We start from the raw sequence: 139,207 nt of genomic DNA, 5'->3' as shown, positions 1-139,207 counted from the left end.
GATGCCAGAGGCTGGGAGCATGCAGTGCTGACCTGCAGGGATGGGTAGGGCAGGTTGTGTGCTCTTCGTGACACATCCTGTTCACCACAGAGGTTTTTGCCCAACCCAACCTTCTCTTTAGCAGCTTTGATGGTGAGTATCATGAGTTCACATGCGTCAACAAAACTATTTACTTGTAGAAGAGGAAGATGTTTTGAGGAGAACACTTCGCTGCTTTCAGGGGGTTGGTTGCAGATCCTAGATGGGGAGTCAGCATGAATGTCCATGTTGCTACACTTCTAAAGGGTAAGAGACTTCCATGTTACCAATTCCTGTGCCTATGGGATATTTTCCCCAGGTGTTCTCCCAGCACAGGATTGAGCTCAGCAGTTTTCGCTGTCTGTGGGATACCCTTGTGATCCCCACCCTGCCTGCTGTCCTGGAAGAAACCTGAAATCTCTTCCAACACAAACTCTGACAGGTTGTGGTGTATGGAAGCAACACGAGATGAGACACCTGGCGGATGACTCAGAGCTTTTTTTCCCCGAGTTTGCTCTGTCCATTCCTATTCCATTCAATGTTTCCTTTTCTGCACGCAACAGTTCTTGACCTTAAGTTGTGAGCCTGTGAGTGTCTGTGGACTCTTTTGAAGGGGACTACAGAAATTGATTAGAGGAAGCAAGTTGTTGCTGGAAGGTCTAAATCCACAGAACTGTGCCTACGCCTCGAATGGAAAATGGTTAGATGCTTGTAAATATTAAAAAAAAAAATAGAAAATATAAAAATGCCACTGCTACAGTCCAAGGAGTCTTTAACAATACAGGTATGGAAAAAGAGTACTGACTTTTATTTCCTTAGCATTTTATACTGAAGCGTTTGTGTCTTCCCCCCCATTGCTGGGATTGTCATTGAAACCCTTTTAGCAACACGTTGAAGAGAGTGACCTTTTGTGTGTCCTAGCACAAAGGGATCCTAATTGAATGCAGCCAAGTAGCATCATTTAGAAAGGTCTTTTTTTTTTTAACAACAACAAAAAAAAGCATATTTACTCTGCAAATAAAAACAGCTATAAGTAAAAAGTTCATTTATTTTAAAAAGTGTAAATAAAATAAACCTAATTCCATACAGTTGCTTTGCATTGACTAATAAAAAGTTTCTGTTGATTTTTATACACTCCAAAGTCTGCTTCAGTTGTCTTTGCTATTTGCTAAAATATTTTTTACCAAGTGCCTTGACCTGAAAAGGAGAAGCCCTACAGGCTGGACGTACTGGTTGTTTCTGCTGCCACCAGTCCTGGTGAGGTGGTGTGAATGAGGCCAGGATGACTCAGTGGAGCCTGGTGCTTCGCAAATGAGAAAAAGCAGGCTGGACACAATTTGTCGATAGCTGTAGATGCAGAGATTGGAAAGAAAGAGGGCTAGGGAATTGAATGGGCTTAGATGCCAACAGCTCTTGGTCTCCAGTGTTTTTGTAGAGGTTATCATGCACCTCTGGACACTGAGGTTCTGGAAAGCCCTGCAAGAACTGAGGAGCTTAAGTAAAGGCTCTTCCAACCCTGAAAGTGGGTCATTGTTTGGTACCCCACATAAGTGCTTCTCTTACTCAGTGACCTCCTGCACATCCCCTTCCCTCTGTCAGGTCGAGGTCAGAGTAGAAATTATGTGGGAAAAACCTCTTGAGTTTCTGGAAGGCAAAGGAGCAGCCAGGGGCTAACCCAAGAGCTGCAAGCGGATGAAATATCTGTGCAGAGGGCAGGGAGAAGCAAGCAAAGGCCGTGGCTGGTGGCATGTTTGCACACACAAACCCCGTTTCAGTGCTGAGGGCCCTGAGCAGCAGTGTCATGGCTTTGGCTAGGGATGGGGACACCGTGTGTGGAGCAGCTCTACTGGGCATGCCGGACATTTGCATCTTGCCACGAGAGGTGGCTGCACAAATCTCGTGCGATGCCTAACATTGGAAGCCTGTGCTGTAACGCCACTATATCTCGCAGGCATTAGCAGCTAAAATCCATCAGAGCTCACCTCCAAATTGAGCTATCCCAACCAGGGGTGCCTCAGAGGCTGGACCACATCTGTGAACAACCATTAACGCGGATGAAGAATGGGTTGTGTGACACGATGCTTTGAGTTGAGGAAAGTTCATGGCATGAGCAACACGTTTCTTTTAACACTACTTATTTCTCCATTTTTTGTTAATAGGATTAATGGATGCATTTGCACGTGCATGAGGAAGATGTTCCTGGATGCAAAACCTGAACATCCAGGAGCGGCTGCCCCCATTTTCCCTTTGGTGCCTACACCTCGAGTCTCAATGACTTTCAGTAGGGTTTTACTGAAGTCAGGGGGACTGGTGTTTATGGGAAATGGAAGTTAGGTTTCCTTGGTTGTTTAATTCAGTTTTTAATTCAAGCAGTTCATGCTAGCTAGGTGGGTGTATTCGCTCCAGAGAATCATCATGAAGTAATTATGGTTGAAGCCAATGTGACACTAACACAGTCATGGAGCCTCCGTGCTTCTATTTCCATCGTGAGCTAGAGCTTTGCAGTTGAAGCTTTGTTTGCTTGTTCACTTGCCTGAGATCTGTTGTGTTTAGATCTACAGGCAGTATATAGTACCTCTGAGCATCGTCCATAGGGATACAAAGGAGAATTTAACAGTCTCATCTGGAATGGAAACTTCACCTTCTGACTCTGTCAGAACCATTTACGTATGTATAATATGTTGTAAGGAGACCTGAAGTTCTTCCTAACACAAAGCAAGGAGACCTTTACCCTGTATTGTATCTTGTTGTCAAACTTTGGCTTTAACTTCACTTGTATAAGGGAAGGGAACAAGATCCATTAAACATCCTGTGGCCCTCACCCCTCTGGACCAGGATGGGAGGAGAAGGGGACAGCCTAAACCCTGCGCGATGGCCAGAGAGCAGTCCAACAGCATCATTTCCTTAGAGCCTGCCCCTTCTGCTGCTGCCAAGTGGTGGAAGTAGCTCATGGTGTTCACTGCTGCATTGCCGCCCCTCTGCCATCCAACACTGCCATGAAAGTCATTCGAGTCTTGGGAGTCTGAATAAATGGGGAAATTCAGGGACGGTTAAACTCAGGGAGGCATACACTGATTTAAAAACAATTTTAAAAGGCTTCCTTGGGAGAGGGTAGTAGCCTGTGTTGGATTTTCCCTGCCTAGATGTTTGGAGATAAATGCAAAGTCTTGCAACTTCCAACTTTGCTAAAGTTTGTGATCTGGTGGGCTAGGCCTTAATGTTTGTATGCGTACTGCGCAAAACTGAAAGAGCTAGATGCCTGTCTCTGTAATTTAACATCCTCAAATAGCCTCAGCTCTCTCTTTCTTGTGTGTATTTTCCCACTAATATTTAGAATAATGTCCTTGAGTGTACATTACTCTTAAGTTCAGCGTATATTGAGCTAGTACTATCAGGATTTTCCAGAGGTGAATTATATGGGAAATGCATTGGAAGAGCTGAGCAGACTTAGCCATGAGTGATACAGTTGTTTCCTATGCCTGGGTGTAAGAAAGTCGCTGTTGCTATTAGTCCTTTCTGAAGTTGTTACCAGGGAAAGGCAGTTATGAAACAAAGTATTCAGTGTGAAAAATGCCAATTTAAACATCCATTTCGGTATTCCACCTGTGCAGATTTTTAGGAGCAGAGCCTGATTAACTATCTTTACAGCTGTGTTGCAGCCCACCAGGGATTTCTGCTTTTAAATAAAAACCATGTTACTATGTTTTTTCATCAGCATGTTGTCAATAGGGCAGCATCCTATGTAAAGTCAGGTTAGTTTTGTGCAATGCTGGGTGTCTTAGATTTCTCTGTTGACTTTTCCCGTTTATAATCACAGTATTTCACACTGGACTGCTTCCTTTGCTCTCTAATATTCCAAAGCACGAGAAAGGTAGGCTGAGACACACCACCTATTTAAATTAAAACAACTTAGGTCTGATTTTTCCTATTTCCCGGTCTGTCCAAGAATTTGTATAATTATCTATGTACCATTTGGAATTACCTGAAATAATAATTTATCATATCTAAGGCCAACAGTATTCAGCAAATAAAATGGCCTCTGGAAAATGAAGGCTTCTTATCTTCAAGGAAGTATTATTTGTGATAATTAATCAATGTCTTAAGACTTGCATATACTCTGTGGAATACTTTAACAGGAAATTCTGTTTTGTAAACAATGCAACACTTTTGTTTGTTTGTTTTTGTTTTTTGTTTGGGGCATCTTCTAGCAAGAACAGTAATAATAATAATAAAATCGACAGCAATTCTCAGTTTTCCCAAAATTTCTTAAGAGATTTTCTTTAGAGAAAAGATTCATTCCTAAATGCTTTTTTTTTTTTAAATACAAAGACATAGAAAATTTTGTCATTATGTCACAAGACCACATTCTCAGTCTTTTCCCACTCTTTCCACTACCTTCATTTAAAAATAGTGATGATAATAACAAAAAAAAACTCCAAAACCCAGAAATGACAAAAACCCACCACCCAAACCAGGGCAGAAGACCTCAGTGATCCCCTTCTTCTCGGTGTAAAGCCAGCTACCTAAGATTTCAAATTGATTGTCAAAAATAGTTTCATCAAATCAGGCTCTGTTCCTTCTCTACTGTCCATGGTACAGCCAGAAGGAAGTTTCAGCCATCTCTTTGTCTATTTTCGGTTTTATAAACCCAGCACAAGTAGGATCCACAGTAAAAAAGAAATAAAAAGAAAAAAAAAATCCTTCTGTTTCACCTTTGCAGCTGTAGAGGTGGTCCTCTGCATAAAAGGTTAATAGCTTCAAACTCAAAGCCCCTGTTTGAGGGGGAAAAGTCAGAGGTAGCTTGGGCAAACAGAAGGGTTTAGCAGCTCCTTTCAGGAGTGACAGGTACAAGTGTGGAAAAGCTGCTGCTGAATCTTTGTTTCCTGTTGATAAGCATTGTGTATATTCAGGAAGGCAATGGAAATGTGTTGAACAAATTGAAAAATAAATAAATAAAAGAGCCTTTTTCACCCTATCTGCTTTTTTTATGCTTTCTGGGAAGCCCAACACAGTGCCTCGTTATCTCGGTAGTGTGGGGGAAACCCGTTTACAAATTAAAAACAACTGTGATTCTTAGAAGGCTTCCTGTTCATTTATTGCCCCCTGGCCTTGTGTGGGGCTTTCCCAGCACCCCACAGGTGATGCCCTGTTTTGCTCCTTGCCCGTCCCGTGCCACCCTGTGCTGGAGCAGCGGGGACAAAGCTGGGGGACCCTGTCCTGCTACATCCTGCTCTGGGGCAGCAGCAGCTGCTTTTCCTTGCCTGCTGAGTCCCTGTGTGTGCCTGCTGGGGAGCGCAGGACCACATGGCTCACCAGAGCCCTGTCTCCAGCTTTCTTGATGTCTTCTCTGCTTGATTTCCCTTCATGCGCACCACCTGTGCTTTGGCATGGCACCCGGTGCTTCTGCTCCATCTGGGTTCTGGTGTCATGCTGACCAAATGACCAGAATCAGACTCTCCCCGCTGGTGTCACAGGCACAATGCATCTCTCTGTTAGTGCTCTGCAGGGGGTACTCTTTGCGTCCCTCATCCATCCTTCACCTGTTGGTGACAGATGGGACAGGAGAGATGCCACCTCTTTCAGCTGTGGGCGTAGCCAGGCCTGCATAGCGTGCGTGCACCTCAGCTCTTTCTGCAGTGTCACTGTGAGCCCAGTTGCTCTTACTTTCAGCACACCATCAGGGCCAGCTCTCTCTGCCTGCAGCCATCACGTCCCTCAGCAGAGCCTCGGCTCTGGCTGAGCGAGGTCCCTCAGGCCCTGACCTCCACCAGGGGCTCAAGGCCTAGCGAGCGCTGGCCCCTTGCCTTTAGCCGGGCCGGCTCCTCCAGGCGGGGACGCGGGGCGTGCTGTAAGGGAGGTGGTGAAATACACGAGCACAGCCCTGTGCTGACATTTCTGCCCTGCTCCCCAGGCCGGGACGTCATGGATTTGCAGCTCACAGGCCGGTGGTTGGAGCGGCACGTCCCCACTTACAGGAAGAGCCGTCCCAGGGAGGGGTGAAGGCGGGCTGCTTTTTGCCCTAGCGTGATTTGTCCCGTCCTACTCAAAGTTTAATGGGCTCGTTGCACTTATATGAGCAGAGCGCGGTGTTCCCAGCTTACAATAAATCTATGTAATTTAGGAGGAAAACATATCTAAATTATCCTTATTTAAAGTCAACAGATAAGCTGAACATGTAGGTTTAATGCGAGGCCTGGCAAGATCTAGGGGAGGGAGGGAAAGTCTCTGGATCCAAGTGTTCAGCCAAGCTCTGCAGAGAAGCAACCAGATCATCTCTGCACCAAGTTATCTAGCAGGCTTCTGTCCAGGTGAGAAGGAGCTGCACCAGCCACACAGCACATGCTGCCATGGCTTGGGTTCGTGCAGCCAGTACATCTTGCCTGAATCGCAGCAGAAGAAACATGCTATCAGCATCTCTGCCATAAGCCAAGCAAGAAACTTCAGCTGAAAGATGCAAATGGGTTTGCAGCGGTGACTTTATTTTGGAGAAGTGTAATTTAGTGGTTCATTGGTTGGGTTCTTCATCCCTGTGACTTCCTCTGCCTTTCTCTCTCAGAGTTTTTGGCGGCCAAAGGTGGCACCAGTACTGTGTGTGCAAGGGTTAATGAGCAGGACCTGAGCAATGAGAGCATTCAGCATCATCAGAGCACTGCCATCACCCACCCTGGGGTGTACATCACAAAACGCTTTGTTCCTTCCTCGTATCATTTGAAGTCACTTATGCTCCACTTCTGATTATGCTGTCATCTCCTTGAGGTATAAACCATGCTCCTCAGTGTTTGCAGGCTGCCCAGCAATTCAAGGCTACCACAGCATGAAGTCATCTTCCAGCAGAAAGTAATATGTGGTATTAGAATTGAAGAGAGGACTAACGACACCTACTTTAACTTCCCTTAGGCTGGGAGACGAGACAGCCATTTCTGTTTCATCCTTACAGACATTCCTTTCCTGGTGGAATGTGGTTGTCTCTAGAGAAGGCTGGATAAGTTTTAAACTGAGGGGCTTCCAAGTTAAATGTTCCTGTTTTAATGTATCCCTGTGCATTACCACTGTCCAAGTGTCCTTGCTGGAGCTAAACCGAAGAAGCGGTGCTTAGATGTGATAGGTATAGACCAGGAGTTGAGGTCAGGGTTGTAACTGAGCTGAACTCGTTGGAGACGACTTGCATCTAAGACCCTTGCTGTGATCAGTGATTACTGTGAAATGGCCAATGGGTTATGTCAACTTGATCTGGAGGAAAAAAATGTGGAGGAAGTATTCATAGTGGCCTCAGTCTCGAGAGGATAAGTGCTGACTCCATCTTTAGCTCTTGTGGCCATGTAGTTTACATGTCCTTCTGGAGAGCTGTGCCCAGGGACGCAGAGCTGGAGCCTACAGGTGGCTGATGCATGTTACTTACAGAAAAGTATTCCTGGCAGAAAGGTTTGATGTGTTCAAGGGCTTCTACAGGCATATGATAGTTACAAAAATTGTTTATTGCTAGCACCATCTCACCTGAGAATAGTGGCTATTATCCTATCCACACTGCCAATTCCTTAAGAATCAGAAAATGTAAAAATTTTGCCTAATTTTCTTCCATCACCCGCCCTCGTCAGTTCTTCAATGCAATAGTCGTGTGTTTGGGAGTGAGGGGACTGATTTGGGTGTTATCAGAGGGTTTTCAATGTATTTTGCAAAAGGGTAATGAAATGGTCTTCTTGGTGCAGAATGCTACCAAAGACAGAGAGTCCTTTCGGATTATTAGTCCCCTTCGCCTGTGAAAAGATGGACGTCACTGATATTCTTCTAGGACATTTTGAACAGTAAGTACCAGCATGAAAAGAAATGTCAGGCTCCTATATGCTTCCTTATTATTACGGTGCTTTTACATAGATGAGAATATATTTAGATGGGCTAAATAAAAAAGGGTTCTTAATGGAGTAGGTAGTAACATAATTCTGAAAAAAAGTGAGAAACGGGAGAAGATAAAAGGTCTCAGGTTTGGGCAATCTGGGAAATGGCTGGAGCTGATGCAAGCTAGTGAATCCTTATTTGGGCAGAAAAGGGTTTAATTGTGCCATCACATAGCATAAAATGGCCCACCTGTTAGGCTTGTGTATCTGCCAATCTTGCATGCACTGAATGCTTAATTGGAATTTTGTCTAACGAGGGCCGTATGCAAATATGTATGCAGATCTATCTGCTAAACCTTCTTTGTTAGATGCTGCGTTGTGACTTCAAAAACATGCTGAAAGCCTGAAGGCATTTAACTTCTGTATCCATGTGGTTTCATATTTTCTGGATTTCTTATTTGCTGGCTTGGTTACGTGGCAGCAGTGTCCCACACTTTGTTCCTTGATTAGGGCCAGCACAGTCCTCAGTTTTATTCCCCCAGACAGGGGGCAATGCCCCATCTCCCTCTGGCTCTGCAGTGCCAGCTCTCACCCCCACCACAGAGGGAGGTGCATGTTGGGGAGCCTCAGCATAGTTCCCCCTGCCCTGCCCAAGTCTGGTTTTCCCCCCAAGGGTCTCAGCAACACGTGCAGCCTCAAGGCTGGGGCCCCTTCCCCTCCAGGATGGCTGGGGGTGAAGCGGGGCCGCAAGGTTTGGGTTTTGGGGGTTCCAGTCTGGCTGCTGCCCCACATGTTGGCAGTGGCAGCAAGGTCACCTCCACGCTGTCCCAGGGGTTGGGAAGGTAGAGTAAGGGCAGCTTTGCACCGAGGCAGCTCACACATACCCAGGACTAACCCAGGGACTTTATCTGCCCTTGGTTATCATGCTTGTTTACAAAGAAGCTGGTTTTCAGGTGACTTGCTGGGGGCACCTGCACGCAGCCCTAGGAAGGCTGCACCACACAGGCCCGTATCTGTGCTGTCCTCTCATTCAGAGGGCGAATTCAGACACGGTGGCGAAACTTTCTGCTGAGCTCTAAACACAGCAGGGCTCAAAAAAAAAAAAAAATCAGGCAAAAGGGCTCTGATTTTGACCCTGGTGAATAGGGAGCAAGTCATCCCGTGCAGCGTGCACCCTCTTTCGAAAGAATGTTCCTGGGACTGTCACTCTCTTTTACAGCCTGCAAACACCATTCTTACTCTGCAAACTCTGAGTTCCTCCTGTAAGTCACGCCACCAAGTCCCTCTTTGTGTACAGTGTGTCTTTAAAGATGATTATTGTCTCCCTAGTTAAATTTTAACAGCTGGGATGAGAAAAGACCTTTGTCCTAGAGATAAATTCGGAGGTGTTATAAGATTATTACACTGGAAATAATAGATTTAATCTCAGTTTTGAAATAAGTGAGGCTCCTGAGTTGGCCTGCAGAGCTGATGTTTGAAAAAAAGAGCTCTGCCATACTGATTAGGCAACTTTTTATTAATCCGCTTATAAAGTTTTTGATTTAATTTTATGTATTCTCACACAAAAGACACATGATGAGTCTTGATGGTGTACAGCACCGAAGTGAAGCTGTGCCTATAGTTCAGCACAGTTCAAAACTGTGGGTGCCCCTACCCGAGCGTCCACAATTTCCCCTTTAGTCACAGTAGCTTAAGACATTAAATACATAATTAAAATCAGCCGTAGGCATAGGAATGCATTTTCCCTCCTCCTGAAACATACTCCAGCGGGTGAGGCTGGGTGCCGTGCCGCAGCCCCATCCCCAGCATGGGTGCTCGGCGTGGTGCAGGGCTGGGAAGTGGCAGCACAGTTTTGGGTGACCTTCCTGAAAATGGGTGGTGTGTCCTCTTCAAGCGAGGGAGCCAGGACAAGTCACTGCATCTGGAGATCTGCCCTTGGCAATGCACACAGTAGCCAGAATGACTGGGAGGATCAAAGTCTTGGGGGGAAAAAATAGCACAGCCTGGAAGAAATAAAATTGTCATTTATGACAGGCACATCGCCCCGGTGAACTTTCTGAGGTACACGGTGTTTTAGACTCACTCGTTAACCTGTAACCTTTCGGAGCAGATTCCTCCAGCTCTTCCCAGAGATACGTGGCTGCCTCCCTGCAGCTGAGAGCTTGCTGGTACCCAAATCCTGCCGGCCAGCCCTGCAGGCGCCACGTGGCCCGGGCATGGTGCTGGCGGGGTAATGGGGGAAAGGAGCACCGTGTCCTCCTGTCCATGCAGTTTGGGCTCGCCAGTGCCCAGCCCAGGGGCTTCTTGCCTTCTGGGCTCTCCCTTCCTCCCTGGGTTCTTGCCTTCTTGCTCCTCTGCTAGCATGGAAGGAGGTGGAGGAGGGACCCCGGTGGTGACCAGGAGCTGGGCTGGGGGTGGAATCAGGCAGGTTGTTTTAACACAGGGCAAGGAAACATCACAGAAAACATCTCCCCGCCACCATCCCGCACAGTGTTTTCTAGTAGGAACACGGTGGGTTTATGTACTTCAAGGGTGATTTTGCCTAAGGTTCATAACATTTTGGGGACAGGAAGATAACAGCTCAAGATTGAAGCAACACAAACACTGCTCTGCATATTAATTTCATTTAACTGTGGATTTATTAATTAAAAAAAAAAAAAGTACCACCAAGCTTTCAAACTAGTGCAGAATCTTAAGGGGGGAAAGAGGGAGCTTGCTCATCAGATGGGAAAATCTGTTATGCCTGTAACTCTTTTTTTCCCAAAGCTGTGAGGAGACCAGCAGAGGCTTCCTCCCAGCTCCCATCCTTCCCAAACACTGTAGGATGCCCCCAGGTGCACCATGTGCTGGGCTGTCTGAACTGCCCAGCAGGAGCCTGCCCAGCTACATTTGCAACCAAACCACAAGAGGTGATTTCAGCCTCCAGTGCCATTTTCCATGGCCCCAAATGTAAAGGTCTTGCAAAATGGCTTTGGTGTGGGGGGAAAGCCTGTCTGGCCCCCAGGCACTGGCCACGGCAGTGCACAAGTGCTGCCACTGCAATATGTCGATTTAGAAAGCAGACTGAGCGCTGCAGGGCCAGATGGAAAAGTGCTTGAAAAAAAAAAAAACAAAAAAAACCTAAAACCATCCAGCACAAACAAACGAAGCTCCCCTTCAAAATGCCACCGCCACCGCCCACCAGCCCCCAGAAAAGAGGCTGTAAGGAGCAAAAGGGCCCCAGAGCGAACGCCCTGTTGGCATTACCTTCACCTTGCCAGGTGTCTGCACCCGCATCACAGCCATCGCAGTGTCACCAGGGCGGTCATGGCTGGGCACAGGGGCAGAGCGGTCCCCATCACGATGCCTTCACCGTGCTCTTCTTCATGGGGACGCTGTGCCAGGAGCAGGCTGCAGGCACCCAGGCACAGAACTGAGATGAAAATGAAATGAGGCTGAAAAATTACAAGGGGATGCTATGCCCACATAATATCCTTCTGTTAACTGGAAATGCCAGAAGGCGTGGCTCGGGGACACAGGTTTGAGGAGGATTTATACATTTCTATGCCACTTTTCTTGTTGTGTTTTCCAGCCTGGAGCACATCCAGCTAGCCTGCGCCCGGGACACCACCGGGGCTGTTCTTCTGGAAAGAAACAGAGCTGTTCCAGGCTCCTGCCGCCTCCGAGCCTTCGGGGACGGGGCTCTGCCGGGCCCATCAGCCAGGCAGTAAGCGTGTTTCCACACAATTTGGAAAACAGAGATTTTTCCTCAGAGGCATCGTAGCCAGCCTTGGCTGCGAGCGGGCTAGTTTACGCTTTCCAAGGCCTCCTGGTTCTACGTTTGTCTTGCACCAGAGCCAAGAGCAGTGTTATAAAAATGTCTACAGACAGCAATCCTGTGCGTGTGCGTGTGCCTGAGCACACCTGTAATTCTTGACTACGTGCCAAAGAAGTCAGGAAGCTTTCTTTCGGTGTGTGTGAGATGGTGAGAAGTGTGACTTCTATCTAGCAAGGGTCCAGATCTACCACAGCCTGACGAAGAAGAGATGCTTGGCTTGTTGGTTACAGCTTCTTCAGTTATGAGAACATCTAGTACGCTTTTTGGCCAGAAGCTTCTCTGAAGTCATATTTTCTGAAAATAGTGACTCTGGGTTCTTGCTCTGAGGAGCATTTGGCAGCCAAGGTGCTGTACAGAGGCGGGTCTCCTATTGAATGGAGAGGGAAGCCCTGGCTTGGCGACTCACTCCAGGTGGTATTTGAAGCCAGTGGCAGAGCTAGGCTTGTTATTAAGACCACTGCTGATTTCTTGCACTATTGTAGGACTCACACATGGACCAGGAGTCTGATGACCAAGTTTTTCGCAGTACAAACTTCACCTCCACCTAAGCATCCCCATGGAGGGCTGAAAGAAAGAAGCAATCCCCTGCTGCATTACTGCATTGCCCAGAAAAGCAGCACCCAACCTATTTTAAAAACGCTATTTAGAAAGTCTTTGCTTCATGTTGTTGGCACTGAACAGCCTCGATAGCAAGGGGGCAGGGGGCTGTGTAAGCAGGGGCATGGCCCTGGAGGGCAGGATCTGCCTCGCAGAAGCCCTCACAGCAAACCAGAACAATAAGGATAGGAAAATAAGAAGTGTGCATGCTTTTAATGCCGCAAACCAAGCACAAAGGTAAGCCCTGCTCTATCTTTGGACGTTCCCAGGGTGAGGGAGCAAGCAGCTTGCAGTCAGAGCCCACTGTTGAAGCAGGAGAATTTAATACTGCCTGACAGTGCTTCCCCTGGTGGGCTCGCGCTCTGCACCAGCGCTCTGCTTCGCTCCTGCATGGAGCAGATGCCGTTGTTATTGGTGCTCAGAGGCAGCACCGAGACGTACAATTTCCATGTGCAGATATTCCTCTGGCGTTACATAACCCGTGTATTTAACACGCACTAAATTTTCACTGCAAATTGGCTGCCGTGGGGGCACTCAGGTTTTAAAAAAGCTGTTTCCTTCCCAAGACGTGTAGTTACACTACGGCCTTGGTTTGATCCGATTATGAAAGCCACACTCAAGAATGAAGTGTGCATGGGGCTGTGGGATCTCATCATTAAAAAAAAAAAAAAAAAAAAAAGAAGTGAAGTCCCAGGGCTCATCACTAGTTTTTCAAGCCGAACCGCGTGGAGTAGTTACGAACTGTTTCATGTTCAGCTTTCCCCACCTGTGTAGGAGCAGCAGTGTACAGCGGTATGCATCACTGTCATGATGCCGTAAAGACGCATGCAACAGACCACATAAGGTTCTTTGCAAGGCGCCTACCGTAAGGTAAAACAATAACAATGAGATAAAACATCCATTCTTAGTCATCGGATTAGGGAGAGAAAAGATTAAATCACACTTCAGACATCTGTCTGGCTGTCTCCGAAAACTTTGTTTTCGTGCTAAGTGTAGTTTTAAAATGTCACCCTGAAAACGTGTGACATTTTAATGGGCTGATTGCCAAGATCCTCAAATCTGTTCATTTACATATGAATCACAGCATCAAATGTTTTGGAAAAAAAGTGCAAGAAACTAGAATTATGAGAGAATGCCTTACCATCCCCTTGGTTAAGTGTATGTCGGGAGGATTGTCTCTTCAGAAATCTAATATTATGAAGGAAAATGAGATTAAAGAATGCCGTGGCACTCCCATATACACCAGTAGGTCATGATTACATGTGGTCTTTTTTATGACAGACTATAAATAGCAGCCTGGACATTCCCTGCTCTTTCAGTGAGCCACAGAGAGCATCGCAGCACCATGGCATGCATTAGTGCAGCCCCGAGTAGGGCTCTCCACGTGTCTGATGCAGCTCCGATAAGGTCAGCGGGATCGCACCAGCATCCTCTGGTCATCTCTGCTGTGCACGCTTTCCAGTTTGCTCTGAAAAAATGATGGAGCCAAAGCAGGCAGCAAGAACCATCCATTACAAAGCTCCCGTGCGCTTCAATTAGGGAGAGCTGAAGAGCCTGAACTCTGCAATTAGCTACTGTGCGCCAGGGTCCCTGATGAGGCGCGTGGGAGTTAAGCGCACACATAAATACTTGCTGGATCAGGGCTTATGGTTAGAGAAAGTTCTTCTGGCTGAAACAAAACTTCCTATCAGGATCTAACCCTTAAACAATTTTAGTGGGAGGAGGGTGCAGTCAAGTTCCTACAGCAGGTTTTCTCATCTAGTGTAACTAGCTCGATGCAGGACTTGGCATGTCCTAAGCAATTGTTTATAGCTCCTGCACAGCACATCTGCTTTGGGAGCTGATTTGTGACGGAAATCTGCTTGAATGGAGATGGTAAATTTGATTTATTAGTGAAAAAGAAGTGGAGAATTCCTCAGCAAAACAATCTGGGTCACAATGTACTTTGGATTATAAGATTTAGTGCGGAAGAAAAGGTCCAAATCACACAATTCAAATCCAGCTTTCAAGGACTGAAAGTGTTGAGGTTAATCAAAACTAGGGCTTAGTTCGTTTGTTCGTGAAGATGCCTGCAGAGCTGGGAGCTGACCCCACGCTTGGATCTTCCCATCTACCCTGGGGTCCCCCAAGACTGTGCAAATCCAGGGGCCAGACCCTTCTCCAGCTTGCAGCAGAAAGCCCCAAAGCATGCACACAGACAGACGCTTAAAGGAGCAGGCAGCCTGGGCAGGAAGGGGCACCAGCAGAGAGAGCAGGCTGTGCCTCTGTCATGGAGCTGGGGAAATGTGCAAGCCGGAGTCAGGTAGGGATGGCTGCATTGATATAATACTGCTCTCTGTGAGGCTCCCAGCCTTTGCAAGTCATTGCTGAAAGGGATGCGCCTTCCGTGCTGCTCTCATGGTATGGCTGTATCACCAAAACTGTTTCTGAAACCTCTCATCTTAAGGAGACCAGACCCTCCCCTCTCCCTTACAGCCCCTCACCTTGTATTCACTTGTGTTCACCCTGTGAACACATACACAAAAGAAAACAGGTACGACACCCATTTCTGTAGAAGAATATATTATTTAGCAGATCAGTTTAAAAGTAAAAAAAAAAATCTGTACATCTTTGAAGGTTCTTCTTGTTGGTGGTGTTGCTTTTTTCTTTCACGAGGATAAAAGTCTGCTTGCACAGTGGTGTCAGCGTGGTGCTCCCCGCCTTTGCTTGTGCTGAAGGACCCCCTGACGATAGCTGTACAGGGCCACAAAGCGAACCCGCAAACCCATGAAGGTTTTTTCTGACTTCTTCTAGTATAGAAAAACGAAATTGCTGGGCTTCTGAATGTACTGTGAACACTATAAAATTCAGAGAATAATACAGAGAAATGTGTCATTAGGGCCTACTTGGCAAACAAAAATATCTGCCAGGGCCCTGTCAGAATACAAGCATCTGTTAAGCTATGCTGTAATTAGCATACCGCTGTACACATGTATGTAGTATCTTGACTAAAACAACTTTTTCTTTTGTTTTTGGACGCCAGTGGATCATTTTTCCAGAAACGGCTCCTTACTCAGCTCCACTTTGCCCTTAAAGACAGTGGGCCTAATTCCCAGTGGTGGCCAAAAACGCAAACCCGCTGCAGACGGGAGCAGTGCTGCAACCTGCGCGGCGTCCGCAGGGGTGGCAGCGCCTGGGCGGGCGGGCAGGGCATCCATCCTGGCCACCTCTCCTCCTGAGTGGTCCCCGCTGGGTTTTGACGTAGCCGCCACGTCTGGTCGGCAAATACAGTATTTCTCGAAAAGAAAATAACCTTAGGGTTAAGTTTTGCTCAGAGTCCTTTTCTTCTCATTTCTCGGTACTGCCGGTGGTCAGGCTGTCGCTTTTCTTCTGCTGCAACTGCAAGGAAGAGCAAAGCAGCGTTAGCACCGTGGATTTGCACAGCTACTGTGAATCCAGCACTCATCTCCCCACAGCTTGCTATATCGCAGGCACCATTTCATCCAAACAGCTCTGGGGCTAGGCCTGGAGGAAACAGAACTCGGTGTTCCTATCATCTGCCCTGTTATGCTCTAGGACTATTTGCTAACCCCTCTTGTTTCAGGTTATTTCTGACTTCAGGCAGCTCGTATTTTCCTAAGACCTCTTGTGTCAACACACCATAATTAAAGCTCCATCGGTTTGTATGAACTTTCTGTTTTGACAGCTTCTGTAAAGCAGAAGTAAAATTTCAGCTCAGGTTGAAAAAAGAAGAGGTCTTGGAAAGTCTTGCACTCATCTCTGAGCTCTTCTTCCCTCCTTTGAGAAATGCTCCACTCTAAACTGAAGAGAGCTGAAGGCTTTCTTCTCATTTATAACTCAGTGCTCTCAAAATGTGTGGTCTTTGATTAACCAGCCTTAGTATTTGTGCTGCTCAGAGGCTTTTCCTCCAAACCATTTGGGAGGAAGTGGGAACTATAGCAGAAAGCCACCACCATCCTCCTGATCCAGCCTGGGACATCCATGTGAATGAACCTTCATTTTGCCCATACCAAAGCATATCAGCACAACTAGTGCTCCAGGGCACTTCCCAATTTATTTAATGACACAGTGACGGATAGTGTCCTGTCTACATGATAAATTTGTTCATGTCTGAGAAAACCCTGGAGTGTGATGCCATTCAGCCAGGTTTTGTTGTCTGTCTCAGCACAGAAAAGAAGTGCTGGAAGAGGCACATATGGAAGGTGTGCAAGGAAGGCCTCCTGGGGCAGGCTGGGGCAACCACTCCTGGGTTTTGGCCTCAGGCTCTGCCCTGCTGATGAAGTCCAGAGGCCACGCAGATGCGGCCAGAGGGAGTGAAGGCTGTTATATGTATATCCAATCTTCCCTAAACCTTACATGTCAAAACAAGAGGCGCTCTGTAAACAGAGGTCCCCGATCAGCCTGAGCCACGAAATGGCTTCATTTGCTTTGTGTTCAATCCCACTAGATGCTGTGTATCTGAGAGCAACCCCTCATAAAATTCAAGCCCGTCCCCCCTGTTGACAGGCTTGTGAGCAGAGGTTCCTTTCCAGAAAAGAAAACCGTGCCTCAGCGGTGCAGTCCCGTCAACTGCCCGAGCCCAGGGCAACTTGTTGCTACCCAGCCCAGGCCAGCTCCTTCCCAGGGGAAGGCAGCTCCCTCCTGGAAGAGGAGTTTGCTGTTGCTCTCCCCTCAGGCTGTTTTCCCTGGGCTTGTTCTCCAGGTGCCCCTCCTGCAGGCATCTCCATCCCCACAGCCGTGCTGGGGTGGGTGAAGGATGCTGGTGTGCACGCAGGCTGCTGGTGGCACGTGCCTGCCTCCAGCTCAGCGTGATTAATGTGTTTCTCATGATTATGACTATGCTATAAGCATTCCTACTGTTTTGGAATTAAAGGGCTATTAAATTACAGTGTTTCACTTATTAAATCACAATGTTTGCTTTATCAAAGAGATATTTATGGCTCACCTCTCTCATAGCATCATCTATCTGTTTTAATTCCTCATAGCGGTCCCTGGATTCCCAAAGGGGCTGGAGCATCACCTCCTCCACTTCTGGGAATAGCTGGATGAAAACAAGAGAGAAAGTCGACATCTCCTTTTGCATTCACTAACCTGTACATGTTAGAAGTGGACAAAAGGCAGGGTGTGGAGCGAACATCCTCATTTCCCTGGCTAACTCAACACCCATCAGAGCCCGTGATGAAGCTCTGCACGCTCCTGGTTCTGCCCCTGGCCTTGGCTGACCCACCTTTGTTACTGTCTCGAACATGGGGATGAGAACGAACTTCAGGAAGCCGATCTGCGCCGTTGGCTTGGTCACTTTATCGCGGTCCATGAAAGGTGCCACAGGAAGCCCCTCCGACTTTTCTCGGTCACTCTGGAACAAATCCAGGGTTAAGGGATGTTAATCTCAGCTGGAAGCCCATAGGGAGAGCAATGTACCAAGCAGACGACTAGCTAAAGGGCAGTGGCCTTCAGGTGCACGTCTCAGTGGTGTCTGAAGATAACAGGGAATAGCAATGTGCTTCCCTCAGGCCGACATATCCTGCCTTGTTGAGAGCAAGCCTCTGAACAAAGAGAACTACAGTTAGCTACATCTATGCAGCATGGGCATGGAAGCCTTCACCTGAAGACTTACAGGGCAACGAGGCCACCCGGTCCCTTTGCAATCCCATGGGAATAGTGGGGTATCATATTTCTGAGCATTCAGGAAGGTGTTAATGGCTCTCACCACTCCGAAAGAGGAGTAGGTCTTTGACTTCCTCATTCTCCAGAGAGTGACTCTTTTCCAGGTACTCCTTCAGAAATTACTTGTTCTTTTTTAATAATGTTTCAAACCAGTTCTGGCTAGCTAGATCAATGGAGAATACCTCCATTGACTGAAATGAGTTTCCCAAGCTACCTACCTGACCCTATAACTTACTGTTTCTATGCGGGTTCATGGGCAGGGGAGTCACAGACTGCACATCCAAAAAAGATATCCCACTGCAGACTTTCACCTACTGGCTCTGTGGGCACAGTGATTTTGTTGGGTGGCCAAAACAATAAGGCACAGAGAAATTGTAATTTTGAGGAAAAAGCTGCAGATGCAGTGAGCTAGAAGAGTGTTGTCTTTTCTCTATGAATTACAGTCAATTGCATTCATTTGCTTTCTGAACAGCTTGTCTTGCTGACCTGCTTCTTCGGCTTTCCATAAAAGAAGCCTTTCTGTCTCAGAGCTAGCCCAGGCTGTCAGGCAGCCGAGCACCCAGAGCTGAGGTGGGATCTGGCCACAGCAGCCCATTGTGCGACTGCGTCGCTCCCTCATTCTTACCTGCATAAAATATTCCTCTAGCAAGCAATCTACCCAGGGCTCTGCAACTTCCATCGGGCGGACCTCATTGGAGATATCGCAGCATTTTATCAGTATCATCTTCAGCTGAAAGAGGATAATCCTTTAATACTCCAGTCTTCACGTCAGCCCTTTTTCCCCTAGCAAGAACCCGTGTCCTTACAATGCAGTGGGAGGGAATGTTCTCAGACAAAAAGGACAGCTTTAGAATTAAATCAGGGGTCTCGAATGGATTCTATTCCACTCTCCCATTTACCCTGTGTAACCCACTTATCCGCTCTCTGCCTTGTTTGCCCTGCCTGCAACACTGGGATGAGATCCAGCAGGATGTGTGCTTCCCTGCTGTGTGAAGAGTTTCGGTCCCAAAAGACCATGAAACTCATTGTGAAGCAGGGCTTAGAGGCTGTGGGGAAAGGCTTCCCTGGATGTTAAAGACTCCAGGACTTTTAAAGCTGGAATAGTCTATTTTATAAAGAGTAATTCCAAATTTAAAATCATTTTGGTGGGGCAGGGGAATTCTTTTTTAACAGTGAATCTTGATTCTTGATTTTTAAATAAATGAACATTCATCTACAAGATTTCACACCATGCACAGAAAAATGATAATCCACAAAATCTCCTTACACAGGTCATGTGTTCTTCATTTGAGTAATCAAAATTTTCCATTTTTTCCTTGAAAGAGTCCAGTATTTCTGCATGTCTCGCCATGTCTGTAGCCAGAATCAACGTAATTATCCCCTAGCAAAGAAAACATGTTCATATTATCAACTTGACATTCTTTACAGTCTGTTATTACAGAGAAAAATAGGGTCTTTCACACAAGAAAAATCTCACGTGTATTACATTGTTAATACTGATCTGACTTGGAACCACCAAGCAAACTGGAAAAGGGTAATAGAAATCCATGGTATATGCAGATCTGGGTTGGCTAGATCTGTAACACTAGTGTGACATTCTGAAGGTGCTAAGGTTTTTCCTTTCTGATTGACTAAGTGTGGAAACACAAACTTTACAACTGGATGTGAAAAGCCACTCTCTATTTGCCAAGATCTACTTTTGGTCCCTTGCAAAGCAGTGCACACTTTGGTTCTGACTCTTAATGGAGTCAACAAGGACGAGAGAAAGGCCAATAGATGTGAATGTCCTCTGTGCTCATCCTCCTTGGATGAAGGGCTTTGAAATAACCAAGCACAACCAATGTGTTAGGAGCTCCATATCCTTGTGCTAGGCATGACTTATGATGGGAAAATATGTGGTTAATTTAAAGTTGTGGGTTCTTATGCACGTCAGTCCATTTTGGGCCCATGCCTGCTTCCCCTGCACTGGCAGAATCAGTGACTCCAAATGGACCAGCATGTGAGCCCTCACATTGGTCTGCAATTTCAGCTGGTGTGAAGGAAGCTGTAACGTAGAAACTAAAAAGAAATTTTTGTCCTTAGTGCTCTATTGGGAATTCTAGCATATTTTCATTTCTCAGGGATAACTGTGACAACTCTCAGTCCACCAGAGCCTCTTCAACAGTAAAAGTGCTCTGCTGTTGCAAATCTTTTCCCATTTTGAATCCCCGCTTTAAAATTAATGCAATGTTCTCTTAAAGCATAAACTTCTACCATGAGAGCATGATCCTTTCCCAGACAGAGCTAATCGGCTCCTTCAATAATATAAATAACTACACAAAAAATGTCATGGGCTTTAACAGTCAGGATGTGCTCATTATTTCTCAGCAAGACATTCCAGGAAGTGCTCCTGTGGACATTTTCCAAGAATCCCTCTTGGATCCTCCCAGTGCGAGGGGCTTTTTCAGTCTTACCTTCTGGGGAATGATTCACTTGCAGCATACAGCAGGGAGGATGTGCATGCTGCATCTGCGGGAACAGTCTGTATAGCACAGATGGGACCAGCATTCATACCTGTCTTATCTGCTTGAATTGGTCCTGGTCGACATTGGAGAAAATGTTATATTCTGGCTGGGAAATGATCTGGAAAGCCACAGCACAGTGATGGTTCTCCAATGGGGAGATGTCATTGTAGCGTACTGCCAGCTCCGTTCGTGCATTTATCTGATAGCTAATGTACAGAAAAAAACAATGAGAGCTCCTGCAGACTCACACTAGCTGCTCTAAATCATGCTGCTTCCTTTTATTTACATTCTTCTGAATACTTATTCAATTAGCTGCAGTTTGGTTTTTGATTGTTAATACTAAATCAGATTTTTAGAGAAGACAGATATGACTTCAACATCATCTCAGGCACTCTTCCTCCATGTTTTTATTTATCTATTTATTATTTCACCAAGTCTCTGTAGCTTAAAGTCACATAAAATAAACACAGAAGGAGCTGTCTGGGCTTCATCCAACCCCCACTGATGCTGACGGACAGATTCTCAAAGATCTCAGTCAAAACTGAGTTCTGCCCTTATTTAATGAGTGGCTACAAATAAATTAGATCATTTTCTTCTGTTTTTCACACATGCGTACATGCACACAAAAGTGACCATGTGTCAACAAATCTAATTTTCTGACATGGTATTAAATAGAAAAACATACATTTCATAATTTATAATTACGAAGTAATGTGCAAGTCAAATAACCCTTTGCATTTTAGTGCAATTATTCTATCTTGATTAATAGAGCTATACCCATTTACGCCCTCATTCTTTCAGCTGTGAAACGTTTACTTTGTTTTCTCAGGAGTGGGGGGACTAGCTGAGGCAGAGATCTGCAAAAGCCTTTCCCTTACAGAGCCAAGGCCAGCTGGCAGCCCCAATCCAGACCTGAGTTTTCTGCCTTAGCCCATGCATGAGTGAATGGCAGGGCCTTGGGGGAAGGTCATTGCCAGCTCAAGCTGTGAGAAGGAAAACCTGATCCACCAAAAATGCCAGCTGGCCTTGCCTTCCCAATAGGCTCTAAGGCAAGCACAAGGCAGACTTACGTATTGTTATAGCCCGGATGGTCCAAGTCGTGGCATACTGCGGCAGTCATGAGAATCAAGATGTCAATTTGGGAAAATTTCTCCTGCAAAATACAAAACATTAATGTAGTATTGCAATTTCTACTTCCCCTGTCCCCAACAACGAAAAGAAGTAAAAAACCACCTAGATTTGCATTTCGGAGAGCGGCAAATCTGAGCAAAATGAAGGATTTTTCTATACATCCATTTACTTCAGTCAAGAGAGAGAATTCTGCCTTCCCTTCCAGCAAAAATGACTCAGATTTGACTTTGTTGCATTAAATAGCAGCAGCTCAAAGGAGCCAATTTGCTTAAAACTTGCTATTACTTCAGAGATCATATAAAAGCACAGATACAGTAACACAGCCCCTTACAGGGCATTTGAGCATCCTGATTAGTTAAGGTAGGGCTGGAAGATAGCTGCAATTATATTCTGTATTAACTAAAGCCATGGAAAGAGTGGGAAAAAATAAAACTCAGTATCTCTACAGCTTCTGAACAGGATGAACTTCAACAAGTTCATTCAAACAAGTTTTTCTCCATACTCCTGACAAGAAATGCCAGGAACTGAGATACAGACACAGATACAGACACAGATTTCTAGGTTGGAAGAGACCTCAAGATCATCGAGTCCAACCTCCGACCTAACACTAAGTACTCCACTAAACCATATCGCTAAGCTCTACATCTAAACGTCTTTTAAAGACCTCCAGGGATGGCGACTCCACCACCTCCCTGGGCAGCCCGTTCCAATGCTTAATAACCCTTTCGGTAAAGAAGTACTTCCTAACATCCAACCTAAAACTCCCCTGTCGCAACTTTCGCCCATTCCCCCTCGTCCTGTCACCAGGCACGTGGGAGAACAGACCAACCCCCACCTCACTACAGCTTCCTTTAAGGTAACTGTAGAGAGCGATAAGGTCGCCCCTGAGCCTCCTCTTTTCCAGGCTGAACAAGCCCAGCTCCCTCAGCCGCTCCTCATAAGACTTGTTCTCCAGACCCCTCACCAGCTTGGTCGCCCTTCTCTGGACTCGCTCGAGCACGTCCATGTCCTTCCTGTAGCGAGGGGCCCAAAACTGAACACAGTACTCGAGGTGTGGCCTCACCAGAGCCGAGTACAGGGGGACAATCACCTCCCTAGACCTGCTGGCCACACTGCTTCTTATACAGGCCAGGATGCTGTTGGCCTTCTTGGCCACCTGAGCACACTGCTGGCTCATATTCAGCCGACTATCAACCAATACTCCCAGGTCCTTCTCGGCCAGGCAGCTTTCCAGCCACTCATCTCCCAGCCTGTAGCTCTGCTTGGGGTTGTTGCGCCCCAGGTGCAGGACCCGGCACTTGGCCTTGTTGAACTTCATACAGTTGACCTCAGCCCATCGCTCCAGCCTATCCAGATCCTCCTGCAGAGCCTTCCTGCCCTCGAGCAGATCAACACACGCACTTAGCTTGGTGTCATCTGCAAACTTACTGAGGGTGCACTGGACGCCCTCATCCAGATCATCGATAAAGATATTAAAGAGGACCGGCCCCAGTACCGAGCCCTGGGGGACACCACTTGTGACCAGCCTCCAACCAGATTTGACTCCATTCACCACAACTCTCTGGGCCCGGCTATCCAGCCAGTTTCTAACCCAGCGAAGCGTACGCCAGTCCAAGCCCCGAGCAGCCAGTTTCTTGAGGAGAATGTTGTGGGGAACGGTGTCAAAAGCCTTACTGAGGTCAAGGTAAACCACATCCACAGCCCTTCCCTCATCCACCAAGCGCGTCACTTTGTCATAGAAGGAGATCAGGTTCGTCAAGCAGGACCTGCCTTTCATAAACCCATGCTGACTGGGCCTGATCGCCTGCTCGCCCTGCAAGTGCCGCGTGATGACCCTCAAGATAATCTGCTCCATGAGCTTTCCTGGCACTGAGGTCAAACTGACAGGCCTATAGTTACCCGGGTCTGCCCTCCGGCCCTTCTTATAGATGGGCGTCACATTGGCTAGCCGCCAGTCAACTGGGACCTCCCCCGATAGCCAGGACTGCCGATAAATGATGGAAAGCGGCTCGGCCAGCTCCTCCGCCATATGTATAACTATGTATAACTATGTATATAGTTATAACTATAGTTATAACTATAGTTATAACTATAACTATGTATATGTATAACTATGGATAAAAAAAGGAGATTTCTGACTGGATCAAATCTGGTTTCTGCAGAAATACACATACCTGGAGACTGCAGAGCGAGATCATGCTGTACATCATCTGGGTCACGCAGAAGCAGTGCCGGAAATTGTGAAAGGGGTTGTTTCTGTAGTTGTCATGAATGCACAGCTGCAAAGAGAGGGAGTGGAGTCGTCAGAGATAGGAGAGCTCTTTCTTTATAAAAATGTGTGTATGTATGCTTCGTGCCATCCCTGGAGGCACTCTGTATCCCCACAGGAGTCCTGTGGAGGCCAGCATCATTCTCTGCTAGGACAGGGTGACAGCACAGGGACCTGACGCTGACTTTTGGGGAGAGGATGAGAGGTCACTGCCTTTCAAGAGTCTGCCAGCAGGTAAAGCCTGCATCAGCTTCTCCCACCGACCAGCTGGCCCTGGGCAAACATCCCAGCACAGCTGGAGGTGCATCTCAGGCTGGCGACAGGGCTCCGTGCTCTCATCCTGAACTGGTGGGTAAACGGCAGTGCTGGGGCGTGGAAAGAGCTCAAAGTACATTGCCAGTGCCCTCTCTTGCAATCTTCTAATCACCTTTATAAAGGGTGAATTTACTGCAAGAGTCCTCAAGCCCCACCAGGATCCAGCCCTTCAACCAGGGACCTGACTTCTAGGAAGCCACGAGACTTTGGATGAAGTCAAGAGAGCTGTGGGGTTTCAATGCTTATGAAATATTTGGGGGCTTCATTGCATTGCAAAGCTGTTCAGCTTTTTCTGCAGCAGGGCCTTCAGAAATGTCACATCATTTTACAACAAACAACTAATGCCCTGCTATAGCTGACAGCCGGGCTGGTGGGCGGCATCTCGCAGCCACTGCACCGACACCGCGGTCGTGCCCAGGCACCGTGCAGCACCGCGGGGCTGTAACGTATACATCCAGCAGCGGAGCCCCGAGCATCCCAGGGGAGTCCTGACTCAGAGCACTGGAGGGCTGGAGTGACTGGGCTGCATTAGTCATCCTTTCCTCCGCTTTCTGGAACGTTTCTGCGGCCAGTGGATGTGGGAGCAGGAAGGCAAGCGTGCGCGAGAGGCGGCTTTTCCTCACCCACTTCAGTTCAAACTGGTGCCCACGCTGTGCCTCGGGAGGTAGCACAGGTGGAAGCAAAGTCCTCCGGGATTTTTTTAAATCATCTTTCTGTGAAGCTGGTGTTTGAGAATGGAAAATACATAAAAAAAAAACCTCCCCTCATTGTTCTCAAATACTAGTGGTAACAAACTACGCGGAGATGCAAGCTAATGGGAAGCTGCCTGCCCTAGTGCTTGTGGGTGGCATGTTGGTGTGTGTTGATGTATCACCTTGTTGCCCATGTTTTCAGGCTGTGAGACAGGAGGAGGAAAGTTTCTGTTTCATCTGTTCTGTGCTAGCCTTGATTGTATTGGGTTTCATCCTACCCCTTCCGTTCAGCTGCTTTCCCAGGTCAGTAGCACCAAGCTTTTCATCTGCCTTCTTCAGGGAGAGATTTCCCAGTTCTTGATCCTTTTTTCTCTCCCCTTTAATATAGACATATTATTTTTCTAAAATCGCTTAACCAGTCCTACACATAAACTCCAGCTAAGTTTTATGCCCTATCTAGGGACATAGTAACTTCGGTCCACTTTGTCCCTTCTTCCAGTCTCTAATAACCCTAAAGCCTCCAGCCTGCAGCAGCACCCCAAGCAGTGACAATCTCTGCCCTGTGCGTGCTGGTGCCCAGGTGCTTCTGCTCTTGTTGAAATGATGCTTTGTGTTTTCTAGCCACCTTCTGAAAGTGTGGAATTTGTTCAGTCCTTCCTGGGGGTCTACATCAAGCATGTAAAACAGTCAAACTGTCCCCTCTATTCTGTGCATAGTCTTCAGGAGAAGACTGGCAAGACATAATTCTTCTCTACAGAAATTGTACAAGACATACGCATACTGAACATGACGTTTTTAATTCTCGTTTTGATCAATTTTCCAGGTGGATGAGCAAGTTCAACTAACTGTAATTCTTCAGAGTATCCCTAAATCCTTCTTAAACTATCAGCAGAACATTTACCATTCCACGTCCTCTAGGAATATGATAGGTTTTTCTGAGAAAGCCAATGCTTTTTTTTTTTTTCTCTGAGAAAGTCAATGCTTCAACTTTTTGGCAAATTTTGTCTTGCAGTCTTACTTGGACCTGACAACACTGATTTTGTAATGCTCCAGCATCTCTTCTATAGACATCTTAGTTTTGGTATGATCTTGTCTTTCATGATTTGCATCTCTGCCAAATTCTCAACATTAAAGACCAAGGCAAACAAAGGTTATTTAACTTCTCAGAATTTCCTTTTCCATCCTGCCTTGCTCTTTTACTCCCTGTGGTTAAACACACTGAATGATTATTGCAGAGTGTTTTTTTTTTTTTTTGACCATATCTGAAGCCACTCATCTTGTCTCCACTTACATTTGTTACCAAGAGCGTTCACTGGAAATGAACTGCTCTCAGTATTAGAAAGCTCAGCAAACAAATGCAAGGCAGTTAAAAAATTGTCATTAAGAATTGTCATCTGTGACCACAAGAATGCAAACATCTGCTGAAGGACTTAGACTTTAAGAATTTGTATAGATTGCCTGATTTCAATGGTATTACTTGTGTAAGCCAAACTAATTCCTTGTGTGTTTCACTTATTGATTTTAAATTTGAAAAATGGCAAATATCAGTGATTTGAAATACTTACCAACCACCTCTTTAACGTGATAGGATTGATGTTGAAGTCTTTCACCAGCCCAAGATCATGGTACATATGTTCCAAACAACTCAGCATCTGTAGCCAGGAAAAGACAGGTTATTGGCTTGGTAAATATCAGCTGAGTTTACAATATGTTGCAAAGTGAATTTCCTCCTTGCAAGCATTGAATAATTGCAGGGCCCTCTTGCTAAGATGAAAGAAAGATGTTCAAAGATTTCTTGATTAAAGACAGTGCAAGAGGGGAGGCAGAGAGGTTCTGAGAGCTTTCTGAAGTAGGCAGATTGCTGTGGACTTCATAGGTTTTGTGCTGGGCTTTGAATCACACCACCTCTCTTTAGTAATTGTGATTTGTACATATCACAGCAATTTCTTCTCGTGAAAAAGTATAGCCATTTTTCTAATTCAGGTGGGATGTGGGCTTGTTCTAGTTCTCAATGAAATCAGGGATGGAAACAGCTGAGGTCCTAGCTGTTCAGAAAATGACAGCAGAAAGTTATCCCTCAAGAAATGTGTGTTCTGGTTCTAACTCTACAACACTGCAGCAGGTTTGGGAACATCCATCCACTCCCTTGAACTCTAGCTGTGACTCCCAGCAGCTGAAAGGCGAGGGCAGACTGCTCCTCTGAGGCAGCATCTGCTCTGCGGCAGGAAGGGGATGCAGGCAGTTCAGCCCTGCCGCTCCCCGTTCGTCTTCTGGGTTTGAAAACATTGCAGACGAAAGGTATCGATAATCGGATGTGTCTGGGCACATAACAGCTGCCACCCGCCAGACATGAACAGATTTCCGGGAGTTCAGGAGCCTGCGTATCTGCATTCCCGTTTCTGAGGGCAAAATCTGCAGGGGGTAAAGTGCAGCCATGATATGAGCCGCTGCAGTCCTCGCTGTAGACCGATCCAGGAGTTTTAATACGATGAGTGCAATGTCACAAATGTGGCCTTGGAGATATTTTTAGTTAGTTAGGTTTCTGTTATTTAGGCTCTTACAAACGCTCCCGAAAAATGACTTCATCTGACGAATTTTTATGTGTATCCAGGGAATATACATCGTTCATGCAGTAACAAGGGGGCTGATTTTGAGTCATTCAAACAGGAACAAAAAGTCTTTCCTACAGGACTTGAAGGACAATGCCACAAGCTGATCAGTGCTTACACCACATGGCCAGCGTTTTGCTGTAGACCACCATGTCCTGTTCCTAGCTCATCCAAAGCAGAGAAACTAAGGTTTATAATCTGCCTGCTCCACGTGGGGCATGCAGACAAATGCTCATTGCTAAACAAGCACTGACAGAATCGAAATATTCTCTGTAAACATAAGCCAGGGCTGAAAGGGTGAGACAAACCCATATGGTGCTCTGCTCACCAGAGCTTGCACAGTATCTTATTGCTGAGCAGCACGCCTCCTTGCAGGGCATGCCTAATCTCCACGCCCTCTTGTTAGCCTCCTTCACGCCACCATATAGTGTTTCCTAGCACTCTGAACGAGTTACTGTGCTAAAACACTACGCCTCAGCACACAAGAATCCGTGGATAATGGTTTTTGTTTCTGTTTTGTCCCTATTCTTTCTTAACAGTCAGAGCAACGAGCCAGCAGTGTTGTGGTCCACCTGGCAGGTCGTAATTCTCTCGTGTGTTAGACCTGACAAGTGCTGAAAAGTTGTGGGCGAGCCATTTCGCCTGAGCAGTCGTATGGCTGTGATACAGGGAAAAAGGGCTGGGGAGGGAGCTGTAACTGCTGAGCACCAGCCCCAGCTTGGCACGGACCACGGGATGTGCTGCCAGCCTCTGCCAGTGGGAGACCGACCCAAAGCCACCGGAGAGTCCTTCTGTTCTTCTACCAGCCAGATGCAATATCCGACAGGAAACATGCTGTTCCTGTGGGAGGGTGTGGGGTATTTTTCCATGTCATGTTGCTCTAGAGGTGCTGAGCCAGAATGACTCTTGTACTCGTCTTATTGAGACAGTAATTAAGGTAATTGCTGCTGGAGGTGCTGCTAGAACATCCCACTCCTTCCCTTGAGAAAAGCCCAGCATTAAACCCCTGGTTTAGTCCTGCTCTCCCTTACATTTTTCCTAGGTGACATTTGCTCTTATTTACTGAACCTTGTTTTAGATTGTATTATAAGCTGACCATTATGGAGGCATCCTTCTCCTTCATATTTCTACAGAGGTTTACATATGGGCTTTCTAGGAGCTTCTGCAATACAGGCAACAAACAAAGAATAACACTAATAGCAATAAAAAATTGCAACAGCAATAGGAAAAAAGAAAAAGAAAAAACAATAAGAAAATACTGATAGGTCATGCATGCAGGTTTGCAACCTCTTCACAATGCACTGCAGAAAAACCCTTTCCTAAAAGTGTGTGAATCAACGCATGCACCTCTGCCTGCCTTCATACAGCAGCACTCAGCTTCATTGATTATTGCTGATGCCCTTAAGCATGTGCTTTGCTAGGGATTGATTTTTTTTCAGATGAAATGGCACAGGAGAACTCCTGTGGCAGCAATGATAGTGCACTGGTCGTTGTGGGACATTAGGAAAAGATTAAAGGGGAAAAAAAAGAGGAGTCAGAATATCATAATCAGCATTATCTCTCTGGCATCTGGTAGGGAAAAGTACTGTGATATGAAGATGAGAAAAATACATCGGGTAAGGTGCAGAGAAGGGGAAAAAATGCTCTGGACTATCTGAAAAGGCTCTTCTGGCCTTTGTGGCTCTCAGAAAAAGTGAAAACCCAGCTAGAATGACATCGGTACCTCGTTGGGCTCCCACAGCCAGACGTCAAATGTCGGTTTCCGAAGTGCTTCGATGGTCTCCTGGGACAGCATGTACTGCAGGTAAAAAAGCAGCCAGCATTAGCAAGGGTCCCCTGCCACCAGTTACCATCCACATGGGGTTTAGCTGGATTTCCCAAGGAAAAAGCAACACATCTCTCCCTCTGCTTGCCTAGCAGTGGGCTGCTGAAAGGCAGAGGTCCTTGCAGACTAGGGAGGAAGAGGTTTGGGAGGAGACGGAGGAGGATGGAGGTGTTATGAGTGGGCTTGCAGGTAAATCCAGCAAGGGGATGTAAAGGGCATGGGTGTGGATCTGTCCCTGGCTGCACCAACTCCTCTGCCGGCTGAGCATCACGACACGTGGTGCAGCCAGTCCTGGCGGGATGCTGTGGAGCGTCTGTGCTTGTAGCACTAAATTAGCTGCCGGGTGTGATGTATCATCTTTCGGGTGATTTATGCTCCCACTTTGTGTATTTTTTCAAGAACGCCTACATTTTCAAAGTGGTTGTCAGCCTGCACGATTTGAGTGATTTTTTTATTGTTATGCTCAGAGGCGCAAAACAGAATTGAGCTCATCGGCCAGTTACAATTTGTTTACAAAATGAAAAAAAAGGAGCGCGGAGGGTTAAAAAAACAGGCAAGATCTGCACTCTCCTGAATCACATTTTCGAGACTCTGTTGATCAGAGTCATTCTGGGACACAAAAGCCTTGTAGCTTTAATTGGCACATTTACTATGGCTGTCTCTAATTAGTTTGGGCTTACTGTGCTGAGCAGGTGAATGAAATTACCCGAGTCTCAAATTGTTGATACTCAAGGAAGGATAACACTGAAGACAAATTTTTCTTCTTGAGAAGGGAATGATGCTTTTGAATGTATAATGTATATTTAATAATGATGTTCTGCAAGAAGTCTGTGAATTGCCAGTGCTGGTTTGTTATTTGTTAACCTCTTCATTCTGTGGATTCATCACTTCCTAGCCTCTCTTAACATTGGACAAATCCAGCACCTGACAACTGATAACAAATTTTACAAATCTATCAAACAGAAGGCAAACTTCTGAAACCAAAACGCCTATGATCTTTGGTCTCTTGGCAATACAGACTAGTGGTTCACCCCGTAGTCACTCAGTACAACTCTGGTTGTTAATTCAGGGTTGTAATATCATAGCGGTAGATCTAAGGTTGATTTGACTTTAAATCTACTTTATTATCAAAGGAAGTTATCAAGGGGAAAAAAAATCAATTTTAGAACTGATGTTTTACGGAAATGTGTGTTAATGTCAGGAACACAGGCCTGTTGAGCAAAAGTTAATGAAAAGAAATGTAAGGCATCTTCAGAGACCTAGATGTCGCTTTTGCTAGGCAGAATAGAATAAACAGCTTCCTTCTACTAACACGGTAGGACTTACAGTTTGCTGCTCTCTAAAGCTCTGAAGACAAATTTGCAAGGATGCACGTCCACATCATACACCTGCATCGCGGGTGACCACGTGCACTCGAAAGTGACCGAGCCAGCTTTGATGTGTGCAAGCAAATGCCTGCTGTTAAAGTGTGATTTGCATGCATGCGAGCTGGTGTTTTGTGAAGGCCTGGGCTGGGCATGGGGCAGAGCACACCTGGTAGCTTTGAAAAACTGTGGCCAGTGCAAAGAGCAAAGATCCAGTGTGCTTCATGGTCGCAGCCCCATTTATCACTGCGGGTTTCTACTTGTACGTACCCAGTAGACATTTCTCTTCAAGCATTACTGTTTTTTTTTTTTTTTTTTTTTTTTTTTTTTTTTTGTCTAGCAAATACACTGACTTCTTTTCTCAGGGACAATGAATCATCCTGGAGAGAATCCAATGTCGCATTTTCTCTCTGTTTCCCTAGGTGAAGCATCCCCATAAATTACTTTTTAAATTAAAAAATAATCCATTAGGAGAAACCAGGCAGCAGAACTATTTTCAATTACAGTAGAGCTTTATAGGCCTTTTTGGTTGTTTACTACGAGCATGCAGAATAAACAAATATAACTAGACAAAAGAGCGTTAAATGTTGACAAATGCAAAATGTTCATTAACATTTCAAACGCTAATGAGCTTTCAAGTATTAAAGACTACTGAGGAACCAACTTTAAGCTCACCGCAGGCAATGCCATTATGGAAGCTTTTCCATTAGCTTCCAGGGATTTTGGATCAGGCCTTGGGTTTAGAAGAGCCAGGAGGTAGGCAGCGAAGAGGCAGGCTTTGTAAGCCAGCACTTGTCAGGGCAGCAAGCACGCGGCAGGACTCTGGTAAGACCAAGCATTGCACTGTACCTTTGGGTAGGATGGTACATCCCGCCGGGGAGTCAGCCTCTTGTTTTCATCCAAAAAGCTGTACTTGCAGGGACAGGTAGTCCTGAAATTAAATATTCAGGGAATGAAAAACCATGGTGCCTTGAGAAGTGCCAGAAGTGCTCTGGTCTCTTGGTAGGCATCACTTGGAGAACCATGCAGCTTCCCAACCTCTTTCTAACGTGGTGCTGCTCAGAAGCTTTAAAAGTGTGATCTTCTTTAGGATTTTCTCCCCTTGTGCAACATTCCCCTGACCCTTCTCTGTGTATTTGAATTCAACCTAGGAGCATCTTTCTTCAGACAGGTATCCATAGATATCTATCCATAGATACTTAAACCAAGTAACTTTTCTTTCAGCGAGCATCTTGTGTCTGCACATGCCATGCGGGAGACATTTGCAGACTCCAAGGCTGCATCAGGGCGGGTGAGCATCTGTTCTGAGGCATGACCATCTCGCCTGCTGTCCTTCAGCTGGGACAACAGCACGGAGGCACCAAGGCTTAGCGGATACAGTCTGCTTGGCTCCCCAGTCCTGGAGGATGGGAGCCACCGCCAGCAATTACAAGTAATTAACACTCTCCTGGTTACTAACACCAGCTGCCAGCTATCTACTCTTCCTCTGAGTGCAGAAGAGCCAAGCTGATGCTGTCCCATCTGAGCAGAGGGCTGTGATGCTGGGAGATGCTCCGGCCTTTGCAGGACATCTACGTTTCTGTGCTACAGCGTGAGGGCAAGAAACTCGTAGCTGCCCGCAGAAGTGTCCCCACAGCCACAGGGGCACAATAAAACCGATCGCTCCATGGTGTCACCCCCAGCAATCAGATAATGCTTCAGCTCAGCACGTGGTTCCCTGGTGGCTGATCACATGGGCTTTGATAACTGTCCTGCGATGATGACCTTGCATTTTGCATTTATCCCTGCAGTCCTAACATTTGGATCATCCCTTCTCATTTTTCAACCCCCCTGCCAAGTGAAGCGAACCAAAGTAGTCCATTAACATGTTTTGTCACTTTTTTCAGGATTCACAGATTTGATATCACTTCTCTTCTCTCTCCTCTCTTCTTTCTTCTCTATTGGGAATTGGCCCCGGCCTCTTGACTTTTTCCTCTCAATGTTGACCTCTGCTATCATTTCTCATGGTTTTGTCTGAATCCTCTGCAAAGTTATGTCATCTTTTAGCTCACAGTGCTCAGCCGGCTTCAGCCAGCTGCCTCCCCCTGCCCTGCACAAGGGGATTCTCAGCTGGTGAAAAGCTGTCTCCATCACCTCTAAATCCTCTTCCTCAAAACTTCACTGTGAGGGGTGTTAGTGGGATAAAAATAGTGAGATTGGGGCATTCCTTGCCCTAACTGGAGCTGACTGCCAGGGTTAGCTGGGGGCCAGCCGACTGCCCCTATTTCCCAGTGGCGGTAAAACTTTGAAGCCTTCCTCCTGCCAAGCTGGGGAACACACCAGAGCTGGGATGCATCAGACCTTTACAAATGTGAAACTGTATCTGCAAATGATCATGTTTTTAAATGGCACTATAATGTTATTAGCATCTGCTAGTGTGAGCACAGAAAGCAGACTGGCAAAAAAAAGAAAAAAAAGCAATTTGAGTGGGCGCAAGTGGAGTTGCTTTGCTCTTCTGCAGGGTAGAGATGCACATTTCAGATGTGTGATGACTCTTACAGACCTAGCTGTTCCTCCTTACTCTGCTGTTAGGTCACAGCAAGCGTAAGGATAGGTAGCCATGCACGAGTATAGCTATGTGTGTTGTGATATCACTGAAGGGATACATGCACTCACACATCTTTGTGTATATTAACATACACCACAGGGTCACCAGGGAGTAGGGACGTGGCCCGTGTGCAGCCGTGGCCACCTGGGAAGGGGGAGTCAGGGCTTGTCCTCAGCAGATCCCAGTGGGGACCTCCTGGTGGCCAGGCCACCGAGAGCCCTCTTGGCCACCACGGAGGGATGAGCAACACCAGGGACAGCCAGCCTGGCCCGGGGCCAACTGCACGGGGCCGACACAGCACTCCCTGCTCCCTCTGCTCTGTTAGCAGATTGCTGTTTGTGCTACAGAATGCAGATTGTAAAAGGACAGCCCGTGACGGGGAAGAGTCACGGCTGCTGCTGGGGCAGCCTGGTACTTCCTGAAGCACCTGGCAGCCACCCTGCGAAAGGGAGCCTGCAACAGCTGCTTTTTTTGGCTTTAGCCATCTGCCCGCGCATCGCTGCACTCCTAAATGCAGCTCTCCCAGCTCCCCACAGCAGCAGAGGAAAAAAAAAACCATGTATGTTACATGAAGTAACCTGCAGTCTCTCATACTGGTGTGAATCTGGAGCAGGTCTCCCGAGGTTAATAACATTACTCTGCGTTTATGCCAGTACGACAGGTGAAATTGGCCTTAGACTGAACAGGACTGCATTAATACCCCGCCTCCTGGAATATCTGGATAGTAAAATCTATAAAGGCAAGCGATTATAAAGCCTAATTCTTCTAGCAAATCCCCCATTGCCCTCAATAGGAAATAGTTTTGATTAAAGGTCACCGAGCTTGACCCCAAATGAAGAAGAAGCGTGTGGCTGTCAGCACAGCACAGTTACACTTGCTGAGAAACCCCCTCACCCCCACTCAGAGCAAGGTGCCTCCCGCTCAGTAAACTTCCCCATCGATCATCCTGCAATGATGATGTGCTTGTCCTGACGGGACACTTCAGTGACACAGGGGCAGGCTCACCAGCTGAGACCGCATACCCTACAGAATGCATTTTTTTCCTGGTGTTGTTTTAATTACTGCAAAACCAAGCTCGACAATTGCGGCGAGCCCTCGAATTATGAAGTAAATTCCCAAATTCTTGTCAAAATTGGAATGGATGCTTTATAAATAACATGAGATCGTAATTAGAAGAGCAGTTACAAATACATTTGCTGTTTTCCAGAACATGGTTTGAATCTTACTGGAGGTAATTGGAGCTCTAGCCAGATCCCAGGCAAGCACTACATTTAGCAAAAGGTCTTTTCCCATTCCTTCTCTCCCCGTACATCTGGACGAAGCATCGCCATTCAGCACGGTGAAGCACAGGAAAAATCACCCTCTGTAGCAAGACCTGCTTCTCTATTCATGTGGCCCCAGTTACTTTAACTGATGAATGGCACCGGATCCTCAAATGTTAAATTAATTTGTTGTTTCTTTCCTTGCTCCATTGCTTTTAAACCCAGTGGACAACTCGATCCTGCAGAAATGTTGCAGGAGGGTTTGAAAGCAGCCGCTTATTTCTCTGGCTAGGTCTGGCGCAGAACTTACCTGCTGCTTCTCGCTGCCATTTCCTCCCTCATCTTTTTAATGTCGCTCTTGCATTTCTCAATCTCCACCACTTTCAGGCCTTCCACTGTCAACAAAGGAAAACACCAGGGGTGTTACCATGGCGAAACCCAAAGGCTCTGGTTTCACAATTGTGCAAAATTTCAAAGGGCTTTAAGAGGGGGGGCTGTCCAGAGAGCGAGTGAGCCCCTACAGCCCGCCCCGGCTCTCACACACGCAGGTGCTGCCAAAGCGATAAGTCTTGAAAACCCATAGGCATCCTTGGCTGCCAATTTCAGATAATAGCTCGAGTATTTTAATTCACAGACCGGCTACAATGTCTCGGCTTTTCCACGATTGCTAGCAGCAGCCGGCTTGTTCTGATGCCTTGACTTCTCTGCCATACAGCACGAATCAAAGGAAATCCTGAGCAAAAAAAAAACCCTCCAGCGATGGGGTGATAAGCGCAGCTAGACAAACATGTCCCAGAAGGATCCGAATTCCCATTAAGACAAAAGGTTTTAATTTGAAAGTTCACACGGAGCACTGAGAGGCATCGCTGGGTACAGAGAAGCCAAAGCGAGACTGCAGGAGCAAGAGAGGAACATTGAAAAATTTTGACTGCAACCATTGATTTCATCTTTATAGGTATTGAAGATCTGCCACATGTTTTTGCCAATCAATTGTGCAATCAAAGGTTATTTCTGCATGTGGCACAGAAAATCCTATATCCCCCCTCTCTGTGTAATTAGGAGAGCCACGAGGCAGAAAGTTTGATTGCCTGTTCGTGCTGCAATGCATTTCGGTCCACACAGCTGGGACACCCCTGCGCAGGGCAAGTGCAGGGATATTCTCCCTTCCCCTCTTGTGAACTACCAGCATGCTCAAGGACGTAACGTGGCACCGTTTATTAGGAACATGTCATTCACATGTAGTCATTTCACAGCTCATTTGTGTGCTGAACTCATCGCTTGCATGGCCAAGCTGTGGTTCAAGGAGCTCGAGGGAAGGTGCAATGGGCCGATCAGCATTCAGTCGCTTTCTTAGAAGATAAGCATCGAAATCATACTGACCTGGAGGGGAACATGAACGTGATGAAAAACTGTCTTGGAAGGGCACAGCTCTGCAGTTAAGCAGAGACCTCATTTCTTTATGCTGGTAACAACAAAAATTGCTTTTGGATGAAGAACCAGGAAAGGGGAAAAAAAACAGATGATTTTGAACCAAGCCAAAAATGTCATCTACCAGGAGACAGAAGGAAAAGGAGTTTGATTTATGCTTGATCACAGGGATACCCTCCACTAAAAAACCCCATTTCCAGATGAACGTATATTTTTGTCTAGCACCGTTGAAAGCAATTTCTTTGAGTGATCACAAAGTGACAATAGAAGCAAGACGCTGTCCTGCTTAGTCAATATCTGCATTCTGGGGATCACATTGTGCTTTTTTGGATACCCAGTTCCTGCACTGCTATATATTCAAGGGTATCCACCTGGGGGAAGCTTGGGGGCTGCCGAAGTGGTGGCTGGTGCCTGTGCAAAGCAGCGGGAGCAGAGCAGGGTTACCAGACCCAGAGGGTGGTAGGGCAGGCAACCGCGGAGGGGAGAGGAGATACGGTGCAAAACGGCAGCCCTGAGCGTTTTTTCCTGCTGCGTCTCTTCAGCTTGCTTCCAAATCCTCTCCAGGGGAGCAGGGAATTAACATAATTATTTTCTTAAGGTAGATGTGAGACGCTTACAAATTGTAAAGGGTTTTGCCAGCTCCCTCATCCATGTGTGGGCTGCTGCACAAAGCATTCCCAGCGCCTTCCCTGCATGGAGGCCTTGTCCAAGGAAGTCACGAGCTTTAGACTGGATCTAAAAAATCACTTTTTTTAAAAAAAAAATAATAAAAAAAAAATCACTGGATCTAAAAAATCACAAAGTTTTGGCTCCTTGAAACACATCTCTGCGATGCAGTCTCTGGACAGCAACAGGAAGGAAGCTGCAAACGTGCCATGTGAGGTGCAGATGTTGTGCTGTCGTGGGCACTTATCCCTGCACACACGACCCTGCCGGGGAAGAAGTCCTGGAGATCACACGTGAGAGTGGTGGGAAAGGGATCTCCGAAGGAGGCGGGAGAGAAGGCAAAACAAAAGCACAATTCTTTTCCCGTTCTGCCTGCAAATGATAAATGGCCTTGTCATGTGCACTGATGAAGGGCCCATTATATTATTCTGCAGCAAGAAATACCTCCTGAAAAGACCCTGTGCTGTCTAAAGAAATCCTTGGGCTGCATCCAGCCCTGGAACAGGGCTCTTCGAGCAACCTCTGGGATCCCTGCTTGAGAGAGAAGGCTGGGCTCTCCCTCCCCCTCCGCTTTGCTTTGCAAACGTGCAAGCCTGGGAGCTGCAGATGTGGCTCCCTGGCGAATTTGGGAGGTCCCACCTTGAGCAGCTGGGTGCCCTCGCAGAGAGGCAACCCAGGGAGCTCCTTCCCCCAGGCGGGGGCTGCCAGAGGTGCCATGGGGAGCAGCATTTAGCAGAACAGCAGCAGGTCGCCACGTCTTGCATTTGCCTTGGCCAGCCCGTGGCTGGCCGGGCTCCTCGCAAGGGGGGGCCCTGGGAGGGCTCCCCTGCAGCTGCTCCTTGAAAGAGACTGCTTTTTTTTTTCCCTTTCCTGCTGACAAAAGCATCACTTTTGCTGAGCAGCTGCAGGGTCAAGGTAGCTTCTGGCTGAGGGAAATTTCAGGAAAACAACTTTTTCCATGAACCAGAAACTTTGGTGCGTTTTTTTTTTCTTTCTTTCTTTCTTTCTCTTTCTCTCTTTCTCTCTTTCTCTTTCTTTCTTTTCTTTTTCTTTCTTTTTCTTTCTCTTTCTCTTTCTTTCTTTCTTTCCTTCTTTCCTTCCTTCCTTCCTTCTTTCTTTCTTTCTCTCTCTTTTTCTCTCTTTCTTTATCTTTTTCTCTCTTTCTTTTTCTTTCTTTCTCTTTCTTTTTTCTTTCTTTCTCTCTTTCTTTTTCTTTCTTTCTCTTTCTTTTTTCTTTCTTTCTCTCTTTCTTTTTCTTTCTTTCTCTTTCTTTTTTCTTTCTTTCTCTTTCATTTTCTTTCTTTCTCTTTCTTTCTTTCTTTCCTCCCTTTTTTCTTTCCTTCTTCTTTCTTTCTTTCTTTCTTTTTTTCTCTCTCTCTTTCTCTTTCGCTCTTTCTTTCTTTCTTTTCTTTCTTTCTTTCTTTTCTTTCTTTCTTTTATTTATTTTTTTTCCCAGCCAGCCCCAGTGAGAAAGGGCTTTTTGCAGCTGTAGTGTCAGGGAAGTTTAAATGCTGCATATCAATGACGATGTGGCCTTCGGTGTCGAAACTGCGTCGTGTGACGGCACCTTATTCATCCCCCTACCCTGCCTTTCCCGGGTCTGCACTATGCACAATATACTGAAAAACGACAAGTTGGATGCTGCCTGGAAAAAAAAAATAATCAGAGAAGTAGCTCTTTGACCAGATGAACTTGACTTTGTCGTTGCACAGTAACTAAAACCAACCGTGTCACCATCAACATACTAAACAAGCAAGGCAAGCTTGAAATGATGCTGCTGCTGCCTTGCACGTGCCAGGGGATGGCCAGGGCCGAGGAGGTGCAGACCCCTGTGCTCATGGCTCAGAAATCACAGGACAACGAGAAGTACCCCCCAGGTGGGTTTTAGAGTATGCTACATTATGCATTCATCGATACTTCTGAGGTCACACTTTATTTGTGCCTCACGCGTTGTGTGCAGGCATGCTGATGTGATCGTGCTGCAGGGAAAAGCCTAACCCCATTTCAGGCCCGTTCCCAGTAGGAAAAAAGCAGAAGGAGGTGTGCGACATTCAATTACCAGAAATGTATTCAGGTCTTAGCGCCAACGCCGGCTTTTTGTCGTCAGCAAGAACAAGCCTGACGACAGCCTGATTAATAGGCAGTGCTTCCCAAAGGAGAAAAGCTCACCGAAAGACAAAATGTATGACCCGTGCGAATACCCAGTGCGCTGACCCAAAGCAGAAGGCAGCTGCGTTACCTTCCTGCAGTTAGCTAAGGAGGTAGCAGGGAGGGCTCGGGCTGCAGGTGTGTTAGCAGAGCGATGCTGTGGGGGAGCCCCCGCAGAGGGGTGGGGGGCTGCTGGGTGCAGGAGGGTGATGTGGGGCCGGGGCTGGGGAGGGCAGGGGATGCGGGAGGGGAAGGGGTGCTCCGGGGTGGGAGAGCAAGGGTTTCTGCGACGCGAGCACAGGGACACTCACATTCAACCTTTTTCTCCAGCATTGCCAAGTGATTAGCTACTTCCGTTTTCAGTTCATTGATTTTAAAAACCCTGGAAAGAAAACCCTCATGTATTAATGTCATACAGTTAGCGCCGTGTCGACCCTAGTTACAGACCGCCAGAAACTTTTCAGAGGATCGATCAGGGCCACTTGTGGCTGCCGTAAGGAAAAGAAGATTTTCCATGGCAATGTCAAACTTTGGGGCAGAAAATCCACGTTTCATCTTCAGAAAACAAAATAATTAAAACCAAAGGATTTTGTTGTGGCTCTGTGAATCTGCTGTGGCTCTGCAACACTCCAGCACACCCCTCTCCACAGTGACTTGCTGCTTGCTGTAACCCCCCTCGGGAAGCGATGTGAAACTGATAATGCTCTGCCCAAAAGCAGCACCTCGGTGCTGGCACGCGCTGAAGCTCTCCTCTGAATTAACCTGGTGATTTGCTGAGCCGTGGTGGAGTTGATCTGTCCTGCCAAAACTAGCTGGGATGAAATTAGCAGCCCTACTGATGCTCAGGAATCCTCATTGAGGAGAGACGTATGCATGTGATAAAGGGAAAAAATGGAACGAATCAGTTGGGTTTTGTGTTCTACAAAGGAGCATTTCATTTGCTTCCTAAGAGGGCAGAAGCACAGTAAGAACATTTAATTTTAGATCAAAACTAAGCTAGAATTGCTCGTGGTTTAAGCTACCGCATTGCTCTCGGCAGGAGGTACGTGTGTACCTGGCCTAAATTCGGCAGGAAGAGAGGGATTTGAAAGAGATTTTAAATGCCTCTCTACCTCCTGTGAAAATTTCACTTCTGGCTGATAAAAGAAACAAAACTTTAAATAAATAATGATGTTCGGCATCCTACCTTGAGAACTGCTCAGCAATCTGTCCCAATAAATTCTGGAACAATTCTTCTTTATCTAAAACAACAGAGGGGAGACAAAAGACAAAATGAAAAGAGAGGAGACACACTCAGCATCCCTGCAAGGAGGGCTTTGACGATGAGGCATTCAGCCAAAAGTCATTCTTGGTCCCCTGAACGGTGTCAGCATTTGGGCACGCAGCTGAGTCCACCTTTCACCTGCCATCCTCTGCGTGGCAGAGCACAGGCAAGCTCTCCCAGAAGTTTTCTGGGGGTGCTGGACCTCTGAGAGGCATCTTGTTTGAAGGAGACCCCTTTGGCATCTCCTGGGTGGGACGTGTGGGTCCACCAGCTCCCGAGGACTCCCTTGGCTACCTGCACACTCCAGGTGGCCGCAGGATGCCGGTGCGCCCGTGCAGGGTGAGTTGCGCCTGTCCTGGACTGTGGGGTGCCTTTGTATGGCACCAGCTCACAGCCCCACTTCCCCGCAGAGCCGTGGGGCAGTGCCCAGGGGAAGGGGCTGTGTTGGGCACCCCACGGCTGCCGGGGCGGCTGAGCAGGGCCATGGGGCCAGGAGAGCCAGCGTGGGGAAGCCCCACGGATGTAACCCACAGCATGCTGCAGCCGCGCTGCCTGCGGTGTGCACATCCCTCCGGTCTCTCGTGCTCCAGGAGCGGAAATGTTTGCATGCTTTTCCTACACAGATCACCGAGCGCCCACTTATCCCCTGCACAGAAGCACCCCGGTGGCATTTCGGGAGCTCCTTCTTGTGCTTTTCACAGCGCCCCTCATGAGCGCAATCACCTGCACGCAGTGCATCAGAAAGAAATGCAGCCCAGCACTCACAACGTTCTCCTAAATAACAGCTCTTGTACCTGTTGAAAGGATTTGCAGTCACTCAGACATCGGAGACGCCAGAAATACTTGTCGAGAGCGTTCAGCTTTCGGCACAAAGCAGTTTGGCTGTTACCCCCGGGTCTCCAAACCGGAGCAAGCGCTCTGCACACGGGAGGGCTCCCATCTAACCCCCTCGCTTCTGCTGCGACCCGACTCCCAGCGGAGCGGCTGGCAGTGCAAAGGAGATCAGTTCTTATCTCACAGACCCATTTTCCAGTTTCCTCACTCTCACTCACACACAAAAACAAGCCTGCCACTGAAAACCCAACCGAGCAAGCACCGCGTCCTAGTTAAGATGGGAGGAAAGCTTACCGTAGGCAGCACCTGGGACGACAGGCGAGTCCGGCGGCGGGGATTATCAGAGCCACCCGTGCCCTCTCCCTGCACTGCTTCTCAGCGCTGACAGCGGCTGGAGCATGCGGGAAGCTGACAAGTCCCCTATAAACACTGGCCCGGTAAAAAAACAACCAATCTTACTTTCACTCCCTCCCCCTGTCAAAACTCACTTGGAGTACTAGGACATTCTCATCCCAGGAACAGTCAGCTGCAATCTGATGTTTATGGATGTAATAAAAGACTTTCAAAACGAAGATGTATGTTTTTATAACCCTAGGGTGCAGTACAGATATATGACTAAGAGTGGCAGCTCGTCTCATCTTAAAGGGACAACGAGCCTTTTCTTTGCCCTGCTCCTTTCAGGGGGGTAGCTCCCGATTGTGAAGAAAATGAACAAGCTCACCGATGTCACTTAGTCTTGCTCATCCCCTCCTCTGCAAACAGGAAAGCCAGGTGTCCTTTTACTCTCTTTACTACTGTCTGACTGCTTTTTCCCACACTTCCAGGCAGGGCTGACACCCCAGGTCTGCCCAGCTCCCTTTCTCCTCAGCTGCTTTATTTTTTCACTGCGATTTCCCCCATGTCTTTTTTGGTTCCCCCGTCTTTTCTGCCACAGCCAAGAGATGCTGTGAGGTCGTAGGCGTCTGCCCTTCTTCTTCCACACTGTCTTGTTCTCACGTGTGCCTGTGCCTTTGGCTCAGGCACCTGCCTGTGTTTCCCCTTCTGTGGTTTGTTTGGATCTGGGCAGTCAGTGGAATTTAGCAAACAAACAGGCAGGTGGACACGCGCCTCAGGAAGGCGCGTGTTGAAAGCCCACGTCCATGAGTCGCATCACACCGAGTGCCAAATTCGCTTGGCAGCTCAGGTTAATTTGGGCTGCCGCGTGCAAGCCCTCGCTAGGTGAGTAATCCCAACGCAGCTGCCCTGCTCCCCACGCAAGCGTCCGGGCTACGCGGCAGGCAGCGATGGGGGCAGCAGGGGGGACTTCTGCCTCTGCCTCTTCTCTCTTGCCTGAGCCGTGGGTGTGAACGTGCCCCCGAAAGGAAAAGAGATCCCAGAATATGAAGATTTAGACACAATGATGAGCTTCTGTGGCTTTACCAGCAACAAATAGGTACCCGCACAAGAGCCTGTGCATTGAATCGTCCAGGAAACCCAAGTGCTTCCCTGCTGAAGCTGCCCAAATGGCTGGTGGGCTGGCCTTGCCCCAGGCATGGGTCTTGTAGCAGACACCTGCACCTGTCAAGAAAGCTCTCCCAGGTCAAGCAATATCCCTGGGGACAAAAGGTGGGTTTCCTTCCCTGCATTGTGGCTTCCACCCCCATCAGGGCAGCAGCAAGGGTGCTGCTCTCTCTGGATCTTCTCACCTGCTTTCCAGGGGCTGCGCACGTTGGAGGCCCCATCAGGAGGAGCCGTAGATGGTGGTACGGGGAGAGTGATGACCAAGCTCAGCACATCTCATGCACTTTTGGGTTATGTCCCTCATGAGGGCTTTACAGACTCACTCAACCTTGTAGCGCTAGGAAAGCCTCAGCCCATGCTTCCCCCCAGGTAGGACCACTGTGGGTCAGGCCCACTGAGCACCACAGTAACTCCTTCCTCCATGCTCTCAGAAGGAAAATAAACTTCAGTTGTATTTCTCAAGAGCGTGCTGCCATCAGGATTTGTTCCCTTAATTGGCATTTTCAGCAATTTTGCAGAGTGCCTGAACTCCAAGTACAGCTACAGCGCAGCCATCAGTTTGTGAGCTTTGAGCCTGTTCCAACTTGAGGACGCAGACCAGAGCCTCCCTGGTGTCAGGAGGGACAAGATGCCATCTCAGAGCGGTTTTGCAGGCCAGGTGAACATGGTGTCTACCTGGGAGTTTAACCACTCCGAAGAAGGTGACAAGCAGAAGACAGCAGGCAATGCAACGGCCCCGCAGGCTTGGCCCTGCAGACATCTGGCCCCACAGTGATGCAGTGACCACCACTGCCTCCAACAGCCACTGAGTAATAACCTCTGTAATCCCTACCCTCTCCCCTGGCTACAGCCAGGAAATGAAGAACAGTTTCTTAGCAGGACTCTGGTGGATATCTCCTCCGCTGGATGAAAGCCACTGCTTGTATTTTCCTCCCGAAGGATTGTATTTTCCAGTCCCACCTTTTACAGCCTTTGTTCTGCTGAAGCATGCACCACACTCTTCCAGCTGCTTGGGAGACTGCTGGAAAGAGGTGCATCAGCTCCCAGCACTGTGGAAATCAGGGTGACCCTCTTTTGGCACGCTTTTGAAGAAGTTGCTTTGGGAGGCAGAATCACACAGCAGAGTTGTTTCAGAAGTGACGGCTAGAACAGAGCTTTTCTATATTTTTTTTCTTCTAATGAAGAAGAACAATTTCCCACTCTGCTCATTCTTCCTACTCTCAGCAAAATGTCAGGAATGCTTAAGATTAATGACAACCCATGTGAAAGAGAAACAGACATCAAGGAACACTCATTCCATCACATACAGTTCAACTTTCTGTCTCTTTCCACAGCAGATTCTGTCTTATGCTTTGGCAACTTACCACCAGAATTTTTCTTGCCCTTTTCAGCTCAGATCTTTGGAAATCTTTGTTTTATAAAATGCAGGGAGGGAGCAGAGACCTTGCTGACACAGTGAGCTTCATTCAGCACAAAGCAGAGCCATGTGCTGTCAGCCGGGCTGAAAAATGAGGGCCCTGGGAAAGTGTGAGAAGTCATATATGGTCTTATAAAAATATACCGCTAGCTTCATGTGGAGAAAAAAAAAAAAGGCATTTTTTTTCAGTAAGCTCTTCGACCGGCTTCTCTGCTGGTATACCATGGTGGCATTCCCGGGCACAGCCCCACCAGCATTCACCTTTCTCTATCTCAGGGTATGTGGATATTGGTTACACACACAGGGTGGTATATGCAGATATCGGCACTCCAGTCGAGACCCCACCTTGTCTGACCTGATAATGCATGCATGTACTCCTGGACTAGCAGCGTGATGCTGCCCCTGCTGAGTTTGTTACAATAAGGAAATAGTTTAACAAACAGTTTCCTTCCCCTTAGTGGTCACGTGTGTCCCCTGGCTTTGGCTGGTGACACAGGACCAGTTTATGGCTTGCAACAAACTTCTCTGTGATAAAGTTCTTCCCTGTTTTCTGTCTGCTCTCTGCTCTCTTTTGCTCTCTGCCTGCAGAAGGGCCCGGCTGTTGCCTCTCCGTGTCAACCCGGCCATCCTCCTTCATTGCCTAGCTGTGCCCTTTCCTATGGGCATCTCTGCTGTGGGGAACATGGGCACCTCAGAGAGTGGCTTCAGTTCCCTGCACCTTCCCATCTATAAAAGACAGCACTGTGAGACACTGTGTTTTCTCGCACAACACAGGGACCTAAGCAAGAAAAAGCAACTAGCAGGAAAACAGCCAAACTGCCTTGCCCCTGTCCCAGGAGTCTCAACCATCTCTGTAAACCATTTTTGTTCAGACACAGACTTCCTGGCTTCCTCCTGTTCTTCCCACGTGCTCTCCATTCCCCAAATGATCTTAACCTCTTGCCCCGTCTCTCCTATCTCCCCATTTTACTCCTCCAGACTGTGTCCCCAGTGATGTTCCCTTCCCTCCCAAGGGCAGCTCCACAAGATACAGCCCAGGGTCCTGCTCAGGCTGCCTGGGAGCAAGTGGCAGGAGATACTGCAGTTGCACGGATGAGGGCTGCTGTGAGTCAGACAATCTGCAGGAATTGCCCCAAGCAAATGCTCTGCTCCAGTGCCCAAGAGCTGCTGGCCTGAGCCCAACACCAGCACGCAAAGAAAAACAGTAAAAATGCCACTTCAGTCCTGCCTGTGGAGGACAACACCGCTGTGCGCTGGGGAACGTATTCCAGATGTCGTCTTTCATCCAGGCCTCCTTTAATCTTGTCAGGTGTATTTAAATATTTATTACACTCCGAGCTACTATGCCCACAACAGAAATTATGCTCCCTCCTCAGCCATTTGGAAATAACACAGGGTTCAAACGCAGTGTGTGGCTTTCAGCAGAGGTTTGCTGAGGGATGAACAAAGTACTGCGGGATGGGCTTTCAAACGTGGTGGGCAATGCTTTTGCAGAACCGCTGCTCTGTGCTGAGTCAGGCCCAGGCTGAGCACTTCGGAAGTCCCCTGGACCCCAGCCATTTCACCTCATCTTCAAAGACTTTGAAATTTGGGGACAACTTTTTTTTTTTTTTTTAAACTTTCCTCCAGAATACTTTTCATTCTGCCATAGCTTCAACCACAACAGAATCATCTTTCTTCCTTGCATCTCAGCCACATAATTTCTGAATGGAAATGACTGCAACCTCAGTTTTAGCAAATTCAGTTCGAAAGGGTTGTTTTACCTGAGAGCTGCCCAGTGGCAACAGGTATCACTTTGTAGGGAGACCTGGAAGAGTTGGAGAGGGTTGATGTTAGCAGTGCTGAGAAAGCAGCTTGTATTTCACATCTGCATTCCCTGAGGAGGAAAAGTATCACAGAATCACAGAATATCCCAAGTTGGAAGGGACCCACAAGGATCATCAGGTCCAACTACTGGATCCACACAGGACCACCCAAAAATCAGGCCTTATGACTGAGAGCATTGTCCAAACACTTCTTGAACTCCAGGCTTGGAGCCAAGACCACTTGGAGTAGGCTTGGGGCTATGACCACTGCCCCGGGGAGCCTGTCCCAGTGCCCGACCACCCTCTGGGTGCAGAACCTTTCCCTAACACCCAGCCTGACCCTCCCCTGTCCCAGCCCCACACCGTTCCCTCGGGTCCTGTCGCTGTCCCCAGAGAGCAGAGCTCAGCGCCTGCCCCTCCGCTCCCCTCGTGAGGGAGCTGCAGGCCGCCATGAGGCCTCCCCTCAGCCTGCTCTGCTCGGGGCTGCACAAACCAAGGGACCTCAGCCGCTCCTCATACAGCATGCCCTCCAGACCCTTCACAATCTTTGTAGCCCTCCTTTGGACACTCTCTAATAGTTGTGTCCTTTTAGTGTGGTGCCCAAAACTGCACACAATACTCAAGGTGAGGTCACACCAGTGCAGGGCAGAGCAGGACAATCACTTGTGACAATCACAGAATATCTGAACATATTCTAAGCCCGCTCAAAATCTGTCATTTTAAATACGGAGGGGGCACTTTTTATGTACTATTAACCCTCAGTTTACTGCTGAACTAGATACAAGGAGATCTTTCTTGTGAAACAAACATGGTAAAAATGCCTCCTCTTTGGCAAGTCTCAAGAGCTTGCAGACTGAGATGGTGAGGAGCTCTGCTAGGCTGGAAGGAAGCTCCTGTGGTGGGGACCATGCTCATGGCACCCAGAGCAAGAGGTTGTAGCATTGTAGCATCATGTCTGCTGGGGCTCTGACACGTGGCACCAGTGTAGGTAACACCAGTGACAAGTCATGATGAAATTTGCAATGGAATAAGTAACAGCAGAAGTAGTAACTGTGAGCAGTCACAGTAAAAATAAAAGTGCAAGGCTGAACAAGCAACAGGGAGCCAAGCAGAAAAAGAAAAAGGGATGTGGAGACAGGAAGGGCCAACGCCAGCGTGGAAGAGGCTTAACCTCATCAAAGACTTTGACTTTGCTTGCAGCTGATGTCACGGTTTGGTCCTAACAGAGCAGTAAAGGAGCCAGGGAACAAAGGAGCTGGGAGCCTTGACAGCAAACAGAGTGGGATGGGAACAGCTGTTCTACATTAAATACTTAAAAGCAGTATTTTTTCCTCAGACAATCACTCCTACTTTAATAACAAGCAAAAAATCTTCAAAACCAGCCGGCATCAGTATTATAAGCCAGCAGGCAGTTTGTGCTGTCACCTCCCTGCCCCTGGCAAGCTGCTCACCTCGTGTTGCCTACAAGAGGCATTGCAGCCCAACACCCCCTCTCCCTCGGGCACGACTCCCCTCTTGAGGAGCATGTTGCAGCAAGGCTTACCTCTCTGAGTTTGCCGGCATCGTCGGGTCAATGGATACCATACAATTGTCTGCTGTCAAGAGGGAGATGGTTGTGTTTCTGAAAAGTATGTTCCAGAGAGGTTTATTTGAGCGAGAAATACTGGCTGAGATCCTGTGCTGCCGTGCGCGGCGCATGGCCATTTTCCCTCGTGCAGCACTCCTGGCGTGGCTGATGCTGCCCCGGACCCATTTTAACTTGGTGCAGAAAGGGTCAAAGCACAGGGCAGGGTAGGCTTGGTGTTTTGCCCATTTCAGTTACCAGAGATGTTACCGGCAAAACGTTAAGCGTGATCATCTTTGATCTCAGAGCGAACTTTGCTCCTTGGTAACTCTTGTGTACTGTTGACTCATCAACTAATAATTTCTGTTGAAAAGCTATGTTTTGTGATACATTGATTAGGCGGCTATATATTGACTCACAATATACAAATCACTACCAGTCTTTAAATCATCTGCTAACTCCCTTACCAAAACAAACAAAACAAATGTCTTGCTGAATATGGAGCCTTCATTTTCATCCTGTGCTAGGTGTGATATCATAGGTTCAAACGTAGGCCTTGAAGGTCTGTGCAGGCTCCAGGAGCCTGATTAGAGTGAATAGAACTGCAGAAGTCCTTTGCTGAAAATAAAAGGACAAATATGCTGTGAACGCCCTACTCATGAATGACTCTGACTCCTAAACCAAGTTTCCTGCTTGATGGGGTGGAAGTATTTGACATCACAGGCAAAGGAAAGTTACTAATGTCTTTAATGTCAAATGGGAGGAAACAGCAAGGATAAACAGCAAAGGCCATTAATTCTGTCCAGCAACCTATGCAAATTCTGAGTTAATATAGACCATTTTATCTTTCAGTCCCCAGATCTGGAGTCATATAACAAAACCATGATTAAAGGACTGACTTATTTTTTCCTGTGCCTTTTTTTTTTTTTTTTTGGTATCATAAACCTGTACAGACAGAGGTAAGCACCATGGCTTATTGCATACCTCTGGGCATCTGCCTGGTGCTGCTTGAGGCCCACCTGCAAGACAGCAGATGCCCTCTGGTAGGGGTGGGTTTGTGGCACGGCTGAGGGGTTGCCCTCCCTTTATTCTATAAAATGGTTCTCTTGGGTTACTCAATTTGACTATCCCATGCCTGGGATTAGCCTGTAGTGTATCTAAATATAAAGTTTAGCACCTAGTGGCAATGCTTGTCATTGGCCCCAAGTTTTTCTATTAAAATGCAGGTTTTAAAAATACTGTTGCATTTCACTCAATATGGGGAATAAAATGGTATACTTGTGAGGCATGCAGAGCCCATATGTACTCTGGGCAGGGATTCTGCACTTGGTGTTATTTTTGTAGAGTAGCTGTGTTCTGTTCAAGGCGGCTAAACACCTGCCAGGGCTTCGTGCACTTTTCCAGCTGGGGCTGTCTATGTTGCCCCAACTTCTTCTTCCAGAAGACTGGAATGAGAGAGAAGCCTGGAGAGCAGGTAACCAGATCATTTGGGGCCTGGCTTTAAAATGTCCCTAGAAGTAATGGAGCAAAAGTGAAATGAATGTCATAAATGAGAGGCCTACCTTGGTAACCCTGTTGCGATGCAGAAGAGGTCCATAATATCTCTGGAGTTGCAGTATTTACTGAAGATCACCTTCCAAACCAAACAGCAGCAGGGAGAAAATGAAGACAGAAGAGAGAAAGGACAGTTAGCTCCCAGTGGGAGATGAACTCTATTCAGGCTTGAACTGGGCCAATTTTAAGGCTCAGCCTACCATTCCAATTATCTGATTTGACTCATGAGCTGGGATATTATATGCTCCCGCTTTAATACATTTGCTATTTTATAATAAAAAAAGAAAGCTCCAGAGACCTAATTGCACTATTCAGAAGTAGAGCAGTAATGTATGAGAACTGACAGCAGAAGGTATCGCATAATGCAGAAGAGTTGCAGGATGGCAACAACCGCAAATATAATGAAGCAACAGCCTGGATTTAGGAAGAAAACAACCCAAATTTAGGGAGCTCCTTGGGTGGTATAAAAATGCACTGCTATTTGGATTACTCCAACTTAAACTCTCTGTAAGCAGAAGAGAGCATTTTTCTCCTCCAGTTGTGTCCAGTTCTGTGCAGTCTACCAGGCTGCTGGTTGTTCCTGCTGCTAGGTCAAGGCTTGGACCTTGAGGGGTCAGCAGCGGGGCTGGGAATGCAGCATTTGTTTTACCCCGTTGCCATACAGCCCTCAGTAACACAATCCCATATTCCTGGTAGCATGGGGCTGTTACGTGATGCCCAACCCAGACCTCTGCTGCCCATGCTGGCGAAGCTGTGGGATGCTCTGCCAGCAAGGAGGGACAGGCATCTGCTAATGCCTTGATACAATGCAAGCTCTTGGAGTTTTAGAGGCAGTGCCAAGCCCTGGGGAGGCTGTGCTACAGTGAACACTGCCTCTGACACTTCCCCCTGCCCATGCCCAACTCTACGCTGCTGTCCCAGTGTGGGCTTTTCTGGCTTCTTTTCTCATCCACCCCTCAATTCTCCTTACTCTCTTGCACCGGCATGGCCAGCCTGCCCTCAGGCTCCATCTCTGTGCCCACCTAGCCCTGCTGGGGTCTAGGCTGAGATTGTTATAAACATGATTTTTGGAGCTGGCGATTTAAGTAAACCTATCTCGCTGTCCTTCCTCCTGAAATATTGCAGAAATCAGGACAAAAACACAAGGTCTGGCCACCGTGACTCAGTCCTGTTGTGCATGCAAGATGATACACCAAAACCTGATGCTGGAGCAATGCTTCAGGTCTCACTTTACATGGGTGGTTAAAAGCACCCTTATTTTTCAGCTAAGCATCATTAGTTGAATGACATCCGTGTCCTCGAGAGACGCCTGTGACTGATACAGAAATATACACTCACCTTCCCTGTTTTCCAGCCCAGATGAACTTACACTAGGTAATATATTTACGTTACCAAAACTCAAGGCAATTAATTGCTGGGGTAGTTAATAAGTGTTACTGAGGAAATGGGTGGGACTAATGCCTGGGTGTGTTCTAAAAGGCTGTTTTGCTAACTTCCTCGGTGATTGACCCTTGTTTATTAAAATACAGTAGCAATCAAAGCAATAAAACATAGCTAATCAGGTTCAGATAGCACGGAAACCCTGCTCTGAGCAGAACGCAGCATCCTGTTGGAGTGATAGCTGCTAAAATTGGCTGACAGAGTACTGGGAAGTTGCTTCTGTACCAGCAACTTGTATATGCTGCAGCTGAGCAGATGATGTTAATTGCAGCTGAATGCAGGGTAAAGGCTTGTGTTGTTCTGGGAGTGCTATTTCAGGTATTGAGGCTTCTTTTTCTGGAAATCAGTTATTATTGACTGGGACAGATAAGAGAGGAAAAGACTAAAAAGATATATATTTAAGAAACATTAAAGGTAAGAAAGCTGCCTGACTCACAGAAAGCAGCAGGAGCTTTCATTTCATTCAGGATGAACGTTAATAATTCCATTACTCCACGCAATAGTGAAAGAGTGGGAAGATAAACAAAGACTGTAGATATTATTTTCTAGCTTATGAGCTATCTCCATACATGTTATTTATCTTTCCATACTTGGTATTTTTATTTAGGTCTACTAAAAGTGGATTTGTGAATCACCCACTGTACTTTGATACTCGTCTCAGGATGTAAATGGTTGTTCCCAGCTCTTGTGTTTTTTTTTCTTTTTTCTCTTTTTTCCTAATCAAAGAGCATATGCTACTAAAGTTCTCTGCTTTTGCAACCTGCTGAGCTTTTCTAACCGACTTCCTTCTCTTTTAAAACAAAGCAGACAGCCTCCAACGTTTCCCAGGACTATGTAATTGTTCCTGTTATTGCCTGCAGGTTTATGTTCCCAATAAAGCCAATGTCAGTTGTGCTGATGGAATACAACTGGAAAGCATTTTGGAGAGACAGGAGGACAGTGCTGTGTACTATTGATGGCTCCAGCCCAGTAAAGGAATCCTATTTGCCTCAAGTCCATGTTTGTTGCAGGGATATTAGCACCATCAAGCTGATACAGTGACATTTGGCTTGTAGCCATACTTCAGCTAGCTGGGACGTATGGCTTCTCCCATGACCAGGGAAGGTGGCTGACCTGCAGCTTTGAGGACAGCCAGTCCTGTTGCCACTGGGTGGAGAAATGAGCACCTTCCACGCTCCTGTGAAGATGCAATTGGCAGGGCAGATGTCCTGAACCCATTGGTGTTTGGCCCAGGTCTCCATGATGATACTTTTCTGGCACCACTTGTAGGTCTGATCCAGACCCACGGTCAGCACTGAGGGATTTCACTGCCCTTCAAACCTCAGATGTCTCAGTGGTCTCTGACCCAGTCATCATCTTGCTTAGACCCCCCTTCCTATCCTGGTGGCAAGCCAGGCACTGCCACGACGTGTCCCAGCACCTCGCTCCCTGCAGTAACGCCTGGGGCTGGAAGACAGCACTGCTTTGGACGGGAATGAGACCTTGCTATGGAGCAAACAGAAGTCAAAGGCAGGAGACCACAGCAGTTTCTAGAGCTGCAGTAGCAGGCTAAGGTCTTCCATGAACAGCACAAGACACTCAGTTGTCAGAATCCCTTCTGAGGAAAAGACAGAGCCAAAATCATGTATGTGGTCTCACAGAAGTGATACACTGCATGGGGAAGGAAAAATGAGGCTTCTGCTTCAGCTTGCAGATTGATGACTTAAATGCCACTAAGAAAATCAGCCCCGTGTAAACCCCGTCAGTCGCATCTCCCTTGGATTTGTGCCAGGAGGGAAAGAATGTGTTCCTCCAAAATGATGCAACATCTGCAAACAATTAGTTTCTCCTGTTAGAGAGTTAACATTATTTCATATTTCTGCCTTTTTTTTTTCCCTGTTAGAATAACTTCTACCATGTGCAGAAAAATTACTGGAAAACTAGTCTTCCCTGAATGCTTAGTTGGGTCATTTTAATAACACTCCATCAAGACCAAGAAGTAGTCATTTGATTTAAGCAGGGAACTCTGTCTCCCTGCCTGGGAGAGTAACGCAAATGCAAAACAAAGAGGGGAAAAGCAGAATGAATAATAACTCAGGCTTTTTGGAGTGGATATAAGATGTTGATGAAGCATGCAGTGACTGTGAAGTAGGACAGCGTGACTCAAGTCGGATGCCTGGTTCCTGGCCCAGAGTTCACTTGTGTGGGGCTGAAACTGCAGCTGCTTTCTCTTCTGCAGTCCCTTCTGCATTTTTTGGAATATATATATATTTATATTTTTTTGGTCTTCCTCTGAAATAAGGGGTCATTCTCTCTTAATCCACAGTATCCACCTCTGGTATGGGACAAGGATTTTAAAGCCCCTCTCAGAAAAAGCAGGGATTGAGAGTCCTGGTGTCTGGCTGGCGTCCTCACTTAGAGGAACAGTTTAGCATTAAGGACCATGATGGAGATGTTACTAAGGGACCACAGTGCGCATACTCTGTGACCTACCAGTTTATAACTAATTGCGTTATATTTTGCTTTGAGATAGGATGGGTAAACACACGGCCTACAAATCCAATTTCTGTTCTATATTTGATCCTCAGAACAACCAATCTTCTCTGTACACTGCAAACCCCGTCCATAATGTTATCCTCTCCTGATCTGTTGTTGGTAATTGGGTTTCCTTCCAAGTATTTAACTGGCATTTTTTTTTACCCTAGTGAAACTCGTAGATGAATAATGCAGGAATATTTTCAAAGCCAGCCTGTGCTCAGTTTGCAGTCCTACTTCCTTTTGCCTGCTGTATTCAAGACTTTTAGCACTTGCTGGTGTTTTTCATTCAGCTCAGTGAGCAATGTTCAGAGTCAGGCCTTAAAGTGTGGAGGTAAAGCAATCTCAAATGATGATCTTTGACTAACGAGACTGAAGGATAGTGCGTCAGAAAAGAATCTGGTAAAACTCAGTTATGTATCTCTCATGGACCAGGGAAGCTGTTACTGCTTCCGTAATAGTAGTTTTCACATGGAGGATTTCTGAATGAGGCAGACGGCTGATGTGAAATTTTCGTGGTGATTTTCCCTTTCTCTACAGCAGTCTGTGTTGTCCATGTCAAAATGAAGCAGGATACAGAGCTCTTAGATAACTCTGTAGAAATCACTGGAAGGAACTCATTTTTCTAGGCAAGTAAGCAAATAGATCTTCCTCAAAAAATAGTCACAAGTACCTACCTTATCAGGCATGGCTCCTGATATTCAACAGAAGCCTTACCTAACACCCCACATCTAAACATCTCCCAGGCTTCTCATTCATCGAATTCAGATACAAGTATTATAGCACGAGCCCAGCTATCTCCAAACTGTCCATTCTTTATTTCTTGCACTAATTAACAGTAGATATTTAGAAAACCACTCCATTTTTCTGAGCTTCAAATGTTAAACAGTATTAAAAATAGTTTGCCAGCTTTGCCATCTGTTTGATGTGGTAGGAGCTTCGCTAAGAGGGGAAAAGGAAATAAATGTGTGTGTGTGCATAGGCCTGTGTGGGAAAGAAAAAGCGAGTGCCCTCGACAAAGAATCCTAACAGAAATTAAAACTGCCTGAGCTCTCCAGACCCTGCCTGTGTTAGGCAGTGAGGAACAGGACAGATTTTTCACTTTGAATGGCCAGAGTGCTGCAGCCCTGCTGGTTCACACTTACCTTCCAGCTGTGGCACGGCTGGGCAACATTTGTTTCAACATGGCACCTACATGAAATGTACCAGTGGGATTTGTCTGACGTAGCTCAAAACGTCTACGTGCTAGATGTCTCATCCATGTTGCTCAGCTAGGCACCTGCTATTGCTGGTAGAGGACCACTTCCAAAGGGAAAGTCAGCCCACGCGTCTCCAAAATCCAGTCTAAGATGGAATGAATCATCCTCTGGAGATACCGCCTGCCTCCCCAGTGCCTGTGGGGGAACCTACATGACTAGCTTGGAGCAGTCACCACTGACTTTTAGATGACTGTGGTTTATGTTTAAGTGGGGTGAATCCCGTTAGTTCCCTAATTATGTAAGCTACCCTGAAAAGAGAAACAGGAGCCAGACAGAGCTGATGCATCAGGATCCTGAGGCATGTGGTTGTATGGCAAGCTGCAACTCCCATCCTTTATAACATTCCTGAACAGAAAGCTACGAGAAAGGATATTTTTCTCTTTTTAGGAAAATGTCCATGATGCAATGACATGTGTGACTCCCCTAGGGCAATCTTGGACATCCGTTGAGAGGGACAGTATGAGAGAGGTGGTCTCTGACACTATAAGTAAGGATCTCATCACTTTATAGAGTTGTTGGGGTTGTAGAGGAAAGAGGTTACATTAAAGAGAACCTTGTGAACCCTACTGACTCCACCAAAGGACATATTGACAGTATTCAGTCTTTCAGCAATAATGACTAAAGAAAGAATACAACCAGGAACCAGCAAGGCAGATTTTGTGATGCTGAGCTGAAAGTTTCTTAGTTTCTACAGCAGATACAGAAATATTTCAACCTTTGACAATTAACTAAAATGTTTATATTCTAGCTTCTATTAACACAGAAAGGGCACAGAATTGCTTCTAATGGAGTACTAAATGCAATTAACCCTGTAGCACATTAATGCATTAGGCTTGAAATGTTTCATAAACTGGGTGATAAAGATGCTTTAGGACCAAATGTCCTCACTAAATGTGAGCTAAGCTAGGCTGCTTGTTTCAAAAATACTAACAAAAATAATGGTGCCTGATGTTCCAACATGCTTGATAATGTAGGGCTGGTAGAAGCATGATGTTAGTCAACAGAGTAAGGAAAAACAGCGAGAGGTGAAAGGCCAGTTTGCAGCTATAGAAGTTAACCAGAAAGGTGCTAGAAACAAAATGGCTTTGTCTTGTTTGTACTACCAAAAAAGTCTTACATAAATAATGTGAGTTTCTATGGTTTGCTTGTCCAAATCCTTAAGTAGTGTTAGCAGGAGGGTGTTAAACAACACTTTGTCTTGGCTAAAGTGAGCATGGACTGCAATAGGTACAATAGACTACATGTGACCACAGAAAGCTCAGCACGGGTAAAGAAGACTTCTTGGTGGATGGGCGTGGAAGGATGATGGAGCTATGCTGGAATTACGGAGCTGTGCTGGAATTGTGGCTTGGCCTCCTATGTGCTCAGAGGATGCTCGTTGGGGAGGAAAGACGGGAGGAAAGGGAGAGAGGCCTCAAGTACAACATTTTCTCTCAGTTTTTAAAAGCCTGTTTTGAAGCCATTATTACTCCCTCACATGTTTACATACTCTTTAGGTGCTGTAACATGAAGGAGTCTGACAGAACCTGCTGTATATTTTTTGCTGCTTTACAATGAGGACATCCAGCAGCCGCCTTGAGCTCACCGGGGCCAACTACAGTTGCAGAGCCAGAGCTGGGGTTGGCCAGACTCCAGCTGCGCTACCTTGCACCCTGAGTCACCCACAGAGAGCTGCCAGTAACAAGAAAATGGCCTCGGTCCCACAAAAATGTATTTATGCCTCACTAAGGAGGCTAAGGAGGATTTGGGCATTGGAGGAACCTGCAAATGGTGGCTAGGCAGAGCAGCCCCAAGAGGTGTCCACGTCCCGACTGCCCGTGACCTCCTCCTCTGCACACCCTGGTGTATCACCCTGAAAACCAATGTGTATTGTGGTAAATGCTTCATCTAAACAGACACGGGATGAAGACATGGGCAGTGCAGAGCATGCTTGTCCCCTGTGCCAAGAGAGTCACAGGGACTGTCTTGCAGCAATTAGAGGTGCAAAGATGTTTAATGGACTTGAACTGATCATCATGCCACTATTTTTCTGCTGTGTTTTGTTTTTAATCTGAATCCAGTTCAGCGTGTTAAAAATAGCACGGCAAGCTTTGGAAAAATCTGTTGGGTTTGCTGGAGTCTAGGCATTTATACCACAGTGGCTGTTGCTCTAATTAAAAAGAAAAGCTCACATGACAGAAACTATTCCTATGCCCTGACATTTCAGTGCAATAACCGCAGCACCAAAACGCAATCTTCACTTTGTTCTGCTCTTCGTGGACCTCAGGCCAAGGGGAGCAAGAGCTGTGGGTATCTCGTCCTGCTTGATGGGCCAGCACAGTAGATGCTGAGAAAGGTTGGAGTCAATACATTTGTCAGAGGAAAAGAAAGCTAATTTCTCTGCTCAGCATCCAGAATGACTCAGTAAACCAGCAAAATGACTCCAAAATTCTTGATTTGCTTTCTGAAGGGGAAGAAATATCACCCTGAGTGATCTCCTTGAATCTCTGACAAAAGCAGCAGTCCTTCTCATTTTTCCAGTTCATTCAGGCTCTGTAGGCTTCTGACTTTCCATCGTTGTTACAAATATGATGTTGATTAAGACACTGGAAACAGAAATCCTCTCAAGACAAGCATTTTCTCAGAAGAACTCCTCACAACTGTGTGAACAAAGCCACCACCCTGTGACATTTGAAAACAAGAGCCATGAAGCCACCCACCTGGGAATGTGGCCACTGGCTGGTTCTGCCTTCTCACCACTTTAATCTCAAAGGTAAAAACCAAATGTTCCCCAGTAGTTTCTGTGTGGAAAAAAAAAATAAAAATGACTGTGAGCTCCATGCTGGTGGACTTTTAATTCGAAACAGACTCGACAGGAATTTTCTTAAAAAAGCAGCCAAAGGGTTAATGACATTATGAAGGCAAATAATACCACAGAGATGCTGTTGGTGGCTTGCTCAAGTTTTTCAAGGCAAACCTCGCTTCTCCACTGGCAGGCTGGGGGGCGTGGGTGCTTGACCCCATCTAGTGGCACTCCAGGATTGAGGAGAAATCCCTGCCCACCGTGGTGCTGTGAGGTCTCCTTATCTTCCATGAAACAAGGGCACTGTTCCCCACTCCACCGTCTTCTCCTTTGTCTGGCAGCAAGCCCAGCTGTGTACAAGTGGGACACGGACATGTTTCTCAGGTGTGTGAAGCCCTGGACATTAATGCAAAGTGCAGAGGGAGGTGGGTGAGCAGGCAAGTGGCTTATGAACTTCTGAATGTCTCTGGGCAAGAGCATCCTTTAGAAACAGATAAATCCAGCGGTGCTGATTTCCCCAGGTGTGCATCCACATCATGTAGGCACTGATAAGGAGGGGCCTTATGCCAAAACCCCATTTTTCAATCAGCCCCAAGAACAAATGGCCTCTTTGAAGCGGGGCTGCGCAGGGCACTGGTTCAGCACGCAGCTGTAGTGCTGTGAAGCCTTTGATCTTCCTTCTCCAGCAGCCTCGGCAGGGCTGTCCCCTCCACCTCGTGCTTCGCTTGCGTCTCTGCCTCCACCAGGTCAGCAGGTGGTCACCCTACGGGCACCTTGGTCCCCTGTTCCTTGGCCAGGACACAGCTATCAGCAGGCCAAAAACTTCTCCTGGAGGACACAGAAGCCAGGCTTTCGGTTGTGAGCACCCACAGCGACATTCGTGCTGGAGTCATTCCCTTCCATGTGTCCATTCAACACCAGCAAACTCTCCTCCAGCTCCAACCATTGCTGCAAACCACCGAGACACGTCCCTTCGCCCTCCCCACTTGTGCCTCTCTGGACCTGATGACACACAAACCTACTTTGCTTAGTTCAGCTCTTGCTGCAGGGCGTTTTCAAGTGCTCATCTGCAACATGCGGGCTCCCAGGGGTGGTGGCATGCTGCCCGCTGGGCCTGCGTTGTCCCTTCATTCACTCCAGCGCAGAGGGGAAATCGCATCTTCCAAAACCAGCAGCACACCCCGAGGTCACACTGGTTTAAGGTGCGGTGGAAACACAAAACTGACTGTTAGTAGTTGCCACCATGACTAATCGTCCTTGTAGCATGGCCAGTCCTGGCCATCACACAGCTCTGCCATGTCCAGCAAGCCAGTTGCAAGTTGGAGCTGAGCCCTTTCAAACTCAGCAAGCTCTGCTATAATGAAGCTCATACCTCATTACCGGCTCAGCATTGATTTAATGAGTTCCCTGTAGAAGCCTCAAATATTGCATTCCTCAGAAGATTAAGGGCTGCTTTTTTTCTCTCCAAGGGATGTTGTTACTGAGGAGGCATGAGGATCTGAGATATGCCCTGCTTACCCCTGGGTGAACCCCATTTACTTGGTATTTTTATAGCCGGAATCCTTCCAAACATTGCACAGATGGAATTTCACATCTGACAAAAGAAACAGATAACATTTATCGAGCAAAAAAATATTTAATGCTGCCTGAGTTTGCATTTGTTTGCTCATGCGATTGTGCCTCTTCTGTGCTTTCAGTGACAAAAGTGCTCTCCAGAGACTGGCTCTGTGAAAATGCTCTTTTAAAAACAAAAAACAAACAAACAAAACAAACAAACAAACAAAAAAAAAACAAAAAAAACCCAACAAAACAACAAAACAGATGAATAAAAAAAACAGCCAAAACCCAGTGGAGATGACAAACGATGTGATTTACCAACACCTACAGAAACGCTCCGTACTCTCTCAAAAGAGCAAACTCCCCAGGGTCCTGTTTCCGACGGCCAGCTCCACGGCAGCGTGCAGCGAGGCTGCTGGTGGCGGGGGGTCCCCCGGGCAGTGACAGAGGGGACCGTGGGCAGTGGAGGCACGCGGGGTAGAGCACGGCCGAGTGAGCTCTGCCTTTGCCCTGTTCCTGTGGTCATTCATACACGGGAGAGAAGGGAAGGGGAAGGGCATCTCCGCTGGTTTCTTTTTAAAGGAGAAAGACAAGGCGCGGCTGGGTGAAACGACAACTTAGAGCCGGAGCACAAAGGATGGATATTTGAATTTTGCAAGTCAGAGCTTACTTGTGAGCCTCTCGGTGGCTTTCGCTCTGTTTCATAAAAGGCACTCGGTCTGTGGCCAAGGAACTGCCGACAGAAAGAAGAAAAAGAGGACTGACTTACAAAAACACGGAGGCGTTTCCCTGTTTAAAAGCTGTGGGCTCTCTGCTCTACGGTGTGAGCTCTCCCCTTCAGCCAGAACACATTTTTCCCTGCAGTTTCCCCTGTGCTGTGAACCGTGGCTAAGCAAACAAGGCAGACTAACGGGAGTTCAAGATTTGATTAACGTCCATCGACATTTACAACTGGCTTCACAAGGGCGGCGGGGCCCCACGGCACCGCAGCCGCACAGCAGCACCCGGCACCTGCCCGCCCTGTAACTTCCCGCTAGGAAAGCACCCGTCCTACAAGCCCTACAAGTAGGCAATTCCAAAACAGCTCCGTGCTCTCCGGCTGCGGCAGCCGGGCTGAAAGCCCGGGGAACACCTCTCCGCCGGCAAAACTTTGCAAACACGTCAAGAGGCTGCTCTCGGAGAGGGGTCCTGCAACGCTGAGAAACTCCCGCGCAGGCAGCGAGCGCTGGCAGCACCGGGCGCTCGCAGGCTGCCAGCAGCCCCTTCCCCTTTAAATTAAAATCTGTGTACAAAAGCAGAAGCTGCTGGAGACCCCCCTCCCTTTCAAAAGAGGCTTGAAGCCCGCAGCAGTGCTGAATGCAGGCACGCGTCTCACTCGCCTTACAGAAAGAGGACACCCAGCAAGCACAGCCTGCAGCCGCCGCTGCGTCCGGAGACGCCACTTTGCGAAAAAACAGCACAAGTACCTTTTGAATTCTTCCATCAATATCCAAATAAATACACTTGGGCCGGTAAGTTGAGGAGGCAGATCCCATCTTGCTACAGCCGGGCTTTTACTGGGCCTTTTCCCAGCGTCAAACAGAGCGGAGAACAAGGCTTATCCCACCAAGCCGAGCCACCGCTGCCTGGCAGTTTGGTGTCCCTGCTCCTCTGTGTCCCACTGCACTCTCATTCTGGGGAGGTCCCTCCTCTAACGTGCACGCATTTTGCTGTGTCTCTGTCTCTCTGCCACCCCCTTCTAGTTGTGCTCCCCTCCGAATCCAGCTGCCTTGGGCAGGCAGGGATGCGGCTCCAGATGCTCTCCGTAAGTGCCCTCTCCATTCCCATGGCAACAGCCCCCTTCTGCTCTCGGGCTGGGAGCTGCGGGCTCGCGGGCACACACACACGCAACGCCGAGCGGCACTCACTGATGGGGGGAAACCTCCACCATCGTTTTTACCCTGAAACGGGAGCGGGATCGCTAAATTGGTGCCGACCCTTTTGGTGAGCTTCCTGCAGGCTGCCAGCAGGCTCCCAGCTGTGCCGTGCGCTGGAGATGCCCTTGGACACCCACCGCAGCCAGGGCTGGGGCTGTCTCTGCCCAAACCCAGCAGCTTGGTTTCCACATCCCTCCTGTTATCCTTAGCTGGGAAGAAAAAGCAGCAGCCGTAAAGCCACAAGCACCAGAAGCACAAAGGACACGCAAAGCCCACGCTCTCATCCCGTGCCACCCCCGGAGTGAAGGCATGTGCTGCTGAGGGGAATGTGAAGCATCCTGGCAAGCGTGTCCCCCGTTTGAAGGTGTAGCTAAAAAACGAGGAGGGAGGAAAGCACCCGATGGCTGACTCTCCGAGCGGATGCCAGGTGCCATCTGCTGCGTGTCTGTGCTACTCTGCAGTGCCCGCGCCTGCTGGGAGCTGAAAGAGCAGCATCGGGTGAGGCTGGGTCACAGAGGGGAGCGGCTCCTCCGCCCTCGCATGGCACAGGCTGTGTGCCCCACTGCGAGCACGCAGAGCGGCCGGGACCAGCTTGTTCTGGCACTGTTAGCGGTGTTTTCCGAGGCTGCCGATGGAGGAGCTGCAAGAAGATGTCCTGATGTCCTTTGTGCCAGAGCCTGGCAGAGCTCGGCTTGTGGGAGCGGGTTCGACGGGAGCTCGGGGCTGCCTTCCCCGCCCAAACTGAAGCCTGGCACCACGCGACCCATGGAGGAGACCAGCGAGGTTCTGCAGGCTCCCCAGCATGTGGCAGCCCTTTCAGGAGAGAGTCCTGTACGGCTGTAGGCTATCCCACCAGCTATCCCATTGACTATCCCATCAGTTATCTCACAGGCTATCCCATTAATTATCCCATTTACTATCCCATCAGCTATATCATAGGCTACTCTGCCAGCATCCCCTCGGCTATTTGGGGGCGGTCAGACAAAGTCACAAATCCACTGCAGGGTTTGATGGCACTTACTGAGACGTCTAATGATCAGAACCTCACACCAGTAAGAATCTGCTGTTCAATTTCTATTTTAAAAATAAACCAGCTTATCCAGACAGCAAAAAGACAGGTTCCAAAATCAAACTGATGATCCCATTCCTGCCTCTCCATTTTCCTCATACCTACTGTTCACAGGCATTCATATTCTGTGTATTTAAGTCCCTGCACATGCACATCCCCTTTAATTACTGTAATACTCATTGGAAAAAAAAATATGTTCTGCACTACAATTGTTAACCACTGCACTTTTCAAGAACATTTCATGTAGAAGTGAATCCAGAGAAGGTGAGCTCTCAGAAATTGTGGTAAGAGCTTGCGGAAATCTAAGGCCCAGCCTGAAAGGTGACAAAAGATGACATTTGTCAAAGTGGATGTGCAGCTCTAGGAGATCACTGCCTGCCTTTAACAAGTCCAACCCCCTCAGAACCTCCTATTTTATTACACTCTGCCACGTGGGTGAAAATACCTTAGAAGAACTATCCTACCATATCAAACTCTACAACAGCTCATCAGCTGGGCCAGATCCTGCCCTGCAGGAAAAGTGCCTTTGGGCAAGGACAAGGAGGAAAATCTCAGGTTTCATGCAAAGCGCAGGAGGTACCTCAGTGCCCTTGGAGGGGAGTGATGGGGGTGTAAGGTTGTGTTTGGAGTTGCTTCCTGGACCACTGGGCTTGGGAATGTGTGGCCTGGCCTCACGGTGGTGATGGGTGGCTGGAGCATGACTCAACTGTTTTAAGGAAGGTCATGTATTTTGAACTAAGAAAAACAAGCAGAGAATGAAAAAATAACCTTTTTCCTTTACCTACTCAGAACCTAAGCCTCTCAGCTGCCTCCTTGGCTCACTAACCTTTTCTTGCTGGTCCTGTCCTTCACCTGCAGGGTCTCTTGCACGTCTGCCTTGCTCAACACTCCCATGGAGCCTTGTCTTACTGCTTGGTCTCTCTACCTCACTCCCCTCAAACCTACTGAAATGCCTGGTTGCCCATGGAGTGGTGATGGTTTTCCCTTTGCTCCCTCAGTTCCTCTTTTCTCCATATTTCACCCCATCTTCTCTCTCCTTTCCTCAGGGGTTTTGCCACTTCTGAGGGATTTTTCTCCACCATGAACATGAGTCAGGGTCAAGTCAATATAGGAATTAGTTTTTCATGGCAGTAAGGCTGCTAATGGCTAAACTGATGGTTATACCAGCATAAGCTCCACCATCACGTCCACGGCAGAACACGTTTGACTTTTGCACTCCAGCTTTAACGCCCTTTCATACGCCTATGGGAAGCGTAGGACTTTCTGTATACAGAAATTTTAGCTTGCTTCTTTGCACATTATTTTTCTATACACTGCCAGGTTTCCACAGGACCTGGCCTGGAAATGATCATATTTAATGCTAATCACAGAAGGAGTGATTGCTAATACTAGGACCTTTCTATGATCTGTCTATCTGGGCCCCCAAAACCTGCATTCAGGCATTCACCATGCAGCAGCTCAGCTCCCTACCTCGCTCTTGGCTCCAGCCCCATTTCTCAGTCACCTCAGCCCAGCCCCAAACCGCGTTGTGCAGCCATAACCACACGGGTGTCCCAGTTTCCATGGCAAGCCCTCCTGAATGTGGGCTGAAAGGGATCTGAAGCATCTCCTGGCATGGCTGGTCCAGGGGGACTGTGTGTGAGACACACAGCCCTGTGGGCTGGAGAGGTGGCATTATTCACTATGGGTGCAGTCTTGCTCCTTAATACAACAGTGCTGGCCACTGCCGTAATAATAAGGCCTATATTATGGTAACAATTATTGTTAAAATTCTGGTAGCAGTAGTTCTTGCTTACGTCTCAAAACTCGCCAGCACAAAGCATGGGAAAGACAAATAGGAAGCACTGTTAAGTCACAAACTCTTACATCGGGTCCTTTTTCACAGGCCCTACAACAGTGGCACAGTTGACCCCAGGTCCTGACTTTGCTCAGGGCACTTTGCATCACCTCTCCTGGCTCCCTCTGCCTGCCAGGGCGAGCAGGACCTCGGGCACTGCAGGCACAGAGAGCTGTGGCTGCCTGCAGACAGATTTGACTGCATCCTCTTTGATTGCTGCAACCTGGCAGGCTCTCTGGTGGTTTTTCAGGCTCCCTTCCCTCTCTACCTTCCCTTTTCCATATCTTCCCCTAATTTCTCAGTCCCCTCCCATCTCTGTAACCCTACTCGCTGTTCCTAGCCCTTCATCTAAAGTATTTTCATGGATTCAAGAGTACCCAAGCGCCTTGCAATCTTGCTGTCAGCACCTCTGTATGCTGTATGAAGCATGCAGTCCATGTGCACATACACAGACCCTAGCTGACCACTAATGGTAGATGTAGCCAGCGTGTTGGAGCCTTGGTGCAGAGCTTCTGGGAAAGCCCAGCTATAAAAGCTGTTTTCATAAGGTTGTGGAAGAAATTAGCAGACCCAACTGGAACCTTCAATAGCTGATGGGGAAAAAATAAATGAAATTAACTGTGTCTGGAGTCACTTGCTAGATCATTCAGAGTGCTGGGAGCCAAGGAGTGGAAAAGTAAATTCCCTCTACTGGACAAGATTGGCTCACACTCTTGGCAAGAAAGCCTGAGTGGCGGACCAGAGCCCGTGCTCCCAAACAGGAGGTAAGCAACACACGGCTCTATTTAAAGAAAACTGCCTGGCATTTTACACATTGCATGAAAGCAAAGTTACCTCAGATGCATATTCTGGGAGGCAGCCATCTGAACAGCTCGGTGCTGCTCTGCGGCTCAGTGCAAATCGTCTCTTTCCATCTTTCTGACAGGCAGACCTCAGACATCCTGAAGTTTGGAGACAACTCGAGGACTAATGAAGGGTTGCTAATGCTGGTGCCAACCTGGCACAGCATGCCTAACATATGCATGGGATGAAGGTCTGGGGGAAGGAGGCCTGTGGGCCTTTGTGTCTCGGTGAAAGGGATGGCATGGGCACAGAGCTTGGCATCACCTGCAGCAGTCGGAGAAGGACGAGCATCCACTGCTACTGGCAGAGGTCCAAGCGGCCATGTGAACATCTGGTGGGTCAGTATAAAGGGACTTTGAACAACCCTTTTCAGTACATAAGAAATGAAATACTATTTTAATGTGATTTTTGAAATATGTCTTCACAGATATCGTAATACCTCACACATATGTAACATTTTTTCCACAATGTACATATTTTCTGCTATATTTCCTGTTTGCATAGAGCATTCAGTGCTGTTGCCATTAATGGGCAGAAGCCCCTTGTATTTTCTTTATACAGCGGATTAAAGGGGCTCATCTTTTAGCGTGGGAGGCCGGAAGAGGGCCGTGGATACCGTGTGAAAAGGATGACAAAAGACTGTGGGCCCAGGTAGTACAGAAAGTGTCTGACCTGCTTCACCAGAGAGCTGAAAGCTGTATGAAATACGGAAACTTCTAACACTCCTGCAGTTTCTGAAGCCATGTTGAGTTCAGTGATGCTGCTCCCTGGGAGCGTTACCTAGACAATCACCCATTATGCGTCTCTCCATTAGCATTGTCACCATTTCTGACAGTCATAGGTCACGGCCACAGCAAGTCAGAAGACTGGATGAGAGATCATTAGTGTCTGCTTTCAAATAACACATTTCTGATTTTTCTTTTTACTTGTCTCCTGATTTCTGAACCTGCCTGTTCATCCAGGTCATGTACGTGAGCTTTCGTCTACAACTCTGAGAGCCAGAGATGTTAGCCAAGGAACAAAATTGAACCGGGATTTTCATGCCATAATAAGGCTCCAGTTCCTGAGGAGAACAGTAAATGTCATACAATTAATGGTATGGTCAGGAGAAAGGGCAGCACTGAAGTATTACAGAAAATGAAATGGAAGTAGCTTATGGTGAGGGTGGGTCTCTCATGAAAACTGAGGTGGTTTTTTGGTCAATATCTTTCATTACCCTTTCTCCATCCTCCATTTGATTCTGCCCCACACAGCCTCCTCCTGACTTTTCACCATGGTGTTGGGTCTCATTCCACACCTCCCTCCCCGTCCTGCACCCTCCTGCTCATATGTGTGGTCCCAAGTGAACCCCAAGACCAATAACATTTATTTCAAGGTGTGAACATTAAAGTCCAAGATATTGCAAGAGGTAAAGAAAAGCAGCTCACGACTGCTTCCCTTCCTACCTTCCACACAAGCAAGCATGTGCAATGTCCAAGAAGCCCACCCAACCTCCAGGCACCAGGGCAGCGTGTCCAGGCCATCTGCCCAGCAGCCGGACGCCGTGAAGACTGAGTCCAGATCTTAGGCCCCAGGATCAGCTGCAATGACACGGAGGACAAGGGACACTACCTTCCAAGTCCTCCTCACATCTCTTGGGTTATTCCTGGGTTGGTGGCCATGTGCGGGGTTTGGGTGTGTCTTCTGCACCCTTCTGGGGCTGGCAGTGATCAGCCTCTCCTTCCCTTGTCCCACCTCTGGGAATCATCAGGACTCATCACTGCTCTTCACCTCCAGGCCCAGGTCTCAGCCCATAGCCTTGTGTAACAACAGGTAGATGTCCTGGTGTCCCGATGACCTGCTAACTTATATGCCATGAATCACAAGCCATTTGGAGAGCCCCTTCCATTTCCTGGCTCCCTTGGGGCTGTCCCACAGCCTCTCCTGTCTTCTCACAACTGCATGGGTAGCATGGGCCAAGGGTCCCAACCACATAGCAGTGTCCCTGCAAGCCATGGGCACAGCAAACTGCACAACCCTGGACTGACCGGCAGCCATGTGAGGAAAATCAGGGTTTGCCAAGGGCCATCATGGGAAGCCTTGAGCAACGAGAGCAACCTTCCCCTTCAGGGGCACTGCTGTGGTGGTTTTTGGGTACACTGCCAGGAGAGCAGCTCACAGACCATCACCAGGGACAAGCCTTGATGCCCTGACAGTCCACAGCTGCTGGCTTTTAGCAGGAAACTTCTCCCAGAGGGTTTCATTAGTGGCTGGATTCTCTCCTGTCACTGTCCAACACAGCCAAAGCCATGTCTCCATCCTAGTTTTTCATCCTCTCCCCTTTCCCTCCTTTCTTTCCTCTTTTCCCTTCTCCTTTGAGTGGATTTCACTGAATTCATCTTGGACTTTTTTTTTTTTTCCTTTCTTCTTTAAAAATCCTTGTCCTTTCATTGTCAGTTGCTTCCCCACAGTCTGGACACTGGGCGGGGAGGTTTCCCCCTCCCTGAGTTTCTCCCTCTGCCCAAGCGTTTGATGGAAATGCACTGTTGGCTCTCGGCCGTTGTCTCATAAGAGAGGAATTAACTTTACACAGACAGCAAACAAGTTTTCTGGTGAGAAGCTGAGAAGATCAAGAAACTTTCTGAACACATAGAAACAAAGCAAAGCCCCAACAGCTCTCTGCTAAAAAGGGGACAAATCTGTGGCCAGCTCTGCTCTCCAACCCCACTCCTTTTCCCTGCACTTGTACTCTGTTTTTGTTTCTCTTGCCCATTCTCTCATCATGTCCTCTGACCAAGGCTGTGCTCCTCACTACCTGCCCTGGTATCTTCAGCCACCATGGCTGGGGGGTGCTTCACACTCTTCCCCCTGTACCATTTCATCCAAGGGGTGCAGTTTCCCCACCATTTGCCATTAGCCTCTCCTGCCAGCAGTGCAGCCCCACTCTCTTCTGTCCCTCTGCCCAAGGAACAGTGCTAGCGAGCAGAGGAAAAGCTGCAGAGCCAGAATTACTTATCAGTAAAATAGGATTCCTACAGAGAAGCCAAGTCCTGCTTGCTTTGGAGCCTATGAGAGTTTGACCCTTGCATTTGCTAGGGAGAAAGCCAAAGGCAATACATCGCTTTGTTTTTCTTAATAAAATGGTGCACTTGGTCTGTTCTATTTGTCTTCTACACATCCCCTCCCCTCCTCCAAGCCACCACCATCATGCTCATGGAGTGAGCAACCAAGACTGGAGCTGTATTTAAAGAAGTATGCCTGCTGCTGAAGAGCTGCTGCTCAGAAGCATGCCTGGTTTGAGTGTACATCTCTGTGTGAGGTGTGACTGGGTGAGTCTCTGCAAGTCTTTTAGGTATGCCATGGGTTATGAACACCCCACCACTGCACACACTACTGAGATGTCTGCTGGCTACCATAAATTAAGTATTGTTATAGGCAACTGGAAGCTGGCAAATGTTGTCCCACTTGGCATGCTAAGTTTGCAGATGAAACTAATTTTGGAGGAGTTGTTGACTCCCTTGAGGGCAGAGAGGCCTTGCCAAGAGATGGGGGGGATTGTGCTGCTCTGCACTGGTGCGGCCTCACCACAACCTTACTCACCTCACAACCGTACTGTGTGCGGTTTTGGGCACCACAGTATGAGAAGGACATAAAACTATTAGACTATTAAAGAGTGTCCAAAGGAGGGCTAAAAAGATGGTGAAGGGTCTAGAGGGCAAGATGCATGAGGAGCAGCTGAGGTCCTTTGGTTTGTTTAGCCCAGAACAGAGCAGGCTGAGGGGAGGCCTTGTGGTGGCCTACAGCTTCGTGTTGGCCAGCTTCAACAACTGGCCTCACTGCATAAGGTAAAGGTTGATGAATGTAAGCTCAGCCAAGTCCTCCAGAGACCCAAAATCCATCACCATGCATCACTGTAGGAAAACTTTCTGCTTTGGCATCCATGCCTGGCCACCACATCCCCCCCGGAGGGCATCAGCTGCTGCAGAAAGCTGTGGTACCTGTATGGGCAGAGGCCAGCAAAGGCTGTACACCATGAAACAGATCGAGAATTTGATTCTGGGGGAACCAAACTAACATTCATGAAGCAATTGCTTGGGCAAACTTGCTTTGTTTACAATCACATGTCGCAGAATAAGAAAATTGCTAGAAAGGCATGCAGCAATGGAACATTTACTAGATCCATTTTTTGGCATAAAAAATAAGATATAGTTGATCACAGGGTTGTTTGTTGTTGTTGTTCTCAGCAAAACACATTTACATGGGCAATTTCAACTGTGCCTGGAAAAAACAGACAGCAAAAGCAACACAGAAGGGATGCGTAGGTGAGCATACTGGATGCTAGTGATTAATTTTGTCTGCTGTTATGGGCCTGGGAAAACTGAAAAAACTGTATAGGAACCAGTCTGTGCTGAGGAATACCATTTCCTTTCTGGTGACACATTCTGGAATGAGATTTAGATATTGCTTCGACAGATGCATTACATTATTATAGGATTTCAAGCAGGCAAATAAATGTAGGAGCTTTGTTTTCCCTGCTACTGAATGGCTTACATCATCTGTAACTTTCCTACCACGAGGTCTTATTTCAAACAACAGTGATGGGGAAATTATCCTGAGAACCAGATGTGTTAGCTTTACTCTGACTGATCAGGGAATTTAATCAATTCGTCATTGTTAGGTGTTTTGCTGAAGAGGGATTTCATCCCCCTCAAGTAATTATTTACTGAAATCTGAGGTCTGTAAGGTCAGAGTCTCGTGATTTACCTGACAGTGGAACATGTGAGAAGTTAGCCTGTCAAATATAGCTCCAGTACAGGCATCAGTCCTAGAGCACCCATTCTCAGGTTTCCTCATCCAGATTTGTCAGTCAGCCCAGTTCTGCATTTCTGGGCTGGTGACCCCAGTTTTGAGACATGTCAATGTGAAAATCAGAGCAAGGAAAACTGGTTTACTGATATTTCTCTCTGTTTTAAGCAACCACTCCATTTTGCAAGCAGATGTGCTGACCAGCTGTGCTAACATGTTCTCCTCTTCAAAGCAAGCAAGCAAACTTTCTTACTCTCAGCCCTGTAAGAGAGCCAAGAGGGAAGCACAGAGCTGCTCCGTGCTGGCACCGAACTGAATACGCCCACACTTCGATGGGGTGACAGTCACTCCAGCACACAGGACCCTGCATATCACTTCAGGACAGAGAGTATGTGATCGATACATTTTTGTGAGCTCTTCTATTATTTGCTAGAATGCTTTTTTGCTTTCATATAACTGGAAAGCTGCAGCTAGAGGAGGAAGGGGGAGGAAGTGTTACAAGGATTCCCAACAGCGATAGCTAAGTCAAACCCCTCAGTTACATGGTTATTAGCCCCAAGTATCAGTGGAAAACCAAACATGCAGATTCTGTCATGGAACAACACAACATTCAGATGTTTCCTACCAGATGATAGGAATGATTTAATAATAGCTTCAGAACCTGCTGTACTTATTAAGCTAAAGTCTCACATGGCCTGCAGCAAAATTGGATGACTCAGACTCAAACATAATACTCTGTCCTCTGCAGCAGAAATAAGAGCATTGTGTTTGGCAGAAGAATCAGAAGAAACCCACTCCTTACTAAACCTAAACTTTACCCTGGATGTTATTTGGCTGCTCCATACAGTCTATGCCAACTACCCTTTGTATCACAGAAATGAAAAGGTGAGAATTCAGAAGTTGCAGTGAAGTCCACCAGCTTGATCCTGATTCACGCTGTAACTCGTGTATATATATATATATATATATATATACACACACATGCATCTTCATCCCTCTTGATTTAGCATATGAACTCAGGCTGCTGCTTTGAGTTCTGACCTCAATGCAAGCTGCTGCTGGTTTCTGAATAACCTGAGAAATTCAGGCCACCTGTTAAGGATTTGGGTACCAGATAAACTTAAAAACTGCAGCGCCCAAGATGGCAAGGACATATAAAATTTTTGAATTCTCCAAATGCTTGCTCCTGAGCTACACAAGTGAAAGGAGAATGACATCCTAGAAATAACATCCCTAGGTATTAGATCTTCGCTGTAGCCTGTCAGTACAATCACTAAAGTACTAACAGAAAAGGCTAAGCATCTCACCGTAACTCCACTCTGCCACAGCTCATCTGTCTAATACAATCTCTCCAAGGTTTTACCTGCTGTGAATCTTTATGTGAAACAAACAACAGAAATTACCTTGGTCAGAGATCACAAGCCACAAATGAAAATAAAAAAATCTAGCAAACGTGAAACCTGTGTCCTGCAATCTTGGGAGGAAACACTACCAAGTCAGAGCTAGGCTTATGCAAGAAAGTGATTTGTAGGGATGAGGAAAAATGAGATGTTTTAGTTCATTTTTTTTCTGTTGCATTTTTGAAGACACACTATGAACATGATTAGAGGAAGAGAATCAGCTAGTGTGATGGTAAATAAATGCAAATATCAGAATAATGCAGATACTACGATGCTTAGTTTTGAAGCATGAACTCTACCCCCAACCCAAGATTCAAATAATTGTGGTAACCTAAATATCATGGGAGGGGTTCAGACCCACACACGACAGGCCTGCACCTTACCTGAAAAGTACTTGCAAAATGTCAGCCTCACTCAGGTTCTCTACTAGTTGCTCATCCGACCCGGTTTCCACCCTGCTATCCCATGAGCAAAGGTCGACACTGATGCCTGAAAGTGCAAAATCAAGTAAGCGTGTCTGGATGCAAGTCTCTTGATGGCTTCAGATGCAGAGCCTCTCCGTCACTGCAGCCATCAGATGGGGAATTACCCAAACCCTCAAAGACATTTCTTATATTTATTATAACCAACTGGTCTGTGGAGAGGAGAAACTACAGATGTGAGCACAAAAGTGCCAAGCTTCAAATAAGCCCTCTGGCAATTGAAAAATCAGAAGATGGTTCAGGGAGAGCAGTCCCCTCGCCCCAGCCTGGAAGTGCTGCTCAGCACTACAGGGTGCCAGTAAGGACCTTTGGGGTGAAATGGCTCTTCCCCTCCCTCTTTTTATCCCAACACCAGATTTTCACTTTTTTTTGTGGTTTCTCAGTCAACTCAGTCTTCTGCACTTTGCAGTCTTGGCATTTTTACTAGTACCGATCCCACGTTCACATTTCTATAGCTCCCCAACTGTGCCCTGCATTCAATTACATCACCACTCGATGTCCTTCTTTATCTTTCATTTACAATATTGAACCACCTTTCAGTCTCTGCATTGCCTTTTCTCAATCTGTAGCTAACGTTTCATAGGCAAAGGACTTTCAGATGAAACCTGCTCAAGCTCTTGACTGCAGCCTTCTGCGGAGCCACTGAAATGTGCCTAATCCCAGAGCCTTTCGCTTGCTCTCTTCTCTCCTTGTCCTCTTCCTAAGCCTGCATACGCAGTTTGTAAAGGCAGGAGGGACTTGGTGATTCCTGGAGATGCAGAATGACCAGCCGCTACGTGATTCTCTCTGTTCTCACCGTGACATTTCACCCACAAAACAACACACTTTATTTGTGTAGTTTGGCTTTTTCCTAGTATTTACAGAAATACAGGAAAGAGCTATTTTTAGGCAAGAGATATTCAGCATTTGATGCCAACCTTTCGCTTACCTCACTGGTTTCCAGCAACTGCCCTTTTTCCTCACCCATTGTCTCTACTGATGCTAACACATATTTCACTACCTTTGCCTTTTTTTTTTTTTTTTTTTTTTTTAAACTGTGACATGCAGATATACCTCTCCAGGAGAAAAAAAAAACCAAACAACTCATTTGTATTTATTTTTATCTGGACAGTTATTTAACAGCCACAACAAAGGATATTCTAGGATATTCTATGGATGTGTGCGCATGCACCCTTATTATATGGCATAGAATACATACATCTACTTACAACTGGACAGACAGTCCCTTACAATGTGAAGTTGTGGTGTAAACTATTTGTGGAAAGAGATCTTAAACATCTTCCATTTCTCAATGGTTTGAAAAACTTGCCGTGAATATTGCAGTCAGCCACCAGGAAGGAAACGTTTTTGGAACCCCATCCAAGTGAAACACATTACTCAGAGCATCAGCCTTTTAACAGCATTCCTGTGTTTACCCTTACACGGCAGTACATGCACAGCTTAGTGTCATCCGCTGCCTGAAATGTCTGGACCACAGATAGTATTACTGAAATGGGGCTAAATATTTGTAACCTGCCTCTGTAGAAGAATAAGGGAGAGAAACACCAGCCCCAATATCATCAGGAGGTGAAGAAAACATCCTTTTAATTCTCTATTTCAGTACAGTGTCAAAGAAGACTTTCAACATGTATTTGACAGCTAATATCCTGGTGCAGGAGATGAGCAGATTCCCTGAAATAGGCCTAAAAAAAGTTTGGCTCTTGTATCCATAGACTACAGAGCCATGAAAGTTTTACTGCAGCAGAAGGATAATTATGCTACATGTATACTAGCTAGATATTATGCTACATGTATACATCAACAGAGAAATACAGAGGAAAAAAAAAAAAACAACAAGCATCAGCTAGTGATGTTAATTCTCTCCTTATTCTCAACTCCTAATCAAAAGAGGGGAAACAAAGAGGGGATAAGGACATTTTATAGCAATGAAGTTTATTAAGCTCTGAAGCAGTGAGACACACAACATGCTGTATAAGTCACTGGACACAAGGCTGAAGTAGAGCAGCAGTTAAAGCAGCTCCTTCTCCCTTCCCAGCTGTAAGGAGGACAGTCAGATTTTTAACTCAGCATGGCAGAAAATGTAGCTCAAGGTTACTGATGCCCCAGAGCACTGAGATGCAGAGCTCCCGGTGAAAGTAATGGAGCCCTGCATCTGCGGTCACTTTGCAGGCACAGCAGTCTGGGAGCAGAGAGGAGAAAGAGTCCATGCTATCACACTGATAATTTAGCAAAGAGCAAAACAAAATCAAAACAGATTTGCTGTGAGGTGAAAGTGACATAGTTCAGCAATAAGAACAACCTATCAGATAAACTTCAAGGTTGGGGAAAATCACTACATAATCTAATCTAACCTCCTATATAATATGCAAGCCATAAAATTTCATTCAGACCAGAGAATACCACCATCACCAATTCCAGGCCTAATAATTTGATCAGATTGTAAACCATCTTTCTCAACTGAACTCTGTATGAAGAACAGCCAGGCTCCAACAGCTCTAAATAACCTCTGACTTCTTTTATACCATATTACGCCTACGTAACTTTGAGCAGCACTTCTCAAACAACTCCAGGCATCAGTCACTGGAGAAAACTACCAGCACCAGCTGAATGGATTCCCAAGTGTGCGTGCTGCTGCAGAAGGCTGAGGTAGTGTGACATTGGCATAAACACAAATGGAGGATTCCCATTATTATTCCAAGGATATTATGCAAGAAATACACACAGTAACCTTCAGAAGTGGCTGGCAGAATCCCTTCTGGAGTTTCCTAGCTGGCAGAATATACAGGAATAGGCATGTTTTGGTCCATGGAGTAGGTTAGCAGCTTAACTTAGAGGCAAAAGAAATCAAAGTGATCTGTGAACACACCACCACCTTCCTCGCTACCTGTTTGTCTCTTCCCCACCCTATAAACCCTTCCAATGCACAATGGAGGCAAACCTCCCCTGCAGCATCTCCAGCGACAGCCAAGGCACTGCTGAGGGTGCAGGTACTCTGGTGGAGGCTCCTGCTCCAGATCAGGCAGAACAGAAGCTTGTACCCGAGTCTCCTTTCTTATACATAAAGGCCCAAGGTATTACTTGCCTGTCTCTGGGAGGTACTTTGGGCACTTTCTGATCAGAAATTCTGTCCAAGACCCTCAGACACATATCTAATCATAAATGTTTTCCTTTCCAAGCAGTTTTTCCCCTGACTCAGGTAACCATACTCCTTCCCTCCTATATGAAAATAAGGAGGCAGAATACACCCATCTGATGCAGCTGATTGGAAATAATGATGTTGCACAACCCACAATCCCATTAAATGAAAAAAAAATATACCTGTTCACGTTGAGAAGGGTATTGTTTTCAAAACAAAAGGTTCTAATTTGTTCTCCTAATGAACTGTTTTCATTACCCTCACAGGAGACAGGAGCGCTGTCTCAGCAGGGATGTCTACCCTCCAAAACAATAAATGGAGCATTTCTTCATGGAGATGTAAAAGATGAAGTAATCAGCATTTCTCATTTTAAAGCAGAACCCATTTTTATTCTACACAGAAGATAAATAGATAAAATTCACAATAACCAGCATTAAAAACAAAAAACAAACCCTGCAGTCTTATTTCAATTCTGCTCTACCTACTGGTCATTCATGTTTCCATATACAAAATTTTGTCAGTCTTGCTCATTTCCAGATGAACGAATATTGACACCCAGTAATAACAAAACAGTTTGTTCACAACTTGGGGGACCCTTAGGGTTGTTACAAAAGAGCAGCAATCTTCATCTTTTTGTCAAACACATTCGTTGCTGGGAGGAACTGAAATGTGGCACATTAGCAAGGAAAAAGACATCGGTGCAGCGGGAGTCCCAGTTCCCTCCTGTGATCAGTGGAAGGAAGGACTCAGCCCAGCACCTCAAATGTTTTCACAATCCCATATCTAAGTCACTTCAGCACAATAGCTATTCAAATAAATAAATAAATAACAGCAGCAGCCCCAACAAGTAAAACATGTAAAATCCAAAACACAGTTAAACATCTTTACAATGTGTAGCTGTTAAATATAAGTGAAAGCATCTCAACCAACGACTTCAACCCATAGGGAACAGCCTCTCAAAATCTGAGTGTGGCAGAGTATAAGAGCATAAATCATGTTGATAAACTAGTGATACAGCTCTACATAGCTTTTTTGGGGGAACAGATTGGCATCTTCAGCTAAAGAAGTTCTCCATCCCTCCTTTCTCACACAGTTCTTAAGGTCATGCCAGCACAGCTCTTTTGGGGATGCAGCGTTATTTTTCCTTGCAGGCTAGATGAGTCCCCTGATCTACTGCAGAATTCTGTGGCATTTAAATACATCCTAAAGCCTAAATGCAGCATGGATTTACCAGTACAGGCTAAGTGTCCCCCCGGTCTCAACAGGTTTACTCAAAAGGTGTACAGTTAACCATTGATCTAGGTAACTGCAGCTTCAGAGCCTACATAGAGCATTCACTTGCAAAGACTTTGGTACCTGCCACAAATTTTTGTGGGACTGAGGTCTTCCCTATGTCTGTTCAGCAAAACAGATAAAAAAATGAACACATTCTTATGCTGGATCAAGCATAAAGCACATGCTGAATCAAAACAGTGAAATAACTGATCAGAGACTGAACCATTACAAAACAGTCCTGGAAATTAAGTATTGTGCCAACACATGGAACATAATACCAGCAGCTGATGAGACATTTCTCCATGTTTTCCCAGGCTATTTTAGAGTGCTGTTTTGTTAATCAAGTACAAACACTACTGCATTGTTTCACAAAACTTACAGCATAGTTCAGAACAAGACATGTGCCTAGAACTTTAATAAATACAGTTACGAACAATACACAGTTTAAGTTATCTAACCTTCACAATCTAAGTATAAACACCTCGTACAAAAAAATTCCTTTTTACTTTGTACATGTTTAAAAAAAGATCACAGAAACATCTGTTTTGCAAAGGAGATACCTGTATGAAGAAATGATATGTTCTGAAGACATTAAATTGTCTGTTTGCTGGGTAACACTAGTTACTGAAATGTCCTCTTACAACCTACCACCTAGGTAATTTTTCTTCTCTTATATATACATACATATTTTGGCTCTGAATCTGAAACTCAAAGCCACTTGAAATTAGCCGCTTGAAAGAGATTTCTGGTTATTGAGGCCCTGATCTGACAATGACTTCCAAGTGCACACAACACCACCGGAGTACCCAACAAAGATCATTGTGGCACTGGGCACTAAAGCAGCTACTCTTTTCAATCCTGTAATGCTGAAGTGTGGCAGCATACAGTTCTTTGCCACCCCAAAGGAACCACCTGTCATTTCAACCCAGCCTAGAGGAGCAGCACAACAATTATGTGACGTTTGCACTACCAGTTTATAATGCCCTGAAAATCGTTAGAGCCCCCCACTGGAAATTCTGACTCATAACCTACTTCTTCTTGTTGCTTGGGACTCCGTTTTGCACAATCCTAACTGAGGACTAACATCTACCCGGAGAGCCTGTGAAAACCACTAACTGTGGTACACTGCAACTGTAAATTCCATTTCATTACCTACCGAAAGGTTGGATGTTGTCCTTGGGATTAGAATTTGTGCTATAGTTAAAAACTAATAATATGGTGAGGTTATTATTGTCTGAACAGCTTTGAAATCCTAATAGCAGTGTACATTAATAACCAGCTGGTCTTGCCCTCTATAATGTGATGCCCTCGATCACAGTGATGCACACGATAACATAAGGGATACTTTGCTCACTGACACAGGGACATTTCACTGCTAGACTGTCTGTTATGATTTCAACATCCTTCTGCTCTACTTCTGACTTGTTTTTGGAAAACACACAGTACAGCACTTTAATTAAAAACATCCTATCAAAAGAAATAAAAAGGCACTTGGTATTTCTCTTTGGCTCAGTTGAGGCGCTCTGCTAAAAGCTTCCCAAAGTTCCTGTCCCTCCATCTGATGAATAGTTGCCATCCTGAGGTACTTATTCATGTGCAAAAATAAGAGCTTCAGGGATTTACCAGTTGCGTTTCTCAAATTGCTTCCAGTAAACGTGCAAAAATTCTTCACCAAATAGAATCTCTTAAGTATAGAATAACACATTCCACAAAGTTTTTTTCAGGGGAGCGCTCTGGTCACTTACACAGTCATTCTTCCAAATCTGGTCTCTCAGCTCAGTGTTCTTTAAACCTGGGAAAGGACAGCCATCAGGCAGGAAAGCCTTAGGTGTGAGGTGTAACAGCCACTAACTCAAAATGCAAGATCTGTTCCTTGCTATGTGTTTTTCTATTCTATTTCACTGCTCCAAAACAGCCAAGGGGCCCAATTTAGATTTTGCTTAGGTAAGTGTAACCCCTGTGATTCACTGGATTTTTTTTTTCCCTCAAAACCTTGTAATTTCAGTCACCTTTCCTTTATGGAGACCTTTTAGCAAAAGCTACATATGAAACTACCAAACAATACACAGAAAGCAAGCGATCAAGTAGCTTCTTCTTCCTCACCTGCACGCTCCGTGATGAAAATCAGAAATATTACATATTCAGGAAAAAACAAACCCTAACTAAGAGACTGTGACAAGTCTGTTTTCAGGTGCTTTTTAAAATACAAGGCTCTAAAGAAAAATAATAATGATTTAAGAACATTAAAAAAAGATTACTTTTTTAAAGAAAAATTGAAAAAGACAAATGGACATCTAAAAACCTTAGTATGTTCTGTCTACACGTGGGTATTAGCTCAGTAACATGTTCTTAAACTGTTATTAAAGACCAATAGCTGTATGTAACACTTACAGGGTATGATCTGCATTACACCGAAGTTCCTTCTGAATAAGACGGAGTAAGAACTGTAAAGAGAGTCACGGTATCTGTGTTACTATCTGTACAGATATGCCAACAAGCTAAGTTTCTGGATAAGATGCACACTTTTATTCAAAGAGTTCCTCATTTGAAACACTACCTCGTAACGCTGAAATCATTAAAACAAATAAATAAATAAAAAAGAAAAAATACAGATGCTTAATCAATGTTTGGAACAGTTTTCACAATGAATTCGCAACAAAAAATAATTTCCTTTTTGCAACTGAGAGACCAATTCCTGTGTAAGAAAACAACAATGGTTTTCCAAAGTTACCTTACCAGCAGATGTGTAAAGAAACCAGCAGAGGGAACCCAAGACTTCAAGAAAACAAGGCAGATGGAAATTTTGGATCTTAAAATTATTTCAGCTGCTATTCTGAAGAACAGTTGTGTGTGTGAAAAGGTTTAATCACACAATTAGTCAAGATGAGTGATGTTAGTCATGTTTATTTGCACGTGCAGGACTTTTAAGTGCATTTTAAAAGTTGTGCTTATGGAGACAGTCCCCAGGAAAGTGATTTTACAAACAAAATTTGAGGACTCTCACATACATTAAAGACAGAATTAGAACTATTCCAGGGTTCATCACTGTTAAAGGTTTCCTTACCTTAAGAGCCTCACTGTTACAAATGGAATTTTCTTCAATATTATTAATTATCTGAATATTATTAAGTATTGCTATTTTAAGATATTAGACCTAACATTTCAGAGATATGCGAGTGGCCAAACATGACCGATCTGAACACCACGTGTGAGGCTAACCCCCCTCCAGTTATCTTTGAATAAACAGGAATTGAATACAGGCACTTATACTCTGCACTGCAAGTAACAGTAAAAGGAGCTACAAAAAAAGCTTTACAAGAGCAGAGTCAATCCTGTCAATAACAGTATTTTAAAAATGCATTTTAACTGATGCTGCAAAGAAATGTTTTTTTTTTTTCCATTTGTTTTTAACAAATAACTATAAAAAAAGCAGAGTTTTAAGTCTACTTCGGAAAACTGCAATTTCCCAAACCCCACTGCAGCACAGAATGGCTAATACTGAACAAACAAACTAGTTCAAACCAGGCTTTATAGAGCTGCTGACTATTAGAGGGAACATACTTTGAATATTAACTTATTAACATGTGGAAAAAATTAGTTTAAAAATTTGGGCTTGAGTTTAGAAAGAAAGCCTCAATCCCAACTCAAAACAAAAATTTCTGCTTGTCTCGGAGAGTGGTCTGACACTCTCAGCATCAGCTCCTCTGCTGAAGTACAGGGCTCAGGGGAATACCCTGCAGGCACAGGGTTTTGTCTGGGCACAGCCAGTAGAGAGGAAGGCGTATTTCTCAAGTGTTTCACAGTCACCCCACTCTTTCATGAGCACTTCCATCCAGGACTTCAAAAGGAGAGGATAAGCAAGTGACACTTCAGGACACCTCTGAGGTAGAGTCATAGTAGCACTGTGCTCTGCTGGAGCAGAGCAGACAAAGCTGGTACTAAAAAAGCCTGCTAGGGAAATCCATGGCAAACACAAAAACATAACCTACAGGTTAACCTGCAGGTGGCTGCAGCAAGACTAACTTCAAAGGTACAACAAGACACTCCATGCCTCATCTTGTGTCTTCTCTGGTCTTTAAAGAAGAGCAGGGCATGTAAGGAGTAAAAAACCTTTTCAGATCTTCCCATCCAGCATACAGGAGCTCAAACAGGAGGGGGAGGGAGGAAAGTGGATATGCTCTGTACCGTGTCACAATGCGTGTCACACTCCTTTTCCCTAAGCATCTGTGCCTGGTTACTGTCAAAAGTGAGGAAGCCAATTTTTGTTTAACCTAGTACAGCAGTTTCAGGGCCCATCTGGAGAATGTGATGTATTAACTTTCAGCAGTTTCATTATCATAGTGATTTTGGTGATACAGCAACATAACAAAACAGTTGTTACTACTTCAGTAAACCAGCTTTAAAGAAAACAGAAGTAATTCCTTTGTGAGTGGAATCCGAGGCATCTTCCAGCTCTCTATATAGAGGTTTGCTTACAACTAGGCCCTGCTGTAATCTGCTCAGCCAGCAATTAACAGATGTGTATTTTTTCAGAAATTGAAGTGCATCTGAACTAATCTGCACTTCTGATTAAAATTAAATGAGAATTTCAAAATGAGCTACTTCGCTCTTTTATTGAAAATTTCCTATGCAATTGGATGTTGGTTATGACGGACTACTGAATTTGCAAAAGGAAAATGTGCATTTTAATATATATAGTTCAGCATAAAGTAATACACAGCAACCAAGAAGTACTTTTAGACTTACTAGCAAGGCACATGCATCTGCCACCATGAGCATGTAAAACACGTTGTTCCAACCAGATGGGGAAATGAGACCAGCTAAGAGAGGCCCCAAAGCCGCACCTAAAATTTAATATTGATACTGTCAGAATGACGCAACATAAGACTTACTACGCTGAAAGACAGCTATTCTGAGTTAGAACATCAATTTATCCACCTAGTTAACTCAATACTACCTTATGGATTGAAATGTCCCAGAAAGTGCAAAACACAAGCTGGGAGCTTAACACATGGGAAGCTAGAAGGCTAGAAGTTTGAGAAATGCCATTCTTTGGCTCAAAAAAAGGGTAACGTCCATCCCACATCAAGATGAATCCTACTCAATTTTCCCTTCTACATGCCAGTGCGGAGGAAGTGACTAAAATATCACCAATCTCACGAACAGCCCCATGGCGTCTACTTTTTGGATCTACACTCAGTATCAGTCTATCACCCTCTTCCTTCCTCCTTCTCTCCCTCCTTTGTTCCCTCTCTCCCTCCCTCCCTCCGATACGGGAACATTAGGGAGGCTTAAAGCTAAGTTTGCTGTACTCCCCATTTCCAAAACTGTACTGAGTCTTGGCAAAACATGAGTCACAGAGAGCCTAGTTCCACAAAGATCTTTTGTTTTAACCTGCTCCAGCAAAGGCAGGTTACCTTCCAGCTCTGGCTTACCTACAGATCCTGTTCCATCGATGATTGCTGTCACTGTGGACAAGGCTCTTGCATTCCCTTTCAGACTTTTATGGGTACCCTAAAGTGACAAAGACTGCTCAGAACCATCCTGAGCTGAACTCAGAAAAAGTCTCTACAATGTCCACACCTCTTTGTGTGAGATGTACATTGTGAAGTTGCCTAAAATATCCTAGCTCAGATCCTTTCATCACTACTCAAAGAAACCCTCCACCCAATCAAATGGTTGCCTACAGCATTCTCCTTTATTCAATCAGTTTGTTTAAACAATAGCTGTGAAGCTTTCTCTTCTGCACATTGTGGATTCAAGCAGCAAGGACAACACTATCGCTTTGCATTATGCTGCAAGACTGTTTCCATGGCCATCTTTTCTTCTACTAATACAGCAAAGCTTTGCAGAACAAAAAAAGTTCTGCTGTGACAAGAATACTAGAGTACCAGAATTATAAATATAAACTGAAAAGCTAATTCAAAGAATTTGTGAGTCAAAAGAAGCCCTTCAGTCCCAATTTTAAAAGGCAGGTCTTCAGAACTACAAAAACAACAACAAAAAACGACTGACGAAGTGAATGACTTTGCAACAAGATAGATAAACTAAACATTTCAGAGAACTGCTAATCAGACAGACTTATCTTCGTACACTGAGGAGAATACACTCAGGAAACCAGTGATTACGTAAACTGAGACCTTGCTCAGGTCAGATGTTTGATTGCTGATACCTGAGGAATCAGTTAGCCCCTTCAATCTTCTTCCCAACCGACAGGTAGACGTCTTGTAATGTCAGGCCCCACTCTCTAGCTAGCAGTCCCTTCAACAATGTTAAGGATAAAACAGGCAGGATACTAACCAGTTTTAATACAGGAACTCTAAAACAATCTCAGTGACTGAGTTCAACACAACTTATCCACCTCACTTTGCTTTAGGACAGTGCAGCTCCTTCACTGACAATCCTGCAGAAGTCAAATGGCTCTCTCTGGAGGCCAAAGCTGCTACGCTGGAAGCAGAGGGAAAGCCAAACTCACCAAGTCAGCAGAGACGGCAGTGGTGATCAGTGCATAAGGTCCGTTCACCAGGGCACCACTGATAAGCAGCATCACTGTTGCAAGTTGGACAAAACCAGAAAACGTGAGTTGCCTGAAAGACTTAACTGTAACAATGGGAAATGTCATAGCCTGTGGTTTTCAAACAGTTTATTCCTTCCTTGGCTCCCCGACCTCATTATAGGGGACAGGAGGAAAAGCAACATACGTTTGTATCTCCCTGCAATGCTTGCTCCACAGTATAAATTCCCAAAAATAACAGGAGACAGGACAGAGTCAAAGGTACTTCCCAGGGCCCTTATTGATCCTGGTAGTTCAGAGAAGGAAGAAAGTCTAACCAAACTGATTCTAAGAGCAGAGGATGCTCACAGCAAGTCAACCATAAGCACACTCCTTGTAGAGCACCAAGCACCAGACAGCCCTAAAACTTATCAAGGTCTTTATGTAGGTGAGACATTATTGTCAGCTCTTGTGTTTCAACTTCTGTTTTGATGTAATAGATACAGATGCAAAGGGATTCAGGTGACATATGTAAAGTTAATGTCATTTTCAAAAGTACTATAAGTAGTCTTTAAACTACTATAAGTAATCTTTTAAGGTGTCTGATATTTAGAAAATGGGATAGAATAAAGCCTATGCTGATAAAAACAAACTCCGTAAAGAAGACTAATGATATTACCTAAATCTCTGTTATCTCAATGATTAGTTGACATGAACTAACATTATTTGTTAACTAAATCACCATTAACTAAATCATGTCACCACTTTCCTAACTCCTTTCCTTATCCCACAAAAAACCTGCAAGAGACAGTGTTCATTCCACACTTCCTCCTCTCAGGGGAAAAAAAAAAAGCAAAGGGCAATGGATCATATATGAAAAGTTCACATAAAGCGAGGCAGAAAATAATTTAAAAATACTCACCTACAGTAGCCTCAAGGCCCATTTTACTGACTGCAGAGAACATGTACAACTGCAAAAATGAAAACACAGATGTGTTATAATACCAACACCCTCATTAATGGTAAAATCCCTATTTTTAAACTAAAATGGGGAAAATATCTTTGTTGGTATCATGTGAAAAGTAGTTCTCACATCCTAGGTTTTACAAAATCCTTTTAGAGCACAGCAGGATGGTTGTTTGATTTGGACAGATCGGGGAGATAAGGAGCATACTCCTCTTCCCCATGTGTCCTTTCAGAAGAAAGGGCTATATTATGAGAACACTCAATTTTAAACTCTCAAATTGCCAGCTTTGACACAGCACAGAATAGAGCTCACAAAAGAATCAAAGCTCAAAGAAAAATGCACCTCCTATGTCCAACTGCCAGTTTTCCAACAGAGCACAGCAGTTTTAGCCTTTGAGCAACTAAAATTCTGGCTAAAAACTGGACATCGTATTTTACAAAAGAGCGATAAACTTCTCATATAATCCTGTAACAAGCAATGCATTAGACTCGTTTCATTGCTTAGTTGAGGCAGCCCAAATGTCTATACTTGCTCACAGGCTCAACTTCTTATGCTTTTAACCTGGCCTGAACTATATGTTCAACTTAGAAGATGCTGCTTGCAGAACTTCCTGAGTGCTGTCAATGTCCCAGCCACAGCTGTCAGAGAGAGGCAAGCTCTTACTGTGGGTGCCGCCAGCAATAGCATCATTCCACAGGTCGATGCCCTCTTCTCTAGCCTGTCTGAAATCAGGCCTGCCAAAATTCCACCTGAAAGAAGAGACAGGTACGTGAGGAGAATACGCTGTGCATGTTTCACACGAAAGATATCAGCTATACTTAACGACGAAACCCAACACGGATTAAAACAATGTAATACGACTTTTAATGTATAGTTACAGCAACACAGATCACAGGCCTGATGACATAATTTGCACTTCGCAACAACCTCATTAACCCAACCAGTTTTGACTTGGAAGGTCAGGTGGGAACAGGCAGTCGTTCTGCCTCATTGGTTATTCCAACTAAACTTCCAAGATGGTATGGATGGGGGTGAAACAGAGGTGGAAGTATTTAGAAGTCATTGTTCTGCTGCTTTTGAATGCAAAATGCCTTTGCACCAGGTGGTCCCATTCTGCCTGGAATTCTGGGCTCCATCTGTGCCCACTTGGTCACTGGTCCCTTAACTCCTCACGTGCAACAGTAAACTTAGCTGTAGTGTGCTCTGTCCATTTCCCAACAAGGGAAAATGAGCTATTTTAGATCACAGGGCAAATGAAATACTTGTTTTTCTCTCCAGGCAGCCACTCTAGGCTCTTCAATTTTCCCTTCTGGTGTTTGCAACGGCTGTACACAGAAGCACTAACTGGAGTGTGCAGCAGGAGCAGGCTGGAAGGACAGAGGGAAAGGAGCTGCCAAAACGATATAAAGGGAACTTGGTACAGGGAGAAGGAAAGGAAGTTCTCTGGATTCTCCAGATTCCTCAATATTGCTGGGCCTGCCTCTCCCTCTCCAGCTGCCCGAAGTGCCTACACCCCACTCAGATTTAAATATAAATGCCAAGGGTCCAAGCAGCACACGGCACAAGCACAAGCTTGTATTCACAGTGGAATGAAACACTGCTGAAAGAGGTCATTCACATCCCTAAGGTGATGCCTAACTCTGGCTCCAGCTGTCTGGGATGAAATAAGCAGTGAAAAACGGCAGAAGCGACATCCAGAACAAGCCTGGAACAGTAAATGCAACACACCTCGACACTTGTATCTTGAACTACCAGGGTCTACATAGTTCTTGATCCAGTGAAACTTCCCCACCATGAGCACCATTTTCCAATAGACTGATACAGGGCTTATTTCCAAAAGGCACTCAGGGAGGGAAAGAGGGGATAGGGCTCACACAAATCAGCTGGGTATTGAGATGATTATGCTTATTTTATTGTGACCTATTCTGTCTGACTGGCATAAACGGACTGGCATTCAGTGGTCACCTCACAAATTACAAAGGAATAACCTCATCCCTATCCCTATAATAATCTCCTAGCTTCATCACATACAGTTTCATGATATATTAAGAAAAAAACATGTGGCCATTCACTTTTGGGCCCCACAAAAAATGCACAACTGTACAGCTGGGATAGTTCTGTTATGTTAGAGAAAATAAAAGAATACATTTTGACATATGAAGTGACAGAGCCCCATGGGCCAGAGCTGATGGAGATAAAAGACACCAAAACATTTAGCTCAGTCTATGCTGGCCAACATCATAGGCTCTGTGATTTGCTCAATTGAAAGATTTATTATTTTTTTTTTTTTACTAGATTTTCAATGTCCAACCCAGCTCTCTACTTAGTACCTTTACTGCTGCTCTTCTTCAGTGTATATAAGGTACAAGACTAACATATTTAAGTTGTGTGTACCACTGTTTTTTGCTAAAGTGGTCTGATTAAGGATTGATATTCAAACTTACCAAAGATTCCACCCACATCAAACAATGTAGAAAGATCCCCAGCTCTTTTGGCATCAAGATGTTCTAGCAACAGGAAAAAAAAAAATCCATCATTTCCAAACCACAAAAAGCAGACATCTCAAGTCTTGTCATGCTAGGGTAAATACATCTAACATCAGTATTGTTTGTTCACAGGAATAAGCTAACAGAAGGTGTTGTAAGGTATCATTTCATAGGGCAAACAAGAATGTATCATAACTGCTTATTCGGTGATACAGTCTTTTGAATACAATTATATCCATGGCAGGACACTTTAACACTTCAGCTATAAAGTCCAAGCAATGGAGCTGTTGATTGTTAAAGTTTGGCTTAACAATATTCCCATTTGTGAATAGCCACAGATTCATGAACAGTTAACATATGCTCCTAAGTGAGGCTCTTGGCTCTAAAATCACAATTAGTATACATTTGGATTGCCTACAGAGCTTCTTGTCCAGAGAAGGGCAACGAAGCTGGTGAGGGGTCTGGAGAACAAGTCTTACGAGGAGCGGCTGAGGGAGCTGGGCTTGTTCAGCCTGGAGAAGAGGAGGCTCAGGGGCAACCTTATCACTCCCTACAGGTACCTTAAAGGAGGCTGTAGCGAGGTGGGGGTTGGTCTATTCTCCCGCGTGCCTGGTGACAGGACGAGGGGGAATGGGCTAAAGTTGCGCCAGGGGAGGTTTAGGTTGGATATTAAGAAAAACTTCTTTACTGAAAGGGTTGTTAGGCATTGGAATGGGCTGCCCAGGGAAGTGGTTGAGTCACCATCCCCGGAGGTCTTTAAAAGACATTTAGATGTAGAGCTTAGTGATATGGTTTAGCAGAGGACTTGTTAGTGTTTGGTCAGAGGTTGGACTCGGTAATCTTGGAGGTCTCTTCCAACCTAGATGATTCTAGGATCACAGAATTTGGAGTCAGCCAGGCATCCCCCAGCAAAGGTTCTGTGATTCATCCTGGAGACCTCCATCACAAGACAGCTGATGGTGATGTTAGTCATTAGGTTATTGGCCACGTGCTTGGTGTAACATGCACTGTGCAGTTTACATAGAGTATGAAGAAACAATGATTTCATCAAGTTCACTGTTTGCCATGGGCAGCAAGGACCACTGCTTGCACATACTTATATTTAGTCTAACTCATGCACTATGGGGTCAGAGTTCCAAGAGCATATCAGGAAGTTTGGCAACCAAGTTTCATTGTGTTAAGTATCACATTTCAAACGCAACTAAATTTCTAAACACCTTCGGCAGTTTTGAAAAGCTTCTGAAATACATTTGATAGAACAGTATCTGCTAAAACAGTGGTGTCAGTGGCACTACCATAACCTCACCAACAATGAATCTGCTACAGCACAGACTGAGGAACTGAGATAAATTTCATTAATCCTTCTGTTACCAGGCAGCTGCTTTCAAGGTATCCTGTCCTGCAGGAGGTTATTGTTTATTTGGAGTCCACACAACAGCCTTTAGCTGTAGTATTTTCAGCTGTGTGCATTTCAGTAGATTGTTTAACCTGTCTCTCTCCACTGGCTGCTATCGCAATACTTGTCCAGCACAGCATTTTAGTTAAGCTGGGGGCTTAAAGGTCACATCATGACTCACAAGAACAGTAATTTCTCCGGCTAGGGAGAACTCCTTCCTCTGCACCACAAACAAAAATGCTGCACTACTGAACACATAAGAAAGCTCATTTAGATTTTTCGTATATGTCTTAATTAGGCACTTTGATCATTTAAAAACATTATTAAAAAAAAGTATACTTTTCTGATTTGTTTACAAGGGCCAAAGTCACAGCATTGCAACTTGGAATTTTTGAAGATAAACCACTTTTTTTTCCTTTTGAAAATACTTTCTAATAAAATTGAATTCATAAAACTGAGAAATACGTTTGTTGGTGACTTAAAACTCTCCTGCTACTCTTGCAAAGATAGCCCATTTCAGAAGCAGTAATGTTTATTTTCTTATTTATTTCAAGCTCATATTTCTACACAGCTTGTAGTCATAATTCTGTTTCTCCTTACTGTGATACTTACCCACATTTGTGATATAGAGGGGAAGCCAGAAGAGGAAAGTATAGCTCACCAGTTTTGCAAACAGAAGACAAAGGGAGAACTCTATGACTCCCTAAGACAACGAAGGAAACAGGAAGTTAGTATCTTAATAGAGGCTGTTATCTACTTGATCACTATGAAATCATTTCTAAGAAGCATTTTACCCTTTCTTTTTCTCTCAAAAATTCCCTGAAGGCTTTCTTCCCCCGAGAGCATAAAGATTACAATCAGAGCTGACTGTGATATTCTACTTATATATATTCTCTTAATTATACTGAATTGAACAGAGAGAACACCAAAATGAACAGGAAGGATTTGATTCTGTCTGGAACACCTGCATCACTTGTTTTCCTCATTTAGAGGCTTTTTATGCAGCATTATGTGGGAGCATATTCCAGAGGAATGGACATATTTTTATGTTCTTTAGATCTGCCCTTCAGATGGGGTCAAAGATCTCTCCCTTATTAACTCTATACAAACAGCCAGTTCATTGGCATGACACAGTTCAGGTTAGTATGTGACAAGCACACTGCAGATAGGGCAGATGCCTATTTCAAACGCTAATTTGTTCTATCCTCTTTCGTGCTGGGTATATGAAAGGTCTACTTATTGCACAGAGCTGCAACTAAACTGCCAAATTAACCTATCTTCATTCCCCTTACCATCTGATTTTTTTGTTGTTGTTGGAGAAGGGTGTTTTTAAATCCCTCATATGGTGTACTGCAGTTATCTGCAGGGACAACGCACATACGCAGCTGGCTCTACTTCACATACAGCCGTGACCCTTCCCAAAAGCTGGCAGGAAAAATACTGTGGAGTTACAGAGATTCAAAGAGGCAGCAGTAGCAATTTTTCCACCTATTTCTTCCACTTTGCCACAGGAAGAACAGTTGAGACAGAGGATCAGACTGGCAGAACGAAAGAATGCAGGAATACAGTGGATTTCTTCCGCTACCTTTACACCTGGTCCAAATCAAGTTGGGTATAGTTTTTTCTATTTGTGCATTGTATTGAAGCTGATAGACTTCAAGCTGATAGGACAATCAAGGCTGATTTCCCTGAACTACAGGAAACTTATTTCCTTTTCTTTTAGCAGCAATCTAAATGTTTGGTCTGTCTCATACTTCTCCATATTAAACAGTACAAGAGATTTCAAAATTAAAAAAAAAAAACAAAAAAACAATGTTGAGGAGTGTAAAAGAGAAGCCATGGAAAGAAGTTCTGACACAGAAAAGTACTTACAGGTTCAGCCTACTCTTCCATTCTCAATACTCACATCATTAACTAAGACCAGTGAACTTTTACATTACAGGCTGCTATAGTATTAATTATAATGAGGTTAAAAACAAAAACAAACAAACAAACAACAACAAAAAACCAATTTATACAGTCACTGGAGCCTAGATGTTTGTCTTGTGTATCAAAATCTGCTTTAGCCTACATAGAGCAGAGTTGCCAATCAAAGCTTGTGATGCAAAGTTAATGTGATCTACCACTCCATCTAGAACTTCACGGAAACCAGAAGGTAAAACTTGACTCTCAGAGGAACAAGCAAGAAGAGCACATACTCACAGGTATTCGCAAGGCCCCAAGGAAGCTGATAGCTGATGTCCCATGTCTACCTTCCCCAGTGACTGCACTGCTCGAGTTCGGTGATGCCGTGCAGTTTTCAGTGTCAATAAGCAAATGCTGCATCTCTGGGTCCTGCAATTTCCCCCCAGCAACACCACACACAAAAGAAGAGAACAATGTATTAAAACACATATCAAAGTATCAAATCATTCCAAAATAATTTATTAAAAAAAAAGTATTTATTTTATTACAGAAAGTTACAGCTTTTAAAATCTCTTGATTTGGATGAATGGAGTATAGAGAAAGACTAGGTATTATATGCAGAAAATGGGGTGAAATAAGCCTGGTCATTTAGGCTTGCGTGTTAAGCATTATGGAATCAAGTTTCCATTCTATAGTGACTTTTTTTCAAGTTGCAAAAAACCTACATACAGAGTACAGTCTAAAGGAACAAAATTTCCAGTCTTCCCTTGCCCCACTACTTATACGTGGTCTAATTAGAACTGAAAACCTCCTGAGCACTACAACACATTTCTGTATAAAACCATGTATTATCTTCCTTCTGTACTAACATCAAGGATATTTTTCAGACTCTGTAACATCTTAATCAATAATTTAAATACAGGCAAGGCCATATTTTCAACTGAGTTATGGATACTGAACACTTTTTGTTAAGCGATAATGAATTTTTCACCTGTCTCATTTGAGCATTGCAATCCGCAAATTCAAAAAAGTCTGAGGTTTACCAATACTGCTTAAGAACTCAATTCCGAGGTCTCTTCTAAACTAGGAATGATTTCACTCTAATAACAACTCCATTGGCTGCTAAGGATAGTTGCGGAGCAAGTTATCACTCAACAAGAATAAGCCATCCCAGTCTAGCCACAGACAGATCTCATTATTTTTATCCATTGTGATATTATCCAAAATGTTTGTACAAAGTTCAAAGACAGGGTGCAGGATTTATGGGAGACCCTACACTCTGACGAAGCAGGAACCAGAAGACAGGAAAAAAATATAAACAGAAATCTAGCTCGGCACTGTAAATCTATGTTACAGTACATGAGTCACTCCAGCAGGAGCAGCATTCATCTTCTGAATTACTGGAGCAACTTCAAAATTTGAACTATTTTAACAGTAGCAAAGCAAAATACCAGCTACTAACATTAAAAAAGTCAACAGAAGGTAAGTCTAGATAATGCCTCGGCATGTCTCTTGCAAAATTTACTCAGCAAACCTAATCACGATTGTTTGAGGTAATGCTGCTCATTTCCCAGACAGGCAGCTCTGAACTTAAATAAGTATAGAGGGTTAAATATGACAGCAAAAGTGACCAAAGTCCAAATAACTTATTTAGCATCTCATACTGAAAACCTTCACCAACAGTATGGAATTTTTGCACTGCATGTAGCTAAATGATAAATAAAAACATCAGCTTGTACTTCACAGGGATAACATTGTTCAGCCTTGACAGTTTGTCATGGACTGTGATTAGGCATATGGCACGCTACTGATCTCTGGGGAAGGATTCATTATCCCTCAATTTTGTACAATGTTTGAGAGGCCAACCTGACATAAGCAGTAACAAACACATGGAGGTATTCAGGTCGCTTAGCCAAAAACAGTTGTTTTTTTTTTCCAGTCACTGCATATCCTGAATATTTATTTTTATAGTAATTGCAGAGGTCAGGAAAACAAACAAAACAGTAAAAGTTGCCACTCCTGTGTCCTTGTAGTAGACCAGCTCATAAATGCAGAACATCTGTTGCTTGTGCAAACACAAAATCTGACAGTGATCACCGGCTCTGCATAACCGTAACATGACCACTGCAAAAAGGAGAGGTGTTCAACTCCATTTTGACAGGAGCAAGATCATCTCTTGTCACTGGCAAAAAATCTGGGGGTCCTAGGCAGTGACAAAAAAGGGATGTTTTTGTTTGTTTGTTTTAAAAACTTGTTAGCTCCATAATGCAAGCATATAACCTAGCTGGCTATGGCTGATTATGGCTTTGTTGTCAGCGTTATCTCCCCGTTGTGCCCACAAGGGAACACCAGTCAGTGTGGGAAGGGGCACATCTTCCTTGCCCACTTGCTCTGCAGGCTCTTTGCACAGGCTGACAGGGAAGGGGCCAATCAGAGGTACCAGCAGAGTTAAGAGAGGAATCTTTGTCAACTGATTTGCTGACTATACTTTAGCTCCGTCTTCATGACTTGTCTACAGACACCTACCTATGTTCTCACATCTTCTCCCCTTATCTTCCAGCTAGTTGTCAAATAATACTGACAAATGATTTCTGGGCTGGAGACCGCTCTTGGGCGGCTCAAAATGAGGAGGAGTAAACTCGGTATGCTCAGTAAACTCCGGGTACCGTCTGTGTTGAGTTTCATTCTGAGTCACTGAAGGAAGGTTCAGTTAGACTGGTCACAGGGGTTACAGAGAGAGCCAACCAAAATTACTAGCAGAGCCTTTCCTTAAGAAGTTCAAAACCTTTCCATCCCTGCTGATTATAATTCTGGGAAACAATCTATGGGCAAAGAATGAAAAGAACAGGAAGTTTCTATTTTTCTGTAACAGTCTCAAAGAAGCAGAAGTGTTAAAAAGAGAAAAAGGCTCTCTTCTATCCTATCCTCTCAGGATATAATGCGTCAAATGCACTGAATATTTCAAATGTGTACAATTTTTCAAGTGGAAATTTTCAGTTAATTTCCATCACAAGAAAAAAATCATTTTGCCCATTAAAGGGCAAATCCAGAGCTCAGTTTCCAGTGAGAATCACAAGCACTGATGGTTACAAGCTTTAAGCCTGATTCCTGTGAATAATTGCTCTTATTTACAATTCTCTGCCTCCATGCATACTAAGTACATACATTTAATACATCAAAAAAAGAAGACAAGTGATACTGTAAGGAGTGGACAGACACCACAGAAGTAAAGAATTTCAAATGTGTTGTCTTGAAAATATCTGGCAGCATTTACTTTTGCTGGAACTGTATGAAGATCACAAATTAAAGACCAAAAAAGTAAGCATGCTATCTTACTCAATTAGGCTTGCAATATCTATGTTAGATAATGCTTTGTTCTCTTGTCTGACAGCATATTAGTATATGAAAAGGGAAGCAGATTTCAGCATTATAAAAGGAAGATCTACTTTTACCAATAATAAATCTAACGTAAACTTTCCACGTGAACTTTAGGAAGTCTACTATACTATTTTACAACACATCGCATTTTACCTGAGGCTTGCTGGCTTCCTTAGCATTTAAGGTTGGCATGTGGACTCTGAATCGAGATGCACCATTCAGGAAGGCTTTAGAACTCTGAAAGAAACAAACAACACCTCCCCATACTTTTGTTGCTTGTTTTTCTTAAAGGATTACATACTGTTAATCATTTCCTTACAACTAAAGTCTTTGTGCATCATAACATAAATGGATGCATCTCTAATTAAACGACTGTGCATTTTGTTTTGCTTTTTTAAGCTTTTATGTGGACCTATGGCAACGTACAGAAAATGCAATTACAGCTGTATTTGAAGGCTCACTTTATACTGCTGTTATACAGCAGCAGCATACTGAACTCAGAGCACAGTCGTGCCATTCTTAACATCTTTAGCAGCTCTTTCCTCTACTGAACTTTCCTTGGCATTGCTAACAATTTTTCTCATAAGCAGATAATCCTAGTAGCAACTACAGATTCATTTATTTTTTCCCCCCAGGAAAACCTTGTTTCTTCATTTCTCTTCATTTAAGATAAGATTATCCCATTAGCTTACTCTCACACCATTCTAACCCAGAAATGGGTAAGAGACCATGCTCCTATGGGCTAGTGGGTTAGCAAAGTCAGAGTGCTTCTGGGGTGCTCAGAACAGAAATCAAGGCAACAAGCTGTATTTTAGGCCCCAGATGGACCTCAACTAACCCACTGGTTTTTACACATATTTATTACCACGTGCATTAGCGTATCATTTCACACCAAAATTACATCCCTTGGAAAACACTATCCTGAAATCCCTGGCTTAAAAGGATTTGCCAGGGAGATTACAGTTTGTCCACTGAAATAAATATACAGCTTCAAAGTAGGCTTGGAGTCAGGCAGGAACAACCTATTGCTAAGACCACAAGAAGCACTGTGCATTCCTCAGGGATGAGGTATTTGCTTCTGATGTGTCAAATCGCATTCTGAATGCCACATTAAAAACAAACAAACAAAACCCACAAATAGATAAAAAGAAACCACCACAAATCAGAAAAGAACGCCCATCCTCACTGAGCATTTTAATTCGAAATGAATCACAAAGTAATTCTTGCCCAACACAAATACAAGGATATATATTGTGGTTTCCTTTCCACAAACTGCCATTCATCACCCAAATCTTTCTAAGAATGCAAGAAGCTTTTGAGAGGTGGGAATAAATTTCAAAATTTGTGCTGCTCAATGCAGAGCTGAGGCACAAGCAATTTTGTACATAAAAATCTTGTTTCTCCAAAACAAACAAACAACACTGAAGGGCATAGGGTCTGAATGTCAGATTTTAAAATTTTATCTTATAGAAAATTAAGCTCTTGTCAGAAAGTGATTTACAACAATCTGTGGGGAAGAAAATCAATTACCTAGAGAAAAGTTACCTACACCTTTATTCAGCAGCTGAGCAGAGGAAAAAAAAAAAAAAGAGAGAAAGACGACTTCATCTTACTGTCAAAAGTAAGATTTACTGTGGTAAGTAGGAAATGTCTGGGGATAAGGACTAGACTCAGAGGCTGCACATTTAATACTTAAGACCTCTTTCTTCATTTCAGAAAGATAAAAACTGCAGTCTGGTTTCTTCTAAATGCACAAGCACTTTGCCACAGGAGTTTAAGAGATGTAGGTTTCCTGGAAATGCAAAGTCAGGTTAAAGAAAGTTCCTAGAACATAAAGACAGGTCTGTATGAGCATGCTGCAATGAACACATGTACTTATGAAAAAGAAGCACAGGGAGAAAAGACTAGAAGCAATAAAAAAGTTCTAAATAATCATGTTTTACAAATTCTATTAAACCTTCTCTTCAACTTTGATGATAAAAGTGCACCAGTGCATAATAAGGCACACTGACTCCTTGCTTGCATTTGTGATGGGCATATCCTTCTGGAACACCGTAAATTAAGCTTCCAATTCTAGTAATTAAAATCATTTTATCATAACTAAATGTTTTGAAACAAGTTTCAAATTCATAAATTAGAGCCAACATGAATACTAGCAGAGAAAGCACAGCTGAAGGAATCACTGAATAAAGAATGAGAACTGCACATCCAAGGCTCTCTGCTTGTCTCTCCATCTGTTCTTCTGGACAACTCAGTAAAATCAGATTACTCACCACTACAAACTCTGTAGAAATACTGGGCTCATGACCATGCTGCAAACAAACAGTAGACCAAATTCACCCAAGATAGTGATATCATAGAGCGATGAATCTAATCTTTAAATCTTAGTATGAATCTACCTTAAATTATTCCCTTACACTGAGTATTTATTTCAGTTGTTTTTAAACAAAACCAGCCTCACTCTTCCACTGTGAGGTTCAGCTTTTGGCACCCGCTGGCATGGCTGCCTGAACATAACCAAAACATTTGTCTGAAGTGACCTGCTACAGTCTTATGAGCAAAGCAAATAGGTACGTTTCTTTAATTTCTTAGAAAAAAAACACATTTCTAACTATTTACAAAAGCATACAGGATATTTTTACCTAATATGACTGAGCACAAATGGGCAATTACCATTTTATGCCTGCCAACAAATTTTACTCTTGTTCGGCAAGGCTGGAATTTTGTTGCCAGTGATAAGAGATTACAGAGCCTGTTTTATTACATGAACCTTCCTTCAATTAGCAATTTTTATTTATTTTTAATTTAGCAATCAGACACGGTCACTACCACATCTGCATTTCCAGATCTTGAACTTCTTTTCTAGTCTTTTTCACTTCCTCAACTTCTACAATCACCCTCCCCACAGTGAACAGAAACTGCGAGCCATATTTATTACGGGATCTATACGTATTTTATCTATTGTACTTTGCAGACCACACAGGTCTGAAGTGAGATACTTAAGCAATTCAAACAGAGTACAGCTTCCCAAGACAATGACAAGTCTTAATCTGAAAAAAGACTGAGGCAGACAGAGAAGAACTTTTTAAAGCCCCCTTTTTAAAGATTCACAGTTATGAATATATGGAACAGGGAAGGAAGAAGTAATGCCTCTTGCTCTGGAGAGCGAGGTTTCCAGGGAAACAGTACGTCAAATGCATTGCTACACAATGAGACTGCACATGGTGCAGTGATCTTGCTGATGTCCTAGAGAAGATTAGGTCAGATGATAGTCTCTTCCCGGGAATTGGGGAAAGCATAATGAAAAACCTCCTAAAATACTAGATTTTTAAAAAACATCATGATGAGTAGATACTGAATGTCAAAGTCTTCCATACCAGCTCCTTAAGATATATGAGCAATCCATTGTGCACAACTCTTTAGCTGTGCTTTCCGATAAAATTATATTTGAAACAAAAAGTAAACATTTACTTCTATAAATCTTTGGAGCGAATTCTGTCAACATTATGCTCTAGGTATTATAAAAAGCAGCTGACACATTCATGGGAGCACTTACAAAATACAGAAAAGCTGAGGAAAAAATGCCTCCTGTTAGGAGAATTCTCTAAGAATCACACAAAAAATTCTCATACTTAACAGAATTTACCTTTAAGAAGTGAAAGAGAATTAAATGAAAAATACAGAGCTCATTGTGAGTGCAGGTTATCTCACAGTAAGAAACTAAGAATAGGACTTCCACAGACCATTACAGGTAACCAGAAGCTTTATCAGAAGCCTTCCATATGAGGAAAAAGTCCATTAACTGGTAAAGAAGAAGAAATAACAGAGCAGAAAAGTTGCCTTCAGTTACTATTCAAGAAAAAGAGAGCATTTAAAATGTAAAAAGCCATCTATCTAAAACTACTGGTGGGGGAGGGAAGAAATAGAAATCATCCCTGAACAATCTACCTGTGATACTTGCAACTAGAAGGCATAGTTCGCATTTACATACACATGCAGACAACCTTCATATATAATCCTCTAGCATTGGAAAACACACATGGGATTCCCATAGGACCTTTGCTCCAACACTTCCCTCAACAGCCCTGATTTGCCCTCACACATGGGAAACCCCAAGACCTCCCCCAAGACCTTCTTTTGCCCTACTGTTCTTCCAAATAACTGGTTGTTACGCAGCTAGTCTTCCTAATTCTCTCCTTTTTGTTCTCTTTTCTTGTCTAATATTTTTCTCTTCTTCTGCTTGAATGGCCTCCCTCCTCTTAGGTTACAGCTGCACAAGGCAAGAAAAGAATCATCTTCTCATGTAGTAAAGTTTTCTAAGGCACATCTCTTTGTCATTGACATAGCTCTCTACGTTACTTAATTTTGAGCACATAAAAAGTCGTGTGATCTTCTGTGTAAAACGCATTGGGCAAACATCTTGGTACCAGACTGTAACCACTTCCCAACCTACATTTAAATAGTGTTTGAACAACCTTGTACTAATATTTAAAGCAGAAGGATTTCCTTTTAAAAACAAATAAAAGTTAGAACTTTGCTGCCACAATGTCACGAGAAAGTATATATGCAATGTTTAGCAACACAAAGAAAGCTCAGAAAGCTTCAGGCACATACTTTAAGCCTGTTTCACCACTGCCTTGAGTGGTCAATCTCTGATACCGGATTTTCAAACTCCTGCATGGTATTTGCCCTTGTGATCCAGGCAGCATGTGTCCCACAGAAGAAAACAGTTTGTGTGTATGATAATATATTTATAGCCTAGTGAGGTTTGCTACCTTGCAAAATAGTTCACTATCTTGCCAAAATTTAAGCCCTTGAAGTATAAGCTCTTCTAAACCAGCAAGATCCATTGTCTTGATACCAGTAACCTGTGTAATCAATACATTCTAAAAACTCACATGATGTTAAAAAAGAAATCATCTATATATAAATAGCATCTCCATCCTTAAAGATTTCAAAATTTGAATAGGCAGGCCCTTAGCAATCTGATCCAATGTCAAAGTTAGACGTACTATGAGCAGAAAGTAGGATCAGATGATTTCCAGAGGTCCCTTCCAACCTGAATTATTCTGATTCCACAGAACATACAATAGCATGTTGTCATGTGACCCATACCACTAAGTACAGATTATTTCACTCTCCGTTTCACAGTTCTTCACTGATGTCAGTCTCAGCTGCAATAATTCCAGTTAGTTTTGGTTAAATAAAGGCTGCGTTATACTGCAATGAAACTCACCACAACAGACTGACTGCTCTAGTCTCTTTACCTCAGCTTCACATTCATCCCTTGCCTCCTCTTTTCCCCAGCCATGCATTTGCTTTCTGCAACACCCAATACAGCTTTCTCAGACAGTGAGAACCATCGTAGGGTATGGTTGGCAGCTATCTCACGATGACATAACCAAGCAAGGACAGACAACTGGAGGATATAGGTCAGAATGATCTGAGTATACTCAGGAAGAGTGGAAGAAAATAAGATAACTCAAAGAAAGATGAACAGTTTTTACTTGGTTTGCTGTAGTAAGTTCATCCATTATAAGACCTTAGATAAAATAAATTCATTCACCTTCTTGATTCATACTGCTTTGACAGAAAGTAAACTCCTGGTTTGCTACTGAAGCACAGAGGCCCAATCATTCCCTCTAATTTGGGTCAATTATAACAACCTGTCACATAAGGGCAATGCAGATATCTGATTACCAGAACTACCATAAACCTCTATATTAGAAGGCAAAAATCACAGTAGAAAAAGCATTCACTTACACTGGATGGCGTGGAGGAGCAACTTATATCTTTAGGATCTGAAACACAGTAACACACACAGTTAAACTAAATGCAAGCACAAAGAACCGGTCTTAAAACACCTATCAGTAGCGTCATTTACCACTAATACGCCAACAGTAAGATAACACAAAAGTAGTCCTGATATAAATGTTTAATTGTATGTTTAGGGGAAAAGAAAAGGGTGCTTCATGGTACCATTCCCATCCTAAGACCACAGTAAGTGCTCTTCTGGCAGTCCATCACATTACAGCATTCTAGTTGTGTCTACAGAGCTTTTTACTTCCTCATACAGGACAGTTACAGCAAAATAAGCATTCACAGTATCTCTGAGTTCACATAGGAAAAAGAGAAGGCATTCCTTTTTAATTTCTTATTTAAGGTGACAGAAGATGCTCTATTGGCTGATTCCTGTATTTTGTAGTACGGAATGTTCTGTCCCCACGTGCCCAAAGACGAGCCAGCACGGAACTAGACCGGCCTGGCTGAACAGAGAGTTGTGGCTCGAGCTTAGGAGAAAAAGGAGGGTTTATAATCTTTGGAGAAGAGGGCGGGCTACTCAAGAGGACTATAAGGATGTTGCGAGGCTGTGCAGGGACAAAATTAGAAAGGCCAAAGCTCATCTGGAGCTCAGTCTGCTACTGCCGTTAAAGATGATAAAAAATGTTTTTACAAATACATCAACACAAAAAGGAGGACTAAGGAGAATCTCCATCCTTTACTGGATGCGGGGGGAAACTTAGTTACAAAAGATGAGGAAAAGGCTGAGGTACTCAATGCCTTCTTTGCCTCAGTCTTTAGCGGCAAGACCAGTTGTTCTCTGGATACCCAGTGCCCTGAGCTGGTGGAAGGGGATGGGGAGCAGGATGTGGCCCTCACTATCCACGAGGAAATGGTTGGCGACCTGCTACAGCACTTGGATGTACGCAAGTCGATGGGGAAGGATGGGATCCACCCGAGGGTACTGAGCGAACTGGCAGAGGAGCTGGCCAAGCCACTTTCCATCATTTATCGGCAGTCCTGGCTATCAGGGGAGGTCCCAGTCGACTGGCGGCTAGCAAACGTGATGCCCATCTACAAGAAGGGCCGGAGGGCAGACCCGGGGAACTATAGGCCTGTTAGTTTGACATCAATGCCAGGGAAGCTCACGGAGCAGATTATCTTGAATGTCATCACGCGGCACTTGCAGGGCAAGCAGGCGATCAGGCACAGTCAGCATGGGTTTATGAAAGGCAGGTCCTGCTTGACGAACCTGATCTCCTCCTATGACCAAGTGACGCGCTTGGTGGATGAGGGGAAGGCTGTGGATGTGATCTACCTTGACTTCAGTAAGGCTTTTGACACCGTTTCCCACAGCATTCTCCTCAAGAAACTGGCTGCTCGTGGCTTGGACTGGCGTACGCTTCATTGGGTTAAAAACTGGCTGGATGGCCGGGCCCAAAGAGTTGTGGTGAATGGAGCCAAATCCAGTTGGAGGCTGGTTACTAGTGGAGTCCCCCAGGGCTCAGTGCTGGGGCAAGTCCTCTTTAATATCTTTATCGATGACCTGGATGAGGGGATCGAGTGCACCCTCAGTAAGTTTGCAGATGACACCAAGCTAAGTGCGTGTGTCGATCTGCTCGAGGGCAGGAAGACTCTGCAGGAGGATCTGGATAGGCTGGAGCGATGGGCTGAGGCCAGCTGTATGAAGTTCAACAAGGCCAAGTGCTGGTCCTGCATCTGGGGCGCAACAACCCCAAGCGGAGCTACAGGCTGGGAGACGAGTGGTTGGAAAGCTGCCTGGCTGAGAAGGACCTGGGAGTACTGGTTGACAGGCAGCTGAATATGAGCCAGCAGTGTGCTCAGGTGGCCAAGAAGGCCAACAGCATCCTGGCTTGTATAAGAAGCAGTGTGGCCAGCAGGTCTAGGGAGGTGATTGTCCCCCTGTACTCGGCTCTGGTGAGGTCGCACCTCAAGTACTGTGTTCAGTTTTGGGTCCCTTGCTACAAGAAGGACATGGGGGTGCTCGAGAGAGTCCAGAGAAGGGCAACGAAGCTGGTGAGGGGTCTGGAGAACACGTCTTACGAGGAGCGGCTGAGGGAGCTGGGCTTGTTCAGCCTGGAGAAGAGGAGGCTCAGGGGCAACCTTATCGCTCCCTACAGGTACCTTAAAGGAGGCTGTAGAGAGGTGGGGGTTGGTCTATTCTCCCGCGTGCCTGGTGACAGGACGAGGGGGAATGGGCTGAAGTTGCGACAGGGGAGGTTTAGGTTGGATATTAGGAAGAACTTCTTTACTGAAAGGGTTGTTAGGCATTGGAATGTGCTGCCCAGGGAAGTGGTTGAGTCACCAACCCTGAAGGTCTTTAAAAGACGTTTAGATGTAGAGCTTAGTGATATGGTTTAGTGGAGGTCTTGTTAGTGTTAGGACAGAGGTTGGACTAGATGATCTTGGAGGTCTCTTCCAACCTAGACGATTCTGTGAATACAGATGCCATGGGTTGAATGGTAGCACTGAACATACATTACAGCTAGGTGGGGTATTCTACTGTTCAAATGTATCTCACTTAAAGAATTGAAAGACAGGGAAGTAAAGACAGGGCAGCGGACTGAATTCTGAAGGCTTTCTCTCTCTCTCTCTCTCTCTCTCAGGTATGCCAGAGTCTGAGTGTATGAACTCTTTAGACATACACAGGTTTTTGTCCATCTAGTTCTAGGAAGAAGTTGTTTCAGTGTCAGTGTACCTTGAGGAATATTCCTTAACTATGCCCTGGGACATCTTGCTTAAACTGCTGGTGTTCTTTCACCATAATGAGCCCCTCCACGATTCTATTACACTAAAGTACTTACGTTCGATAAGAAAGAGGAAACAAAATATTCCCATCACTGCAATGATAACACCAGGCATCACAAAGGAGAGACCCCAGCACGTAGACACCCAATAAGCAGCAATTAAGGATCCCAAGATATTTCCCACCGAAGTGTGCGAATTCCAGATTCCCATGATCAATCCTCTCCTGCACAGGAAAAAAACCAAATACACACAAAAATAACCCACAAACATTTCTTATTATTCCAACAATAAGCATTATTATCTTAAGAAAAGTTTATCAAAAAGACTGCTCATGCGTGATGTCTGTGAAATATTTGAAATCTTACTGTTCTGTAAGTAAGCACTTCTTTATGCTAGTCTTTCATCTGGCAGTTTCAAAGCACCTAAATATTAATAGAAGTGTTCTAAGTACTTCTCTGTACATGACAGAGTTCATCCTGCATTTAATGGCATTTAAAGGCACCATTAGTGATTCCATATTTCTGGACAGAGTTTCTTTGATAAAAACATGTATGCAAACATTGCGTAGCATGTGCATGCTAAGTCTGATGCTTCTGTGAATGGAAGTCCCGTAGACGTATTGCACAAGTAATCTGATGCTTTGGGGATATGTTAGACCGAAGAAAACTATCTGTATAGGACAGGTAAAGCAAATTCAGTGATTTCTGATCACATCCTGGGCTTGCTAGGCACTAGTTGAAGGTAACACCTGCACAAGATTGGCTCAAAGATACCAAACTGTTGTCAGCCTGGAAATCCCAGATTAGAGCTGCTGTAGAATAGCTGCAGCAGGACTAATGTAAACCACAAAAATCCTACTGAAGTCACAGCAGTTAGAAGTTTTTATCCTTCTAAGTCCTACTGAAGGCAAGGCCGTTTTCCCAAGAGTTTACCTGGAATAAACTAATTTTAACTAAAACAAATCTTTTTCTTTGGCTGAAGACAAGATCCAAGAGGTCTGCTCATGTTTCAAGGAATCCGTAGCAATATGAAAACGAGAACCAGCTCACTGACTTTCAGAACAGAGCCCTATCCACCAATCCATTATCCAGACTCCTAAAATCCATTATGCAGACCTTTGCTTTTGCACAAAACAATCTGAATGTGTCTATTTTGCACAAACTTGATAATTTTGTTCAGTATTTTATGACGGTTATCATTCTATTTTGTAACCAAAACGGCTGCAGGGACTACGGAAATCTAGTTTGAGACTATATTTTCTTAATTGTCCCATGATTTTATATAGAAAGCTTACACTGAATTTTCATGTCCTCCTGTTGAAGTGATTGACAATAAGTTCATTTGGTGATATCTACAATGGACACCACTACAGCAACATTATTATATGCTACAGGCATCAACCATTATCAGAGACAATGAATTCAGCATGCAGCCCTCACAAAATTTATGGAAAGTTTCTGCGTGGTATGACAAAACAAGCATTATGGGTGACCTCTAGTTAGGATTAAAAAAAAAAAGATGGACTTAAAGAAAGTGACAAAAAGAAAGATGTGGCAGCTGACTTAACCTATTTTCCTTTTTAAATTAAATTTCAAGTTTTTGTAAGTATGTTAGGAAAAAGATATTAGACAAGAAGATATTTTTAGAGCTATAGCCTAACAACTGCTTTGAAATACAAATGAAAACACAGGAAATTCCGTAATAATAAAGGCTGTTACTGTGCCTTTTTAAAAGTGGTTTTAGATTGATAATATTTGCAAGAATTCTTCTCAATTCAATTCCAAAATACTTCCTCTGAAAAATTAAACATCAGACTAAGGAGCCACCAGAGAACACTCACTTGACATGACAGAGAATATTTCAAACTGCTATGTAAGCTAACCAGCATAACAAAGATAACTCCTCTCAAGGACCCACCTAACTGCTTGTTTTATCCCCCAAATCACTGAAGCAATAGATAGATACTTAAACTGACTATAATATTACAGCCCACAAATGCGTTGATTTGTACTTCCGAAACTCTGGATTACAGATTATTTACCTTCCTTTTCCAAACCAGTTGCCAATACATGTAACGACACTTGGCCAGCCAGTAGTTTGCACCAACCCATTAGCTATCTGAAAGTATACAGAAATAATAATAAACAAACATACCCTGTAATACGTCAGGTTCCTACATAACTCCTGCTGAGTGCCGTGCTGGGAAAAGAAAGCCTATGCAACTGCTTCGAATTTAGAAAGTTAGTATGAGAGTTTCAAAAGCATTCTTTTCCAAGAAACAAACAGGTTACAGTATTTCACAGATATTCTTCCCTCTACCTAAATATTTTCAATTATTTTATGATGTAAAACACACCAAAAAAAATTAAAACACACGCTTATCCAAAAACACATTTCACAGAACTGAACAGACAAGCCAATTCCCTTCATAATAAGAGCTATATCAGACTTTGCTCGGTTTGAACATATGGCAAAGCACGTTTGCAATCAAAGTGAAAAAAAGAAAGCTTTAGGGAAGACTGGACAACTTTGAACATTAGTTTTAAAATGATTAAAAGACATATGCAAATAAACTGAGAGGAGAAACTTAACGTACTGTATTCAGGCTGAAGTGCGAACTATTTCAGCCTGCATGTTGCAAAGTTCGTAAGGAAATCCTAACTCATCTCAACTCCTACAAAGCTCCCTATCTAGAATTACACATTAACACAAAGATGACAGCATAATAATTCACATGTACAATGAGCATTTACCAGTTAGGCTGGTGGTGTGAGGCTGTCCTTTGCATTACAGGATTCACTGTCCACATCACGTGGTGCAGCATTGTTAGGCACACTTAGACAAACCCTAAGGGTGCTAGCTCTGGTCTTGGAAACCATATAAGCCAAGAGCCTTGGGGGCAGTGACATGGTTAAAGAGGTGACTTAGTGAAATGGTTATTAAAGCTTTCAGGACCCAAGTTAGTATCGCTGCATGTCACGTCGCACAATGCCATGCAAACATGCCAGCTGTGAAAGTGCTACTGAGATAATGCAAAGAAAGCAACTGTGCAAGGTGCAGACCTGTTCAAAATGACTCAGAAACGCTAGTCATGTCCTGGTCACGACCTAAATTCCATTTTAGATCAATGGTAAATATTTGTGTGATGCCTGATTAGATCTACAAGTGCTCTGAAAAATCCCACGCAATGAACTTTCATTACAGTAGCTGCCTGTTCTCAGCCACGCGAAGGCAGGAGACTTCATCATTAGCAGCATAAATGTAATTTTCCTGCATAGAAAGCCAGGATGCGTCACTCAGGTCTTGGCAGACTGACAGAAGTAAATACATTTGTTTTAAAACTCGCCCACATTTAAGCTTGCAAAGATTTGATCAATAATTTGACACAGATTGAAACACTAATTAGTTTTCAAAGATTTCTTCCATTAAAAAAAGCCAACATTTTTTTGAAATAAAACCTGGGGCGATCCACTCAATCATTTCCGACTGTCATCAGCGACAATGTACGCCAGCCTTTACATCTTCCCATCTAACCACTAATCACAATTTGCAACTCAAAAGAAAAAAAGAAAAAAAACAATACAACACTAAAAAACACCATGGAAACTCAGAGTATTTAAGTAACATTGTGCCTACCTGGGCCATTATGTAAAACCACAGGTTATGTATATTATAGAAATAACCCAATCCAAACATTGCAGTGAAGAGTCCGCTAGCAAGCATTCCAACTGTCAGATAGTACCGGATAGGTAGCCGTTCTCCTATTATCCCACTTGAAATGTGGAAGGGAAGAGAAAGAAAAGCTATAATTAAAAATGAGATCACACCCCAAGCTTTCAGGAAGAAAGAATATTTTGCGCTGTTTAATTCAGGTTAAGGAAAAACTTTACTGGTAGTTTCTTTTTTTCTTCGCAGAAGCAAATAAACATTTTTTAGCACTTGTCAGAATAAAAGAGCAAGCATTTCATGTTCATTAACTGCCAAGTGCTGACATCTGCACAACCATCTTTCAGGGAGATACTCACCTGCAGCACATTGGAAGTGACTATTTAGAGAATTATTTTCCAAATGATCCATAACATAGTACATCTGAACCCATTTAAAGTGAGACTTATCTCCCTTACTAATGACTTTGGTTATGAAGGTCCCACTTTTAGTAAATAAAAAAGATTCGGCATCTCTAAATGGGAATTAATATTGTAAACTTTTTGATGGTTTTCATGTATTTTTATGAGGTGTCTGCTACTGTCCTTCAACTGCAAAGAAAGCCAGGACAATCACTTTTGTCTACACGTGCATGTTGGACACATGAAGTTTGGGGACGTATCCCAGCTGCAGTGCAACATGAAGGAAGACAGGCTAGACTGCAAGCTGGAAAGCATTTCTGCATAAGGCAGTCAGATGGGGGTAAAAATCTTTCTACATACCAACAGGTATGCAGGTATCACTGGGAACTCAGGATTTTGCATTTTTTCCCCAGCAACTAGCAAGGAGATGGAAGAATGACATCCAAGTTCTCATTCTCGTCATCAGAAACTTTACAATTGGAAAGGACAACATCTCAGAAGCAGTACAGCCTCCTATGTGAGTGATAAAGAAGCTTTCCAAGAGAGATTTACCTTAAGTACATTCCAATTGCATATGCACACAGGAATGAGTAATCCAGTGCTCCCAGTAACTGCTTGTAGTTATTCTTATCTAAGAATATATTTTCAAAAGAAATCAGTCTAAACATACCAGTAACTTGCCAACCATTTTTACATAATATAAGAAAAAAAGTTAGTGAACATGCATTGACATTTAATTTTAAATGGACACTTTTAAAGGGGACTTAAGCGTGCATTATTCAAAATACATATAAGAACAGAAAACCAACTCTGCAATTTATGCTTTTATCTGTAATGTATTAGGAAAATACTGCTAGGCCCACTCTTAATTCCACCCTATTCATTACAGCAGTTAGAAGAAACATCAGTTATTAACAAGGTGCCCTCTTCTTACAGCTCCTTAGACGAAACAAACAAAAAAAACAACACAAAACAAAGCACTAAACTTTAAAGGGTATTCTTAAAAACACAGTGGAAACATGTTTCATATGTGGTGTCCTAAAAGCCAAAACAGCTTAAAAAAATCCATCATCATACAGGCTTTTTGAGGAGTTACCTTAATACAGTTTATAGAATGGTTAGTCTTTCACACTTCATTCTCCAAATTCTCACAAAGCACAGTGATAGAAGTATTGTTTAAAAAAAAAAAAACAAAAAAAAAACTCCAGCTCTGTACAAGGAATGACCATAATCACATAATCACAGCAAACGGCACTTGGAAGAGGCAGGGATGCAGCAGACGGGACTCCACCCAATTAGAAACACCAAGTCTAGTCTCAAGTGACCTGAGCTCATACCAAGACAGACAATTTGTGTATTTGCAAGGAGCCACAATTTCCACTGACTTTGAGAATAAAGACAAAGTTATTAAAACATTCCTCTTCCAGTGGTGCTACCAGCTAGCCAGCTATGCTGCCTCAAAAACAGAGCTGAAGGAACAAGTCTAGGGCACACCCCAAGGGGCAGCTTTGCAATAACACATGTGTTCATGGAAAAAAGAAGGACATGAGCTCAGAAGTTTTCAAAATTAAGAAAGCTAACTAGCGGTTTAGACAAGCAAACTCAGTATCCCCTTGGTCAAGAGGCAAGAAACAGCAATCAAGTTTTACTGCAACCCAGAGCATTTGGAAACGTGTGGAACTACATCGTTTCAATATACTGACTACCTTGCAGAAGGCAGTAAGTACATAGAATTCTGTCCACAGAAAACCAAGAGCTCAGATTTCTAATTACCCTGGAAAAGAGGGGGATTTTTTTTTTTTAATTTTATAATTAAAGAATAATTAGAATGGATTACTGATTGCCAGATAGACTGGAGCGGACTAGCACACTGAAAGAATGGACTATTCCACTCCACTGATGTTCTTGGCAGAGATGAAAGTGTCAAGGAATGATTCAAAATCTCTGTTAAATTCAAATACAATGAAATTTGAAGTTACTTCGTAAGTAGGTATGTGTGTGTATATATATATATATATATATATATATATATATATATATATACACACACACACACACACACTCACATATATATATATTTTTAAGTAAAAGGCCAGGTTTATAAGCTGTTCAGGAAGTTAGCAACTCTATTCTGCAATAGAGTCCCACATTTTTCTTCATTAAAATTGCAAAAAAAAATTCTCTCTAGCTGAGATAGACTCTGAGAAGTTCCAGTTTAGATAAACACTAAGTAATTTCATTTAAATGACTGCTGGACCTTGAACTAAAGCAGAAGAAAATCATAATGATTTATTTTATTCTGTCCCCTTTTCTTCCTTAATAGACATTCTAAAGACATACCTAAACCTCTACACAGTCCCATTTCCTGACTGAAAAGTGTTCTACCAAAACCTTCTCAAAGCTCTAACAGGTAAAATAATGTCAGTTGTTTAAGCAGGCAAGACATTAAGTCTTGACTTAACTTGCTTTGGAAAAATTAATGAGAACATTGGAAAAAACGCCCCTCCAATACACATCTCCTGAATCCCTCCACATAAGAAGAATAGCGAGACAGATAATCTAATTACTAATATCAGCACGTTGTTATGGAACAAAAAAGGAAAAAAAACGCCTTACCAAATGGTTCCCAGCCGCACTGAGATGCATTAGATGGCTTTTTGACAGGCTGAATCTGGGCAGCATATTCTCTGTAGGAGCTGAGTTCAACTTCACGCGAAGCAGCACAATGCTTATGCAGCTCTCCCTGATACAGAAAGGAAATTTGAGATGGAAAATTCACTTGTGACAGAACCCTGTTCAACTCCATCGAGCAACAAATTTAATAATTCTGGGTTTGACACAGGTTCATGTAGACCTACTGAAACCAGTAAAATGTAAGTCATTAATTGCTTGGTATTTTGCTGAGTGAAGCCACCATTACATCTAAGAGTGATCACCTGGCTAGTAACATGCTACACTGAATTGGTGTTTCTGACACTGCAGGATTTCAAAATTTAGTCACTAACATCAAGCTATTTTGCCCATTTTTACTCATCAATTATATATAACAACCCTGGGGGATTTGATTTGTGTTTGGCAAGTTACAGATGCATGAGATTAGAATAAAATTAAAAAAAAAACAACAGGTATAGATAATATTTTGTCACCAGCTTCACTGGGAACAGAAGTGGAAAAAAGAAATCCCATGGAGTGCGCAGCAACAGCACTTGGAACAGTCTTGTACATGTCAGTAGAATTTTATCACATTTAACTCATCAGTTACAAGAGCCTTTCTCAAACATAAGAATGTCAACCTGTAAACTCTTACATACCTACAGTTTAGATTAATTCACATGAATAGTCTCAAGTGTAGGCATAGCTGTTCCGAGTCTTAAGCCCAAAGAACAGAAGTACAAACAGTATGTTAGGAGTGGTGTCACTGACGTTTATTACGTAAATGTCACTGTGTGCCAACTTTATCAGGTTTTCATCTTTAAAACCATTCCAAGTTAAAGGTTAACATTGTCTTTCACAAAAGAAAGCACTGAAAAAGAAGACTACTTCCTCTTCTGATAACAGCAAAAGGATGTTTAAACAACGACACAACCTTGCTTACCTTAACTATACTGATAGGTTTCCTTGATAAATGGAAGCTGGCATACAAGAAGAAGGTGAGAGTGAAAATGAAGGCTCTATACCTATAATATAAAAATGGATACATATTTGAAAATGATTTTATTCGTATTTTACTGCTGGTACATACAAAGGTTACACAAGTCATTTGTAACCTTGGAACAGTTTAAGACAACTTTTTTCATGTTCTCTAACAGCCAGAACCACCCTAGCAGTAGTACTTATTTAAAACATCTGCTCTGGCTTTGGAAGGGAGTTCTGTGATATACAGGTATGAACAGGAGTTTTGTGATATACTACAGAGCTAATCTGCCTTGGTTACAACCTTTCTTTGGGGGCTATTAAAAGGCAGTTCAACATTAAACACACTGTCAGATCTCACTTTTCACAGTCTCACCCAGGTTTCTGCTACAATTAAGACATAAATGATGGCTGAGTCATCAATTTAGCTCCCGTGGATTATTATTTCTTTCTTTCTTTACTGCTTTGCAGATTTTTGCTTTATTTTTGCCTTCCTCTGTATCAACAGAAATCAGCCACTTCTAGAGACTGAGGTACAGACAGACACTGACAGTGTGTACTGGAACACATGAACATAATTATCCAGCTTTGGGATTGGAAGGACTTTTTCCGTCATACCTTGCTGGCACCCTTGTTTTTTTCCTGCAGTTCATCTGAACTATAAGGGCATCTCAAACTCCCTGCCACTGCAAGGGTTAGGCAAAGATAGCAAACTGATCTATTCTATTCCCTACCTGCAGCACTTATTTTTCAGTTGTTTAAGGAGAGTGTTTTGTGGATTTCTACTTTTAACAATACAATGGGATCAGAGCAAATCTACTGGCTCCTTCTAGCCTCGATCTTAATGTAAAAATCTGCAAATAAAACCGCATATATACATACACAGATCTGATAACTTAGTATGGCCCCGAATTATTAATTAATCTTCAATCATTTTCTGCCTAATAAACTTCTATGTAACAAGTGTTTTGTCTTATAGTTCAGGCATACTCACAAATATGCTAAAAAAAAAAAAAAAAGGTGGGTTAAGTGAGTTATCCTGTGAGCTGGGTTATTCACTTCCATTACTGTAGGCATCTTCATGAGTGATAAAAACACAATGACTCTGTCCTTGCTGCTCTACTAAATAAAGCATGTGATAAATTGTTCCAATGGGGATTGCTTGGTCCTTCATTTGTTTTTTTTGGTGGGTTTTTTTTTTTTTGGTACTCACACACAACTGACTCAGTATTCTCTCTCCAAAAGAACAAGAACCAATGTCATCCACCTTCGAGGATTAACTTTCAAAAGCATTTTTTAAAAAATATTACAGTAGCAAGAACTAAGATCATAATTCTAAAGGTCTGTATCACACATCAATTTATGGGGAAGACTACGTACTTCTTGTTAATACAAGAAAGCTAATCTTGAGCACCCCCCTCAACTATGAGTTTGAAAGCGGAATGATGAAATTTATCCCCTCAAATACACAACTTGAAAAGGAAAGCATAAAAGGATTTACTGTCTAGCATACTTGACATACACTTGTAAAACGTGAGCAATATTTATTTGTTATACAACTGACTACATTTTTTTGCTGTATATACCCAGCGATGAAAAGGCAAAAACAGAGCAAGGCAACAGAATCATCTACCCCAGACACAAACCCATATCGTCTAAAATAAAGACCAGCACCATACTTCAAGACTTACCACTGATCTCGTGAAAATGAAGTAATGAAGCGAATCCCAGGAGGAAGCTGAGCCATCTACAGCTGGTATCAAATCTTAGGCAACACGATTACACTCTTGTGAAAACGTTAGCTGCTCTTCAGAATGTGTAACAAAGATCCTCCCCGAGCTGTGCAATTGTAGGCTGTTAACAAACTCGGAAGATCTCGTTTAGATTCTTTTCTTACACGTTCAGTCACTATGTGGCCAGTTTTTCACCTGGTTTCTGTTAATTGCTGATCTGTAAATAAGAAAAGCGGGTAAGTAAATGTTCTCATCAAGGTATTATAAAATTTTCTAATCACAATATTTCAACTGCAATGACCTATTCCATATAGAAGCCATTACCATAACTAACCTTCTAGATACTAAAAGTGTAACGGAGAACTCTAAGCCAGTATAAACTGCAGCCTTTTCTGAATTTTATGATGTATAATCTATTTTGAGAAGTAAGCATAGGATAAAGGAGCAGGGGCAGAAGGAAAAGATGCACTTATAAGGAACACGATTCCAAAGCCTGCTGACATCAAAACACTCTGCTCTTGTCCCAGAAAAGAGTACAAATAGGCAATTATCCACCTTGGAAAGATCTATTTTAACACATCAGAAACATTCATGAGGCTGAAATTTGCTACAAAGGTGACTGTAGTGTTTTCAGCCCAGAACAGAGAACCCTCCAGCCTGAGATCCGGTGCAGCTGAACAATGCTGCCAGCAAGACTTGACTGGCACTCCCTCTTGCAGCCTGATTCCCCTGTCCCAGTACCAGTGCTGCACAAAGCACCAAATCGTCAGCAAACTTGGAAAAACAAACAAAAAGTTTCCCTGCTTGAGCTTCTCTACACCAGCTCACCCAGGGGTCAGGCAACACAAAGGAGAAGGCAGGCTCGCATACAGATGTGACATGCAGGGAAACAGTGAGACCACAGCAGCATTAATTCAGTTTGGTTTAAAACGTGGTAAGGTTCCTCCTGTTTCTTCAACCTCCAGCCAAAGCCCCTCAACAGAAACAAAAACGCACTGTATCCTTTATTGCAGGTACTACAACAGAAACTAGCTGCACTGTTATTTCGCAGCAAGTTTTGAGTCAGCTGTCAAGTAAGACGACAAAAGGCGATGTGGGCAAAGGGTGTGCCTGCAACCCATGCCAGCAAACCGAGTCTCCCTGTGTGCTAACAGCAGAGCCCTCCCAGCAGGATGGTGAATGAATGACGTACTAGGTAGGACTACGACCATCAGCGGCAGCCTCCCTGACCAGGACCAGCACCGTAACCCCCTACTCCGCTGACAGCACAGCTAGTGGGCTTCAAGCCAGCACCAGCCACTGCCACGCTCCTGAGCCTGAAGCTGGACCTGCTTCCTTGGTAAACAAGGGGAAGCGAGCTAAAGGGAAACCAACCTTCTCTGAAGTCAACACGCTGGCCAAAACTAAGGGTCTGTCCTAACCTGGGAATTTTAGAGGCTGTTACATGACAGGCAGATGAATGAGCCTCTCTCCTCTCCTCTATTACAGAAAGCAAAGCTGACTTTCTGTCCTCAGCCAGCTGATTGACAACACCAAACACGATTCCGTTGTGTCAAAGCTGGCAACTTGGAAACTTCACTATCCACACAGGCTTTTCCCTTGGGAGAGGGAGAAAACTACCACCTCTTCACATAACAGACCACCTCACCAAAAGCCCAAGGGTCTGGTCCCTTATGCAGACACACATTTTTGTCATACCTTTAATTTTTCATAGTGTCCTTGACATCTCCCTTCTCTGGAAGTGAATAGACTTGCTAATCTTGTTTGGCATGTTCCACCTCCTCCCCCTGCCCTGAATCAGACTGTGCAATTAATCAGCAAACCCCATAATCATTCTCACCTCTCCTGCCACGAGTTTCCTACCACTTCTCTGAGGCTGCTGGGGCCAGGGAGAGTGCAACCCTACCTTTCTCTCCTCGCCCAAGCCCAGACATAGCTTCCCACCTCCCTATGTGCCAGGCCTTGTAGACATGCAGTGCTGGTCCTAATGGCTGATCTATCACAAACCTGCCCTGAGAAACAGCTGATCCAAGAGAAGATGCGAACTCACTCTGCAGCCACAAAACTGCTATTTGAAGCAGCGGGAGCATAAAGACAGGGACTGTAGGTGGCACCGCAGCAATGGCTACCTGTTACATCAGCTGAATTTCAAACTAACAAATGCCTTTCAGTAATTTCATGTTTGGTTGAAGTAAGCTCTGGATAGCTCCAGTGGGAGAAGAAAGGCAAGAGGAAAAAGAGGTGGGCACTACCTGCCACCACAGAGCAGCTTCTTCCACCCGTAGCACACCTGTTTCAGGATCCCAACCCTACCTCCCCTCTCTCTCAGTTAACTCAAATACCAAAGCTATTCCTTAAGTGACCTTACTCTAAGTGAGGGGGCAGAAATATTTACTGGGAAAAAAAAAGTGAGAAGCTAGCAAAGAAAAAAAAAAAATCTGATGTCCTAAGTCTCTTCAAATGGTTCCCTCTAAATATAATGGGATAAGGCAATCGCCATCACAGAAAAGGAATTGTTTAACAGGTTACTATTTAACAGCTTTAGTGTAAACAGTCACAGAAAGACTTCACCCATCTTACAAAAGGTTTCATCACTAAGTGTTCGCAGAAGGCAGCACAGCTGTGCACCTGCTGCACAGAACATATTCACACCCCCTCCTGCTTTTTCTAAAAACAAACAACCCCCCCCCAAAAAAAACCAAACAAACGAACCCCACACCACCACCAACCACGTCCTAACTCCTTACTGTAAATCCAGTCACGAGGCCCCAGCACAGAAGGCTGGACTATCAGCAGCCTTTCGAGAGCTACACCCTAACTCTATTTGGCAGGGGCTGATTTCATCCTATCTTCTGCAGGCGGGGACCCAGATGCTGGCCTTACAACGTCCTGAGAGCAGTTCTCGTTTAATTGTCAACTCCTTATCTCTGTCCCTGTAACTCCACAAGTTCCTCTGACGTGCAGGTTGTGCATTTATTGACAAATTACGCTTCCCACGACGAAGCAAAGAAACTCATGGCAATAAAACTTGTGAAGGGGTTATTAGGAACACATCCTGCTGTGGATGGAATCAGATTTTAAAAACAAGCTATTATTCGGAAATGTCATTAATACACCACAACAAATAACTGGCCGTTTACCAATGCGTCCTTTATATTTCCGTTTTGCTAATGAAGCCTGAGGACAAAATTCAGTCGCTTGAACTGGCCTTTCATTTTCGGTAACCATTTTACCTGATGGAAAGCAAGTACTTTCGCTTCCTCCTACCGCACTGCCACGTGTGAGTGACACTGCCATACTTTGAGCGTGTATTTACCTTCCAAACTTCGCGCTGTTCCTTCAGGCGTCCCCCTGCACCACACGAAGCGCAGCTCCCTCCCTGCTGCACGAAAATAGGGTCATTTGGGACTGGCTTTTCCCACTGGAAACGCTGCAAAAGCCTTGGCTCGGGTGCTGGAGGAACCACACGAAGCTCCCAGGCCAGGAGCGCGTTGCTCGTTCAGGTCCTCATCGGGACAAGGGCTCCAGAGGCCGCGGGGCACACAGACCCACGGCACGCTGGACCTCACACCCCACACCTCAGCCAGCACCACCCCGACCCGCTGGGCTTGGCGGCTTGCAGCCAGCCCCTCCCGGCCGCCCGCCTTCGGTGTAACCCCGGCGGGGAAGGCGGCGAAGCCCGGTGTCGCCCCGCGGCGCCCGGCCCCGCAGCTGGGGCCGCCCCGGAGCGGCGGGGAGCCCGGCCTGCCTCATGCCGGCCGCAGGCCGAGGCGGCGGGGCCGGGACGAGCACAAAGGAACGGCGGGGGAACGGGCTGCGCCCGGGCGCCGCCTCCCGATCGGCCCCCGGGGGGCGCGGCAGGTGCACGGCACCCCCCCCCCCGGTCCCTCCCGGTCCCTCCCGGTCCCTCCGAGCCTACCCTCCGCCGCCCTGCCGGTGCCTTCCTGCTCCGTGCCCGAGCCCAGAGCAGCCGGGCGAGGCTGCCGAGCGCCGCCCGGCCGCGGGTGCTGCGCGGCGGGACCGGTCCGCCCGGGCCCCTCCCCGCCGCTCCGGGCCGTGCCGAGCCGAGCCGAGCCGAGCCGGGGGGAGCAGAGCGCCCCGCGGCGGCAGGGCGGGCACGGCCCGGCTCGGCTCCGGGCCACGCCATGGGGTCGGCGGCCCGCGGAGCCCTGAGGGGGAAAGGAGCCCCCTGGGGGCCAGGCCGAGACGGCCGGGCAAGGGGGTGCTTCTGGAGACTGACGGGGAAACTGCCGCTTTATTTAGTTATTTGGTCTGAGGAGGGGGGGAGAGAAAGTACGGAGGAACATCCATTTTATGTGCCTTCTCCAGCTGCAGGTGTGTTTCTTCGTCGTGACAACCACCTCGCCCCTGCTCTGGTAGTTTCATCCAGAAGTTAGTCGTGGTTGCCTTGTACAGGTCTTAATTCATCTCTATGACAGTTTGTCCCTTAAAGTGTGTCACCTGCCTGGCACAAGCAACCTGCTCGTGGCACTCATTATTTATTATTTATTTCCCTCCTTCCCTCTCTTGCACTGCCTATGCCAGTAATGCCAGTAAACCAAACTGATTCCCACCACCTAGGCCCCCCATTTCAAACACTTATTGCCACGCAACCACAGTGGTCGCTTCCCTGCAATTTCTCCTTTTGAACAAACAAACCTTTCTCCCTTAAAATAGTGAGTGCAGGTTCTCGGGATTACACCGGACCATCACAAATGCCAAAGGGTGTTGCACAGCCTGCTGCTTTCTAGCTTGTCACTAGCAGATGTTGGATCCTGCTCAGGGTCACAGCTATCTAGCTGTGATCTGTAAGTACTGAATCTGAGGTTAAAAGAAACAACACAAACATACAAAAAAAAAAAAACAACTTCCCTTCTTCTCCCCCAAATGCTACAAAGTTCCTACTTTAAAAGCTAATATTCTTGATTACAATCATTCTTCTAATTAGCTGATCTTGATTCAGAGATAAAAGCAAAAGCTTGCTACTCAGCATCAAAAAGACTTGCATTAGCACAGCGTGTACCATCGTGCACAATAATGCAAACCGTGATTTCATCCAATGTTTTGGTGTCAGTGCCTATAGTTGCCCTCCACATTTACCATCCCGCTATGATGGTGCATGAACCGGACGAGGAAGTACTTCAGGCCTCCTAATTCTGTGCAGGTGTGTCATGGAAATGCCATTGTCTTACTAAGCGGGCATTTGTTCCCTGAGGAGGAACAGCACACGCTAGCATCAGGTCTAGACGGGGTAATTACAGCCAGAGCAGAACATCTGGGTATGCTGATGCTTGTCATTTCTGCTGTAACAGCTCTTCAGCAGAGAAAAAAAATAGAAAGTGAACGCTCCCTAGGAAGCGACGTGCATGAATCATGTCGCTGCACCTTTGCACCAGAACAGGAAGGCATCCAGGCAACATTTATTCCAATCAGCACACACACAAAATGAAGATTTACCTCTTTACAGCGGAGAAGGTCAGACCCATCATGGTGCATTTGTTTGTATACATGGCTAGTCACCTCAAATTATCATGGCAACTATCATCATCATGCAAGATACTCATATTTTTAAAATTTATTTTGGCTTGACTCTATTTAGTTCCTTAAAGAATTTAGCCTTGCTTAAGTATCTTTCTGTCTTCCATTACAAGCAACTTGCAAAAAGCACAAGCCAAACAACACAAAAAAACTTATATTTTTCCTACTTAAAGTAGAAACTGCATTTCCCATTAAAATACAGGTACTCTCCCAGTCCTGCTGGCTGCTACACTTGGCACAGGTGCTTTCTGCTGCGACAGCACTGGTCACCAGCAGCTAAAGTTGACAGAAGCCAGCAAAAAAGGGTAAGAACATGCATATAAGGAATGACAGGAGGCTTGTGCTGCTGCTTGTGCACCAGAGTGCTGGTGGGCAACAGCAAAGCAGGGCCAGACATCAGCTGGAGATAGACAGAAATGGAGGGAGTGGTTAAAAAGCAATGCACAAAAAACATTATTTAAAATAGCATATATGATCTAGAGCCTTGCAGAAAAGAACAGAAAGGGAATTTTGCCAGTTTCTTTCTAGAAGAAAACACAAATGAAGGATATGGTCCAGTAAATAGTTGTATTGGTAGCAATTGTGGCAGCAGCTTGGCTTTCTAAGCCTCTGGCAACATTCATAGCAAAAGAAATAGAGAAGGGCATGCTTTTTTCTGCCAAACCAAACAAAAATAAAGGTACATGCACCGACAGATGCTTACTTATACCTCTGCTGGCACTTCTTTCTGAAAATATAACCTAATTTCCTGGTGGACAGCTCGATTGTATTTCTGCTGAACAAGAGTGGTGCTTCTAACATCTCCAGTCCTGACTTTGCAAAACACTTTGAAGTCAATGGATGTCAGCAGTCTTTTGTTTGCTGCACAGGTGATGCTGGCTGAACTGAGGTCTGAATACAAATTATTGCATCCTTTAGCTGATTAATGTATTTATTTTCTTTCCAGCAAATTGCATGAGCATATTTTATGATTCCTGGTTGCACAGATGGGAAAGGCTAATCTGTATAGCCACCGAGAGATCTCTTTGTCTTAGGGGATCCAAAAAGTTCATAACTTCTTTACATAATAATGGGTTTTAGATAGCATTTTACTATATAGAAAGTAATATTTACTTAGACTTTATTCCACACAAGTAGCAGAATTCCCTGGACTGGTATAATCATGGCTTTTAGTTGCCTTTATTAGTTTTGCATGCTTTGTTTTCCCAACAGAGCAGCTGGGATATTGTATAAGCAATTCACATCAACGCCGAGTGCAATCCAAATATAGCCTGCCATCAGGCTTTGGCAAACAAATATATATACATATATATATACCCAAAAGAGACAAAAAAGAAAGAGGCTGTGAAGGATGTGTCTGTATGGACGGGAGCAGACAGGTAGAGCCCTGTTGCAGCCATCCTCAGAAAGGACTGGAGGTAGGCCAGCTTCGGGCTGGGAGCTGTACAGCTGAGTTGGCACGGCGTGTCCTGCCTGCTGATGGGAATTTTTAGCTCTGGCACAGTGCCACGATAGTATGATTACACGGTTTCCAGACCGGTACTTATCACCACATCTAGCTTGCAACGAAGCTAGTGAGAAACACCAGGAGTTGTCTTCGGGAAAAGAGATGGGCAGACAGGACCACGGTGCCAGCAAAGCCTTTTCCCCGACCAGATCAGGTCAGTACCTGGGTACTAAAGGCTGCTTACAAAGAAAATCTGTAGCCAGTAAAACATGGAGGGGGCAGTAGAACTGTCACCAGGACTCCTAGGTAAAGACAGATATTGCTGCGATTGCGGGAGACATTTAGGAATATGGCATTTATTTGAAACCCAAGAGTTGCCTGTCAGTTCAGAATCAGAAAAATTAGGTCAGTCTTGCCGGTAGGATGCTACTTTGACACTTGTGGGGGCTTTCCAGAGGGGTGGAGGGTGGAACTGTGAAATCACCTCATATTTTCTAAAGAAGGACCTGTAAAAAAAGCAGTTATAGCAACAGGGGTGTCTACTAGGGTAGGACCTACTGGATGAAGTCCCAGTCAAATCTACTGCACATGTCCTGTTGTTATGGGGATCTGTGGCCCCGTAGTTAGGATGGAAGATTGCTGGTTAGAGACCAGACAGCTCTATTGTACCTTCAGCCACCTGCTCACAGAAAATAAATGGTCAAGAATGTACTGACAATGCAGAATTAATACATATAATCAAGCAGTTTTATTATAAATGGAATATGCAAACCAAGATATAGATCATCTAAGATTACAAAAGAAAAACATTTATTCGAGGATTTTATCTTGAAGAATTTATTCTGCTTCCACCAGGAAACAGGAGAGTTTCTTTTGTTACTTTATGCTTATTTCTACCCTTCCTAAATTGGCCAAAGGGCTGAGTGGAAGTGCAAGAAATAGCTACAGAAACAATTACTGAGGAGCAAGCAGATTAAACCAGGCAGGTAGGCTACTGATAGATTTCACTTCTCTTTGCTTGTGGATCACTGGAGAGTAGTCATATGAGAAGGGAGGACGGTGGCATTTTGAAATAGAAATCAAATACCAGAACAGTTGCAAATACCACGGTATAATAGAAAGCAGACTAGAGTAGAGCCTACACTAAAGCAATTGTCTTGCAAGTCATGAATAAGAAGATAAAATATGAAGGTATCTGAGCTGACAGGAATGAGGAGGCAGCAAAATAGTCCCATCTACCTCAATCATTTCATTCTTCTCTTTTGAATTCATTCTGAGTTACCAGATTGGAACTTCAGATGTTTTGGAAAAAAAGAATTGGGCTGCTTTATCTTTATGTCATTATAAACTGGGCATAAATAAGAAGCTTAGGTTTGCGGTTACATTTTTGTTTGTTTGGTTGGTTGGTTTTTATTTGTTTCCTTAAATAAATAAATTCATTTGCAGTGAAAAACTTAATATCAACACTGCTTTATTCTTGTACTTGACCAAAAGTTATTTTTTATCTCATAAATGCCAACTGCTTTCTTGGTAGAAGTAGTAGTGCTGACTGTCTTAAAAGGCCTGGGAAAATATATTAGCAATAATTTCCTAAATGGAATAGCAGAGGTATGTATGCATCCCAATTCCACATCAGTGGAAAGGAAAACCTGAAAGAAAAAAAAAAAAAACTTGAAAATTTTCCCGTATGTCTGAAGAATAGATTGTACTCTATACTTCAAAATTAGCAGTAAGGTCAGAGAAATGGGAGGCAGTATAAATATGGGTATAAATACAACAGCGCGCTCTTCCTTGGCCATTTTACAGGAGGGAGCTGAAGGGTTAACTTTAGCCAGGACACAAAGAAGTACTGCCAGTATTTCAACAATAGCCTTCATACAACTTTTTCTTTCCTTATCATCTGGCTTTCAGGATATCCCAATGTTACTTGTACTGGGTGGGAGGAGGCAATTGTGAACTGAGTGGCTAGAAAGGTCATTTACTTGTTTTTCTGGCTTGCTTATGAGCACAAAAAGAGGCTATCTTTGCTTGGCATGCAAGCAAACTAAGCACCTTTCATTTTGCCTGTAAAGGGCTTAAAACAGAGCTGTATGGAGAGAAGTTCCCATTTTGCAAAGGATTTTGACAGTTCAGAATCTGGATTCATTCTGATTTGGAGGGAAAAAAAAAAAAAAAACAAAACACAAATATATGGAAGTTAGTGACAGTAAATTCTACTTTGTCCACTCTTTGCTCCCATAACCTAAGAAAATATTCTGTTCAGAATATTTTGAATTCTTTAATTGCGTCTGATAGTATATACGGCAGAATAATAAAAAGACCTGAAATGTATATTCTGAACAAGAATTCCCCTTAAGATATTATTTTAATTCCCTAATCCCACAGTTTTCCTCTGAAAGGCTGATGAAGTCAACCTGCTTTATATTGCAGTTTCAGGAGGAAGAGAGCTGATTTCATTAAGTTTTTCTGACAACTCCAGGTTACACTCTGCAAGTAGATGATACTGACCATGCCGTATACCACACTGTGGTTTTGGCTTTTAAAAGGAGAAGGATGTAAATGAACATATTTTATGGAATAACAGAACATTTCCCCACAGATTTCTGTTCTTTAAATACCTGGCAAAAGCCATAATCTTGCCTGGGCCTCCCCTCCCCTAACAAGAGAAATAAATTGTCACTTGCAGCTGTAATTTAGCCCAGAGCACAACTCCAAGTGACTTAGCACCCAAGGCATGGGCCTCAGAATCTCAATTTATCAGTAGGAAAGCGAGGACAGGAACCTTTGAATCAAGGAAACTACCTCCACTCTCCCTGTTTATTCTGATGGCAGGATTTGAAATGAAGAGCCCCTGGAGCCATGTCCCTGGCTGGGTGGAGAAAAGCGGACTGACAGTGCGCTTCTTGCCTGTGGGGAAAGGATGCCTGGCGGGACAGGGGGTGGGAGAGGCAGCTCCCAGTGGGCAGAAAAAACGAAGCACACCCAGCATGAATCCATGAGCATGCTGCCTTTACCACATCAGAAGTAACACATACCGTCATTTCTGACGCTCATTGTGGTTTCATAGCTCAGCCCATGTTGGAATTGAGCCCTTGAGGCCAGGCCTGGCACAACAGCATTTTCCTCCCCAAGTCCCTGCACCACCCAAAGTCTCCCCTCTCCTAACAGAGAATAAAGTCCAAAGACAGGCAGGAGCACAGCAAGGCCTTAAGCATGCATTTTGGCCATTCCTCCCCACAGGGGCTGACTGGCTAAATTCAAAGGGGGGACTGCAAAGCAGGTTAAAGGGAAAGCCAAGGCTGTCCTCTCCTGCCATAGGCAGGAGTCCTGTGTCTCAGCCTCTTGCTTTGCTGTGTCACTGCCTCTCCCTGTTTGCAAACATCTCTGGTAGCAACAGCCTCGGGGTTTTCTTCCCAGGAGTTCCCTCTCCAGTGGTCCAAGATCAGCAGGACCTTAAGAGCATTTACAGTATTATGTCAGTCTTTTGACAGAAAAGGAAAAAGAACAAGAAAATAAGGATGGAAGTAGCCCTTCTTTCAAGAGTTTCATACTTAGAGCTTAACTCTCATCTGACATTGAAATACACCAAAATGCAGCTGGAAGAACAGAGGCTACAAAATATACCCTCCTTGTCATTATGTGCATCTGTACAAGCTGTAGTTGTCCTCACAGAACAGCTAGCTGTAGAAAACTTCAAATGATGCTTGAGGTCAGCTGTGTGATCCTGAAATACAGATGCTTGTGCTATCTGCCATTTCTAGAGAAATTATAAAGAAAGAGCTCCTGTCCGGTTCCCAAGCCAAGTGAACTGTTTTTTTCCTCAGATCCTTTCCTCCTTCACGACTCTGAAACCATGCATCCAGCAAGAACATTTAGTGACAGTGAAGGGGAGTGTATTTGACAGCTTGTCCCTGCTTCCTGTGTGTGTCACAGCTGTCCCCTTGGCTACGTGAACTTTGAAGCTACAACACACATCCGGTTATTTCTGTCATTGGGTTGAACAGGGCACGCCTCTATATGCATCCCAAACATATTTTCCCTTATAACTCTGAGTCACAGTGTCTGCTTACAACTAATGTGCCACTCACAGACTAAGTAAGTGCTTTTGTAGTTAGAGACATTACCTGATTGTAGATAAAGGCATTTAGCCTTCCTTAGGTGAAAGAAGAAACTTAGGTATCAAGAGTGATAAAGGAGAAAATGCCAGTGCTTCGGGAAAGTGTACTCATATCCAATTGTGCAGGAGGTAAGCAATTAGAGTAGTAATTTACATACTCTGCAGTTACTTATTAACACTGCAGCCATTATGCAAATCAGACTTCCCCTGTCAGATGCTGGGGAAGTGGATGAAAGAAAAACAACCACACAATTTTGAGTTAATAAATGTATGGCTGTGTAATGCTCTGCCAGCTAACAAAATTTAATTTCAGTGCTCTTAAATATTTCAGACAGAAAGCACTCTCAAATTAATGACAGAGTGCTAACTCGGGAGCCCACTGGATTCCTACTAGCTAAGAATAGGATGCTTTTTTCATCTTTGCTCAGCTGAAAACAAGAAGATGTACATGCTACAAAAGTGACACACCTTGATATTGGCTCTTTAGATTCTTACCTGTAAAAAACAACAAAATGACTTGGATATACGGCATATCTTTGTATAGAGATCCTGTTTTTCTTCTGTTTTGGGTGGTAAATCTTTGACCTACATTATAAAGTGACCTCCAACACATTTGCCAACCATCTGCCACTCCTTTTGCTGCCTACCTCAGACACCTCTCCACCTCTGCACAGTGCTTGGCTAGCTAGCTGCTTTTTACCATGCACACCCTTGCGTGGCTCCTGTTGTGAAACCTTAGCCATTAAATTGCCTCGCAAAATGACAGTGAGGTGGTTTGCCTGTGCCACAGAATCCCACGATGGCTGAGGTTGGGAGGGACCTCAGGAGGTCACCCGGTGCAGGGGCCCCGCTATCACTGGCAGGCCCCCAGTCCCACCAGGCTCCTGCAAGCACTGTGGAGCAGGCAGAAAGCACTGTCACTTGGCAGAGAAGTGAAGTACCCCTTGCATTTAGCAAGGCAACCTATCCTTGGCAGCTGCAAGAAGCGGGCACTAGCCATGATGGAGTGACAAGTAACTCCCTTTAGCCAAGGAACTTTGGTGGCCATGGTGTACCAACCCCCTCCTCTTCCTTGCGAGCCACTCCCTTCTACTCCTTGGCCTTTTGAGGAAGGAGAGCCCTCTTCTTGCCTCCCTACGTTCATTTAGCTGTAATTATATTGGTATGGGAAGCCATCCAGTCGGTTCTGCTGTGCTTTGCGTAGAAGAGAAGAGGGAGTTTGTCCCGAGTGCCCTGAAATGCAGAGCCTGACCATCACCAGCAGCACCATGGGCAGCCCACAAATGACCCAGCACACCGAGGTCGTTTGTCTCACTGTGCCGGCCAAAGCGTCCTGCCAAGCTGGCTGCTGAGATCCTGATGGATTTCGGATCCTGGGGCTGGAGGCTTCGGGCTTCACCCAATGAAGTGTGTTTCCAGTGGGAGTCACCACCCTGTGCAGGGAAAGTCTGCTTTTAAAGGGTGGAAACTGTAAGACATACTGAAAAGATAAGATACGTGGACTTGGGCTTCTGAACAACATTAAACCTTACAGGAGAAAAAGAAGAGGTCTAGGTGAAGGAATGACTTTAAAATCTAAATGTTTACAGGCTAAACCTGCTCAACCACTGGGAACCCTCTGAATACTCGGAGGTCTCAGCTCACCAGCCGCTTTCACAACCCTTAGGTAAATTGAAGAATCACAAAACAGGGAAACCCAGCCCACCCAGCTAAACGAAAGAAGCACAAAACAGAGAATCGCAGACTAATCGTTTATTAACGCAGCAATCCCCGGCCCCACGGGCCCTGCCCCGCCGCCCCTCAGCACCCGGGACAGCAGCGCGCGCCCCGGCCCGTTGCCACGGCAGCAATATGGCGGCGGAGCGCACTCCCACCCCGCCCCCCGCCGCCCCGTCGTTGCCAGGGTGACGGCGGCGCCGCGGCCGCAAGATGTCGGAGCTGAGCTCCGAGGAGGAGGCTGAGGAGACCGAGTCCGAGGAGGCCGAGACCGAGACCGAGGACACCGAGGACACCGAGGCCGAGGAGACCGAGGCCGATTTGGGGGTCCGGCGGGGCGCCGTGGCGGGGAGCGGTGCCTCGGGACAGGGCGGGAGGGCCAGCAGGGAAAGAAAAGGGCGAAGGGCGCCGGTCACGGGGTCTTGAACGGTGTGTGGTGGCAGGTCTGTCCCTCTCAAACCGTTTTTCATCGCATTTCATTAGGAGTATGATGGTGAGCGCAATTCAGCAGGTGAACGACATGGACGCGGGAAAGCACAGCTACCCAATGGTGATACGTACGATGGTGAATATGAACACAGTTTGAGAAATGGACAGGTAGGACAGAGGCAGAAGGCAGTGTTTGCCTCACGTTTCCACAGTACTGTTAGACTGGTCACTATTGAAACAAGAGTGAGAACTGACAAGTATTTTATCTATACCATATATGTTTCAGGGGACCTACAGGTTTAAAAATGGTGCTTACTACATTGGACAGTATCTTCAAAACAAAAAGCATGGCCATGGTGTTTTCTTTTATCCAGATGGATCAAAATATGAAGGTAAAACACAGAATGCAGTTGCAAGGATTTCCGTGACTGAAAGACACGTTTCTGCAGCCCCCATAATACTAGGAGATGGTGAAGAGTGTATTATTTTAAGAATATAAATTTGCTATGCAACATTTGCCTTTTATCCCTTTTTCACAAGCTCTGAGAACAGTGTTGTTTTTTTTTTTTAATTTATTTATGGGGATTTATGTGGACTATTGTGAGAAGCATGGTATTTAGTAGCAGTTTGTTCTTGTCACTCATCGAGTCCATTTCCTGGGTCTGCACAAGAAAGATTATAACTGCTTATTTCTGTATGATGGTTAGAACTAGAGTATGTTCACTGCAGACTTTATTAGGTCCACCCTTAAAAAACAATCAACTGATCAGAGCACTTACTGTAGGATTGGGATGCCACTGAAGTTTTAAGAAGTTGAAACTTACACAGTTTCTCTTCTTCCAGCAGAACAGCTGAAGCCTGAAACAGCATACAGCAGAGTAGATCTTAAGCCAAGACAGGTCTAGCTGACATGACAAAGCCCACAGGCCTGTGTTTTCAAATCACCCTCCTTGTATTGATTTTATTATTGTTCCTTAAGAAACAACAACTGGGGCAACAAAATGAAGGCAGTGGAGGTAAATGAGCAGGGAACCACAAGGCAGAACTTCCAAGACAGATAACAGAACCTGGAAATTCTGTATACGAGGAAGTCTTTCCTTGGCAGCAAAGAGCAAAGAAGACAGTATCTGAATAGAGGAACAAAACCATCTCAAGTGAGAACATTAGAACTTTTTTTGTCCCTAAATGAGAATTGTTCTTACACACATACCCAGATCAGAAGGTGGAAAGTTATTGGATAATCTTGCATGTGGAGCTGTTGTCTACTCTGTTACATCTACTGATGGCTCTTCTCATTGTCTGTCGGGGTTCTCACCCATTTGTCAGATACATGATAAATTAAACTTTTGTCTGCCAGAGAGTACCAGTACTTCTTTGATTTAATCTGTTTAGGTTGATAGACAAATTAGATATGCCTAGAGTTTAATAGACATATGTTTCCCTTTCATTTGAGATGTTTTGTGTTTAGTGGGAGGAAGTGGTATTTGTTTCTTTGTTTGTTTTTTAGTAGCCAATCATTATGCTGTCATAGCTTTCTTTTCCTTCTCTAATAAGGTGCATTCTCCACTCACTTAGAAATTAGCTAAACTCATGTATGATAACTTTATAAACTGGCCACTATATAACACAATGAAATATACCACATCTCACTCTAGTTTTGATGTGTTCTCATTAAAGGAAGCTGGGTGAATGACCAGAGACATGGCTATGGAGAATATACCTATGCAAATGGAGACACCTACGCTGGAGAATGGTTTAATCACAATAGGTTTGTTTCATTCTTGATGTTTCAAGTCACCCAGTAGCATTACAATATGATGGTTATTTTCAAAGTGTAGATGACTGCAGCAAATCAAGTGTTACTGGATGACATTGGTATTAAGCCTTAATACCTTACATATAACAACATCCTACATTCTTTTTATTTGGTAATATAAAGCAAGATTATTTTTTTTTCTCCTTAGGAGTGGGCAAGGTACATATGTGTATAAAGACACTGGATCTAAGTATGTTGGTGGTTGGGTAAATGGAAACCAGGAAGGAGAAGCTGAACTTATTCACCTAAACCACAGATTTAGGGGCAAGTTTTTGAATGGAAATGTAAGTGTGCTGGAAAATTCTCTATTCATTTGAACAGTTAGCGTAGAATTGTCTTAATATCATCTGCTTGCATTTAAAATGACAAGGTAGGCTCCTGTTCATGTGTAGCATTTCTTGTACCATACATGTAGCAGATGAAACCGAATTGATCTGCAGATCAGGAAGCCAAGTTTCTGCAACTTTGCTTTTAAACAGTATTACAGAATCACATAATGGCTAAGGTGGGAAGGGAGGTCATCTGGTCCATCTCCCTGCCCAAGCAGGGCCACCCAGAGCAGGCTGCCCAGGGCCGTGCCCGGGTGACTTTTGAAGATCTCCAGGGAGGAGACCCCAAAGCTCTCTGGGCAGCCTGTGCCAGGGCTTGGCACACTCACAGTAAAGAAGTTTTTCCTGATATTTAGACAGAGCCTCCTGTGCTCTGGTTTGTGTCCATTGCCTCTTGTCCTGGCACTGGGCACTACTGAAAAGAGCCTTTGCACCCTCTCTTCAGGTATTTATAGATATTGAAGAAATCCCCTTGAGCCGCCTCTTTTCCAGCCTGTACAGTCCCAGATCTCTCAGCCTTTTCTCACAGGAGAGGTGCTCCAGTCCCTTGTTCATCTTGGTGGCCTTGTGTTGGACTTTTTCTAGTATGTCCATGTCTCTCTTGTACTTGTACAATATTGTTATTGACTATTATATGAATTTTGTAGTAAAGCATATTTTACATTTATATGGTTAGAATTTACAGACTTCATAGTTCTGTTGACCTTTTTGTATCTCTCTGTGCAGCCTGTAGGTCGTGGAAAATATGTCTTTGATATTGGATGTGAACAGCATGGTGAATACATTCAGTCAGCAGAGGTAAATGAAATAATGAAAGTTACACTGAATATCAGAGAACTCAGTAAATTGAATATACTGCTGAGTAATCAATAAAATGCCTTATAGATACTGATGTTAAAGTATCTTAGATCTAACCAGTCAAAAAAGGTGGAAATGTATGCTTTCTTTAGTACTAAATAAGGTTTCATTTTACATTTTTCTTTAGCTTCTCTACTATACAAACTTTGACAACTAAAAGGTGTGATTTTGCCTTGCTTGCAGTCAGAAATGCTTTCTGCTTAAACCTTGGAAGAGTCAGGACCTACCTCAAAATTTTTAGGTTTCTGTGGTTTCAGACCACAAAAGAACCGAAATATCTGTCTGTACATTTAACCTGTATTCCACTTTGTTCTGCACACCAGAAAACAATGGAAATTATTTCTTATTATATTTCTGAATTGCTTGATGCTATGTCTGCAAAAGGTAATTTCCAGAACATTCTCGTTTTGGAAACATCTCCCATCATTGTCCTGGTCCTGTTCGAAACTGAATATTCACAGCTACTAATCATAGGGAGCAACTGGTATCAGGGCCTCTTTATCCTTCTCCTTCAAGCGTGAACTTTCTTAAGTCTTTCTGACTAAAACGATACAAAATAGCTACAGAAGTAAGAAATATATATTAATATTACCATTTTGATTTCAAGAAAATATGCCACATTTTACCTCAGTTTTCTACCTCTGTTGTCTGACACATTAGTTCCCATAACATACTTAAAAAATTCTCTAATGCAACAATTGTTTTATAACATAATCTCACTACGTTTCAAGTTTCTTCTGTTGTGTATATTTTACCTTTTCCAAGCGAGATTTACTTTTTATTTTTCTGTCTCTCCACATTGGACCTCTAATTTTATATCAACAGTGCTTGGCTATTAGCTTTAAGAACCAGAATGATATTCCTGTGGTAGAAATGATGCTTTTTGGGAAGTACTGCTGGATACACTATGCCTCTGGAGGAGACATAATCCCTCTTTTCTGGTGGGTGGAAGAGCAGTGAGTGATTAGTAGAAATACATATTCTGCAGTATATGCAGCCCTGATTCTGTTCCAGGTGCTTTCTTTGGCCAACTTGTTCTGACAGCTGTAACATACCTGTTCCTGTATTTCCACCACTAAATGTAGCTGTACATAAATACCATTCTCTAAGTCCTAGTTAAATAATTTCAAAATTGTTATTTTTTAAATACTAGGTAAAACAATGTAAAAATATTCCTAAGACAGGACAAAATAATAAAAAAGATCTTATCATCAGTGATAGAGATTTGCAAAACACAGAGACTGTTTTGCTTTTTTGGCTAAAAGCAACAGAGCCTCTAATCAAGTATCAGATTTGTATTTAGGTGCCTGGCAACAGCTGGCATGAGCATCTAAAGTGATGTGTATATAAAATTCCCAGACAGTAGGGAATTGTTGGATGTCCTGATTTTTGAATGCTAGGCCATTAGTGTGGGAGTTTAAATATGAATTTAAGAACCTAAGGTTAAGCATCCAACTTCTGAAAATCATTACTCTCAGGAAAAGTCCTCTCTTCTCATATAAATACTGTAGTGACTATGTAGAGCAAGGAACAGTGCTGTCACTAAAGTAAGATTAAATGTTGCCTTTTGCTTTCATTGAAGTAAATTACAAATCAAGGCCCATTTAAAATAAAGAACATTTTAAGGGAAGATAGCTTGCAATGCAGGTAATGATTTTATTACTAATGCTCCTTCAGATTTTGATAAAGCTTTTTTTTCTTTTTTAACTGAAAAACTTTATCTTCAAAGTTCAAAACCATAAGCTTTGTGCAGTAATTTACTGCTTCCCAAATCCATTCCAAGGTCTTCCATAATCAAAGACAAAGTCAGAAAGAGCTGTTTTACCACTCTGTTCCTGTATGAGATCAACAGTGGAGCATCTACCAGGCAGAGCATCATGTCTTAATTTGCCACTGCTATGCTATAGACAGGCATAGAAGGGGAGACATAGTTAATATACCCCTCACGGCCACTTATTTTGAGGGAGAGACAAAATTTTACCTTTACGAAAGAAAGCTGGAAAGCACAGATCAGTAGTAGTGGTCAACTGACTTCATCAATGTTCGAAGTGTTGTTCTCTTCCAAGATGTGCAACTGCTGAAGTTCCTCCACCTGTCAGTGCTTTAAAAGTGTGTCTTATTGCCATTTTGAGCCCAGGTAAAGAAATCTTAGTACATAAGCACATATCGTCTTAGCTACTGCCTTAATACCTGTAAGATGAGATCCTGGATTTTAAGAGTTGTCTTTTAGGATAAAGAGGAGGAAGAAGAAGAGGAGCCCTCATTACTTGCTGCACCAAAATGGAAAGCAACAGAAATTACTAAATTAACACTCTGGACACCCATTGTGAAAAAAGCACCTTCTCCCAGTGAAGCCTCCCCAGCAGCAGCAGAGGCAGCAGCAGCAGCAGCAGGTGAAGCAGTGGAAGAAACGGGAGGAGCAGTAGATGGAGAGGAGACAATGCCAACAAATGCAGGTTTGTTCTGATGGACAGCTGGAAACTCTGTGCTTTGACTATCCCCTGAAACCATGTTTTTCAGGTTTAATTTCAAGTAGTGTGAGATGTTTTTTCCCTATTATTTACCATATATTCAGTATTGGAAACTACCAAGTCTGTTCATAAATGGCACAATATATATACACGTCAGTTTTATCTCACATAGCATAATAAGAAACAACTGTCTTGGAAAGCCTGTGAATCATTTTAGTCTATATCATGGCCTGTTATACAAACTTCATTATAAACAGTTGCAGAAAATGTTGTGGGTTTTCTCATGTGAGTGAAGACTGCAGACTTCAGTCAGTTATTAGTTGCTGAATGAAAACAATGAGTGCAAATTTGTAAAAATTAATTTTCTTCAGTATTTTTAATTTTCATATTTCAGTCACTGATGAGACTGCTGACGGTAGGGATGATGAGCCTTCTCCTCATGAAGTATCCAGTGAAGTTTTCAGCCCTGAAAAGCATGCAGAGGAGGAAGATGAGGGAAGCAGAGGGGAAGAAGAAAACAAACACGCTCAGGAGGACCAAGGTGAAGAATGGGGCATGCATGCTCATTCTTCAATAAGCAATCAGGTTTGGAAATGGTGCATGTCAGTCAGCTGAGGACATGCTGCTCTTGCTGGAAGGCCCATTTTAAGGCTGAAGAGAATGTGGGAAGCTCTACCTTTTGTAAGGAGACCAGTCCTCTAAAGATATAAACTGTTTTTGAGTAATCAAATTCAATTTGTACCTTAACAGTGCAAATTTGTGATATTGCAGTGTGACATTATCTGCACATGTAGAGTTGACAGCACTTGCAGAGCTGAGTTTAGAGGTGACCGCACTTGCGAGCTTCTTTTTGTACAAAACTGAGAGAGCAGATGTTCGACCCTGGGGAATTCAGGGATTTGAGCACACCACTTTTCTGTCGTGACTGGAACTGTGTGTTCCTGTTCTCAGGAAACAGACAAAAAATTCTGAAGAAACAAGTCTTAGGTATTGTTCTGCATTATGATTCGGATAGCCAAAAGTTAGTGTCTGGTTGATTGTTCCTATTACAAAGCAAATTGGTTTGGCATTTGGATGCTAAGGTTTTCTACCAGGCTTTTTAGAAGCCTATTTTTATACAAAATTACTAAAAAGCAACATAAAAGGAAGCATCTATGCTTACCCATATTTAGTTGATAAGCTTCCACCCAATAGTGCTTTTTCCATTTGTTAAATGTTACCATTTACAAGCTTCTGATGCAGGAAAACATCAGATAAATTTCTCCATTTGTTATCCATCCATTTTACAATAAATCAAAGCAAAGCACTACCCATAGAGATCTGAAAGACTATTCACTTGAAAATTGCATAGAGTTCTTGTAACTTATTTGCTCTCATTTTTCACTCATCACCTCTGAAGGTGACCGCCTGCTTCAGGGCAGACTAGCCAACTAGCTGATCTGGTATGTAGGACTGATATCTTACAGGATCCCCGGGTTTGGATCAAATCCAGCAGAAATCTAAGTAGGTTTCCTGAATAGCTCTGCTTTGGATTTGGCAAAAGTTCGTTGAGCCTGGTTTGTCTCAAAGTCTTTTGGACTCAAATAGTCATTTTTGACTGAACTTGATTCTAACAAATTTTCTGGCTTACTACAATAAAGCAGTTCTGGTATCCCCCCCCCCCTTTTTTTTTTTGGTATATTTTAAGGACAAATGTCTCTCTCTCAGAGACAGTACAGATGCATATTCTAATGCATGAAAACACAGGAACGTGATAGGTGTTTTTGAAGGTCTTTCCAGCTCTTTATTTCTAGAATTAAAGAGTTGGATTTTATGTATTTTTCAGCATAAGTCTACAGCCATAATTATTTAGGCTATACATTGTTCCCCTGTCTTTATATTTAGCAAGATTAAGTTATAGTAAAAGAAAATGATTTGAAGAAAATATGCAAACTGTAAGGAGCAGATGTAACAAAATCTGTTTTCTAGCAGGTTTGCCTTCTCTGTCCCGTTACCATCATTTTTTCCAGACAGCAGTTCCATCCTTACTCCATGTTTCTGTGCTACTTCTCTACATAGGAGACATTCTTTGGCTATTCCAGAGTTACATATGGACTGGCAGGCAGTCAGTCTGTGTGTACTGAGTCTGTCTGGCAGCTGACAAACAATGTATAGCAGTTAAGTTCAAGTATTGGCAGTGAAAGGCAGTGGGAAGGAGGACTGTGGTAGACAGCATGATCTTAGAGTTATGTTTTAGGTTACTAGGATTATTTTCCAGTATTTTATATTATTAATTTCAGTTTCCTGTTTTTTTTTCTCCTTTGCTTCCACAGGAACTGCTAGTTTAGAGGATAAGGAGGATGAATCAAAGGAAGCCGAGTAACTGGATACAACCAACAACAAAGACAGGCAAAAAAAAAATCAGAGTAAATCATTTGTTATGGTAAATCTGAAATATTTTTATTCATAAAAACCTTAGTTAAGATATTTTGAATAAACATTTCTGTCACTGTTCTGTCTGGAATATATCTCTCTGAAAGTTTTATGATCTCAGACTGTGCGGTCTCAGGACCAATTTATTCCACACAGCAGGCAGTCAGTTGTTGAATTCAGCATGGGATTACTCTGGGTCCATAAAGTTGTGTTCTTACACATTTGCAGAATCAAAGCTTTGAAACACTAGGCATGATAGTTTTAAAATGGAACATATGTATGCCTTCAGGAACAGAGCAGACCCCTTAATGCCTGTGGTAAGTACATTGCTTTTGAAGGTCTATGTTCATTTCTTCACAGGAAGATGTCTTTCAAACCTGATGAATTCCTCAATATTGTCCCAAAATTCAGAAGATGGTATCCATCTTGGGAATTAGTTAACATGCTAGAAGGCAATCGTAGAATCTTTTAGTTTGGAAGTAAACTCAAGAGTTCTTTAATTCAAAATTCTGTTCAAAGCAGGGTCAACTTTAAATTGAGATCAAGTATCTTTTTTTTTTTTTTTTCAGTGAAGTCCAGAATACTTCTAAGGGTCAGAGGTGCACAACCTCTTAGCAATGTATTTGAAAGCTTAGGTATCCTCAAAATGAATACTTTTTTCTACTTATATCCAGTTATAACTTCCCATTTTCCAGTTTATGACCACCATCTCTTAATTCTCTTACTCTGTACCTCAATTAAAAAAGAAGACAACCCTTGACTTTATATTACCTTATGTATATATGTATGTGTGTATATATATATATGTATATGTATATATATATATATATATATATAGGAAGGCTGCTGGTATGTCCCCCTAAAGCATCCTCTTCTGGCTAAACAAGCTCAGTTCCCTCAGCCTCTCCTTGCAGGTCATGTTGTTGACTGTTCCAGCCCCTGACCATCTCAATGACCTGCAGCTGGACTTGCTCAAGTCTTCTGGTACTGACAGGACCTAAAACTGGATGCAGTATTCCAGACAGAGTCTAATGAGTGCCAAACAGTCCCTTCCTTTATTGTGCTGACTATAGTGCTTTTAGTACAACCCGGTGTGTTGCTGTCATTGATTGCTGCCAGAACACAAGGCTGACTCTTGCTTAGCCTATCGTCTGCAAGGTCCCCAAGTCCGTTGCAGCAGAGGTGCTATCCAGCCGGTCAGTCCCCAGTCCATGCTAATACAGGGCTCCCTCCCAGGTGCAGAACAGGATCAGGACTTGTTGATTTCTTCAGTATTCCTCTTGGCCCATCCTGCTAGCATGTCTAGGTCCCTCTGAAATGCAGCCTTGCTCTCAGAGATACCAGCTGCACCCCCTGGTTTAGTTCTGTCTGCAAACCTGATGAGAATCTGTCCCCTCTAGGTTATTGATCGCTTCATCCAGTGCAGCCCCTAACCATGCCCCCACCTCACAGCTTATGCTCATGCCTCTTCAGGGACCCTGCTGATGTCCCATTTTCCCATCCCCAGTGATTCGCAGTCTGCACACCTCCTCCCTCAGGTAATTCAGCTGGACCACGACACACCTCCCGCAGGGGAGTAACTCATTACCTACAGCCCTATCAAGAGACATCAACTCAAGACCTGGACACAACATCCCGCTGCCAAAGCCAGGTCTAGACTGACACCACGGATGTGCCAACGGTACTTTCCCCACTGGTGCTGGAGATCAGGCCCAGAAGCTCATCAACACTGATGTTGCACAGCCCCACACTGTTTGCAGGAAAGTTTCTGCCTTCCCCCAGCACCCACACAAGTTCTGTTTGCTGCATTCCCATCTCCCAGCTGAATAAGCATCCCCACGCAGCAAGAAAAAGACAAGCACCCAGCAATCCCTTATGGGCAGGCAGCTAGCTATGAACATGCGGCTCCTTTTAAATCAAGAACCTGTCAATCAGGAGGCAGCTAGCAGGAGGTATCAGCTGAAGAAGCCTTCTGGAAGCTGCCAGAATCAAATGTCATTATATATATAGTAAGTCAAAAGGCCAGAGCAAGGCAGAGCTGCACAAAATATTGTACAAGCACTATATGCAGTAGATGTATTTTTCCTCTTCTGCAGGTGAAAGAAGCTGCTCTGAAACATTGTTTTCCTGATAATATGCAAACAATACCTTAATTGTTACCAGATGCATCTTTGTGACTTTAAGTTTCTTTCTCATACTTGTGAGACTATTGGTATGAATGCTGATGGGTCTGGAGCCTGAGGTAGAGAGCTGCCAGCCTGCAGCAGTTTGCTTTTGAAGTGAAATAACTGGCTTTGGCCTGATTGCGGTAAGAGATGTCGAACCAATATTACTGAAACAGGGCTTACTTTTTTTTTTTTGTTTAATTATTATTTTTATTTTTATTCAGGAAATAAAATCTATTCTAAAAGTTTAGGGGAAAAGAGGAAAACATTTTCTCTACAACTCACTTCAGCAAAGATATACCCAGAAGTTTAAGTTAGTGATTAAAATGGATTAATAGAAAGTGGAGATAAGGAGAAGAATTATATGAAAAAAATAGTTTATTACTTCTTCCCACATTTTTTCTCCTATCAGACATGTCATAGTGAGAAATTTCCCAGGCAATCTTTTCCTTTGTATCTTACATGCCTTTTTTTATTTTTATTTTTCCTAGTCACACCAGTGTGACTTCAGTGAGCAAAGATATGTGCTTTGGCAAAAAGAAATGATGCATTTCCATTATTCCAGTAGCATGATCAAAGCAAACTTGGCTTGGTAATGTTGTTGGTCTTTTTATAAGAAAACTACAAATCATTAGTTTACTAGCTGTTTACTCACCATATTCTACTGTAAATTTGGGAAATATCCTCACAACGTATTATTCCGTTGTCCTAATGGACAGTGTCTATTCCTTTAATTTCTTCTGATTTACTTTCATTTTAAGGTAATCTTCAAGATGAGTTGATTCTTGTTTGATTTATGAAATTACCTTTTTCTCTACAGTATCCAGTACTGTACTGTTTGTTAGTACACGAGTGACCTCCAGTGGCATAGCAGCAAAAAGTACATCCTTTCTGGAATACAATTGAGGACAGTTAAGAACATTTGGAAGCCTCTGTGTTAGGAAGTGCTCCAGAGAATATGGTTTGCTCCTTTTGGAAACCACCGGTGCTTTTGTAGGAGGAGACAATTCATTTCACTGTAACTTACAGAGATACCCTAAGGATAATTTGTAAATTAGTGAATAGCAGTTCTTTCATCACTATCTTGGATAGAGAGGAACCCCCACCAAAAGCTGTTGCACTGAGGTGTGCAAGCCCCTCTCATCCATCTGTCTCTTCACTTTTCAGTAATGAAGACTTTTAAATAGCATCAGAATAGTCATATTTGAAACCTCTTCCTGAATTAAAAAAAAAAAAAAAAGGCTGAATGCTAGGATATGACATTGAACTTAAGGTTTTGAAGTTTTCCCTTCAGCTTTTTGTCCCTAGATTACCATTCTAGTGTCTGAACAATTTTCTCCAAAGGTGGCACAAGGGTTCTTTAAAAATATTACACCATTTTAACCTATGCATCTAATGTTGGTTTAGATGCCCAGATTTTGCCTTTAAATCAATGGCATGTAAGCCAATGTGAGTTTTAGGTTAAAAGTGCTCTCCCAAATCCAAAGCTGTGTATGAAAAGATGGTGCTTAGAATATCTGTGCTCCACATATCTTAGAAAAACCATCAGAAAACCCTGTCATATTTGTCTTGCAGAGCTACATCTTCCCCAGAGATGGGACTCTTTCCACAGTGAGCAAGGAAGCTGGTCAAGATAGTTCATTGCAGCTAAAGAAAGCACCTGGGGGTCTCAAGTTCTTGATAAATCCATGCATATCTACTTCCACCTGAAAGTGCAAATGTTTCAAAAACCCTCAGAGAGATGTCTATTTTACATTTACAGATGATAAGGGAAAAAAGACCTGTTTGAGCTGTTGCATTTTTCCTCTTTCATCCACATCATCCTAAGGGAATTTAAGCCATTTTCCAGAGCGCTATGATCTATGCATGCAAGTTGTAGGAAACATCCCTTTTGCCTAATTTTATGAATCCTTCCTTTCTTTATATTTGTGAGGCTGTAGGAGGAAAAACTTGCAATATATAGGTCTTTTCTCTCTTAAAAAGCCTTCACATACAGTGGAACACAAGTGCACATCTTTCCTCTTTTCTAGGAAGTCTTTGTTTTCCCCTTCCATTTTGAACGCAAATTTATTTATTTATTTATTTATTTATTAACTGGCTGTGTACTTTTCAAACATGTTCAGCCTGGAGACTTTTACCAAATGAGAAATAATGTCAGAAATCACGTTAGGGATCTTTCTTATAAGCCCCCTTTTAAGTATTGAAAGGCTGCAACAGCTTCCATACATATACATCCCAAAAGGCCATGTACTCTTGAAAGGGTCTTTGAAAACTTGCCTTGTTCAGACAGTAGGCTCAGCAAAGAGTTTATCTGTAACATGTTTCCCTAAGAGATGGAGCAGTACATGGCTAGTCTTTGTAAAGGAATGCATTGCACATATTGCTGTGCTCTTATATTCGCCAAGCACAGCCCAGTGCTTTGCAGGTAATAGCTAAGGGTCACAAAGTTGTAGCCACATTAGCACACTGCTGTGCCTGAGGTAATTAATACCATTCTCAACTAAGGTCAAAAATATCAGTGTTATTCTAAGCTGAGAATGCCTCACCATGTGTGGCGTGGATATAAAGATCTCTGCACGAATCACTGCTGAGCCATGTGGGCAAGTGAAGAGTGAAACTACAGCAAGGAAGGAGGTGTTTTGCATTTCAGCACAGATGACTGCAGAGTCTAAAATTTTATTGTGTATATAAAATGGGAAGCAAAGCTGTAAAAGAGATTTGCAGGCTCATTCCTTATTCTTCCATCCGGCATACACAGTGTGGCTCCATTCATGAAGGAGAGCAATTGCTTGTGATTCATTTGCCAACCCACACAATCACAGAGATTTTCACTGGCAGAGGTATTTCCACAAATGACTCTTTAGAGGTTTCTAAAATAACAGCCACTCTCATACGCTGAACAGTTTCTGCACCATCCTCAAGTACGGTGGCGTATCAGACGATGTTCAGCTGAACACCACAGCGCAGAGTAAATTAACTTCTGACACAAGTTCTGTGGGACCCCATTTCTTAAGTACATCCAGCTTGCTATTTTTTTTTTTTTTTTTGTAAAGACTGATGCTTGGGCAAGCTTATTATGAACAAGCTGGTACTTGATAATAGTTTATATTGCACGTAGTTTCCATTCTGCATATTCTTTATTTGGCTTTCAAGCCCACCAGTGGCAAGAGAAACCTGACAAAACAGCTGGGAAACGATGTCTTAGCATCAAACAAATTTAGGTTCAAATGAGCTTTAAAAGACAGAAATAAGGCCCTTGTATTTTAAATGTGTTCTGTCAAAACTGAATTAGTGAATTTGCATAAACAGATTTGCAGCAGAAATCGCTGCTGTGAATTAGAAAACATACGTATGTTGGTAGCATCTCTATTTGCTTTTCCCCTCCAATGGTATCCGAACACCAAAGTGCTACAGATTTAAGCCTCTGTTTTCCAAACACTTAATTACACAAGTAGTTCCATTAAGGAGGCACCTTCAGGTGGATCAGGTTGAATGTTTTTAGCATCATGGTCTTGTTTTTATTCTCTTTGTTAGGAGATGCTGTGCCCTAAGTTTCCCCACCAAAAGGAAAGCAAAGGAAGCTCAGAAAGATGCCATCTGGAGGTTTTGCACAGTCTTTCTCTGAAGGAGTAGGCAGAGGCCATGTCTGCACAGGTACACAGCACTACTGACTTCACATTACAAGAGATTCCTAAGAACCAGGGTGTTATGATCTATTCATAGCTTTTAAGTGTCTTTTCAATTTGTCATCTGCACTGTTCTGCTCCTGCTTAGCTGGGGACACAGATTTGAGAGTTAATGTTAAAAAGCAGACCAGCCAACCTCCATTGAATGCAGACAGTGATATTGATGGTTGATCCCCCTTTGGTCAATACAGACGATTAAGTAAAAAGAGTCAGAATATTGAAAACAGATTGGCAGGATCACAAAAAGGTGTGATAACATCTGTTTCAGCAGACATGGCCTTGCAGATGGGTTACTAGTCTGTAGTGTCCCAATTGCAGAAATGGAAGAGAAGAGGGAAATAGAAAATTTCTGCTGCCACAAGAAGCTGAAGCCACTTTTGAACATAGCAGGCTGCTGGGAATTTGCTTTCCAAATAGACTCCATGGGAACCTGGGCTTAGGCAGAGGAGGAGGCTGCAAGACCCACTGGGAGGGTAAGGTGCAAGAAGTGGGGGAAACAGCAAAAGCTGTGAATCCAAGACTAATCACAAAGTTTCTCAGTCTTCACAGAGAAATTGTTTTGGCATTGTGATTATAGACAAGGAAATTGCTGAATGGTCCTAAACATGGTGTTAAAATCAAAAGGCCCAGAGTGCTCTCTGAATCCTTCATGAGAAGTATCAGATCTCCCCAAAAAGCTGGACTGTAAAATGCAATGATTCACTAACTCCTTCCAATGCACCACAGTACAATCTTCTGCTTGTTCAAATATTTCATGCTGTTCTCATATTCCAAGAGGCGTGAACATTTTAATTTGTAATCATCCATTAAAGAAAGTGCTATAGATCAAGACCCCATCAAGCAATGACTACTGTTCTGAGCCAGCAGATTTACACATTTGCCTTGTACTATTAAAAATGCTGGCACAAGGCTTTGGAAAAATCAGGAGCAAAACAGCCACAGATTTGTTTTTTCTCTTGCTTTCCAGAAGAACTGGACTCAAGTGTCTCTTCATGTTGTTCTGCTTAAAAGTAGGCACAAACTTACTAAATGAAAAATTTCTGTGTTATTGTCCCATCAAGGAGTATGGGAGGAGTGTTAAACTGAGTGCTAAAAATCAGAAAATGTGTCCCCCACATCCTTCAATCACACCTGAAGATCCTATTGGGCAAGTAAGTTTGAGGTTTTGTTTTCCCACAAGGTGTCACTATAGATTAACTTCACTATAGGTCTTTATCAAAAGAATTTATATTTTCAGTTTTTAAGACATAAGTGAAACGTTCGAATTCTCTAGGTAGTACTAAAAGTATCTATTAAAGTACATAACTTTGTAATGAAATAGCACCAACTAAAGAAAATTACACTGGAGTAAAATAATATCTAATTTTGAAGCTGCATACATGTCAAAAAAAATGAAAAGGAATTTCCCATTTCTTTTGCTTACTTCAAAAATAACTTCAAAGCTTCCAACGTCATTTTCTTCATTTTACCCGTGTTCAGCAATTTAATTCATATTATGTACACATCCCATCAGGAATTCTCTCTCCCTGCTAAATTTTTGCAACTAAGAATCCTCATATGTTAAAGATATAATTTCAGCTCTGATCCTACTGAGATACAGTTTTAATTGCTTGCTATTTCTGTTCAGTTAATTTGGATGGTAGAAACTGAGAAGTTTTCACAAGTTAAAGAGTATTTTGTGACAAAGTATTTCTCCTCACCTGCTCAGCATTGCAGCGTGTGCATTAGAAACCACCACAAGAGAAATATTTAAGTACCCAAACCCTCTTTCCCACATATGCTGAGGTTTAATTCACTGCATTCACTGGAGTTAAATTCATTGGAGTGCATGTCTAGTGGGAAAAAAAATAACAAAAACATTGTGGGATTTTGGTTCAAGTGTCTTAGCAATCTTCCCAGCAAGCGTGTTTAGTTTGCAAGGGTAGTGGTGGTGCTCTGGGGGCCCTTTGATAGCATGCCAAGATTGGGTAAGGTGGTTGAATCCTTCCTCCTCATCCTCACCTGTAAGAAAGGTCCTGTCAAGCAGCCTGCACACACTTATTTTGGATAGGAGCTTAACATCAAGAGGACTAAGGTGCGATAAACTAGCTTTTAGGAATGATATTTCTGCAGGTGGATAGGAGTGGAAACACAAAGTGATGTGTTTCCTTGTTATGCTGTACACAGTGGCAGCAGAGTAGGAGAGCTGTTCAAAGCAACAAGAAGACACTGGTTTTGCAGGTCACTGATCACAATGGAACCACACTGGAAATGCATCTGATGCTCTTGGATGAAGGGAGAGGTGTTTCGTGTTTTATCGTTTTAAAGGAAGACAGATTCTTAACCAGAATGGTATCTGCAGCTCAGTTGAGGATTAATGTCTGAGGTATTATGAAAAGAAAAAAAAGAAGAAAAAAAAAAGCTTATTTCTAAGAAGAAAGGGAATGTTTCTCATGCCACTTTGTACCCAGCAGGCAGGCACATCATGCCCAAGCAGGTTGCAGCCCTCCCTCACCTCTTCGATCTGCTGCTCCTGGCTCTGTCCCTGGGTGGGCAGTGTGCCATCACGCCCTGCTCTCACCAGGTGTCACTTCAGCAGCAAGGCTTCTCCCTTGCCATGTGAACTGAGAGCTCCGCTGTCACTCCTGCCTGTCCCTATCCTCACCCAGGCT

General features: G+C 44.2%; 3 protein-coding genes across 12 annotated transcripts; 1 reads left to right on the top strand and 2 right to left on the bottom strand.

Annotated features, from left to right (window-relative positions):
* Positions 1-15,591: 15,591 nt before the first annotated feature.
* On the bottom strand, positions 15,592-59,756 carry PDE9A (phosphodiesterase 9A). Of its 3 annotated transcripts, XM_035545906.2 has the most exons (18): positions 59,688-59,756; positions 48,678-48,748; positions 47,095-47,172; positions 45,510-45,553; positions 39,918-39,972; positions 39,043-39,113; positions 34,800-34,884; positions 31,490-31,571; positions 29,175-29,249; positions 26,408-26,494; positions 23,741-23,845; positions 21,506-21,588; positions 20,485-20,641; positions 19,199-19,312; positions 18,557-18,661; positions 17,492-17,620; positions 17,210-17,305; positions 15,592-15,642 (listed from the first exon to the last, which is right to left on the bottom strand). In XM_035545906.2, the coding sequence occupies exons 1-18, from the start codon at positions 59,754-59,756 to the stop codon at positions 15,592-15,594; spliced, it is 1,557 nt and encodes a 518-aa protein (XP_035401799.1). The 3 variants fall into 3 exon arrangements, with proteins under 3 accessions (XP_035401799.1, XP_035401800.1, XP_035401801.1); XM_035545907.2 differs by lacking the exon at positions 47,095-47,172; XM_035545908.2 differs by lacking the exons at positions 39,918-39,972; positions 47,095-47,172; positions 48,678-48,748.
* A 14,296-nt stretch (positions 59,757-74,052) lies between these two features.
* Positions 74,053-113,622, bottom strand: SLC37A1 (solute carrier family 37 member 1). Of its 8 annotated transcripts, XM_035545900.2 has the most exons (22): positions 113,492-113,569; positions 112,889-112,951; positions 109,531-109,789; positions 107,802-107,883; positions 106,823-106,949; positions 104,759-104,837; positions 103,776-103,911; positions 102,181-102,257; positions 100,196-100,362; positions 97,353-97,390; positions 93,863-93,901; positions 91,743-91,826; positions 88,509-88,640; positions 86,919-87,009; positions 84,869-84,931; positions 83,088-83,173; positions 82,380-82,428; positions 81,440-81,513; positions 80,400-80,478; positions 79,711-79,808; positions 77,356-77,408; positions 74,060-76,756 (listed from the first exon to the last, which is right to left on the bottom strand). In XM_035545900.2, the coding sequence occupies exons 3-22, from the start codon at positions 109,584-109,586 to the stop codon at positions 76,741-76,743; spliced, it is 1,626 nt and encodes a 541-aa protein (XP_035401793.1). In that variant the 5' UTR covers positions 109,587-109,789; positions 112,889-112,951; positions 113,492-113,569; the 3' UTR covers positions 74,060-76,740. The 8 variants fall into 8 exon arrangements, with proteins under 8 accessions (XP_035401792.1, XP_050565678.1, XP_035401795.1 ...); XM_035545899.1 differs by lacking the exon at positions 112,889-112,951 and having other exon boundaries at positions 74,053-76,756; positions 113,492-113,622; XM_050709721.1 differs by lacking the exon at positions 93,863-93,901 and having other exon boundaries at positions 74,053-76,756; positions 112,889-112,954; positions 113,492-113,609.
* Positions 113,623-122,581: 8,959 nt separating this feature from the next.
* Positions 122,582-130,740, top strand: RSPH1 (radial spoke head component 1). Its single transcript, XM_035546062.2, has 9 exons — positions 122,582-122,717; positions 122,874-122,987; positions 123,106-123,211; positions 124,497-124,587; positions 124,784-124,919; positions 125,691-125,762; positions 128,053-128,278; positions 128,688-128,834; positions 130,606-130,740. The coding sequence occupies exons 1-9, from the start codon at positions 122,604-122,606 to the stop codon at positions 130,653-130,655; spliced, it is 1,056 nt and encodes a 351-aa protein (XP_035401955.1). The 5' UTR covers positions 122,582-122,603; the 3' UTR covers positions 130,656-130,740.
* Positions 130,741-139,207: the final 8,467 nt, after the last annotated feature.

The sequence above is a fragment of the Cygnus atratus genome, chromosome 1 (genome assembly GCF_013377495.2).
Source record: "Cygnus atratus isolate AKBS03 ecotype Queensland, Australia chromosome 1, CAtr_DNAZoo_HiC_assembly, whole genome shotgun sequence".
Lineage (NCBI taxonomy): Eukaryota > Metazoa > Chordata > Aves > Anseriformes > Anatidae > Cygnus > Cygnus atratus.
The sequence above is the reverse complement of the archived record's forward strand: the minus strand, read 5'-3'. Positions and strand labels throughout refer to the sequence as shown.

Excerpts from the sequence above, each read along its gene's own strand:
- PDE9A (XM_035545906.2), bottom strand. The coding sequence starts at position 59,756 with ATGGGATCTGCCTCCTCAACTTACCGGCCCAAGTGTATTTATTTGGAT. Across the intron at positions 45,554-47,094 it reads ATGCCGGCAAACTCAGAGAG|GTCTCCCTACAAAGTGATAC; the intron begins GTAAGCCTTGCT and ends CAACTCTTCCAG. Across the intron at positions 17,621-18,556 it reads TAGAGGAATATTTTATGCAG|AGTGACCGAGAAAAGTCGGA; the intron begins GTAAGAATGAGG and ends GATTTGTTCCAG.
- SLC37A1 (XM_035545899.1), bottom strand. The coding sequence starts at position 109,586 with ATGGCTCAGCTTCCTCCTGGGATTCGCTTCATTACTTCATTTTCACGA. Across the intron at positions 97,391-100,195 it reads TTTCCTCTTTCTTATCGAAC|ATCCTAAAGATATAAGTTGC; the intron begins GTAAGTACTTTA and ends ACTGTGTTTCAG. Across the intron at positions 82,429-83,087 it reads TATTGCTGGCGGCACCCACA|TTGTACATGTTCTCTGCAGT; the intron begins GTAAGAGCTTGC and ends TCATTTTTGCAG.
- RSPH1 (XM_035546062.2), top strand. The coding sequence starts at position 122,604 with ATGTCGGAGCTGAGCTCCGAGGAGGAGGCTGAGGAGACCGAGTCCGAG. Across the intron at positions 122,718-122,873 it reads AGACCGAGGCCGATTTGGGG|GAGTATGATGGTGAGCGCAA; the intron begins GTCCGGCGGGGC and ends GCATTTCATTAG. Across the intron at positions 128,279-128,687 it reads GACAATGCCAACAAATGCAG|TCACTGATGAGACTGCTGAC; the intron begins GTTTGTTCTGAT and ends TTCATATTTCAG.